General features: G+C 42.8%; 2 protein-coding genes across 3 annotated transcripts; both read left to right on the top strand.

Annotated features, from left to right (window-relative positions):
* Positions 1–8: 8 nt before the first annotated feature.
* LOC118564778 (phospholipid-transporting ATPase ID-like) lies at positions 9–11,549 on the top strand (the record flags this gene model as incomplete). The annotated part of the gene is made up of 12 exons (XM_036143836.1): positions 9–35; positions 1,717–1,881; positions 1,961–2,072; positions 3,852–3,957; positions 4,074–4,212; positions 4,364–4,547; positions 7,629–7,852; positions 7,942–8,025; positions 8,199–8,444; positions 8,535–8,673; positions 10,170–10,300; positions 10,756–11,549. Coding segments are annotated over 12 exons (1,887 nt in total), but the record flags the coding sequence as incomplete, so codon positions are not given.
* Positions 11,550–23,939: 12,390 nt separating this feature from the next.
* Positions 23,940–119,975, top strand: dapk1 (death-associated protein kinase 1). Of its 2 annotated transcripts, none has more exons than XM_021307190.2 (26): positions 23,940–24,098; positions 24,632–24,894; positions 61,183–61,404; positions 70,203–70,341; positions 71,750–71,879; positions 73,012–73,060; positions 73,204–73,230; positions 75,626–75,778; positions 82,184–82,229; positions 82,382–82,471; positions 84,761–84,853; positions 86,450–86,569; positions 87,495–87,593; positions 89,874–89,972; positions 93,084–93,182; positions 93,266–93,463; positions 95,545–95,742; positions 100,954–101,052; positions 103,423–103,500; positions 111,052–111,271; positions 113,591–113,776; positions 113,911–114,108; positions 115,811–115,949; positions 116,053–116,173; positions 116,432–116,620; positions 118,176–119,975. In XM_021307190.2, exons 2-26 carry the CDS (start codon positions 24,833–24,835, stop codon positions 119,445–119,447), a joined length of 4,326 nt encoding a protein of 1,441 aa, XP_021162865.2. In that variant the 5' UTR covers positions 23,940–24,098; positions 24,632–24,832; the 3' UTR covers positions 119,448–119,975. The 2 variants fall into 2 exon arrangements, with proteins under 2 accessions (XP_021162865.2, XP_021162864.2); XM_021307189.2 differs by having other exon boundaries at positions 111,049–111,271.
* Positions 119,976–124,441: the final 4,466 nt, after the last annotated feature.

Genomic DNA, 124,441 nt, shown 5'->3' with positions numbered 1-124,441 from the left:
CAAGCTGATGGACGTGCACAACGGAGCACCTTAATGTCAGTCAAACTCCATCCTGCTTGTTTTTAAACTAGTCCTGAGATGTTTGGTTTCCTGTTCATCTCTGTCCTGAGCTTCAGTCTAGTCCTGATAACGTCCGGCTAATCTAATTAATTATCAACTGGCTGTGCTTTAAAGAAAATGATAACTGTTCATGCAAAGGACAAAAGAGGATGTATCAGGTTAGTTGTAGAGTATTTGAAAGACGTGTCCTTAAGAAAACCAAAAAGCAGAGAAATTCATCTGCTGTTCATCTGCCATGTGACACATTTTCACTTTCTTGATGCTAAATTCCTTTTCTACTCTGGTAGACTGTTTTATATTTTGGTATTTTTCCGATATTTAGGAACAAGTTGGGTTTTGCGAGTATTAAACTAGTGAAATATCAGCCTAAATCAATCATTGATTAGCTTCAAGGGACTTATACCTTTAATCACACTATTGATACATGATCTTATGGGATGGGATATTTTTTTTTTTACATATAAAAATGTTTTATGATGTGAACGTAAAAACCTGGATGCACCAGATTCATACTGCACACAGGCACTGCTGTTATGAAATATATGTAAGTGCTTCCTAAATGTTGCAGCAATCTGCCAATAATAGTGTAGCTTATATTTTCATACTGTGGTATGCAGACTCTCTGTCTGCGCTGATGAATGTTCACTCACCTCCACATGCTGAAAGCTTGAAGTAGCTGACCTAGCAGAGGGATGGACTCTGCCCTTTGAATAATTGAGCTACTAATCATTTACCACATGGGGGGGGGGGCAGTTATAGAGTGTCTGTAGAGCATTTAAAGTTTATCCCAAGATAGACGAGTTATCCAAACAAAAACAAGCAATATGGTGACCTTTCTTTGTCACATTTTACAGTCTACATCACAAAAACAGGTCAAATACATCATGATTTTCATGTCTCACTAAAATGATGATTCCCACTAAACCCATTTAAGATAAAGAAGAATCTAAACAGTAGATCAAGACCTCTTTAAAAGGTTGCAAGACTAAAACATGGCCTGAAATTAATATTTTTTTCCTTTTGAGAACGTAAATAATTTCTGTCAGTGTATGTTTTAGAGATAGTTCTACCAGTTTAGTTCAGTTAGTAAATGAGCTAAAATAAACCACTGTTAGCTGATAGTTGTAACACGTATGCAGGAAGCAGAGATCCTCAGCAGGCCTGTCATTCCCAGATGTCTAATAATAATAATCATATTTCTGTCTAAAAGTGCTCATTTCATCCTTTTCCCCCTCTAGTCCAACATTTTTACATAAATCATCAGATTCTCTGCTTTCATTTGTATATTAGCAACTATGTGTAGTAATGCACTTTGTTCTGGTATAAGCTGCGTCAGAGTAATATAATTAAAAAATGTTTCAGGTTCAGGAGAAGAAGCTAGCTCCACTCTTTGGATTCTTTGTCTTTCCCTCTCCTCCCAGTTCCTTTCATGTCGCTTGGCTTGGATCATCTTTGTTAAACAAAGAAACGTCCAGAACCAGAACGGTCGCCGTTTGTCTCCTCTCAATGTGCATTTTACAGCCTGATCCCCATAATTTACCCCACCGTGCACATTAGTTTCACTTTGTTTCCATCTTGAGATGCTATCAGTGCCGGGTGCAGAGACACCTGCTTTCTACGGCTCGTCCTCATCAGTGTGTGCCGGCTCATCTGCAGGAATTTGCAGGGGAGGGACTGCGGACCCTGGCGCTTGCCTACAAAGATTTGGACGAGGAGTACTTCAGGCAGTGGAAACAGCGCCACCATGAGGCCAGCATCTCCCTGGAGGACAAGGAGAGCCAGCTGGACGAGCTGTACGAGGAGATCGAGAAGGACCTTCTGGTAGGAAGCTGAGGATAAAAACAGGAAGCTGACTGGTTTCTCCTTGTTTTCATGTAATGCCTTTGTGTTTTCTCTGCAGCTGCTGGGAGCAACAGCCATCGAAGACAAGCTGCAGGACGGAGTACCTCAGACCATCGAGCAGCTGGCCAAAGCTGACATCAAAATCTGGGTACTGACTGGCGACAAGCAAGGTATGTCTGGGAAATGATATCTTTCATGTAATTTGTGTGAAGTAGGTCTCTATGCTCACATGGACCTGAGTCGCTTTTACTGGTTCAGTTTCACAATTGTTGTCTTGCACACAGGCTTCAAACATGCTTCCCTATGTAATTAAATTCTTCCTTTGCTCTATGCCTGTTAAAAAGAGAAGTAATAATACAAGTTAAAAAATCTTAAGAAAAGAAAACTAGAAGGCATGAAATAAACACTGAATGTGCTAAATGTGCTAAATGTGCTAAATGTGCTGAATGTGCTAAATGTGCTAAATGTGCTAAATGTGCTAAATGTGCTGAATGTGCTAAATGTGCTAAATGTGCTAAATGTGCTAAATGTGCTAAATGTGCTGAATGTGCTAAATGTGTTAAATGTGCTAAATGTGCTAAATGTGCTGAATGTGCTAAATGTGCTAAATGTGCTAAATGTGCTAAATGTGCTAAATGTGCTGAATGTGCTAAATGTGCTAAATGTGCTAAATGTGCTGAATGTGCGCGCTTTGAGCAGAGGACAATATGCCAGATAAGACGGCTGTGAGATCAGTGGAGGTATCGACAGAGCGTGGTTACGGAGAACTGTCAGCAGTTTAACAGAAAGAGCTCTTTGGTCCAGAGGTCCTTCTTTTCACCCTGCTGACGGGAGAAGAGTGAAGAAGAGTGATGAAGAGTGAAGAAGAGTGAAGAATAGTGAAGCAGAGTGAAGAAGAGTGATGAAGAGTGAAGAAGAGCGATGAAGAGTGATGAAGAGCGATGAAGAGTGATGAAGAGTGATGAAGAGTGAAGAAGAGTGAAGAAGAGTGATGAAGAGTGAAGAAGAGTGAAGCAGAGTGAAGAAGAGTGATGAAGAGTGAAGAAGAGCGATGAAGAGTGATGAAGAGCGATGAAGAGTGATGAAGAGTGATGAAGAGTGAAGAAGAGTGAAGAAGAGTGAAGAAGAGTGAAGAAGAGTGAAGAAGAGTGATGAAGAGTGAAGCAGAGTGAAGAGGAGTGATGAAGAGTGAAGGGTCCATGCTGAGGATGCGGGGCTCTGGTGACAGATGCTCTGCAGTGAGGCCAGTCCTGCTGTCTTCAGCGCCCTCTGCAGGCGGTGGCGGTCCACTGCTGTGGAGTATCAGACTGAGATGCAGCCCTGACGCTCTTAACTAGGGCTGGACGATAATTCAATAACAATATATATGCACTGCATACGCCAGTGTGACCATGATCCACTGCATTTTATCACAAATATTAATGTCCACGTGTTGATAGCATTTAGTCGTGATCTCTTTACGTTGGCTAACGGTACATTTTACAGCTCATTTTACAGTTTATGTCTTTTCTTTTAGAGCCCTGACGGCCAAGCTCCGGCTTATATTACCGACCTTTTACAGCCGCATTGCCCTTCTGGTAGTTAATGGTTCCAGGAACTTATTTAGGACCAGAGGGGATCGGCCGTGTAGAGCTGTGGCCCTCAGACTGTGGGATGCGTTGCCTTTATTTTTACGCTGTCTTGACTCTGTTTGTTCATTTTAAGAAGCAGTTGAAGACCAACGTGTTCCGATTGTCTTTTAACTGGTTTGGTAAATAGTTTTATGCTATGATGTTGCATTTATGCTATTATATCTTTTTATCTTGTGTTGTTTTATGGTTGTTTTTATTGTGAAGCACTTTGTGTTTTTTTTATCCTGTAAAAGTTGATTTATCAATAAAGTTTTCTTACTCAGTGAAAACAGTTCTTAGATGGCGCTGATTACCACACAACTTTTGTTTGTGTCACAGAAACGGCAGAAAACATCGGTTACTCCTGCAACCTGCTGCAGGAGGAGATGAACGACGTCTTCATCGTCTCTGGCCACTCACCGGAGGAAGTTAGACAAGAACTCAGGTCAGACGGCACATTTCTGAAGTGCTTCCTAACTGTGTTTCTCTAAAGTCCGGTTTAAAAATCCAACTTAAAGATCTGTGGGGGTTTTTTCTTGTTTTTTTGTGTATTTGGAGCAGAAATGCGCAGAACTCGATGAAACCAGACGCAACAGTGAATTCTCTGCTTTTCCCAGAAGACATGGGGAAAAGTGTGAATGTGATTAAAGACGAGGTGGCTGATGGAGAGTATGGTCTGGTTATCAACGGACACAGTCTGGTATGTAGAACCGGCTCTCTGTTCACACGTAGCATCATAACGTCTTTTTAACGTCAAAGAACCTTTTAACTTCGTAATAAGTTAGAGTGGAAGACGCAGGGTGAGAACAGTGGAAATATGTTGCCTGACTGCTGTTTTCTTTGTGCGTCAGGCGTACGCCTTGGAGAGCAGCATGGAGCTGGACTTCCTGAGGACGGCGTGTTTGTGCAAAGCGGTGATCTGCTGCAGGGTGACGCCCCTGCAGAAGGCCCAGGTGGTCGAGCTGGTCAAGAAGTACAAGAAGGCGGTCACGCTGGCCATAGGCGACGGCGCCAACGACGTCAGCATGATCAAAGGTACAAGAAGACCACTGAGACGCGTTTGTTCTGTGGTAAACATGAGCGACACCTGTGCTTGAAAAGCACTGAGAACAAAACGTCTGCAGGCGGTTCAGGCTGCAGATGTTAAAGTTTGATTTGTCTCTTGTCTTCTTTTGCTTTTAGTTTTCTAATTTGTGATTTTTCACCAGATAGCACTTCTGTTTTTAAAGTTGTGCAATCTAAAAGACGAGCCTAATGGTAAATGGCGCTATACGACCCTAATGTGCTTCACACTACAATCAGCCATTCACACCCTGATGGTGGTGAGCTACGTTAGTAGCCACAGCTGCTGTACATCAGCCCAACCCGGCCAATTCAGGTAAAGTGTCTGTCCCACAACGACTGAGCCAGTCAGAGCAGGGCATCAAACCATCAACCCTCCAATTACAGGACAAACTCCCTAACTGCCGTCGGCCCATAATGAGGCAGACGGTGTGGAGTAAAACTGAAAATCATTACTTCCTCTGGAGTTTGTACAGAGAGAGACGCCTAAATCCTTTAGGTGGTCAGAAAGATGAACTGTGGTGTTAATCTGCCTGCTGTGAGCACATTTCATACTCAGGCCGTCATACTCAACATTTTCTGTCTGTTTCTGCCACCTAGTGGACAGCAGGTGAATAGCGCAGCCATCCAGGCATGCATTCTTTTATTTGCTCATCCATCCATCTTCCTATAACTATTTCACAACTACACTAACACATTAAGGAGAAATAAATTCCACTTTAATCTTTTCCTTTTGTCTGATGAGTTGGGAACATTTTGTTGTCTCTATCCACCTTATTTTCAACAGAAATACGGAGACAGTGAGTTGATGTTTTTTTGTGTGAGACTTCCGGTCGGTCACTTCCTGTCCCTGTTTAGCTGGCTAAAGAGCGATTCATGCAGCCACTTCGTACCAAAATACTCGTCATTATGATTTCGAGGAAGACCGGGAGCGATTGTACAGTTAGAAGCTGTCATAATAATGGGTGTAAAAGAAATTTTAATGTGGAGCAGGAGCGTTTTAATCATCCACCGTGTACAAGAGTCATGTGAGGCGCACTACTTCCTTTAAAACTCACACTCTAAAAAAATTAACTAGAATTAAAGTTACAGCTTCATTCTAAAGCTAACTTACATTTTAACGTGACAAGCTTGCATGAAGAGTTTTGAGACCACACATCAGACTGGTACAGTTTCAGACTTCAAGCCTAAACAGGAAGTAGGCAGAACGTTCTGATATCAGTTCAATCCCAAACATTTAGCGCTGCTCTCTTTGTAAAATTAACTGACCAGCAATCTAATCCCAACGAGGCAACAGCCAGTATGTTTCTGAATCAGACGAGTCATTATTCTACCTTCATTAAGTCGCCGCTGCGTGACTGAAGGACTTTCCTTGGAGCTGCAGCATCAGAGCTCCGGTCATCTCAGTAGATCTGGTTAATTCAGTCAGGATCCTGCAGAGAGAACGTTGGACTCGCTTTGGCTTTAACAGCCATCAGCCTCCATGGATACCAGCTCATCCATGTTGATATTTATTAACACCGAGCTAACTTTTCCTCTGAGGAGGTTTGCCTCAGTAAAGTGGCTCTGCAGCGCCGTCTGCACCAGGTGACGACACAAAATGGTTAAAATGTCCTCGTTGGTTATATGAGGCCAATTATTCATGTCATCCTGTCTGTCAGGAATAGTTTGAGGCTCTGACCTGCCACTTCTATCACTCTGCAATTTTAGGAAATGTTGCTGTGACAGTTTATCATCCATCCATCCATCCATCCATCCATCCATCCATCCATCATTCCATCATTCCATCCATCCATCCATCATTCTATCCATCCATCCATCCATCCATCCATCATCCATCCATCCATCAGGCCATCCATCCATCCATCCATCCATCCAGCCTCATTCGATCCATCCATCCATCCATCATTCCATCCAGCCATCCATCATTCCATCCATCCATCCATCCATCCATCCATCATTCTATCCATCCATCATTCTATCCATCCATCCATCCATCCATCATTCCATCCATCCATCCATCCATCCATCCATCCATCCATCCATCCATCCATCCATCATTCTATCCATCCATCCATCCATCATCCATCCATCCATCCATCCATCATTCCATCCATCCATCCATCCATCCATCCATCATTCTATCCATCCATCCATCCATCCATCAATCCATCCATCCATCCATCCATCCATCATCCATCCACCATCCATCCACATCCATCCAGCCATCCATCCATCCACCAGCATTCTACCATCATTCTATCCATCCATCCATCCATCACTCCATCCATCCATCCATCCATCCATCCATCCATCCATCATTCTATCCATCCATCCATCCATCATTCCATCCATCCATCCATCCATCCATCCATCCATCCATCCATCATCCATCCATCCATCCATCCATCCATCCATCATTCTACCATCATTCTATCCATCCATCCATCCATCACTCCATCCATCCATCCATCCATCCATCCATCCATCCATCCATCCATCATTCTATCCATCCATCCATCCATCATCCATCCATCCATCCATCCATCATTCCATCCATCCATTTTCTGACCCGCTTAATCCCTCATCGGGTCGGGGGGGGATGGGGTGCTGGTGCCTATCTCCAGAGTTCACCAGGTGAGAGGCGGGGTTCACCTGGACAGGTCGCCAGTCTATCGCAGGGCAACACAGAGACAAACAGGACAAACAATCATTCACACCTAAGGACAATTAGGAGAAGCCAATTAACCTAACAGTCATGTTTCTGGACTGTGGGAGGAAGACGGAGTACCCAGAGAGAACCCACGCATGCACAGGGAGAACATGCAGACTCCATGAACGGAGCTGAAACAGAAGTGCCGCACAAAAAAAACAAAGTTGGGCCCATAGTTACTTCTGCATTGGAAAATAAGGTGGATATGTGGTTCTAGAACATCAGCCTTGTGCTTTGTTTTGTCATCCTTGAAACCATACGTTCATTGTGAGGTCGCATTGAAGACGTAGATGTTCTGAAAAAAGCAAAATAAAAATCCTAAATGGCTCCTGTCTTCCCAGCGGCTCATATCGGTGTGGGCATCTCAGGCCAGGAGGGGATGCAGGCCGTCCTGTCCAGCGACTACTCCTTCGCCCAGTTCCGCTTCCTGCAGCGCCTCCTGCTGGTGCACGGACGCTGGTCCTACCTGCGCATGTGCAAATTCCTGCGCTACTTTTTCTACAAGAACTTCACCTTCACCTTCGTTCACATCTGGTTCGCCTTCTTCTGCGGCTTCTCTGCACAGGTGAGACGGGGGAGTACCAAACGAGTGAGGAATCAGCTCATAATCATCTTCTTTCTGCGAATAACGCAAACTTACCTTTGCCTTTTCAGACGGTGTATGACGAGGGGTTCATTACGCTCTACAACCTGATGTACACGGCTCTGCCCGTTCTGGGCATGAGCCTGTTTGATCAGGTAATAATTATGTTTGTCCCCGTTAGCCAAAGAAAGAAAAAAACAAAATATTATACACTGATTATTAAGACTAGGCCTGAAACGCAGAGACGCCACAGACAGGGTCCACACTGAGGAGAACTTCCTCCAAGAGTCCCTTTTAATGGTCGCCTTTGTCTCCCCCTACTGGTCAGGATGTTAACGACGTGTGGAGTTTCCAACATCCGCAGCTCTACATTCCCGGCCAACTGAACCTGTACTTCAGCAAGAAGGCCTTCTTCAAATGTGCCGTCCACAGCTGCTACAGCTCCCTGGTGCTCTTCCTCATCCCCTACGGCGCCCTGCAGGACACCGTGAGGGACGACGGCAGAGACCTGGCCGACTACCAGTCCTTCGCCCTGCTCACGCAGACCTGCCTGCTGTTTGCCGTCACCATCCAGGTCCGGAGGAACAGCCTTTTTTATATTTAGAGGTATATAATATTAAATGAGCATCGTTTTGAGATGAAGTCTTCTCCTGCCTGTCCGTAGCTGGGGTTGGAGATGTCCTACTGGACGGCTGTGAACACCTTCTTCGTTTTGGGCAGTCTGGCCATGTACTTCGCCGTCACCTTCACCATGTACAGCAACGGCATGTTCCTGGTCGTGCCGTCGGCGTTCCCTTTCATAGGTGAGTCTCCGTCGCCTCTGAGCTCCGTCCAGGAACCTGCAGAGCGACCTTTAAACGCGGCTGATGGAGAAATAATAATAATATGGACCAGAAACCTGTTGTTGTTGTTGACAGTTTGGTCGGCCAAGGTTCTGCGTGAACGCTTCAGGTTTTCTCTCATCTCTGCTTTTCACTTTTCTTTCAACAACCAAGAATTCCTTGGGATCTTTTAAAGCGGCTGTGCTCATCAGAGCTTCACTTTGGCAACAGACATTAAATAGTTAAATTTAGTCTTCCTCAAGGTTCAATGTTGGGACCTAAATTATTTATACTTTATTTAAATTATATTTTTGCGGTATCTAGTATTTTAAAGTTTGTAATATTTGCTGACGATACAAATTTCTTTTTTTCTGAAAAAAATGTGGATGAAATAATAGAAAAAGAGTTAGCTGAGTTGAAAACATGGTTTTGTTAAATGAAGGAAAAACTAAATTTATGGTATTATCTGGTAGTCAGGACCATAACAATGTAAACTTATGTATCAATGGAGTTGAAATTGAAAGTTGAAAATTTTTAGGGATTATTATTGACAATAAACTTAGTTGGAAGCCTCACACAGAATATATTAGAAATAAAGTTGCAAAAACTATTGGAATATTGTTTAAAATAAAAGATTGCATAAATAACAAAGGCCTGCATATATATATCTATATATATATCTATCTATATATATATATATATATATATATATATATATATATATATATATATATATATATATATATATATATATATATATTGCCCGTCAATGCAATTTATCCGGCCCTCAAGAGCCAAAAAAGGCACATTGTACAATAAAGTAGCGGCAGGTATCCTTTTAAATGTATAAAGTGGCTAAAACTGTGCCTCCCGTGGAGAATGCTGATTTTTTTTTTACCTGTGTAGTAACAGCAATCATAGTTTTCCCATTGCACATTAAAACTACCCAGAAATGTCCAAAAAGAGCAAAAGTGATGCAGAATGATGAGTTTAAAGTGTAACTCACCCCAATATCAACTTATTTTGGGGATAAACTGTATAAACTGGGCCTAATGGTGCTACTTGTGTGTTACATTTCTGAGATTTCCATGTGAACTGAAATGAAATTATGAAATCAAAAGGATCATCTATACAAGTGCAAGGAGTCCTTTTAATGACTTCATGATGCCAAAGTGGCCCAATATAGAAATGAGTTTAACAGCCCTGATCTGCAATATCCCAGCCTTTAAACGTCTCACACAGCAGAAAAAGCAACATGGCCGTGGACAGAGAGACAGCTTATAATGTGACAAACTTTTCTTTGGGGATTTTCTGATGTACATAAAATCATTTTGTAACACAGAACTTATAAATAAAGTAAATACTTTCTGCGTATGTTTTCTTTAGCTTTAACTAGAAGCCCTTTGAATTGTTCAGATCCTGTGACACTTTGTATCTTTAGAACGAGGACATTTACTGTCGGCTGTTTCTTGATCCAGGAACGGCTCGAAACTCTCTGAACCAGCCCAACGTGTGGCTGACGATCGTCCTCACCTCCATCCTGTGCGTCCTTCCCGTGGTTACCTACCGCTTCCTGTTGATTCAGCTCTGCCCCACCATCAATGACAAGGTACAGCAGACTCTGCACGCTCACGCAGGGAGAGCTGGCATGTAATTTGCCTGAAACGTCTCCCTTGCTTCACTTCATTTAATCATTTATTCATTTATTCGGGGAAATGTGCATTACTGACATGAGCTTCCAGTCAGGGACATAAATCTGTCAGAATCGGACGTTTCTGGCAGATTGAGCGCACCGTACTTTAACTACGAGCTCAAGAAGAAGACGTTGTTAAGTTGCAGGAAAACCATCCGGTTGTTTTCAGTTTTACCTTTTATTGACAAGTTTAGATTTTGCTCAATGCATTATGGGTATGGCGCAGCACAAGTAACACATGATATAAATCACCTTTTGCTCTCACAGAATGAATAATAACATTTAGCTAAAACTCTTTTATTTCTATGATGTTTCTATTGAATGTTCCTTTTTTAGACCTTAGGGTTATTGCAGGCCTCTTTACCTTTCAGGTGATGTTCAAGGTGAGGCAGGCCAGAGCGACCCCCCCGCCTCCTCCTCGCCGCGCCCGTATCCGCCGCACCAGCTCCCGCCGCTCCGGCTACGCCTTCTCACACGCGCAGGGCTACGGGGACCTGGTGACGTCCGGCCGCTTCCTGCGACGCCCCGCCGTTTCGTGGTCTTCAGGTTTCCCCCAGGTGGGGCGCACCACCACGGGGTTCAGCCCCATGGGGCGGTCGGCGGGGTACAGCCCCACGGGGCGCCCGCAGAACCCCAAGGTGGCGGACGTGGAGGTGACTTCGCTGCAGATGTACCGGACGATGACCGACCCCCCGCTGTGATGCAGCGACTAAAAGCAGCAGGAGTTCTGCAGGACAGACTGGACGCTCGGGTTTTCCCAGATCAGCTTTTTGTTTTTGACGCAGACAAGAGTTTGACTAGAAGGAAGGGCAGCAGGATGTGACGGTAAGTGACTTCCTGCCATCAGAGCTCCGGGGGAACGGGACAGACGAGGAGCTACCAGACACAGAAACACGGCAGCGAGCCTCCAGGAGGACAAGCCGAGCAGCGAGGAGGGAGGTGAAGTGTTGGGAGACACGGTGTGATCATGTTTACAGGCTGCCCAGACATTTATGATCCTGGGAGTCCAGAGGCAGAGCAGCGCCCCTCAGAGGAAGCTTTCAGTACTGCACTCCTCCCTTTACTGTCTCTGTCTGGTAGGAAAGTTAAAACGAGCACATTTTATTCTCCTGCTATTCTTTTTCTACAGTCAGGGCCCAGTTTACCTTCTTCTGAGGGTTTTTTTTTTTAAAAATGCATTTGAACATGAATCTAGTGATTGTTTTTAATTATTACAAATTTACAAATGAATTTGAGAAGCTTCATGGTTTCTCACACCATGAGCCGCTTCATGCTGCAGGTAGAGAAGAACCGGTTAGGAGACCACGCTTTTCACAAAAAAAACCTATTTCAGTATTTTTTAGAACAATGGGTGTGAATGTTTGGTAACATATGGAAGCAGACAGCCTTTCTAAAAAGAAAGTACACCCTAGTTCCACAGGTGGACCTGACAGGACATATTAAAAAAATAATTTGGTCGAAGTTGTCGTGAGACAAACACTCACCGGGTTCCTCACTGTCGGTATTTATGAACAAAGACGAAGGCAACAAAGCAAAACGGTGAAATAAAACTGTAGAAAAGAACCAAATAGAGCCTTCAGGCTTCTATTATACCTAAAAGGAGGAGGAGGAGCTGCTAATTCAGGCTCTTAATAAACTGATCATCACACAGGTGTGGATTGACACAGAAAGACATCAATCAGGGAGTGTTGTCCTTGTGGTTTAGAGCTGGGCGCTGGCTTCCTGGAAAGGCTGCTGGTTTGAAACCTGCAGCCTGCCACCTTGGGTCCCTGAGCAAGACCCCAGAATGCTCCCTGGGCGTCACGCAGTGGCAGCTGCTGGCTCCTTATGGACGGCTTAAATGCTGAGGACAGCACAACAAAGGCTGCAGTGACAAATAAAGATGCTTATTATCAATTAAAGAATCGATCGTTAGTGCCCATGAATCTTCAGCGGGTTCTCAGGCCATTTACGATTCTCTTGAAGTCAATTTAACAAATCTTAAATGGTAAAGTTCACGGCAGGACAATTAAAAAAGGAATAAACATAGATGCCTTGATGTGATGTTTTCCCCAAACATCCTTTCTCTCTACTCCAAAAAAAAGGTAAAAAACAAAGCAACTGGACTTGTTTTCCGTAGTTGAAGACGTTTCGCTTCCTCTCCAGGAAGCTTTCTCAGTTCAAAAAGTCTGGAGTAATGTGGAGTAACAAGCTTTATACTACTGCCAAACAAAGGCCTGTAATGGTTTAGATAACATGCAGATTTAATCAAAACAGCCCCCCCCCCCCCCTTAGTAATGGACGGTCGTTAAAGCCATTAAGCCAGCAGGTTGGACAGAAACAGGTCCACTCCTCTGTAACGAGGAGGAGTTAGGGTTGTTATTGGCTTAAAGGAACAATGTTTTGATCACCTGAATGAGGGTGAGAGTTAAGGTGATGATTGGCTGGAATTAATCCTATAGCTGTGTTGTAAGTTTATGAGAGTTGGAACCTAAGGCCTCCTCCTCTGTTTAAGGTTTTTCTCTCTCTTAACGTAGATGGCTTCCTTCACACCCCTTTCAGACCATCTGTCTTCTTTGTCCAAAATGTGAACATTCTGGTCTAAAAAGTTTGCAAAGCTGCATCTGAGCGAACCACCACACACGTTAGGACCTTTGGGCTCAAAGCAACGTTAATGCAGAGCGCCATGCTTGCAGAAAACCAACACAGCTCAAACCAAGTGTTGAGCACGGCGGACGAGGCTTTTTTTTAATTATTATTATTATTTGCAGTTTCAGTAGCTGAGGACGCTCGCAGTCGTTGAGTCGTCTAAACCTAAAACGTCTAAACAGCTGAGCCTTGGTCCAGCAGAGCTTCTGAGAGGAAGGACAAAGTGTTGCAATGAGCAGGTTAAAGTCCAGACCTGGCCTGATTAAACACTAATGTCTGCAGACCTCAAAGAACCGAAGCCACTGAAGCCGTAACTCCTCATCCTCCGCTCCGTTCCACACCGCCTCCATGAGTCCGTGAAAAGCAAAGCTGACTTTGTGGTCGCTCCGTCTCCGCTCCGTCTCCGCTCCACAGTTCCCAGGAGCCTGAGGAGCGCATGCACCATCATCCTCATTATAAGCACAATGCTAATCTATTTGGAGAACATTATCACGATTAAAGTTAAAGGACGAAATGACAAATTTGCTTCTTTATTTGGTCTAATAAGGGTGGTTTGCATCCGATATTTAAGTAAAACAGTTCATTTTATTGTGAATATAAAAAAAAGATTTTGCGGTTAACGATCTACAACATTTAACTTTGACAAATCGGAGGTTGTTGACGTTCTTTTTCCTATTTATCCTATGCTACTATTACAATTATGGAGCCAGACGGATCAGAACGGAGCAGAAAATCGTTGTTCTGTATTTTTTCTGCTGGCGGTGAGAACGTGGAACCGTTCTCATTAATTAGAATAACAAACGTAGTTGCTCCGTCAGTCGGACGTTTGTGTACGTGAACACGGAGAATTTGGAATCTGAGTATTAATAAAAAAGAAGAACCAACGTGAAAAACTGATTAAATCACACATAAAATGACTATTGAGATTTATTAGTGTTATACCATGGCATGTGTTAATTTTTTTCCATGCAGTTGTTCCATATTAGCATTTACCCTTGTTCAATAAATCAGTTGTCTGTCGTTCTGACTTTGGGAAAAGACAGATCAGCTACATCATGTCCTGCTAAGTAAAACCCGAGAATTAAAAAGACGGTGTATTTTATTTTTACCATCACTGTATGTCCTACATGTGATTTAGCATTTCATTTATTATTTCCAAAAAGGAAAAAATATGAACCTAAAACCAAAAAGAACTGCAGACTGTTTGATTTAAATTTTTTGTTTTCCATCTTAGAAAAATGACTTTGTTGAAACATTCCCTTTGCAGACGTTCATTAGAAGTTCAGAGCATAACTTTGGGCCGATAACAGAAGCGTTTTCCTTGTTTTGCTGTTTTAGCTCATGCATGTGGGCCGTGTGGACGTTTCTGATTCAGATCCTGCTAAAAGCAGCACTAAAACTGCTCGTTGTCGCTGCTTCATGTGTGATGAGACCATAAATCCTCATGAATACCGGCGCTCATTCTGACACACTACAAACACGACTGGATCAGCTGTTTATCTGTTTAGCGTCACTTTTTGAGTCAGAGTTGTCACCTTTCCGGGTGTTGGTGCTTTCAAACTGGCGACTACAGCAAAAAAACTAAAAAAGATGCTGAAACTATTTGTTTTAAAACTTCCCATCGTGAAGTTGATCACGTTTCTGTTTGTTTCATTACAGTTAAAGTTTGTCTGAAGGCATCGGTTCTGTTGCTCGTCCTTGTTGTTCTGCTGCTGGATGTTTTTATGGGGAAAAAATGCTGTTTATCTTCATCGCCTGCATGCTTTGATATTATTAAGAGAATTATTTTAATACTTTGCAACCTGGAGATGATGATAATGGGTTTGTTTGATCAAATCCAGGATGTTATCTGCAGCTCAGTTGACGAACAAATATTAAACATTTAATATTAATAACAGTTTAATATTTACACAAATAAATATTCAGTGAGACAAATTTTATACGCATTTTATAAGCAACTTAATCTGTTTTTTTTTTATGGCCAACTTTAATCGACAGAGATAAAGTTGGGCTTTTTGTACTTTTTGTGATTGATGCCCCAAAGGCCTTTGAACATGCAAACTTCATCATTTGTGACAAACCAAAGATATTTAAAGCGTTATATGTTATAGTTGACTATTTATGGTTAAACAGAGGAAGATTTGATGCTGGAAATCAAAGTAGTGATTGCAACCCAGGTGATTATCAGCCATAAAGTGCCCTTCATGAAAGCAGAGGTTTCAATTCAGAGCAAACATACCGTCCGTCCGTCCGTCCGTTGTCTTCCTCTTATCCGGGGTCGGGTCGCGGGGGTAGCAGCTTCAGTAGGGAGGCCCAGACGTCCCTCTCCCCAGCCACTTGGGCCAGCTCCTCAGGAGGAATCCCAAGGCGTTCCCAGGCCAGCCGGGAGACATAGTCCCTCCAGCGTGTCCTGGGTCTTCCCCTGGGTCTCCTCCCGGTGGGACGTGCCCGGAACACCTCTCCAGGGAGGCGTCCAGGAGGCATCCTGACCAGATGCCCGAGCCACCTCAACTGGCTCCTCTCGATGTGGAGGAGCAGCGGCTCTACTCTGAGTCCTCCCCGGATGACTGAGCTCCTCACCCTATCTCTAAGGGAGAGCCCAGACACACTACGGAGAAAACTCATTTCAGCCGCTTGTATCCGGGATCTCGTTCTTTCGGTCACGACCCAAAGCTCGTGACCATAGATGAGGGTAGGAACGTAGATCGACCGGTAAATCGAGAGCTTCGCCTTTTGGCTCAGCTCTCTCTTCACCACAACGGATCGGTACAGCGCCCGCTTCACAGCAGACGCTGCACCAATCCGCCTGTCGATCTCCCGCTCCATCTTCCCCTCATTCGTGAACAAGACCCCAAGATACTTGAACTCCTCCACTAGGGGCAGGACATCCTCCCCAACCCGGAGAAGGCACTCTACCCTTTTCCGGTTCAAGACCATGGTCTCGGATTTGGAGGCACTGATTTTCATCCCGGCCGCTTCGCACTCGGCTGCGAACCGCTCCAGTGAGTGCTGTAGATCACGCCCTGATGAAGCCAATAGGACCACGTCATCCGCGAATAGCAGAGACGCAATCCTAAGGCCACCAAAGCGGATCCCCTCAACACCTTGGCTGCGCCTAGAAATTCTGTCCATAAAAGTTATGAACAGAATCGGTGACAAAGGGCAGCCTTGGCGGAGTCCAACTCTCACCGGAAACGAGTCCGACTTACTGCCGGCAATGCGGACCAGACTCTGACACCGGTCGTACAGAGACCTGACAGCCCTTATTAAAGGGTCCGGTACTCCATACTCCCGGAGTACCCCCCACAGGATCCCCCGGGGGACACGGTCGAATGCCTTCTCCAGATCCACAAAGCACATGTAGACTGGTTGGGCAAACTCCCATGCCCCCTCAAGAATCCTGCTGAGGGTGTAGAGCTGGTCCAGTGTTCCACGGCCAGGACGAAAACCACACTGCTCTTCCTGAATCCGAGATTCGACTATCCGACGGACCCTCCTTTCCAGAACCCCTGAATAGACCTTACCAGGGAGGCTTAAGAGTGTGATTCCTCTGTAGTTGGAACACACCCTCCGGTCCCCCTTTTTAAATAGGGGGACCACCACCCCAGTCTGCCAATCCAGGGGAACTGCCCCCGATGTCCACGCAATGTTGCAGAGCCGCGTTAACCAACACAGCCCCACAACATCCAGAGCCTTAAGGTACTCAGGGCGAATCTCATCCACCCCCGGAGCCTTGCCACCGAGGAGCTTTTTAACAACCTCGGCAACCTCAGCACCAGAGATGGGAGAACCCGACCCAGAGTCCTCAGGCTCTGCTTCCTCAATGGAAGACGTGTTGGTGGGATTAAGGAGGTCTTCGAAGTATTCCGCCCACCGACGCACGACGTCCCGAGTCGAGGTCAGCAGCACACCACCCCCACTGTAAACAGTGTTGGTACTGCACTGCTTCCCCCTCCTGAGACGCCGGATGGTGGACCAGAATTGCTTCGAAGCCGTACGGAAGTCTTTCTCCATGGCCTCTCCGAACTCTTCCCACGCCCGAGTTTTTGCCTCGGCGACCAGCCGAGCCGCCTGCCGCTTCGACTGCCGGTACACATCAGCTGCTTCCGGAGTCCCACAGGCCAAAAAAGCCCGGTAGGACTCCTTCTTCAGCTTGACGGCTTCCCTCACCGCTGGTGTCCACCAGCGGGTCCGAGGGTTGCCGCCACGACATGCACCGACAACCTTGCGGCCACAGCTCCGACTAGCCGCCTCAGCAATAGAGGCGTGGAACATGGTCCATTCAGACTCAATGTCCCCCGCCTCCCTCGGGACGTGTTTAAAGTTCTCCCGGAGGTGGGAGTTAAAGCTCCGCCTCACAGGGGACTCCGCCAGACGTTCCCAGCAAACCCTCACAGTACGTTTGGGCCTGCCCGGTCGGACCGGCTTCCTCCCCCGCCATCGGAGCCAACTCACCACCAGGTAGTGGTCGGTGGAGAGCTCCGCCCCTCTCTTCACCCGAGTGTCCAAGACATGCGGCCGCAGGTCAGATGAAACGACAACAAAGTCGATCATTGAACTGCGACCTAGGGTGTCCTGGTGCCAAGAGCACATATGGACACCCTTATGCTTGAACATGGTGTTTGTGATGGACAATCCATGACGAGCACAGAAGTCCAACAACAAAACACCACTCGGGTTCAGATCAGGTGGGCCATTCCTCCCAACCACGCCCCTCCAGGTCCCACTGTCATTGCCCACGTGAGCGTTGAAGTCCCCCAGCAAAACGAGGGAGTCCCCAGGAGGGGCACTCTCCAGTACCCCTTCCAAGGACTCCAAAAAGGGTGGGTAATCTGAACTGCTGTTTGGCGCATAAGCGCAAACAACAGTCAGAACCCGTCCCCCCACACGGATGCGGAGGGAGGCCACCCTTTCGTTCACCGGGGAAAACCCCAACGTGCAGGCACCGAGATGGGGGGCAACAAGTATGCCAACCCCAGCTCGGCGCCTCTCACCATGGGCAACTCCAGAGTGGAAGAATGTCCAGCCCCTCTCAAGGAGACTGGTTCCGGAGCCAGAGCGGTGCGTCGAGGTGAGTCCGACTATCTCTAGTCGGAACCTCTCAACCTCGCGTACAAGCTCAGGCTCCTTCCCCACCAGAGAGGTGACATTCCACGTCCCAAGAGCCAGCTTCTGCAGCCGAGGATCGGAACGCCAAGGTCCCCGCCCTCCACTGCTACCCGTTACACATTGCACCCGACCCCTTTGGCCCCTCCGATAGGTGGTGAGCCCATCGGAAGGGGGACCCATGTCGCCTCTTCGGGCTGAGCCCGGCCGGGCTCCATGGGCAAAAGCCCGGCCACCAGACGCTCGCCAACGTGCCCCACCTCCAGGCCTGGCTCCAGAGTGGGGCCCCGGTGACCCGCGTCCGGGCGAGGGAACACGAGGTCCAACAATTGTACTCATCATAAGGGGAGTTTTGGGCTGCGCTTTGTCTGGTCCCTCACCTAGGACCTGTCTGCCTTGGGTGACCCTGCTAGGGGCTTAAAGCCCCTGACAGCATAGCTCCTAGGATCACTGGGACACTCAAACCCCTCCACCACGGTAAGGTGGCAGCCCAGGGAGGGGCTGCCACCTTACAAAGGCTTTTATTATTTTGGATTTTGTGCTGCAAACCTGTGCTGGATGCTGACAATTTGACCTTTATCATGGCAGCTAACAGATGTAATACTTATGCTTATGAGCACTTATGCCATTCCTGTTCAAGGATGAAACTCATATTAATGAGAAAGGGCTCTTGTCTGCAGAAGAAATTAATGTAATGTCGCCCCTAAACAGTGGCAGAATGTATTGGAAGTCTTTTCAGAGCCTTTCTGCTTTTTAGCTGCATGTGTTTCCATGAAGATGGCAACAGATGTATGATCACTTAAAATCCTCTGAATTTTCCCCCTGCACTTCTGATTATTGTTTTTGTTTTTATCTTTTTATACATTTCAGATGTTTTAACTGTAATAAAGAGATATGAAAGATTATCCAAAATTTCCACTTGTGTTGTTCTCCATGACTCTTAGAAGCAAAATAGGGAAAAAAGTCTCACTATGAAACCATATAAACCACGTGTCAAACTCAAGGCCCGTGGGCTGAATCCGGCCCGTTAAGGCAATTTATCCGGCCCTCAAGAGCCAAAACAGGCATATCATGTCATAAAGTAGAGACATATATACTTTTAAATTGTATAAAGTGGCTAAAACTATGCCTCCTGCAGTGAATGTTGATTTTTTTTACATGTGTAGTACCAGCATCCTGCCACTAGATGTCAGCTTTTCAACACATTAAAACAACCCAGAAATGTCCAAAAAGAGAAAAAGTGACGCAGAATGATGAGTTTAAGGTGTAACTCACACCAATATAAAAATGTTTTGCAGATAAACTGGGCCAAAAGTGATTATTTGATGTTACTGTGTAATTTTTTTATGTGAACTGAAATGAAATTTTGAAATCAAAAGTATCATCTATACAGGTGCAACTAGCCTTTTTAACGACTTCATGATGTCAAAGGGACCCAATATAGACATGAGTTTGACACCCCTGATTTAAACTATTTTTGTTTTCAACATATAAATGTTAAAAGGCCTATACTTGTACAGCGCTTCATCAAGTCCTGAGGACCAAAAAGCTTTTCACACTACAATCACTCATTCACTCACACGCTGACGGTGGTGAGTTATAATGGAGCAGACTGACAGAAGCAGAAGCTGCCAGACAATCGGTGCCACCAGACCCTCTGACCACCGACAGCAGGCAAAGCAGGTGAAATGCCTTGCACAAGGACACAATGGCTGAGATGGTTAGAGCTTTGAACCGGCAACCCACAAATTACAGGACAAGATATAAGTATAAGAGTATAAGATATATAGAGTAGAATATATACATCTTAGATCTAAATTTTATCTGTTTAAAAATACATTTTGCATCAGTAGGTTAATGCATATTAATAAGAAAGTGTTTTCAAATGTATTTTACAAACTTCAAACTTTTATGCTGTACACATAGTTTAAATTCTGTCATCCTTGATGTGCACTGATGCATATGGGCGTTGCATTAATCCTTCCGTCCAGCAGAGGTCCTCAGTCGCCTCTTCACTCGCTACACCTGCTCAGTGCTCACCTGTTCCCCTCAGCAGCCCTGCAGCTAAATTCCCCTGAGCTCCTTAAAACAACTCTTTGTTTTGTTTTTTCAAGATGAGCAATGTGTTAATCTTTTAAATGTATTAGCAACGTACAGTAGCTAGTATATACAATGCACCCCCACATAAAAAAGTAAAGTAGCTTTGCAGATTTGTAAATGTGAAATAGATGGTCCATTAAATGTCTGTAAAATTGTGGTTTTAAATAAATTCATAATCTGTGAATTTACAAATAACAGTTGCTACAGTCCCCTACAGAAGACAAATTCTGTGTCTTCTCTTAAAGTACCTTTGCATTTCATGAAAAAAACTTGTAAGTTACCCTAAAATGATTTTTATGTTCCAAGTACATACCTGAAATTAGCTTTCATCAAAATAACGTCTATGTTCTCTTAACGTAACCTGGAAATTCTAGAAAACTCCCTTAAAGTAACCTATAAATTCTATGAAAGCTCCTTAAAGTAACTTGTTTGTCATCCTTAAGTGAACTTGAGAATTTTATAGAAGTAACCTGTAAGTTCTGGGTAAGTTCATTAAAGTAATGTGTAAGTTACCCTAAGGTAACTTGTCAGTTCTGAGTACTTTTCTAATATTAACTTTTAGGTTTCACCAAAGTAACTTCTATGTCCTCTTAAAGTAACTTGTAGGTTCTTGGCAAGTCTGTTAAAGTAACCTTTAATTTCAAGGTAAGTCCATTAAAGTAACTTGTAAATTACCCTAAAGAAACCTTTCAGTTCCAGCCACATCCCTGGAGGATCCTTGAATGTTTCATTAAAGGAACTTATATGTCAACTTAAGGCAGCCTACAGGTTTTAGGCCAATCCCTGAACACAACCACTGATCTGCAAGTTCTGAGTAAAATCTGGAGGTTTCTCTCAAACCGCCACCAAAAAATCCTACATGGTCCCTTTCCTAATTAACCTTGTAGATAGCCAGGGTAAAAAACTGTTGACATGCTTTTTTATGATTTACGTTGCTTCAGATGCTGGTGAAGATTCTCAGTCATCAGGTCATGGTCATTCCAAAAAAAGGTAAAAAACAAGCAACTGGACTTGTTTTCCGTAGTAGAAGACGTTTCGCTTCCTCTCCAGGAAGCTTTCTCAATTCAAAAGGTCTGGAGTAATGTGGAGTAACAAGCTTTATACTACTGCCTAACAAAGGCCTGTAATGGCTTAGATAACATGCAGATTCAGCAGAAACAGGTCCACCCCTTAGTAATGGGCGGTCGTTAAAGCCATTAAACCATCAGATTGAACAGAAACTGGTCCACTCCTCTGTAACGAGGAGTCGTTAGGGTCGTTATTGGCTTGGCTTAAAGGAACAATGTTTTCATCACCCATATGAGGGTGAGAGTTAAGGTGATGATTGGCTGGAATTAATCCTATAGCTGTGTTGTAAGTTTTTGAGAGTCCTCCATCTCTGTTTAAGGTTGAATCTGCATGTTATCTAAGCCATTACAAGGCCTTTGTTGGGCAGTAGTATAAAGCTTGGTACTCCACATTACTCCAGACTTTTTGAAGTGAAAAAGCTTCCTGGAGAGGAAACGAAACGTCTTCAAACTTCGGAAACAAGTCCAGTTGCTTTGTTCTTTACTTTTTTGGAAAGTTGCTTCAAATATTTCCCAGACACGATGCTATAGAACCACCTCCAGAGAACATGTTGCTACAGGGAACAAAAGGCACTGACATACTCTAATTAGCTGCTATAGCTAAAAGCAGTTAGCACACAGTATTGAGCATATTAATTAACTAATCCCACAGATTTTTTCACTTGCAAATGGAACATGTCTTCATTTGGGGTAAATGAAGACATGTTGCTGCAGCTAAATACATCTCAGGTGGCACATTAATACCCATGCAAATAAAACAAAGAAATTCTGGTTCTACTAAAGGCAGCCCACAGTGCCACGCTGAGAGCTGTGGGTATAAACTTTATGTTTTACATTTTAGCCACATTTTCCTCATATTCTTAACAAAAATACGTACTATTATCCCAAATGGATTCCATGGCACCAAAACCAGATTATGATCTGGGAAATTGCTTTACCCAGGCACCGGGACTTGCCTCCCATCTGGTTCACGATGGACCTGATAGCGATGTTCCTCCTCACAGCAGGACAACTGCTCATCTCTTTCCTGAGGCTTCTTCAGATTGTCCCCCAGGAGACAAAACTTGCATCACTCTCCACCATCTGGTCTAGATTCATCTACTGATGGCTTTCCTTTTTATAGGCATGCATGGATTGCTCTTGATCTGATCCAATCCCTGCAGCCAATTTGCTGTAGAAGACCCCACCACAGCATTCCTACATATTTTTATTATTATTTATTTTCCATCATTTGTGCCCATTTAAATTAGGACAGTTCACTTTGAATTTAAGGCAGATATTTCTACAGCGGGCAGGTTCTAAGTATAGATCATGAAGAATACCATATGAAATCCCCCATACAAGGCATGCTCAGTATGAGGGATTGCTGCAAAGATGAGCGTTCACACTGAGCCTGGTTCTGGTTCTGCTGGAGGTTCTCCTCCCTGTTAAAGGGGAGTTTTCCTCTCCACTGTCACTTCATGCATGCTCAGTATGAGGGATTGCTGCAAAGCCATCAACAATGCAGACGACTGTCCACTGTGGCTCTACGCTCTTTCAGGAGGAGTGAATGCTGCTTGGAGAGACTTGATGCAACCTGCTGGGTTTCCTTAGAGAAGTTTTTGATGAATCTGTCAGGAGCAGTTTATTGATTTGACTTTCTAAAGTGTCTTAAGATGACGTGTTGTGAACTGGCACTATATAAATAAATTAGGAAAAATGAATGGAATTGAAAGGAAAGATTAACGAAATGACATGAAGGAAGGACAGAAGAAGGAGGTAAATGATGAGGGAGGGACACAAAAATGGAAAGAAAGGATAAAAGAAAGAATGGAAACAATGAATTAAGGAAGGGACAGAAATTTCTTAATGAACATATCTATAGTTTAATGAACAAAAATATAGAGATAAGGTCAGAGAAAGGCTAGAGAGAGGGTTATGCGAGTTCCTACTGGTTTCCTACTGGTCATGTTACCACTGCAGCCCGATCTGAGGTGCAAGACAGTGAATGGATGGAGTCACTGTCCATCTAGTCACTGTTTGCTGGTGCAGCATTTTATTAGCTGTTCGGTGCATAAGAAAACAGCATTGACTTTAAAATTAAAAACTAAAATTAATTTCATGTTGTAATAGGAAACGATTTGGAGATAAAACACATTTGAATTTCTGCTCATCTCTTTTACACCATCCATAAACAAAAATTCCTATCTAACTAATATTTTTTGGTTTTCTTTTTGTATCTAATAAATATAAACACACAATTTTCTCTCTGTTTTTTTATATATAAATTTCTAATCAACTAATCTAATCAATCACTTAATGATAATACATTAAAAAAAGAGAGCGTTTTTCTGTTCAGGTTCCATCTAATGCAGTAAAAGTGAAATATCTGCTGCCCTCCTGCGGCTAAACGTGTTACTACAGTCGGTAAAGCTGTGGCGCGTTTACGGATCCACAAAAGACTCAGACTTTCTAATTCTTCCAAGCAGTTTACTTGGCGCAATATCCTTTCTGAACACACCGACTCTTTGTAATTTCCATGAACAACTATCGGGACTATACTGAGCAGTTACATTATTGTAACTACTTAGTAAAGGTTTGCTCACGCGAAGCATCCGCGCTTTGCAGTCAACCCGCTGTCCCCCAGTCGCCGTGTTTACCACGGAACCTGAAGGCATCACCAGGAGAAGATCGCCTGTACATTGTTAACGTTGATTTCTCCCGTTCCAGCCGCATTTGTCTTCCGTGAGCCGGGGGGGTCACCGCCTCCCACCAAACGCCTGAAATCTCGGCTTCGTTCAGCAACGGGACTCGAACCGGAACACCGGAACACCGTAAGACCCTTTGCCCCGTTTTCCGTCCGATTTCTCCCAGTTTCTGGGTCTTAAAATAAAAGAGGGGCGGTGACGGTAGCTTAGCGTTTTATGTTGATTTGTCGGACTGCAGAGAATGTAACGTTAGCGGGGAGCTGCTTTAATTAGGGAACGGCTAAACTGTTTTAAATGATTTTATGACACGGTTTAGAGTTATTTCCCCCCCCCGGGGTTGGACACCTGTCCGGGTCGGATCGGCAGCCGTTTGCCTCCCCTGGCCGGACTCGAACCGGGGAACGGGGAGGGAGCGGAGCCTGGCCGGTTTCCCATGGTTACGCCAAGCGTCCCGTTTGTTTTCCGGTCCGGACGGCTGCACATCTGTCTGCACAGCTGTCTGCCTTCTTATGCAATGATTAAAGAAATAAAGATGGACCGATGGGGGGGCAGTGGGGGGGGGGGGATGGTGACGTCGCTGCAGGTCCATCAGCCCCTTTAAGGGTTCCCATTGTTGCCTCCTAGAGAGCTCACCTCTCTGTCCTGGTTCTTTGCTCCAGGAAACTAAAATAACCCCCCATCTATGATGATGAAGATGATGATGAAGATGATGTGGAGGAGCGGCGTCCGCCACCCGGCCCCGACCAGAGGCTGCCGCTGGTAGGGACGGAGCCGTGGAGCGGCCGGTGGAGCCGGTCAGAGCCGCCCGGAGAACCGGAGCATCGGAGGACCGGAGGACCGGAGGGAGAGCCCCGGCCAACATGACTGTTTTCAACCCGGACAATGTGGAGGAATTTTATGAAATCGGAGACGAGCTGGGGAGGTGAGTGGTGCTGCGTTATGCCCAACATGTTGGTCCTACCGGGGGGGGGGGGGGGGCTTTATGCCCATATAGTCCTCCCTGGAGGACTGGTTCTGTTGCTGTTGGGCTATTTGGTGCACAAAGAACCAGAACCAGAAGCAGAAGCAGAGCATGTCTCCCAGCAGCAGGTCAGGATGAGGGTCTTCCAGCCATCAGGGTTGGTAAAGGAGGGAAATGTGACCTGGACATCTGCAGAGAGATAAAACTAACACATATAAACAGTGGAGGAGAGTTTTGTGACATGTGAGCTGGTTTTTAGTGCTTATGAACTTCCTCTTTCATGTGGCCGGGCGTATGCAGCTGTTAAAAATAAAAAACACTATATGCACTCATCCCTGCAGCTTTTTGACAGCAGACATGTTGATAAGCCTGCACCCAGTCAGGGATCTACTTATTTAAATCAACATTCTCACGCTGGATGGTTGTCATTTAATCTGCCTAAAACAGATTATTTCTGTAAATGAGGACTTTGCTTTTTATCCTTGGCCCTAGTTTGACGCATGAACATTTTTTTAGGATATTTTAATCTAGAGTTGCACCAATGAGGGATCATGCAGGATCAGGCAAAGTATGGAATTGATTTAACAGTTTTCCCTTTTTATTATAAGGATGGAAAGGTAGGAGTATGGAAATAATGTTTCCCCTCCATGTCCTGTCCCATTGTCCACGAATAAATGCATTAATTTCTAGAACCGGGTGTCTCCAACCACTTCCATCCATCGCTCCATAATATTGATCCATCGGTTCGTCTATTCATTGATCTGTTCATCGTAGCCTCCCGTCCTTCCATCGCTTTTCCTTTCATCCTTTCTTCCTCTCATCCAGCCATAGATGCCATAAATGAAACGTCAAAGAAATTTGGAAAATGTAAGTTTGTAACCTAATAGGCAGTTTGATTGAGCAGGTTTCCATGCGTGGAACAATGTGGATAAAGAGTTTTGATAAACGTCTGGCTTTCTTAATCTGCTTCTCCCTTCAGCGCTGACTAGAGGAAAAATCTCTGACTTACTAAAAAGAAAACGACACCGCTACACGACTTCTTACGCTGGTTCTTCTGTAAAACAGGACGTGGGCCCACAACAAAACACACCTTCCTCTCATCCAGTAGATCTAGTTGTGAAACCACGGTCTGCCATGACCTGATCTCCACGACGTAAAAACTGTAGAAACCCTGAGCTCTGGGTAATTAATGTATCATCACTAAACTTCCCACCGTAAACCTCAGATGGACAGAATCAATGCAGATGGAGCCATAACTTACAGTAATACTGGCTTACTAATGACTGTAGGTCCTTGTTTGTAGCTTTCTGCTAAACACTCTGAACAGTCAAGTAGTTTTAGGGAAATGCTTTTATAAAACCTCTGGCCTTGTAGCTTTAATTGTATCACAGGACAAACCTAACTTTAAAGTATTTAACATACCTGTAGCATTTATCTGGACTCACCTGACCATGGTCTGTCGTAGCCAATAGCGCCGCTGGATGAGGGTCGTCGTCTGATGAACTTTTCTCAACAGAATAAAAAGAACAAACGTGGTCTTTGGAGGCTTTTTGAGGTTTAGATTTTTAAGCCAATTAATTTTTTTCTCTTCGTCCTCTGGCAGTCGATGGAGACGGTAGATTCATGGACAGTCAGCTTTTCTCTGGCGTTCATGGCTCTCTGAATTAAATTAAATTAACGTTTAATTTTCTCTGGTCGTATGTAGAACCACAGACGGCACATGCAGTCCCTGAACTTCCTCGATGTGCTAGCCTTTTTATCCTTTAGCTTTAGCCAGAAATAACATAAACACCATTCCCCGCCGACAAACTCTAACGTTTAGCCGCCTCCGGGTAAACTGTGGATCCACCGCAGAAACTGCTGAGTCGGCCGTCTGGGAGACCTCTTTCAAACGGGTACGGTCTATTTACCGGAACAAGGATACGGGACCGGAACCCCCCCCCCCCCCACTGCTGGTGCATGTGAGAGGACGGTGATTACTGCGGCCATGATGTGCTGCTTTCAGTGATCCATGGATGGTTATTGTCCCTCTTTGGAGGTTTGACTGCAGGATGGAGGGGTTGATATTTTCATCATGGCTCGCTCTGGGTTTATCCTAGTTTAAAAATAAATGGTGAAATGTTAAAGGAAGGGTTTATAATTTGTGGGTGAAGAGGATATTTAGCTTCTGGGTGTCTTTGTGTGGAAAGTAGCGTGAATGACTGAAGCCATGTGTAAATGTTTCAGGTTAAAACTGCTCAGAGCGCAGAGCAGACCTAAGATGGAAACGCATCTTTGGCGGTTCTGGTAATTTATGACAAAGTTCTGGTTATTTATGACAAAGTTCTGGTAATAATCTATAATAATAATAATCTCCTGCTGCGGCCGCCTCACCAGGCCGCTCTGGTAACGGAGACGATCGGGCAGCTTTACGTGACGGCCCAGAGTTTCTGGTTCCGGCCCAGAGTTTCTGGTTGCGCTCCAGCGCCTGGATCCAGTTGCTCTCGCAGAATGGAGCGTTCAGATCAGGCTTTTAGACGAAGAAAAGTGTTTAAAGGTATTTCTGCTGTCAAACGTTCACTTTTCTTTAAAAAAAAAAAAACTTTTCTATTTAAGTAACAGATTTTCTTTATTGGCTTGAGGCAACTGTTGGGTGCAAAGAATATTTTTATCAGTCGCGTATTAACAGACATGAAGCTGAAGCTTAAATAAAATAAATGGATGAATAAAAATTAGGAGTGCACTAACACAATGCATGTATAAAGTTAAACCTCATAAGATTCACAGCCCTGGTAGATTAAGGCTTACAGAAATCTCATTTTTTCCTTCTTTTCTTTTCTGATTTTATGTTTTATTCTGTGTAACTTTTAATTAGTTAAGTTCTTTATAAAGTAACTTTCATACACGGTGGTGAGGTTTAGGAGCGGGCCAGCCAGAGTCTGTGCTTGAATGAAGGAGCTAAAATTAGGGTGATGGCAAAGAGACCTTCCACTTTTGAAGACTTCAAGGATAAATGTGTAAAAACATACTAAATGCTAGTTTGATTGCTTTAATGCCCATAAAGGCTTTTCTGTTGGTTATTGAGAACTAGATGAATATTTTTGATCTACCAATATTAAATGCAATATAGACTAATACACATTTTGATCCCCAACATTTCTTTAACGTTTTTATAAGACGTTTTTTTTTCTTAGCAGACACCAACTAAAAAGTAATTTTAAATCTAAATTTGCCTGCGGGTTAATACTCTAAGGATTAGCTTTGTATGATTTTAAAAAGTGCTGCTCTGACTTTAGAGCGTGCTTTTATTTCTGGTAATGTTTCAGTTACTATGTCTAAACATAAAAAACTGAGTTAAAAGACGAGAGCTCAAGAAAAATGATGGAAGCTTGATTTAAATTGGAGAACTTGTGTGTTTCTAACTACAGAAACAGTGGCACGTCAGATTTAAAGAAGAATTTAATTCTCTGTACTCATTGTTTCAGTTGCACAAGGTCTGCAGTAAAAAGGTTCCCGGCTACGGGCCGTGATTATTTGATTGTTCTGAAAATGTTCTGGTCTTCAGGCAGAGCAGAGCGCCTGTGCTTCACCACAGCTGACTGCAGTATAAGCTGACTGCAGTATAAGCTGACTGCAGAGCTTTTCTCCATGCTGGACAGGCCGCTGGTTCAGGGACACGTCCATCAGCTGCAGGTTTCTCCAGAACCGCTGGAAACGGACCGCTGCAGGCGTCCTTCCTGCCTGCAGCCATCAGCAACAACCTGTTGAGAAAAACCTTTAATTTCCCTTTGGAATTAAAAAAGAATTCTTGAATTTCATTTATTATTTTACCCACATGACCACAAAGTTTAACTTTACACATCGTTTTCTCATAAATATACTTTTCATGCAACTGATTGGCTGCTTGAAGGATTTTAAATAGTCTTTTATCTCTTGTTTGATGTTTTTTTTCTCTACATCTGTAACTGATGCAAAGGTCCTCAGCGCTGTAGAATCCTACTTCAGCCCCTCTGCTCAGTAAAACAAGGTTAAAGAACACAGAAGTGCTACTTTTTTATTTTTTGCTGGATCTGTCTTAGAACTGCGGTACTTCCCAGGTTTGAAGTCAAAGAGGAAAAGAAAAGCGTCTTTATATAGAAAAAGAGAAACGACAGCAGTCCTGCTGGGTTTACTAATTCTTCCCCAGCGCTTTTTAACTGGATGACCTTTGAGATGAGCCCAGAGTTAATAAAGAAAGCGGGTCTTTCTGCTCATCTGCAGCATGATGTGCTGTGAAGGCTGTTTGATGCGTCTGGACGGCGTGGCACGCCTTGCATTATTGCCTGCTGGCTTTGGCAGAATGAGGGAAACCAGCCCAGCAGTGACTTTATCCTGACACCCATCCTGGCGGCGCAGGAGGCGGAGCTTAGTGGAGCCGAGCGTCTAACCACGGTTAGCATGACGTAAACCTGCAGAGCAGAGGCAACACGGCTGGAGACTTGTTGGTTTTGGGGAATCTTCAGTCTGCTAATATTAAGTCCTTTAAATCCTCCAAACGGTCAACAGTGATCTTAATCTTTCAGGTTTGCTGCCGGCTTCTTTATGTCAGTTATTTCTAAATGAGGAAAAATAAGGAGCCAGGATGATGAGAACGTCTGAGACCTGAGCAACGAGACGATTGCAGGAATCACTGAACGTGCATCATTGGTCCATCTCTCCTCCTGTTAAATTCTTAGTGCTGCGCGTTTAAAGGAGTCCTGGCTGGAATCGTCTCTGAGGCCCTGACCACATGCGTCTCCCTGATTGGCAGGAAACTCTGACTCCCTGGAGGAACCGGAGACACGGCAGCGCTCAAAGAATATCCTGCTGCCTCCTCAAAGAGGCCGTTAGGTCAAGCTTTATTGGAGCGTTTAAAGGGTTAATGCTGGTGGCAGACAGTCTGCTGCTTCCCACACCTTAACGTCTGAGTGGACGCTAACATTTAGTGGTCTCAGCAGGATTTAGCTGCTGTTTTACTGGTTTCATGCCTTCAATGCATTAAAAGTCAATAAATTAGGTGATTGGTTTATTGGCATCATTTCATTAAATAGGGTTTGTTTGTGATCTGCTTTTGGATTTATTTGCTTAAAACTCCTCCCCCCCCCCCCCCCCCCCCCCCCCGCCTTTCACCACCACAGCGGTCCAGACGAGCACGCCCCAAAAATCAATTCAATGATTTATTAATCAGACATGTGTCCTTAAAACGGCTAACAGGCCTGCCTTATTGTGGCGCCGCGGCCTTTCATGGTCAGCATGTTAAATTATTTTGGGTGTTTGTTTAGAAAAGCTCTGATTCTTAATAAGCCGGGTAGAGAAATACAGTTTAAATCAAACGGATCGTCTGGACGGCGGTTCTTTGCTGAAATGTTTGGTTTGAGAACAGATGAAGTCGGTCTGGCTCAGAGCGCCACTCCATCCCAGACCTGCCCGTTATTAGCTTTAAATTAATGTAAAGAACTAAACTGACTAGCAGACAGGCTGTTCTGGACTCTGGTAGGAAGTTGGAGGATCTGGTGAGAGGATCTGCTCCACGTTAAATTTTAAATATAATTTTAAATATAATGTGCAGCCCTAATATTTACCCTTTTTATCCTGTAGGTCCAAACTGTTGACACTTTGAGTTTTTGCATATAATCGTGTAAATGAAAGCATGAATTGTGGCAATAATAATTGTCCAGGTGAAACATAACCACTAGGATTTCTAGGTTGTTGTGGCTCAGTAGGTTTGTCTGAGGATTGTTGTTTCAAAGTATTTATTTCCTGTTAATTTGACTGGAAATTAACAGGGAACTGACAAACTTTAGTGTGTGTGTCCAGTAGCCTAGAGTTTGATGATCAGGACAGCGTTCCCATGAAAACTGGAAGTTAGTCTGAATTCAGGAGTTATTTAGTATCCCTTCGTAGCTTTTTACGATAATCTCACTTCTACACAGGAGCTCTGCTCAACCCGACTAAATACATTTCCTGTCTGGGAGATCCACGCTTGCTTTTTGTTTCTAGCTCCACTTACTGGGCCTCTTTCTTGCTGACTATGAAAGCCTCCCGCTGAGCTCATGTGATGTGTGGCGTTTCACGCTGCTGGCATATCCTCCGTCATCAGTCTGCATTAATCTGGCCGCCCTGCTCCTCTGCAGCCTTCCTGCTTCTCTGCAGCCGTCCTGCTCCTCTGCAGCCGTCCTGCTCCTCTGCAGCCGCCCTGCTCCTCTGCAGCCGCCCTGCTCCTCTGCAGCCGTCTGCTCCTCTGCAGCCTTCCTGCTTCTCTGCAGCCTTCCTGCTTCTCTGCAGCCGCCCTGCTCCTCTGCAGCCGTCCTGCTCCTCTGCAGCCTTCCTGCTTCTCTGCAGCCTTCCTGCTTCTCTGCAGCCGCCCTGCTCCTCTGCAGCCTTCCTGCTCCTCTGCAGCCGCCCTGCTCCTCTGCAGCCGCCCTGCTCCTCTGCAGCCGTCCTGCTCCTCTGCAGCCGTCCTGCTTCTCTGCAGCCGCCCTGCTTCTCTGCAGCCGCCCTGCTCCTCTGCAGCCTTCCTGCTCCTCTGCAGCCGCCCTGCTCCTCTGCAGCCGCCCTGCTCCTCTGCAGCCGTCCTGCTCCTCTGCAGCCGCCCTGCTTCTCTGCAGCCGCCCTGCTTCTCTGCAGCCGCCCTGCTTCTCTGCAGCCGCCCTGCTTCTCTGCAGCCGCCCTGCTTCTCTGCAGCCGCCCTGCTTCTCTGCAGCCGCCCTGCTCCTCTGCAGCCGTCCTGCTTCGTCCTGCTCCTCTGCAGCCGCCCTGCTCCTCTGCAGCCGCCCTGCTCCTCTGCAGCCTTCCTGCTCCTCTGCAGCCGCCCTGCTCCTCTGCAGCCGTCCTGCTTCTCTGCAGCCGTCCTGCTTCTCTGCAGCCGCCCTGCTCCTCTGCAGCCGTCCTGCTTCGTCCTGCTCCTCTGCAGCCGCCCTGCTCCTCTGCAGCCGCCCTGCTCCTCTGCAGCCGTCCTGCTTCTCTGCAGCCGTCCTGCTTCTCTGCAGCCGTCCTGCTCTGGCATATACGAGCCGAGCGAGTGTAGTTTTCAGACGAAGGAGGGGTTTAACTCTGCAAATTAACATAATATTAACGGAAGCCTGCATTTGGGTTATTCCTCTACAAAAGTCAGCCCAGATTTCTATGAATACTGAACAGGATTAAATACACAGCCCAGCTCGGTTTGAACACTCTGCAGACACTCTGCTGCATGTTGTCTCTGGCCAGCCTGCAGGAGACTACAGAGCTGCAGCAGCAGAGCTGCACAGGCACTGCCCCCGACCACTGACCCAGATTTCCCCCCCCCCCCCATCCCTGGATCACAGCATTGGGTGGAGGGGCAGTCTGGGGTCTGCCCCCCCCCCCCCCCCCCCCCCCCATAGCTAGGACCAAAATGCCTGCAGAAAACTGTAAATGCAGCTGACTGCCAGCATTATTACCAAAACATTCATTGTTTCTGCTTCTTGGTCCATTTTAGAACGTCTGCATGTTTTAAACCTTTTAACAGTAGAAACATTTCAGAGAATACAACAGCTTTATGGTTATATGGTGTGTGTGGGTTTTTTTTTAACGACTTAAGGTGTCCGTTAGCTGCTTTAATTCTCTTTTTTCCCCTCACTGAGTGAACAAAGCCAAGCAGCTCCCCTGCTGATGAGCAGATGATCTCAGGAGGATACGATGCAGAAACATGACGGTGTTCAGTGATGGAGGTTCTTTATTGATCTTCTGAAAAAGCCAGACTGGTTTGGGTTGACGGGGCGAGAAGAATAAATGTTCACTCAGAAGGTGTCGCCTATCATGAGCCGTCTTTTGATTGCTGCTTGTTTTCAGTTTGATCTTTAAGCCGATTGACTTCTCAGTGAGGCTGAGAACGTGCTGAGTCGTGGTCTTTCCTTCAGTTTCCCTGTCTTTGCTCAGGAGACGGACAGAAACACGTTGGGAAGACCTAAAGATCGTCCTGTAGGAGATTTGTTGGCAGTAAAAACCAGAAACTGTTGGAAAACGGAGGTGAAGTTTATTTCAGGGTCCCTTCCCAGTGTGGAGGGGGGGGGGTGTTTTCTAATGTTTTTAGGACTTTATTGCCTGTTAATTTGATGTTTTCTCCATCCAGCCACCTGTCAGTACTTGTTTGTCCAGGTCTGTCTGTCCATTTTTTTTCTTCCATCCTTTCAACTGTTTTTCTATCCTCCTGTTTATCTAATTATCATCACCTGTTTCTGTCCTGTCCCACTTCTCCTGCATCCATCTGTGGATAAATGGATGGATGGATAATTGATATTCCATCAGCAGCCATTTTGTAGTGAACCTTTCTAAGTATCGTTTAAAAGAAAAAACTCTAGAAACTATAGTCTGGAAAAGTTGAGATTAGACATAAATGTGAATAAACAGGGAGGTTCATTCTGTCTTGAATCAAGCCTGAGTTTCATCATCCATCCTGGAATAAATAACTTTATTTAATTTAGTTTTTCTTTTCTAACTGGCCGTCTTGACTCACATTGAACTGTGACTCACTTAGAATGGGTCCAGTCAGCGTAACGAGTCACTTTCAATTAATCTCTGGCTCACTGGAGTCCTGCCATCTGTGTAGCAGATGAATGGCAGGGATTCAATATATATATCTATTAGTGTTGTAAACTCTTTCAATTTGTTTGTCCTAGCCTACTTCTAAAAAAAAAAATAAAAAAATACTTGAAGCGTTTTGGGTTTAATTTTGAATGTTATTTACATTAGTCTTCGACAAAAATGATACACGGCACACTTTATAGTGGAGGCTTGAGTTGTTTGGTCTGTCCATAAATATTTTCTTCATCCATCATAGAGTCCATGTGGGTCTGCTGATCTACCTGGATTTTCACCAACACCCATGTCATGCTCAAAGTCCCTGATAACACCTTTCCTCTCCGTTCAGATGTTTAAACTTCAGTTATTTTTTATCGCCATTTGTAGAGATTTATTGTTTACAAGAATCTAAGCAAGAGTAGCTAATAGTGACTGAATGATCTGGGTCTTTCATGGCACGTTAAATGCTTATTAAGAAAAGCAAAAACGTTTGATCATGATAAAATAAAGTTATATATCCCAAGCCTCCATCCTGATGATGTTCTGATGCTCCTTTTGTGGATAAATATAACCCCAGCACCGGGCGCGATGACCAGATATAAACAGATGTGGCGCCATCTAGCTGCAGTATGGCAGAACTATCATAATGCCGCTTTGCTTAATTAATAAAACCGTGTTAAATAATGCAGGACCGAGCCTGATCCTCTGCAACGCCTCACAGTAAAGCAGCAGCTCAGCGTGATTAAAGACCAATCGTTATTAATTAAATAAAACGATCTACAGCAACTCTAAGAGCCTTAAATCAGAACATTTACTCATATCAGTCAACTCTGCGTCACATCTGAGCCTCGGCAGGTTTAGCTTCAGTGAACACCAACGTTCAGACTGGATTCCCAGAGACTTTCCAGCCTTTTCCCTCCAGGAATCATAGATTTGTGGGTTTTTCACTGGATCTTGGACCATTTTATAAATTGTTTTGTTGGGAGATGCTAATAAGCTGTTAGCTGCTTCCTTGTTTTATCCCCTGCTGCGCCTGTGCAGTTTCAGACTTCCTCTATTAAAATAAATAAACTGAGCAAAACCAATGCATGAAATGCCAAAATAACTATTACGCCAGCAGGATGTAATAATCTTTAATAAAAACTTTCTGTGAGCAACCAGAGTGAGCTACGGCCGTATGAATAAAAAGTCAAATAACGTGACAATACACATTTTTTAAAATGTTTTGTTTGTTCTGATGAGAGGAAAGTCATTAACAGAAATAAAGGCTTGAAGACATTAGTCTGTAATTTATCTATATAATGTTTCACTTTGTGAATTTCGTTACTGAAATGAACCTTTTAATGCTATTGAAGGTCATTAAACATGGCTGCTCTTGGTGTGCTAGGGCCACGTTTCACCACAGGGATGAAGATTTATCTACTTCAGTTTTGGTTTTGCCAGACTACATTTGGATCCTTTTCATGGTGATTTCTTTAAAACCATTGTTTCCAGTGGAGTCCTTTCTCTTGCCTGGAGTTGCCTCGTCTTTATTCAAGCTCTCACAGCCGGCCATGTCTGCTTTCCTTGGCAGCCCTCCGCTCTGTTTTCCAGCTCTGTGAAAATAAAAGCCCAAACTCTCAACTTCACATGTTTAAAAAGAAGAACGTCTCCTGATAACTTATGACTGTCTCAAACTGTCTTATCAACGCACATCTTTACAGAGCTTACAAAACCAGTCTGTCTTGCTGCTGCTGACGTTTCCTGAGTCATGAGTTAACCGCCTGTAAACTGCTGAGTGTCAGATTCTGCAGACGTATAGCGGCTCAGAACAGGACGCTGTAGATGGGCCACGTCTATCAGCAACACAACCACACTGTCTCAGTTAGCATGCACAGCCTGCTTATTATTCTCATTAATCTGATGTTTGCCTCTTTTTTTAGCAAACTGTTCACATAAGGATGTAACTGAAGAGTCAGACTGAGCTTAAACCAAATGTTGATATTTAAAGCAGTGCCAACCTCTCCATCTTAGATGATTTCCTACTGAACTACTGACTAAGCAGCTGGTTTCAACTGGTGCAGAACTCTGTTAATTACTCATCCTTTTTAAATCATTGGTAAGGAGGCAGGGCAGCGCCTAAAACCAGGCGCAGGCGGGATCAGATGGTTAAAATGTGATTAAAGGACGACATCTTATTTGGTAATATGGGTAAAACGTAAAAGACGAATTCTGAAAATGTTGTCGAGGTTTGAGGAAAAAGGATTTAACCTGACGGCATTATTGACATCAGTCTGTGAATCTTCTGACGTGTCTGAATGGGCTGGCTGAGTCATAACTAACCCTTATTTACCAAAGTCTTTGTTTAGCATGTAAATAGTCTAGTTTCTAGAAATGTTCAGGGACTTTCAGCGGGGCGTTTCCAGTTATCCTGGTGCTTCAGTGGCTTCTCTCTGGGTACTCTGGCTAAAAACACGCGGGTCAGAAGCGTTTGTGCTGGACGTGCTGCCTTTAGTGCTTTCTGTAGACTGCCATCATACCCTGGCCATCATACCAGCTACACACGATGGATGGATACATTTTTGTTAAATTTGTGGCATATTTTGTGACATGCGTCATCTGCCTGGAGGGATAACGAGAGCCTTCAATATCACATTTTTTGCATAATGCAGTTCTCTGTCTGACTTCCAGAAGACCAGTCAGACTAAAACAAGCACTTATGTTCCTAATGGGCACCAGTGGGAAAATATTTACGTCTATAGATGTATATTGATCTTTCATTCCACATCTCTTTCTGTTGAGTGTTGCAGTAAAATAAAACTGTGTGGGTTGTGGTTGTTTCTGTTTTTGTCCTCTGGAAGACCTCAGCAGTGAAAACGTTGGTAATTGTAGATTCTAACGAAGCCGTTTTACCTTTCTTTACCTCAGCGCACAATGTTTCCATTGTTGGCTCCGCCTTTACCACCGGCTCTGTGAGGCATAAATGACATTCCTGCGTCACACTGAAAGGTTTACGCAGCAGCAGCAGGACAGGAGCAAACACTGATCGCTTATTTCCAGTCATCTGCTCATCAGCTGTGGTGTTTATTGCTTTTTCTATTTTTACTAACTGTAAAACTCCTCCTTAGGCCATGCCTGGCTGGGAGATTATAAAACCTGATAGTGGAAAAGGTTTAGTACACCTGATGGCTATTTTGTGACAAACCTTAAATAATTGAGGCAGGTCTACGTCGCTGGCTTGTTCGCCCATAGTGTCTTCTTACTGAGCGTGTTGTCTTCTCTTTTAAGGTTTGCATCTAATATTAAACAGACTCATCCCCTAATTATCTTCATACAATAAAAAAAATCTATTTCTGTTTGTTTATATAGCACCAGTTCCCAACACAATTCATCTGGAGACAGATTGGTTAATAGTTTCCTCTCTGAGGAAACCCAGCAGATTGCATCGAGAATTCACTCATGAAAGAGCGTAGCACCGCGGTGGAAAGTTGATGGCTTTGTAGCAATCCCTCATACCCAGCATGCATGTAGCGACAGTGGAGAGGAAAACTCCCCTTTTAACAGGAAGAAACCTCCAGCAGAACCAGAACCAGGCTCAGTGAGAGCGGCCATCAACCACGACTGACTTGGGATTTGAGAAGACGGAGCAGATAAATTAAAAAGAGCACAGAAGCTCTGATCCAGGAATACTTTCTATGTGAGGAAAGTCAAAATGTAACATTATCAACTGCATTAGTTGCTACATCTAGGGGAGAAACATGGCTAAGCAGATTATCTTTGAGGCAGTTTTTGGGTCTCAGAGGGAGACCATGCAGAGTTTGTTCCTGTAAAAGTTCAACTAATGAATATGTCTAGGAGAGAAACAAAGTTAGACTGGGCCAACTGTATTATCTATAGAACATGAAGTTGTTGGCAGCAGTCGCTCAAGCAACCCCCCCCCCCCTTCCAGGATATTGTCACCGCTAAACAGAAGGCCAAGCCAGATGTAGCAGATTTGAAGAGAAAAAAAACAACATAATGTTGAAATTACAGAAAATAATCCAAAATTGGAGAGCAGTAGGAGAACTCAGCAGAGTGAGAGAAATAGACCCTGATGTCCTCCAGCAGCCTAAGCCTATAGCAGCATAACTATAGAGGTAGCTCAGGGTAACATGAGCCACTCTGACTAGAAGCTTTGTCACAAAGGAAAGTTTTAAGATTAGTCTTAAAAGTAGACGGGGTGTCTGCCTCACGGACCAAAACTGGGAGTTGGTTCCACAGGAGAGGAGCCTGATAGCTAAAGGATCTGCCTCCCATTCTACTTTTAGAGACTCTAACCCTAACCACCCCCCCCCCATCAGTGTGTTTATTTGGCTACAGGCCTTGTGCATAAAATGTAGGTTGGTCTGTAGGTAGGATGTAAAAATATCCGCCCAGTTTTAGTTTTTCAGTGTTTAATGTCCTGAGAGAAGTGCAAATGAAGAAGTCCAAAGACTATAATAACAAATGGGAGGGAGGAAGAAGTTAAACATTAAAAATTAACAATGACCTTCTGAAAGACAGCAGGACTCTTTCTGCTAATGAAGTATCTGAACGTCTGGCTCCATGGAAGACAGAATAAAGAAACCTCGGTAAACAAATGGCCAGAGATGGCCTTGTGTTTAGTAACACTTTGCCACTCCTTCCCAATTATGGAATTAGATGTTTTTCTTCTTGCTCAACGCTAAATTTAAGCTGTCTCCACACATTTTCCACTTGAAAATGTCCATGCACTTCCTGACTCAGACATACTTTTAAAACTTTAATATTCTGAACATTTGGGTGCAAGAAGATCAATTAATTGGGTTTTTATTTTCTTTAACTTTGTGTAAATTGTGTAGGACGATCCGCTGCAGATTCACTGTTCTTTAAAGGGAACATGTCGTGTTTATCAGTTCTTCTTTTTCACATTGAGTTCATTCAGTTGTGGTCTATATAAGTGGAACTGCGACGCTTTGGCCTGAATTCCTGGTTATTGCTTCTGTCCTGATGTGTCAGAGAGCAACTGAGTTTGGTGCCATCTCTTTAAATCTAAAGAATTTAGATCTAACAATTAGTTAGGCGCAAGTATAAGACCCAGATTAGCAGTTCTGCAGCAAGTACTGTGAGCTTATTGTTGGAAAAAAGTAATAAATGGAGAAAACTTGAAAAATATGGGACAAACAGAAAATAAAGATATCTGTGCAGCTCCTGGGATGACATAGAAAATTTCTGCACTCCATGAGACTCCAAGTGCACAACATTATGTATTTAAGGGTTAACAAAAGTGGATTTTGCATGATGCGTTTTAGAATTGGTGTACTAAGACCCGGTTTAAAACAAATGGTCCTTTTTATTAGTCTCAGTGTTTTAAACACCATAAACTGACAATGAGTTGGACAAAAACTTCAACTATGATGTGAAAAATCAAAAGACAAACTTAAAGCACTTCTTATTCTTTTATTTATTTCTTCTATTGGTTGATCAAGTTGATCTCTGGTCAGTTTGTTTTTTTCTGTAATTGTGCGTTCAGTTTGTTTTTTCTGTAATTGTGTGTTCAGTTAGTTTTTTTTCTGTAATTGTGCGTTCAGTTTGTGTTTTTTCTGTAATTGTGCGTTCAGTTAGTTTTTTTTCTGTAATTGTGCGTTCAGTTAGTTTTTTTTCTGTAATTGTGCGTTCAGTTTGTTTTTTTTCTGTAATTGTGCGGTCAGTTTGTTTTTTTCTGTAATTGTGCGGTCAGTTTGCTTTTTTTCTGTAATTGTGCGTTCAGTTTGTTTTTTTTCTGTAATTGTGCGGTCTTGTAAAGTAAGGAAATCGTCCTGAGTGACGTTTGATGACGTTTCCAGACGCGGCTTGAACCCTGACCCCGGCTGTCATTCTGCGGTCAGGACGTCGTGTTGGACGTCTAGGAACCGCCCGATAAGATCCATATGTACACCAACGCGTCTTTCACACCCGCCCAGTATTATCTGCCACAATCTTCCTTCCTCCGGCGCTCGGCGGTTCCTCGGCTCGCTCTCTGAATCCCGTTGCTATGGCAACCCTTCCGGCGTACACAATGGCTGGGCGGTTGCGTAACGTCTTCCTGCCGGTGCGGCTCGTGGCCCACACTGCGCTGAGTGGGCAGGGAGCAGTCCAGGCCGGCCTCCCACACGCCGCTCCTCGCTGAGGGAACGCTTTCACACAGAATCACACCGCACCGCTCAGGGCCGCCGTCCTGACCGCTCTGTCCCCGGTTAAACTGGTTAAACTGCAGAGTTTGGTGTGTGTGGCCGGATCTAAACTGGCATAAAACAAAGTATTTAGACGTTAGATTGATAAATCCATGATGGCGCCTTTACCTCGGTTCAGACGGTGGGTTTGTGTTGACTCTGGGCTCAGCTGATGCCTGGACTTTAAAGAGTGCAGTGAATAAAATCCTCAGGATGGATGTTTTCTGTTAGACGGAGCATAGATTCAGACTTCAGTGTTAAACGTGACTAACCACTGCAGCGTTTTTCTAATCGCTGGTCGCTTCTGAGCGCTTTCAGAGGACGGTAATGTGTGAGCAGGAGCCAGTTTCTGATCTTTATCCGCTCCGTCATCTGCATCGTTTCCTCTGACACACAAACACCCGGCAGGCGTCGGCTGCAGCGCCGCAGCAGAAGACTGATGTGGGGGTTTGGACATGGAGCACAGTTCACTGGGACTTTATTCAGCCCCATGAGCCAAAGACAATTTAATTAAGTAGAGAAGCAGGACTGTAACTGATGCGCTCGTTTAAAGGGACATAAGGCAGGCAGTAAGAGGCTGCTGGGGTCTTTGCTTTTAAGAGATGTGGATGGAGACGAAGCACCAACCCAAATCCACACCAGGTGACTGGGGGGGGGGGGGGGGCTTTTCTCCCCCATCGCTTATTTTAACTCATGTGCCAAACAATTTGGCTTTGATGCAGACATCTTAATCCACATGAAATATTCATCTCTGATTTTAGAAGCAAATGCTCCCTCTGCTCTGGATGTCAATGGTTTCTGTGTTGAGTCTCAAAGATGTATTAAAACACTTTGGTTCATGTTATTCTCTGCTGATAAATGCCAACAAGCTAATGGACTTTCTGGCATTACTTGGTGTGTAAATCTCAGATTTATGTGAGCAAACGTTCTCATTCTCACAGCTAAGGTGAAATTATGGGGAATATGTCATTGTTTACTACGGTCTCCCCGTCACCAATGGTTTAGCTCATGATATATACAACAATGAATATGGAAATAATTAGTTCTGTTTTATTAGAGGACATATGTAGGTTTTTTTGTCTTTAAAATATCTAGTAATAATAAATCTTAGTAAGAAGTGTGCTAATCAGCATCCCCCCTTAAAGGTATATAGCCAAATTAAATGCTTATTAATGAGAGCAAAAACTAAAATAAGGTTCTATACCCCAAGCCTCCATCCTGATGATGTTCTGATGATAAATATAACCCCAGCACCGGGCGCGATGACCAGAACTATCATAATGCTGCTTATCTCATCTTTATATAAAATGTAGACAAACAAGTGTTTTCCTGTCAAATCACACCCAAATAAAATGAAACCTTCATAAAACGCTCCGTTAAATACACACGTCCATTAAAAGGTTCTCCCACTAAATGGCTCAGGAAGATAAAATCCTTGAATAATTGTGAAACTTTGTTCTGAAGCCAGACGGCTTTGGTCTTAAGCATCTTCTAACGTCGCAGACCTTCACATTCCAGCTCAGTTTGTCATCCTCTTCTTTTCTTTGCATGTGCTGTGCAATAATTTGAATTCCTTCTCATTTACGACGCCAACACCTCGTCTTGCTCATGGTGATGATTGATCCTCTCGGCCAATCGCTGACGAGGAGCGGCAGTCACACCGCTTACAGCGCCTCGCTGTCGTCCGACCGCTTCATTATCCTAACCTGACAACAGCCAGCTGCATGTCTCGCTCCGTCTAGCTCCACTCACATCCATCTGGGACCTCTCCATAGGAATTGCCTTTATTGAAGGCTGGGCCTTATCAAAACTCCTTGCATATGATTGGATAAGCCACTTGTCTGTCATCTTTATCGACGTGCTATTTCAACCACTCACACCGAAGCTAACCCGTGACGCTGATGAGACCGACGCAAGAAAAAAACCCTTTTTTTTTTATTTATTTTTTTTATGTGTTTGCGGCTCTAGTGCAGGGTTTCCCGCAGCGCTATGTTGGCGAGGCGGCCGCGGAAAACGTGTTGTCCCTCTCCCCAAAGCTCCGCGAGCCGGTCCGCGGAAAACGTGTCGTCCACAACCCCCCCCCCCCCCCCCCCCCCCCCCCCCGCCTCCCCCCCCGGTCCGCGAGTCGGTCCGCCTCGCATAAGCAAATTCCTGCGGGAAACACTGTAGTGGCAAGCGTTTTATTGACAGTGAGCTGACAGGAAGAGGGGGGGAGACAGGCGGCAAAGCGCCGCGGGTCGGAGTCGATCCCGGGCCGACCGCGTTGAGGACTAAAGGCCTCCCAATATGGTTCGTGCTAACCGCTAACCGCTCCGGGGCGCGTCCGCGTTGCGCCCCGGAAAACAAAACTTGCCAAATCCGGTCGGGAGAAGGATGAAAACATGGTTTCCACCAACAAAAGCCTTCAGAGCCGTTCTCTGATGTTCTTTTAATGAAACAATATTAGGTAGATTGGACAACACGGAAGAAATAGCAGCATCAATGCTAACGCTTGCTTCCTCGATGCGAGCCGCCATTGTTGTTGGAATCTCACGGTGGCTTCTCCACTACGTCACATCCATGAAACACCCGCCCTGCGTCCTGATTGGCAAGACCAAAAATTTGGTTGGGGAAATCACTTTCAATCAGCCGTGTCCCAGATGTATGTGAGTGGAGCTAGGCGGAGCGATACATGCAGCTGGCTGTTGTCAGGTTATCATTATCCACCCTGAGATGTAAAACTGTTTAATAAGATCAGATCCTATTCAGCTCCACACATCACAAACATTCCAGTAAACGGTCAAAGTTAATAGGAGGCATTGACAGACGTGGAGAACCCAGCCAAACTTGGAATAGATAGGTGAATTAAGAGGTGGGATTGTAGAGCTTAGAAAGGTTTTAGTGGTTTAGCGCAGGTTTGTGTCTGTAGCAGAGGATGACTTGCATGTGAGGAAGAGCAACATTCAGCCTTCCTCACAGTGAATGATTGAAAGGACAGTCGAGGCGGAGCGGCTTCAGAGGTGTGCAGGTTATGCACGTCACTGACTGGCTGGAGCTTTATGCATAATTTTAGCGTCATAAACTATAACTAACTTATGTTGGTGGATAAATTTTGGGGGTACAATGAGATCAAGTGTTGCACAATTCTTTTTTTTTTTTCCTTTAACGGTGCTTGATGAGGAGTTTAGGTTGAATATTTTCCCTCTGGCTTCCCTCTCACTGAGGGAGCAGCTTTAAATGAGCTCAGAAGGTGCGCTGGCCTCTTCCTGCCCAGCAACAAGCGTCTGCAGGTGAAAGCTCAGCAGCTACAGAGATCCACCAGCTAAACATGAGACGCACATCAGAGTCAGAGCTCCAACAGGCCGAGCATCCCGTATCCAGCTGCAGGACATGTGGATAACAGCTCTGCCAGATCGTGTGTCAGCGTTGTACTCGTACCTTTCTGCACCTCCAGGGCGATAGGAACGGTGTTGTGCCGGTTCATGTTTGCTCGGCTGGTTTAAAGTATCTGGGCTGAATACGCTGCAGCCAGCAGAACAAAACGCTCCAAAGCAGTTTGCTCTGCAGTGTAAAAACCAAAGGTGAGATCTCACTTCGTCCTGCGTGGCTCCATGTGCGCCTCCTGTTGCTCCCCACACTTTTCAGCTTTTCAGCTTTCAGCACGCTCTCGTATTTCCCTGTAGTAGAAGACGGAGCCGATGGCTGGCTGAGTCAGAGCGGAGCGACGGAGCCGAGGCTCTGGGATGTTCGTAGGGTCGTCATGGTACAGGAACCACGCAGAAACATCTGCTTTATGCGCTTTTATCTGCATCCCTCAGCCATGGATTGGAAATATTAATATGTCTACTATATATGTGTTTAAATATGAATATCATGCACTAGTTTAGTGGACCGGGTTTCATTAAAGCTAGACACCTTTTCAAAGCGTTTCATTTAAGCATTTCCAGGTCTAAATATGTAAAGAAAACAAACACAGTTGATGTAAAAATATTTATTTCTGGGCATTATTCACTTTTCTGTTGCTTGGTTATTATATCTGTTTCTTTCCCTTCATTTCCACATCTGCGTCCTTCTGTCTGTCCGTTCATTACTCTGTGAGTCCGTCTGTTCATCCTCCTCTACGCCCATCAGTCCCTCCATCATTTTGTGACTCTGTCCGTCTGTCTGTCCCTTCTTTCTTTATTTTCTCATGTTTCCATCAGTCTGTGATCTTTAGCATGGAGGTCAACATCAGCATCTATTACACTAACATGTAAAATGAAAGTTCATCATAACTGGAGTTTATTGGCCAACAATTATTGCACTCAGTCTTTTACGGCATGAATATCGCATGCATTAAAATATTGATGTATTATGCAGCCCTGCTTCATCCATCCATCCATCCGTCCATCCATCCATCCATCCATCCATCCATTCATCCATCCATCCATCCATTCATCCGTCCATTCATCCATCCATCCAACCATCAGTCCATCCATCCATATATCCATCCGTCCGTCCATTCATCCATCCATCCAACCATCAGTCCATCCATCCATCCATCAGTCCATCCATCCATCCATCCATCCATCCATCCATCCATCCATCCCTCCATCCATCCATCCATCCATCCATCCATCCATCCACCCTTTAGCTTTCTTTCACAAAGGAGTTTTTGCACAGTCCATATTTAAATATATTTCCATATTTCCTCACTTCTGTTGATATATTTGCTGCACATTTCTAGTGAAGTTTTGCATCTCTTTAAAAAGAGTGTGAATAGCACTTTGATATTAAAAATATATCCCAGGTTAATAAGGTATTAAAATGTGCTGAAACCCAGGATGTTGCTGCAGTTGTCTGCTATATATGTCAGCTAAACTTTCATTTGTTTTTCAAGAGTTTTTCTTATTTCTTTTAGTATTTTATTCAGAAAAACGACACATTTATTCAAGGAATGTCTTTTTTATGCTGCTTCTACTGTATGTAAAATATGGATTTAGTTGCAAAAACCTCCGTTTTATTTTGCTCCAGCAAATTCTTCGATTTCTTCTTGAACATCCAGACTTTTGTTGATCATTTTAAGCCTAATTATCTTGTTTCATGGCCAGATGTTTAACAGAATGCATAACAAACAAGTTTTATGCTTAAATTTGGCACTAAAGTGTTGTGTCCACCCATCATCATTCCATGGGTCGATAAATCTGCTTTAGTCTGGTTCTGTGGTGTTTGTGCATTGGACCTCCCATCATGGCTCTTCATGCCTTTGGCTGAAAATGAAATAGAAGTCGATTCTATTTCATTTTCAGCCGAAGGCATTAAGAGCCGTGATGTTTTTGCCTACATATATAATTAGAAAAGCAGGTTTTAGCTGTTTATGTTTTTATGGAATAACTGCATCAAATTTTCATAGTAGAATAACAGAAGTGCAAATAATATTCAGATTTTAGATTTGTTTTCCTTAATTTTAGGTTTGGAACTGTGCCTTTTGTGCAAAATTTTCCACAACATCTCATGTTAATGGCGATTGTACTGAAACAACAATTTCCCTCTGGGATTATTAAAGTATTTCTGATTCTGATAGAGGAAAATCTAGCTCGCCTCTTTTTGCAGACATTTGTTTTCCTTTATTGTGAAACCTAAAAAATAGAAACTGTTGGTTCTTTGAAAAAGACAAATTTCCTATAGTTGAAAAATTAAATTGGTGTTTTTTTAGAAGGTGTTTGTCTCTAAACAAGCGATTTAGCTCAACTGAGGGTGAAAATGCCCCTTTGGAAACGTTGCAAACCCCCTGGACCAGTTTTTGTTGGTCTGCAGTTTCCACATTAAATTCTAGCATTAGTTTAACCACCTTTTGTATTTCTGTATTAAAGACTGGCCAAATTTTTAAGTAAAAATGTGTCAATTTGAATCTATAAATGGAGCCATAAACAGCAGCTGCACATTGAATAAATCCCATCTTCATGAATAACTTTGTTGTTTTGATCAGGATGCAAACAAAGAGAAATAAGTTTTGCTTTTACATCACCTCACATTATATTTGCACGAAGGAAATGGCCAGAAGTGTTAAAGTGTAATGTTTTTATTAGCTAAGGCTTCATTGTCCCCGTCGGCCTCACTGAGTAAACTTCCCTACTAAGGCGCAGCTGTGGCGTATTGATTGGTGTTTAACGATGATGATGATGAAAGGATGCTTTGTCAGCAGCTCATTGCACTGTTTGCATAATGAAAACAGAGGAGATGCATGTTGCAACACGGCCTTTATTTATTTTAACAGTGCTGAGGGATGATGCTGCTCAGCTTTTCCCCTCATAGAAAATATGTTTGCTGAATTCCTCTGATCGGTTAAAGAAGGGTCTTTATTTCCTCCAGATGCAGCGTGCTACTATACATTTCTGTTTGGTTGCAGCTGAACACGATGCTTTATGCTCCACCAGTGTGGGCTGTAATGTATAGATGGATTAGAGAGGGGATTAAGGCCAAAGATTAAAAGCATTCTACCTGCTTTCTCCAATGCAGTCTGCTTAGAACCAGATAGATATGACATCATTTATCTACATTTATCTACAGATACCTCCAGATGATTGAATTCAGTTTCAGTTCAGTTTAGTTGATCTAGACGGCTCCAATTCACAACACATCATTTTAACTTCGTACAAAATTACAATTCAGTCAAATCCTCCAGACTGGTTAAAGTTTCCTAAGGAAACCCAGCAGCCTGCATCGAGTCTTTGACTGGCAGCGTTCGCTCCTCCTGGATGAGCCTGCAGCCACAATAGTCGCTGGCATTGCTGATGGCTTTGCAGCAATCCCTCATACTGAGCATGCATGAAGCGACAGTGGAGAGGAAAACCTCCAGCAGAACCAGGCTCAGTGTGAACGCTCATCTGCCTCCACCCACTGGGGCTTAGAGAAGACAGAGCAGAGACACAGAAAGCTCAGAAGCTCACATTGACCCAGGAGTACTTTCTATGTTAGAGAAGACAGAGCAGAGACACAGAAAGCTCAGAAGCACACATTGACCCAGGAGTACTTTCTATGTAAGAGAAGACAGAGCAGAGACACAGAAAGCACAGAAGCTCACATTGACCCAGGAGTACTTTCTATGTTAGAGAAGACAGAGCAGAGACACAGAAAGAACAGAAGCTCACATTGACCCAGGAGTACTTTCTATGTTAGAGAAGACAGAGCAGAGACACAGAAAGAACAGAAGCTCACATTGACCCAGGAGTACTTTCTATGTTAGAGAAGACAGAGCAGAGACACAGAAAGCACAGAAGCACACATTGACCCAGGAGTACTTTCTATGTCAGAGAAGACAGAGCAGAGACACAGAAAGAACAGAAGCTCACATTGACCCAGGAGTACTTTCTATGTTAGAGAAGACAGAGCAGAGACACAGAAAGCACAGAAGCTCACATTGACCCAGGAGTACTTTCTATGTTAGAGAAGACAGAGCAGAGACACAGAAAGCACAGAAGCACACATTGACCCAGGAGTACTTTCTATGTTAGAGAAGACAGAGCAGAGACACAGAAAGCTCAGAAGCTCACATTGACCCAGGAGTACTTTCTATGTTAGAGAAGACAGTGCAGAGACACAGAAAGCACAGAAGCACACATTGACCCAGTAGTACTTTCTATGTTAGAGAAGACAGAGCAGAGACACAGAAAGCTCAGAAGCTCACATTGACCCAGGAGTACTTTCTATGTTAGAGAAGACAGAGCAGAGACACAAAACAGCCAGGTGTACTTTCTATGAGAGAAAAGTCCAAACGTGGCAGACGACCTCGTTTGGTGGCTTCATCCAGGAGAGGAAGGCGGCTAAGCAGAGAAGCTCTGAGGCAGTTTTCAGGTCTAGAGGATGAAAGAGAGAGCACACAGCTGGTTTCAGTAAAAACTCAGCCCATACCTTCGTCTAGGAGATAAACGGGGTTAGACTGAGAGACGGGACCACCTGGATCAGTTATAGGATGAAGTTGTCAGCAGGAGCTCAGCCCATGTTCCTCTGCAGGACGGTGGCAGATGTAGCAGCTATGAAGAGGAAAAAACAGAACTGGGTGTTAAAAACTGAAAGAAAATGCATAATTCAAACTACAACTGTTAAACTGAAGGGAAGGATAGAAGCTGGTCTGAATAAGTCTCAGGACATTTGATTGTGCTGGACAGTCGATGCATAAAGATTTTCTTTTTCACTGTTAGGCGTCCACGACTAACATGATTTATTTATTTTAGCCTTTGTTATAAAGTATAATGCTTTGAAAGAAACATGGCAACCTAAAGAAATGAAATGAGCATAATAAATGGTAATGTGATCAGATTTAGTAAAAAGTCAATGAAAGAAATATTAAGTATTCACCTGTATAAAGAAAATTAGTTTTTATTCGCTGTTTTAAATTAGATTGCTCCTGATTTTAAGAATGTATTCATGAATTCTCGTTATTTCTTGATTACAGAGCTTGATTTGCCATGAAAATATTTATCTGATCAGATCACAAAGCTTTTTTTGTTCTTCTTGATAAATAGTTTCCTTAGTTTTAGTTGAATAAATTAGAGCTAAGACTGTAAACTCATCGTAGAAGCTCTGGTGACTACACGTCTTCGGCTGTTCAGTCTTTGTTTTTGCTCTGCAGGCTCAGACAAACGGACTTTAGAAAAAGTTCTGGATATTTTGTCCCGTGATGGAACGTCTTGTCAGAAAACTGGCCTTTCTGACGTAACTGAGTTCAAACTCTGTGCTGTGACGTTTTTCTCCTGTTGCTCAACAACTAGACTAGAAGATAAGTTGCTGGAATAATCAATCAGAACTAGTCTAAATATTAATATTACTGATCCCCCCCGTCTGGACAGGTGGTCTGCCTGAGTATTATCAGTTAAAAGGAGATGCAAATTTTCATGCATTAAAAACTTACAGCTCTATTTCTGTCTTAGAAGTTTTATTTTTTCATTGCCATCAGGCTGAAATCCTAAGCGATAGGTAAAGGCCGGTTCTTCCTCTGCGTGGTGTAGTGTGCTGCCTGCTGACTCTCCCTTCATTGATTGATGTTTCCAGAGCCTTTCTGCAGCTCGTTACCGCTGGGCTCGTTACCAACTCAGCTCGTTACCGCTCAGCTCGTTACCGCTCAGCTCGTTACCGCTCAGCTCGTTACCGCTCAGCTCGTTAACCGCTCAGCTCGTTACCCACTCAGCTCGTTACCCACTCAGCTCGTTAACTACTCAGCTCGTTACCCACTCAGCTCGTTAACTACTCAGCTCGTTAACTACTCAGCTCGTTAACTGCTCAGCTCGTTACCGCTCAGCTCGTTACCTACTCAGCTCGTTACCACTCAGCTCGTTACCACTCAGCTCGTTACCTACTCAGCTCGTTACCACTCAGCTCGTTACCACTCAGCTCGTTACCTACTCAGCTCGTTACCACTCAGCTCGTTACCACTCAGCTCGTTACTACTCAGCTCGTTACTACTCAGCTTGTTAACTACTCAGCTCGTTACCACTCAGCTCGTTACCCACTCAGCTCGTTACCACTCAGCTCGTTACCTACTCAGCTTGTTAACTACTCAGCTCGTTACCACTCAGCTCGTTACCTACTCAGCTCGTTACCACTCAGCTCGTTACTACTCAGCTCGTTACTACTCAGCTTGTTAACTACTCAGCTCGTTAACTACTCAGCTTGTTACCCACTCAGCTCGTTACCCACTCAGCTCGTTACCCACTCAGCTCGTTACCCACTCAGCTCGTTACCCACTCAGCTCGTTACCTACTCAGCTCTGTTCTGCTGCTGCTCTGCTCGGCGAGGCCAGACTCTCAGAGGCTGCAGCCTCTGCTCGAACTGAGACCAGGAGGTCATGCAGGCGAAGCGGCACATTTCTGACACTTTAACCGTATAACTGGCTCTGTTTGCTCGCAGGACAACGAGCCTCGACCAACTGCAGCCTGAAGCTGTTGGGTTTGCTCTGAGTTCTGTTCTGTCTGCAGATCCCTGGTGTTTTCACTTCAGGTCTAACAGTTAGCAGCGTCATTTAATGCCATAAATATTTCCCCAGTAGTCGATTATTTCGTAGAGTGCTTATCGTGACGCTCTGCTAACGAAGCACAACATTAAAGATGGAGCAGCATCTAAAGCACAATCTGATTTAATGTTTTCATCCAACAGTAAACAAGAAATAAAGCTTTGTGGTCAAATAAGAACAGCTATGAAGTCAGAATCATCATTAATTATCATTAAAATATGAAATATCCCTCATCCAGCATTTCAGTAACTTTACTCAGCAGCATCATTTATTTTTAAGATCAGCAACAATATAAAGCAAGTAAACCTTTTAAATTTTAAACTTGGTTACAAACAGATGCAAACTGTCATAATGACAAATTACCGGCTATGTTGGGAACGTAAAAGATTAAAATGTTCCTAAAAGGTCAGCAGAGGACCTGGTTGGTCTGAATAAGGCGCATTAAATGCTCGCCGGTACTGAACCTGTGTGCCATAAAATTAAATGACATTTTTCTCTGATTAAATCAGATTTCACAGCAGCTTGGTGTTATCTGGAGTTCTTGATGCTAGTCCCTAAAATAAAAATCTAATCTGGTGTTTTCAAGGTTTTAAAAGCACTTGTAGATTAATTAACTTGCTTAAAACTCTTATTTGGTTTTTTTTTTATCACTATCCAGAAATGCCAACTTGTATGTTAGCTACACTGATAAAACTGTTAGACTTTAACCAATGCAAACATTTTGGGTCGTTTTTTTTTTTTCTAAATACGCATTTTAGTAGAATTTTATTTAGGTGAAAGATGATTAAATAAATTGAACCATAACCAATTTTAAGAACTTATCAAAATGGCACCATGGTTGTCAAATCAATTACAAATTAGTTTCTAACTAATCTTCTAATACTTTATTTTGACTTAATCCATAGAGACAAAAGGAAATATTCTAGAGTTAACATTGTATTCATTAAATGGGAGCAAAACATCATATTGACACACATGTCCTTTTTATATATTGGTACAAACTGGTCAATCTTCATGTTCTTTGTGTATTGACAGCATTGTTAAATAAATAATGGCTATATGCAAAATTCAAATAAATCTGAGGAACGGGGGAATTTCCTCAGATGTCATGTAATCAGCAGTTAACTGAACAAAGCAGCTTGTTTGCATCTTTGCAGCTGGAATGCTTCCTAGTTATTCCCTCAGTAAGGCTGTCTGCAGAGCTGAGGCCGTGAAGCAATAACTTAATAAGCATAAAATGAAATTCAGTCTGTCCTGCAGAGCTGAGGCCGTCTACCTGCTCTTCCTCAGTTCAGGGTTATTTTAAAGGAGCTCCAGCTCGTTATCAGCCACTATGACTTTAACCCCATCCTGCTGTGTCTACCATCCAGTTTATTCAGGCGGTAAACCTGTAGGACCTTTAGATGCTGCCTCTGGTGTGGATCTGCTGCTCAGAGCCTGAATGCAGACCTGTAGATGAAAAGCTCCCTGGAAACCTCCGTATCTTTCCACAGAGACGCTCTGCAGACAGCAGCAGCATTAAGTCCCACAGCCAGGCTGCCCCCATGCACACAAACAAACTTCTCCTCTTCCCTCCCCCGTCCAGCTGCCTCAGAGAAGTGGAAAGCCTCGCAACAAAGGCAGCCGAGTAATCTGATCCTGCAGAATATGTTTTACGTAATCTGATCCTGCAGAATATGTTTTAAGTAATCTGATCCTGCAGAATATGTTTTACTCTGGGTTGACGTAGCGCTGCCTCCCTGCTTCTGTTGGTCAGTGATTCCAGGAGGAGTTTTCTCCAGAGCCGCCTGGTTATTTCTGCCCATCCACCACCGCGCTTATTCAGCAGCACGTCCCAGGAGGCCGGCAGGGGTTTCCTCCGTCGGCTCAGCTGGGAATGGTGACTGAGGGGGGGGGGGGGGTCAGGCATGAAGCAGGAATATGATCCACCGTCCTGAATGGAAGTCAGGACAGAAAAGCATTTTCATGGCTGCTGTGGGTTTTATTCTGCGTCCACTCCTTCAGGAGAGAGGATTCATTGGACTTTTGCCATTCCCCTTGTTTTTATGCATGCAGCTGCTGCTGCTAATGAAGGGGGGGGGGGGCTTCATTCCTCCCAAATAAATCTGTGTCCTCACAGGAGGGGATCAGTGAGGGAGAAAATCACGAGTTCATCATTTTACTGTCATTTTATCAGGCTGTCTGGGAAGTCTTTATGCACTTTTACATATTAGATGTTAAATCTACTGGGATTTAACATCTAATGCATACTTTATCAGCTATAGAACAACATGGTGCCCCCCCCCCCCCCCCCCCAGAGCCCAGCATGCAAACCCTGCATCTCTGTAGAGGTAAACGGCTCTTAGTGTCTGATAGAAACCAAGCGTCTGAATAAAGGCTCTGTGTTGGTGTTGTTTTTGTAAAAGTCTTGTAACACAGTTGCTGTTGCTAAACATGTAAACATTGTGCTTTAGTGAGGATGAGTCATTCCCTGATGACGAGGGAAGATGTGGTCGACGTTAAGTTTCCTCCCATCATGAAGCAACGTCTTCAGGACTCATCCTGCCGTTTAATACAGGCGCTGCATCAGAGAGGCTGATACATTATTATGTAATCATCACTGAATGGCATTCATTGCAATGAGGGTGGAGACATGGATTGGGTTTTTAAGTGCTTTTGGAGAGGTGTTGGTTGGGTGAATTGGCTTAATTAAGGTCTAAGAGCACTTTTGAAATGTCACAATACTTCCAAAATGTCAGCTCTGATTCTTTTTTTTTTTTTTTTTTTGTTATATAGGATTTTTGTTCCTGCTGGGTTCTCCTGTTTCAGACACACGTTGGCTTTGTGTCACATGTGGCTGCACTGTGGAGAAACGTTGCTTCAAACCCAGCCTCTCTGTGCAGGGCTGACATGTTCTCCCAGTGCATGAGCAGGTTCTCTCTGGGTACTCTGGCTTCCTCCTACAGACCAAAAACATGCGGGGGGGTTCTGTGGTGCCCAGTTCCTGATGGCCGTCTGTGAAGGGTGACTGCTGCAGAGCGGCACTAACTACAGGTACAGGTACAGGAAATGGCTTGATGCTGCGCTCTGAGATGGACGTTAACAGAAGTCACAGTAAAAAGTTTTCCAATCTCCAAGAAGCATTCGACAGAAATTAAAATATTTGTCTTCCTGCTGTGATGAGCTATAATTAACTAAGTGGAAAAGGAACAGAGAAAGCAGAGAGAGAACTGTCATCATGTTTAGCATTGTAGTAAAATGTGTTTTTACTACAGGGTTAGCATTTGAACTGTCTTTAGCATCTTAGCATGCTAGCATTAGTCAAACTGCAGTCTCTGTTCTCCAGAGAATTGAGAGCCTTACCTTGACACTGACATTTTCAAAGGTCTCCCTTTATTTCCAAATTCAACATGTTCCTTGTAGCCTGAGTGAACTGCAGACATGTTCCAACGTATCAAAGAAAATCCATTTCCATTTAAATAGCTTCTAGGATTTCTGTGCTTCCCCTGACTGTGCTGCTTCTAAATGTCAGTCTTCACTCTGTAGCAGCGTCCTCACTGAGGAGTGTTGGGCCTTGGTGTGGAGCCTTCCTCCTCAGAACGTTGAATTTCTGAGTTTACGACCCACTATTCAGCAGACCAGCTGAAAATCTGCCGATTCTGAGCCTTTTTCTGTGCCGCACCAACAAGTTAGCTGTGGAAAAATACCCACAGGATGTCATGAGGAGTACACAGATGGTGTTATAATAATGGACATCAACATAGTTATGTGGAAACTTTCCACGCCAGGTCCCACAACTCTGCGGTGTGGAAAGTTTTGGTGGCTAGCGCAGGCAGCTGTTTGCTTTTGTTGCTGTTTGTCAATGATCCCAGGTGTCGACATTCAAGCCTAAGCTAGCTGCTTAGCACAGAAGCTAGCTGCTTAGCAAAGAAGCTAGCTGCTTAGCAAATAAGCTAGCTGCTTAGCAAAGAAGCTAGCTGCTTAGCACAGAAGCTAGCTGCGTAGCAAAGAAGCTAGCTGCTTAGCACAGAAGCTAGCTGCGTAGCAAAGAAGCTAGCTGCTGATCTTCCAGATGTCTTTATGTTTACCTGCATGTCTGCAGAGATGAAGTCAGGTGTGATTTCCAACTCTGTCCAATGTAAATAAAGCTTTATCTCCAGGTAGATTGATAGCTAAAACATGGATGGATGAGATATTAAGCTTTAAAAAAGTTTAGTGAGATTGTTCTAAGTTTATCAGAAAAAAAAACGTTTCTATCTTTTAAAGATTAACACTTTTTTAAAAGTTTATTAGAAACACAACTTTTGCGTAAAGTTAAATATTGTTCAAAGGTTTCTCAACATTGTGTGTCTGGCTTTGAGTAAAAACGTGTCTATAATTCGGCAGGAGGCTTTTTCAGCTGGATGTTTTTATGAAACACACTTCTGCAGTGTTGCTTTACATCGCGCTCCTCTGTGTGAAACTAAAATATAACTTTGATAAGCCTAACAAAGCTCAGAGAATCTCCTTCCTCTGGCCTTTGTAGCAGCATTTCCTTAATATTCTGTCTGCATCAAAATCATTTTTGTTTAGTTTTACCAGCGCCTGGCCTCACAGCTGAGGTGAGACGCTGCTGCATATTCTGACAGCCGAGCAGCTCTCATTGACCGCTGCAGCTCTGCCTTCTTTATTCCAGAAACATGCCCAATAAGTTGACTTTTCCATATCTGACCCAGTCAAATGCAAGGGGGGGGGGGCATTGTTACAGTTTGTTGGACACTGGGACTATAATGACATGTGGTTCCTCTATTCTGGTAAAATATTTATCTACTACAGCGACTGATTTGTTCCTCTGACTTCATGGTGATCCTCAGAGCCACCTTCCATATTCAGACATGGTGAGAGCATCAGCTGATGATTTTATTCAGAGATCCCCGTAGTGACCTGTCCAACAACTTCTTCTTTTCTCAGAACCAGAGTTGTGCTTGTGTAATCGGTCACGTCCTGTTGCAGCAGACGTCTCGTCTTCCCCTCCTCCTTCCTGCAGGAGGCATAATGACAGAACAATAAAACAATAAAAACCCACTAAAGTTATCTGATTCTCTTAGATTTTTTTGTGTCTTTGACAGAAACGGCAACAATCATGTGTAACAAATGCATACATTTAAAAAAAAGGAATAAAAATAAAAGATTTCAGGTATCGTGAGGCCTGTGCGGTAGCAGTGTCAGTGTCTATGCGCCGGCTCTGTTGCCATGTGCCGACGGCTCTGTTTAGCTTTAGGAGTTGGGGGGGGGGGGGGGGGGTGAGTTTAGCAGGTTTCTAGTAATCTGATATCAGAGTAGTAGAGCTGCGTTTGTAAGTAGATGTATAATATTACAAAGAGCGCGCCAACAAAAGGCCTTCACAGACGGGGTCCTGATGTCTGTACATATCTGCAGAGAGGCCTGAGTGACAGAGTCTTAAACAACAATGGGCCGAGGCCAGACTGAATGGGGGTGGACGTGTTATTAGCATGAGAAAGCCTTCATTTTCAGCTGCCTCTTCCTCCTCACATTATCTGCTCTGTGTCTCCGGCTCAGTCACTTCCTTAAAGCCCCATCGGTCCTCTCCGCTGCTTGGTGGTTAGAAATTTCAGGTGATTTTACTGCCAGCTTAGTAAACTAGCTCACATCAAGCCGCTATATTTACCTTTTGTTTCTTCAGTCATGAAAAGTAAAGATCCAGTGCATTTATTAGGCCTTTAAAGCAACTAAAAAGTTTTAAAACACTTTATCTACATGATACAAAATTCTTTCACAATCAAGAGGTGAATTGCATTTAAAGATACAGTCGCCAATTTTTCCATTAATATAAGAAAACGCCCAAGTCTTTTTTTTTTTTTTTTTTTTTTTTTTTTTGAATAGACCTTTTTGAAAGTATGCGGTGAGAGCAGCGGAGCTACAATGAACAGCTAATACTGAAGCTAACTGCTAAGCTATCTGCTAAGCTATCTGCTAAGCTATCTGCTAAGCTAACTGCTAAGCTAACTGCTAAGCTAACTGCTAAGCTATCTGCTAAGCTATCTGCTAAGCTATCTGCTAAGCTAACTGCTAAGCTAACTGCTAAGCTAACTGCTAAGCTAACCGGATACATAAACACTAGAAGGAGCAAGCACGCACACTGATGTTACCTGAGCGCGTCAGAATGATGGCATCTGGCACAACCAATAGATGCGGCCATACCCCAGAAGGTATGGGGGGGGGACCAAAACTGACCAATCACTGCTATTCAGACCAAATAGGAGGGATTGGTCCGATTTTACAGGCCTGCAGGCCCCTCTTTTTCTGAATACATAATGTATTGACTACTTTCAGGATGGAAGGACCATTTTCCCCAGTATAACAAGCGTTTCTGAACAGGACTACCAGCTATAGCTCTAACAATAAAATTAATGTTTAGAAAATGAAGAAAAGTCTGTAATACAACAACAGAGGCTTCATCAGAGGCGCCGTAATACAGACCTCTGCAGGAGATCCTTCCTCCTCACTGCCATCACCACCAACAATTACTTTAAAGAAACGAGTTGCTTGTTTGAACTAAATCTTTTTTTTAACTGAAATTACTTTTTTGACACAAAATGGAGTTTTAATAACTTTGTTTTATAAAGCTGTGCAAAATCAAAAAGTAAGAACGTAAAAGGTAATGCAGTGCTAAAAATATATTTGAATACAGAAACAGATAAACATATCATGGATACATTTATTACACTTATGCTGTGCGTTATATTGGTAAAAATGAAAGAGCAATAAGGAATGATTCAAAGGCCAGAAAACTCTTTAGTAACAATACAAAAGACTTTTGGAAAGAAGTTAGAGGTATGCCATCCTACATTTTTAATTCTATTCATAGTGAACCATACACTGTAAGTAATGTTGACTATATAGATGAAATCCTGCCTTGTGAAGCTCATAAAGCTATTTCCAAACTGTCAAACAATAAAGCCACTGGGCTGGAGTCTCAGCAGAGCATTTAAAGTATGCAGGTACAGGGTCATGGCGGCACGCACAGACGCAGCGGCTCACAGGTGCAAGGCTAGCTCTACTTTCCATCTGTTTTACAGCATTTCTTACACACGGTCTTTTACCTGACTCTTTTTTAAGTCTCCTGTTATTAGTACCGTTATCAAGGATAAAACTGGGAAGATTGGCAGTTCTGATAATTACCGTCTGATAGCGCTGGCCAGTATAGTTTAAAAAATGATTGAGTCAATCCTGCTGGACAGGATTTTAGAGGTTATTAATTCTACAGATAACCAGTTTGGTTTTAAGGCTAGGCTGGGCACACATGTGTGTATATATGCTCTAAAAGAGATTATTTATGAATATAATAAGCAGAACTCTTCAGTTTTTATGTTTTCTGGATGCATCAAAAGCATTTGATAGAGTAAATCACAGAAAATTATTCATGAAACTGACACAGAAAGGTGGACCACAGTATATTGTTCGTATTATGAAGTATTGGTATGCTCAGCAAACACTGCAGATTAAATGAGGGGGGGGGGGGACTGTGTCTCAGCTCCATTCAGAGTTAGTAACGGGGTGAGGCAGGGTGGGATTTTATCCCCAGTTCTCTTTAACTTGTATCTGGATGAACTGTCAACCAAGTTGAGAGCTTGTAACTCTGGATGTGTGGCTGGTAACTCTGTACTGAATCACCTGATGTATGCAGATGATTTAGTAATATTTAGTCACTAAATCATCTGCTACTTAACATCTGCTCTGAGTCTGGTCTGGAACACGACATTAAGAACAATCCATCTAAAAGCGTAGTCATGATCTGCAGTAAAGAAGGTAAATCTGTTGAGTTTCCAGATTTTCGGCTGTCAAATACTGTGGTGGGTGTTAAAAACAAAACCAAGTATGTTGGGCACATCATCACAGAAAAATGCTCAAGCTAATACCCTACCATGTACTGATGAAGTTAAACTGTTTAATGCATATTGTACGTCTCTGCTCACCTGTGGTCTACTTATAGAAAAACTAACCTGCAAAGGCTGCAGGCGGCCTAAAATGAAGCTTTGCTGGTACTTTTGAAACGGCCAAGATGGTCTAGTGTGAGTGAGATGTTTGTCACAGCAAGAGTCAATACCCTACAAGCTGTTTTAAGAAAGTTAATAAGTTTATCTGCAGGTTAAATGCATCTGGCAAGGATATTGTCACTTACTGACACACGTAGTGCGATCTGATACCAGTCTAAGCTGTGGAGACACTGGTACTCCTGTCTTCTTAAAGCGCCTATTTAGTTGATAATGGTACTTTATTGTGTTTTTAGTCTTATCCATTTATTTATTTTATTTATGTATGTATTTATTGGACCATGAGTCCGGAATAAAGTTGATCTATCTATCTATCTATCTATTAAACGTTGTGTGGCGTATATACTGTTAGGCGTTGCAAAGCAATACATAAGAATTTGTTATATAACTTTTCTTGGCTTCTACTTTAGATCAATAAAATACCACAAACCTTATTTATTTTGCCTGTGCATGACTTCTATTTCCTTTATTGTCATTACATCTTTATTTAACCAGATAAACGACCCACTGAGATCAAACCTTTCATAAGGAAGACCTATATAAGAACAACAATAAAACATTTTTAATCAATTACAGCAGTTATCTGTAGGTGCCTGCATCATCCAGATGAATGGATATGTTAATGACATTAAACCCTTAGTGTTTAACGCTACCTTATATCATGTCTTTTTAGTAATTAGCATCATTTAACAGATATAATAGCACAGGTTAGGTTTGCATGGCACCACGTTCCTCTTCCAATGGTGGTGTTTATATTTCTGCTCACAGCATTTTTAGATAAACACGATATTGAGAATGAAAACAATAAATGTTGCAAAGTTTGTCACAAAACTAATTGACTCATATTGTAGATAAATGGTTTAAATGTTTTATTTGCTGGAGTTTCTCTTTGCTCTTGGTGTCATTAACTGGAAGAACCGATGCTGTAGATGAGCCTTTTTCTGTCGATGCGTTCCTGGTGAATGTTCTGCTCTTGTTTCCATTTTCCTTCTGAGGTCCTCTGCAGTTGACAGTTTTACAGCCTCTAGATTATATCTACTCATCAAATACTCACACGCTGTGCTGAGGAAGGCAAAGCTGAATTGCTTCCTAATAACTGCGCCTCTGATGACAGCATAGTTCTCACTTTATGGTGGCAGAGGGAAGATTTGCCAGATAAGCTGCTCTGCTATAATTTTTGATTATGTTGATGCAGAAAATGAGAAAAACGATGCAGAATGTGGCAGTGCGTCTCGTTTTCACCCCTCACTCCCTCCCTCTCTCCCTCCGTGGGTGTTTGGTACACTAAGTGCTTCATGATTGCTCGGTCTGTGAGGAGGCGTCAACAGCCCTCAGCCAAGTGTCCTCGCTTCCCCAATGGTTTATCTGGCAGCGCTGCGGTCGACAACAGTCAGCGTTCTCCTGATGAGACCAAGGATCTGACAACAGAGCTGCAACGTGATCACAGTTTCCATGGCAGCCCTGTGTTGTTCGCATGCGTTTAGCAAGGAGGTTAGCAGCGCTGCCATGTCAGCTGGACGCTGGTCATCTTTGTCTGTGTGTGTTCATGGTTTATCCATCTGACGGGTCCTTCCACGTCTGCAGACCTTTACCAGCAAACATTATTCACTCGTTACCCCAGGAAATGAAACGGGAAAGTCCAGAAACTCCTACGGTTGTTGTCTTCAAGACATCCGTCCATCCGTCCATCCATCCATCCGTCCATCCATCTGACGGGTCCTTCCACGTCTGCAGACCTTTACCAGCAAACATTATTCACTCGTTACCCCAGGAAGGGGAACAGGAAAGTCCAGAAACTCCTACGGTGGTTGTCTGCAAGACATCCATCCATCCATCCATACATCCGTCCATCTATCCATCCATCCATCTATCCATCTATCCATCCATCTATCTATCTATCCATCCATCATCCATCCATCTATCCATCTATCCATCCATCTATCTATCTATCCATCCATCATCCATCCATCTATCCATCTATCCATCCATCCATCTATCCATCTATCCATCCATCCATCTATCCATCTATCCATCCATCCATCCATCCATCCGTCCATCCATCCATATATCTATATGTCCGTGCATCCATCCATCCGTCCGTCCATCCGTTCATCCATCCATCCGTTCATCCATCCATCCATCTATCCATCCATCCCTCCATCCATCCATATATCTATATGTCCGTGCATCCATCCATCCGTCCATCCATCCATCCGTTCATCCATCCATCCATCCATCCATCCACCCATCCATCCATCCATATATCTATATGTCTGTGCAGAGTTGCAGGGGAGGCTAGAGAGGCGGGGAACACCTTGGACAGGTGGCAGGTCCATCTCAGGACATCCAACCGGCACCCGCAGCGATTCCTAAGGGGAATTCAGAGAGAGGGTTGGGGTCGTGTTTGGGCTGTGGGAGGAGTACCCAGAGAGAAGCCACACATGCACAGGGAGAAAATGCCAACCCCATATGCAGAAAGGTCCCAGGCCCGGATTTGAACCCAGGACCTTCTCGCTGGCTACCAGCCGCCTTCTGAGAGACACGGCATGCATGTTTGGTGACGCTAACAGTAATTAGCTGATTGGCTGCGGTGCGTTCAAAGCCAGGCCCACAATTGGATTATTTGCTGTTGGTTAGCTGAAGATTGACTGACTGACCAACTGAGCTTCTGGTATAACGCTGTTTTGTTCAAACGTTCTGTTTGAATATTCATTTATAGGCTAAAAGCTTTGCTTCTTCTAATATGCTGAGGTAAATTTACCAGTGAGCTCACATTCACCCGTTAGCTGTTCATATGAAGTCTCGCAGGGGAGAAAGTTGTTCACATCTGCATAGCAGCAGGATGGAAAAAGTCAAATTTTCTTCTTCAGATGTTGTTTAACTTGGTTTACTGGACACGTTATTGTGGGAAATAATGAGCAGATCCAGGCTCATCAAAGCTTTTTCCTGTCAGGCAGAAGTGAAAATGTCTTCACTGGTTTCCTGAAGTTAAGCTGATGTTTATCTGATTTCACATTAATGTTGTGGTTTAGCATTTAGAGCAATCTCTGATTCCAGACGGCGTGTACCGTGATTAATCAGCCAGTTATTAATTCAATCTGTTTCTGATCAACACTTTCAGTGCCTCATTTTTCCTCCCACTCCCTTTGGCTCCTAAATCTGAGGAAGGACCCTGAAACTCGGTGGCATACAGCACTGGTGTTTTCTACTCGTCCTTATTAAGCCTTTATGGAGGGTTTAAAACACTGAAGGAGTGTCTAATTACTCAGTCTGCCCACAACGCATTAATTAGTGGGCCTCATTACTGGTTAAGCATGTACATCCCAGTATATGATTTGCCTTCTCCTGCTTAAAAACAGCCATCAGGTTATGATTTTATGATGAGGTTATGATTTTACGGTGTTCAATTCTTACTTAAGCTTATTTCTTTCTTGTTTTTTACTGCTAAAATTTTCATAATTAATGTGTTTTCATCAAAGATCTTCTACCTAACTGCGGTGTAACTGTGGTTTCTCGTGGACAGCGGGCAGTTCGCCGTGGTCAGAAGATGTCGGCACAGGAGGACGGGCGTCGAGTACGCTGCCAAATTCATCAAGAAGCGACGCAACAAGTCGAGCCGGCGCGGGGTGACGAGGGAAGACATCGAGCGGGAGGTGAACATCCTGAAGGAGATCCAGCATCCAAACATCATCACCCTGCAGGAGGTCTTTGAGAGCAAGGCGGAGGTCATCCTCATCCTGGAGCTGTGAGTAGCTTCTCCTCGTTCGTCTGCTTCTTTTTAGGTTTTATAAATCAACCATCTGGGTCTGAATGGCTACGCACAAAGTTTCACAATTAAATTAAATTATATTTGCATTATATAATCGTATTGTACCGTTTATATGGGTGCACCTTAAATGAATCCGATCATAATGTGCGTGTATATGCACCTTTTATTCAGAGTAGAACCACGCACACATGTGCAGTTAAGCCTTCATTCACACTGCAGACTGAAGTCACCCACATTTTTATTTTTTAGTTTTTTCCCATATCCAACCTGGATCTGATCTTTTTATGACAGTCTGAACCAAACAGATTATTTCTAATGCGACCCAGGCTGCTTGGATATGTGGTCCTGAATCTGATACGTGTCTGATCTTTTCTAATGCGACCTGCGTCTGTACGGCCAGGTCGCATTTATCCAGGAACACCTCACACATACGTCATACGTCAGTTTGCCACATTCTGAATAACTTAATCCTGACTAGCGTTTACATGCACGTTGATCGGATTATCAATCGGCATAAACTACCTCTCTCATTCAGATTACAGTGTCATTCTGATTGATCTTAGATTAGTCAGATTTGTCTCGATTAAATTACGCTTTTTTTTATTGTGATCACTTTTGTCCATGTAGTCGTAGCTAACGTGTCTGATGCCATTTTATCTTTTATGCTGATGATGCAGTTATTTACTCTTATTCACTGCAGAAAGCCGTTTAAATGGTTCAGGGTATAATATTAGAATTAAAGCTCTTTCTTTAAATGGAGACATAACTAAACTGGTCCAGAAAGTGATTGCAGATGAAACCCTGGCCAGTCTGGTGAAATGAGGATTCAGGAGTAGAACACCTCGGTATCTCACTTTTAGCCCCTCATGCAGAGAAACTTGTGTAAGTTTAGTTTTACTTTAAATGTAAAAGGCGTCTTGTAGCTGCAGCGTTTTTGACCGTAATGGATCCTGGAGATATTTTTATGCGAGTGGTTCTGCTCACCGTTCCACTCTGGTTAACTCTGGCTATCGTGCTGCTTTAAAGCAGCGACGCGTCGTTGTGAGTTATCCTCTGGTCTCTGAGGAGCAGTCACTCTTTAGTTTACTTAGAATGCAATACTGGGGGAGAGAAAAAATAAATAAATAAAAATGCAATACTGGGGGAGAGAAAAAATAAAAATAAAAATGCAATACTGGGACGACATGCAGCCGTGTTGCACAGAAAGATCCGGTTCCTTTTTTCTGTTCATGTGACTTTCTGTAGCTTTCAGTTCCCTTTACCCGTACTGACATGAGTAAACAGGCTTTCCTTTATTTTGCACCTTTTGCTGGAAATATTTTGCAGGATGAAATGAAACTTAAAATCTTTAAGGGCTTTGAAATTGTTATTGAGGATATTAGAGCTTAATTAGGTGTACGTGTTTTTCTTTTCTTTTAAATTTATTTCATGTTATGATTTTTATTTGGTTTTTTGTGCATAAAATTGCAACTTAATGATTCTACTGCTTCCTATCTTGACTCACTTAAAAAACATTTGTTTTACCTCAGTTTTATCTTTCTGGTAAAAAAGAAAAACAGGACTTGCGGGTAAAATAAGTGCTGAACATGTCACCAAGTAAATGTAGCTCTAAAACTGCCAGTTTTCACCAGATGTCTGGTCCAACACAAGAAAATAAAACCAAATATGTCTATAAATGAAGTTATGTGCAGTAAAATAGACTGAGGTATAGAAAATGAATTGAGCAGTTGAGGTGTGGAAAGGCGGTTAAATCCATGAGACCAACTAAAATTATTTAGAACAGAGAAAGAAATCCTGATAACTATTAAAAATATCTTCCGGTCAGTCCGGACTGACGGTTATTTTCTAACCAGCTTTGCTGATTTTACTTTGATAATCAGGTTTTAAAACTGAGAGAAGGTGTGCTGACCTGTACAGGTACACCAGAAAAAAATCATCTACACACACTGTCACATGGTTGTGGGTTATCTTTCAAATTTTGTTTAGTTTCCTTTAAAATCCAATCAAATAAATTTACTGGCAGTTTCCTGGTATTTTTTTTCTTATCGCCTTGAAAAATGCAACAAATGCATGAAATAAAATCTGTTAGGTTTCATTCAGTCCAAATATCCCTTTTTTCCCCTCAGGGATGATTATTAAAGCGGCACGAGACTCGCTAGTTGGAGTGGTTGCCTAGTGGCTGGAGCAGGGTGAAGGGTCCCCGGTTCGAATCCCACAGACTGCCGCTCTGAGTCCTTGAGCAAGACCCTTAGCCCAGAATGCTCCCCTGGCGCCGAACATGGCAGCCCACGGCTCCCTGGGGTTTAATGCATAGGACACATTTCACTAAATTATTGAGTGAATAATATTATGAATTTATTATAATATGAAGGATGGAGAGGAGGAGGTTTATGGAGTGAAAGAGGAGATGTAGGACTCGCTGAGACGATCCCAGAGAGGGAAAAAGACAAAGTTTTATTTGAATCCATGTTGTAATGACCAAATAAAGATGAATACAGGTCAACACCAATTATCCAGATTCTGGCTGTCTGTGATGGTGTAGCTCGCCTAAGTCAGCCTCTTTAAACCCCGCTAGCTTCAGGAAGGCCATCTTCCATCTCTGTGTGCGACTTGTAATGTCTTGCTGTGGCCACCTCTGAAGGATGAAAGGACTCTCATGCAGATTTAGGCTCATTCTGATTTACTTTGAGAAATGCCAAACACAAAATAATCATGTTTTTGCTTTTGCTTATAAGAAATAGAGAAAGCAGGTTTAAATCAGAAATTGCTTGGATAACATGCCAATTGTTACATTTACAAACCAAATAAAACTAAGTTTTGTTGTTTTTAATGTATTTTACAAACAGGAAAAATGCATTTTAGATTGTTTGTAGTATTTATGGTGTTGCCTACCATTCAGAGCTAATTGAGGGTAAATTGGCTGATTATGATCACTGATGCTTTCATAAACTGCAGACTCACCGGCCTGTCTAGTCAGCCCTGGAGACGGAGGCTCTGTTTATCTCCACTAAGATCAGTTTTTACTTGCAGAGTAAAACTGACTGTCATTCATTTCTAGTTTCAAACGCTGCAGAAGGAAAGTTGAACAAGGAAAGGTCTAAACAGCATCTTTGGCTGTGATCTGTTTGAAGTGCTGTGGCACGAGGCGCATTGTTCCCAAACAGCAGTCGGACCAGTTTAACGAGCCCACATGCCACTTCAAAGCCGTGTTTGCTGCTGACACGCTTCTAGAAAAAGGTTGTTCGCCTCGCCGGCAGCCGTAAAGGCAGCCCAGAAAAACAGCGGTGCAGCAGATTGATGACTTTAAGGCGATCGTCCAGAACAAGGACTTCCTGTTATTGTTTTTAAATCCTTATTCAGTCCCAATCGTGTTGGTTTCTCCACCGTTGACCTCTTGTTTGAAGTCTGTTAACAGCTGAGCTAATGCTGCTATTAAATCATCCTCTCATCATCTTAACCCTTTCCTTTCCAGGCGTGGCTTAGAATCAGTAATCCATGCTTCTATAACCTCCAGGTTATATTATCAGAACTCCATTTTAACAGGAATTCACAGAGTTAAAGTATTTTTGGTCTAAAAACACCAACATGAACTTACTTTGGTCCTCTGGTCCTGCTGACATGTAGAGGTCTCCCTAATCCTCCTGGTACGCTGACTGAGACACAGAAGTCTGTTTTTGGTCTGATGTCCAATCACTGAAGGCTTTCTCTGAGCTGTTCACATTTCTCAAATGTTTGTAATAACTGCATGACTTATTTCTTTGTGTTGGCCTGTTTTATGAAACGCTTGTAAAAAGTATGACACTTGGAAGAACTGAAATATAAGATCTAGAGAATTTTAAATAAATTTTGTACGTCATACGCGACACTGAGCACTTTATCCACACACCTTTCTGATACCGGGGTTTGATCCATTGTTACCCTTTAGAACTGCTTATTTGTTTGTAACATAGATTCAACCAGATCTTGGCAACATTCTTCAAATACTCTGGTCCACATTGACATAAGAACGTCATACGGTTAGCCGGTTTTAGCTGTTTCTCATTGTCCTTTATGTACACACCTGATATAGATGTTAAGCCGGGCGTACACTGTAGAATATTTCCAATGGTTGTTCTCATGCAGCTCAAAGTGTACGACCAAACCTCAGGGTTTAAACGTTCTCAGCTCTCCATCTCTGTTCTTACTGTACGGCCGACGCTCTGATGCTCTGACTGCTCACACCGTACGTCTAAACCCCGCAGAGAGATGGCGCTACTCTGACTCGTCTATCCAGAAGGCCAATTCAAACAGTAGAAGAAGAAAAAGGTGGAAGTGTTGATGCTCTCTGTTAAACATGAGGCTCACTAGAACCAAACGCTGCCTTGGTAATTCTACAGGTTGCTGCTCCGTAGTCTGACTCCATGTCACACGTACCGCCGTCATGCTTCTCTCCACTCCTGTCTTTTCATCAGAAGAAGAAGAATTCCCATGTTTGCACATGCGCAGCACGCGAGGGTGGGGGAAATCAGCTCGTAGCTCCGCTTCACCAGCAGGAGGCGCTCACCATCTCCTCACGAGGGCCGACTGAATTTCAAACATTTTCATCCGACCGTCTGATTCCTGATCAGGAGGAGGTGTTATGCCATAAGCTGGTTGAATATGCTTATTATTATTAATTATAATTTGGTATTATAATTTAAATAATAAATCATTCAACTCAAATTTCCGCTATAACAAATATAGTTCAAATGGTGGTGATGTTAGCTATAAGCTTGTAAGTATTTATACCACTAATGCATTAGTTAATTTGCTGTTATGAACTCATTTATGCTGGAATAAATGATCAGGTCGGACTGTTAACCGACCAGGTTTATCCAGCAGACTGTGAGAACCCCAATGTAACTGCAATTAGAGTTTAAATCCTTATTCCTTATCACCATCCAATGATATTGTCTCTGTATTAATGTCAGATGTTAACTCCAAAGGAGGTTAGCTCTGATTTCTGAATAACCATGTAACTGTGAATTGGACTGAACACAAAACAATGTCTATTCCGCAGTCGTTGGTTTTATTGAGCCAAAAGCAATTCCCTGTTACAGTAATTCTCTGATTCAAACAACTTTGGAATTCTTACTCATTACTAAACTAAAACATGCAAAATATATGTGGAAATAAAGAACAAAACAAAAATAAACAATGGATTAAAATGAGCGGTTAGCAGATCTTAACTTAACTCAAAGTTGTTTAACACCGCCCTCGAAACACCGGCATTTCACGTATCAGCATTGACAGACAGAACAGCTTCGGGAATCTCACTGGACGCTTTGATGTCTTACACAAAGCTAGTTCAGCTAAGCTACCTACAGTCCAGATACACGTCACCCTCCCAAGATGGCTGCTACGATGACGTATGAGGGGAGGTCCTAATGACGTAACCACGCTTACGCTGATAGGATAATGCCTCGCTTCGAGAGGGGGCAGCTAACTGGGAGTTTAAAGCAAAGCCCGCGACTTGAGCTCGGACTAAAGATTAAATCGATAAGAAGAGCGAAAAGAGAGAGGGGGGGAAAGCAGGGGAAAAGATGAAAATAAATAAGGCGGTAACCCACGGCGGGGTTCTTGATGGATCACAAATCAACACAGCAAATCAATTGTAAAATGCATGCACATACAAAGAAAATGTTCAGCAAAATAATTCCAACTTCGTCGTGGAATAAAAGCATTAACCAACACCTACAAAGTTCTACGCCTGCCCAGGCACTTCTAAACACCCTGTTGGTGAGACAGAATTAAAAGGGGAAAAAACCCCGTTACTTTGAGGTGCCTCGGGGCTGGTCCGGAGCGCTCCGAGTGTGCGGCTTTCTGGACGCGCCTCGACGAGCGCAGTTGTCCGCAGGCTGCAGCGGGACGGGGAAAAAGCTCCTTCGTTTCTTCCTCCGGGTTCACAATCGCTTTGTTGGCCAGACAAAAGCGGGGTCCTCTTCGATCAGTGGGAGATGCGGCGTCTCTCAGTCTTTTGATCAGAGGGAATTTAAAAGTACTTATTTAAGTCAACCTCCTGTTATGTAAAGCAGGGAATAACCGTTGCGTCGAAAAATCTCGGTCCAGCGAGCAATCGAACACGTGGCGTGGAATCACCCCAACGGAATCAGCTGTGTGTGTCTTCTCGTGTTGGCTAACAGCCAGGGAAGAAGGGAGATTGTCGTATGTGATCGGCTTTTATAGCCATCACCATAGCAACCTTATCTTGATCGGCGGCCATTTTGCCGTGTTGCGTGATGGGAGTTGGTGGCCATTTTGACCACATGAGTTGGTGGCCATTTTGACCACATTGCATCATGGGTAACGTAGTCCGTTACGTCCCGAATTGATGCCCGCTTTCTGTCACGTCTGAACTGGCACAACAGAGGTGAGAGGCTGATGGCCCCTCGTTACCGCCTGATGCTACACGACGCAGGACGCTCAATCAAGCTGAAACTCGGGCGGGTCCTAAAAATATATATTATTTATTACAACTGATGAATCGGCCCAAAAAGGACAAAAACTCGAACGGTGTACGCCCGGCTTTAGTTTCCAAGATGCTAGAGTTAGCTAAAAGGTGGAGTGGGTGGTTATAGAAACTAAGGCCTGGTCAGCACCTAGCCGCATATCTGGGAAAATGGATAAACTTTTATGTGGTTAGGCTTTTCATCCACATGTAAACAGTGTTTTACATCCATAAAAATTAATGTCGTGGTCATTAAAGTGTGAGCCGGCATTACTTGTGCACAGAGCTCAATTTTAAAGTTCACAGTGAAAATGTATTTATTTTCAATCCATCGTTGGGAATATGAATCAATTTTTAGAAATTATAATTCATAATTAGGAATTCAAAATCAAAATATTTTTCACCACAGCCTTTTTTAACAAAGTTCCGACGTTTTTTGTTTTTGTTTGTATCAGCCCAGCTGCTCAAAGATGTTGATATGCAAAGGAGAGAAAAGCTTGGAGGGTCAGATGTTTTCCACGGCACAATGCTGTTCAGCGTTGCTTTTATTTTGAAGGAGCCTGTCAGGCTTTGCAGTACGCTGCCCCCTATGCACCTGCCCTGATTAAAACAATGGTCAGTGGGAAATTCACATGGTTTTGTGTGAAAGAACCATCCTGGGTGTACGGTAATATTTTTAAACACTTTGTGAGGAAGATATTCGTTTTTATAAATACTCGCCTACGTGTGTTTAAGGCTTAAGATGAGACTGAAGGAAATGTTGATCAGTTAATGTCGTCATCACCAGGATTTATCTTTCAGAAATTAGTCTGCTTTTTCTCCATCTAGAGTTTTTCTTCTCAATAAAGACAACGGACATCATAAATCTGACCAGCTAGAAAAAGTCTCATGGTATTTTTAGCCAGAATGGCTCCTCTGTCTTTACAACCTTCATCTAGCCCTGAAAGAAGCTGCCCATCCCAGAGAGAGAGTTCCTGCTGCAGGCGCAGCGTCAGGCTCAGCTGGTGGGGTGTGGTCCTCTGGGAGGGAGGGAGGGAGGGAGGTGTGCGTAATAAAATAAAATAAATAAAATATTTAAAATTATTCTTAAATAACAATTTTTTGGCTGCTAAATTGCTGCTAATTTTGGATTCCACAGAGACTTTTGGGGTTCCTAACATGTTTGTAAGTGTGGACGTCTGAGCATATTTTAATTATCTGATTTCTGTCACCCCCCCCCCCCCCCCCCCTTTGCTGCAGGCCGGCCCTCGTCTTATCAAGATGCAGGAACCCTGATAAATGCTCTGCCTTCACCATGTCCTTATTCTCACATCTCCCATCATCACCATGAACATCAATAATCTCCCTAAATACCCTGAACCTGCCTAAAGTTTATTAACTGATCTCTGGTCTGAAGTGGCATTGATTGTGAGGCGATACTTTATGGTCACATGTCGCTTTGCAGGAATTTAATCATATTTAAAAAGGCCTAATTAGGGGATTTTAAACAGTTTAATTTGACACTTTTGTTCATCTCTGCTTTTGTAATTAAAATCAGTTTTTTTTTTACCCAGTATTTCAATCATTTAGAAAAATCAACGATGAAACGGCATTTAATGGATCTAAATATTTATGGTTCGTATTATGATAAAAACTACTTCAGATGTTTACCATCATTAAGGCAAAGTCTGAAGAAGTCGGGATAAAATTTTCCAGACTAGGATAAGAATGAAGAGCCCTTTTTACGCTTTTTAAAACATCCATCCTTAATCTAATCCATTACTTCTCTGACCATAAATCCGTCCATTTATCTTTTTTTTTGCTTGCTGTCTGGATTCCACCCAATGTTTTTCTTTCCTCCCTCTTTAAAGCCTGACCAGTATAGACATACCTGCTGTAAAGTCATACTGTATCATCATTATAGTCCTACTTTTAAATACTAGATGAAAAGCATTTAGAAATTTGGGAATCTGAGTCAGAATAACATGGAATTATGATGTGAAAAATGTTAGAAAACCAGATTTAAACTCAGATTGTCTTTCTTGGTAGTTTTCTCTTCAAGGTTTCCAGATCACCTATTGCTTTAAAAGAGTCTTCAGGCTCTTTTGGTTTAATAGTTATCAATTAAAGATGAAATTAAAGTTGATTGGGAGCAGAAAGCGGTTCACTCCTCCTGTGATCGTGTTAATCCGTTGTTCTCTGATGCATCAGGTTGATTGGATCATCTCAGATCTGTTAATCTGGGGTTTATAGCTCGCTCTGATCTGACAGATTTCCCTGCTTCATCCTTTTTGCTCATTGCTGCTCTTTTGTTTTCTGTTTCTGACAGTGTTGCTGGCGGTGAGCTCTTTGACTTTCTGGCAGAAAAGGAGTCTTTGAGCGAAGAGGAGGCCACTCAGTTCCTCAAGCAGATCCTGGATGGAGTACTCTACCTGCATTCCAAACAAATCGCTCACTTTGACCTTAAGGTACAGCCACAACAGAAAAAAAACGGTGTCAGTTTCTGATGCGCTCCAAGCAGGAGTAATCCGTCTACACGTAGAATAAAGCCACACTGAGCTCAATACTGAAGTACTCAGAAAGGTTTGAGCTTAAAGATGAAACGGCAGGAAGCCATAATAGCCGCTGTAATACCGGGCCAGGCCAGTGAGTGGCGCTGTAACGCTGCCACAGAGGCAAAGAAGGAGAAAGTCCTCAGAGAAAACGACTAAGACAGGAAAGATGAGAGGCGTTTGTGTGGCCAAATAATAAAAAATAATAATGGTGTGAAATCCACAGTAAACTGACAAAGTGTCTGAAACACAATCGCAGCTCAGATGTCCGCCATCGTTGTTTGTGTTGATGCCTGCGTGAAAAGGGAGAAGTCAGAGATTTGAGCAATAAACTGCTTGGAAATAAATCCGTCCACGATCACTTGCCTGCTTCTGCTGGATTCTAAAGTCTTCTCGATCTGATCCAAGATCCTTTATCTGCTTTTTTTCCTCCAGCGAAAGCCTTGAGAAATTGTAAATAAATGATGAAATCTGCTTTTGCTGCACCGTTCTGTCTGATGTTATCCGACTCTTCTGTTTGCATCATGTGACATTTGTGCTGTGACTTCGAACAAATTCATGTGATTGGATGATGAATGACACAAGAAGCCCTGATTGGCCCTGATCGCCCTGAGGAGAACGTTTAACCAATCAGAGACCAGCAGGAATCCACATTCTCATCGTTGCTGTTTCAGCTTGATTGAACAAAACGATTAACCTCAATTAAACCCAACATGGAACAGGAATGCTGGAAATCAAAAGCCAGACACATTTTCTGAGACAACAGATAAGATTGCTTTTTATTTCATAAATGATATTAACCCTTTTATTCTGAGGGCGATGCCTCAGCCTTGCTAGGTGCTAGCATCCCGCTACGCTAGACAACCACCCCCACATGCAGACATATAATTTAGTGATTCTTCAGCAGCAGGTGGGCTTTTTTGAGACGACTCCTGGCATTTATTTTCTTCTTTTCATCTTCTTTGTTGCTTTGGTTGCTGGTATTGTGACCGTGACTCATCTGTAGTTTATTGGCTGGGCTCGTCTGAATCCCAGGGGAGAAACTGCAAAAGGTCAAATTGTGCCCCGAACAGGAAAGGCATGTTTCCATCATAAACCCAGCCTTCCTGCATGTTGCTTTGTCCTTTGTTTGAAAGCTCTTGTTGTGACTGATAATAAATTGCAGCAAAGATTATTGATCAGTTTTCGTCTTTTGAGATGCTGTGATGGAAGAACAAATTGTGCATGCTCAGTATGAGGGATTGCTGCAAAGCCATGGACAATGCAGACTGTCTCTGTGTCTCTACACTCATCCCCTCGTTGTGGCCTTTCTGTGTCGTTGCAGCCGGAGAACATCATGCTGCTGAACCGCTCAGTGCCTCATCCGCGCATCAAGCTCATCGACTTTGGACTGGCGCACAAGATAGATTTTGGAAATGATTTTAAGAATATTTTTGGGACTCCTGAGTTTGTAGGTAAGCTTCCCTCTTGTCAGAATGCTTTTCTCTCTGCTTCAGCTCCATTTTCACGTCGCAGTGAGTTTACGCACCACTGCCCACCTCCCTGTTTTCCTGGCTTCATCCCAGCCGTTTACACTCTAGGAGCAGGTGCCAGCTGCACCAACGGGACAAAGTGAGAAAGATCTGATAATAGACTGGAGATTATGAGAAATGTTCCTCGTTGGCAGCACATGCAAACTCCTAGACACACACAGTGCCATCTGCCCTTTGCATGGGCCGGCTGCCGACTGTTTCAGCCTCTACCAGCACCAGGAGCCAACACCAGAGCCTGATGCAGCTCATTTTTAGGAGCAGGTACACAAGATACACAGGAAAAAACGTGAAAAGGAGTTCAGATGTTGCAGGAAGGGACAGCTGCATGCTGGTGCTGTAAAATCAACATGAAGGTAATTACTGCAGGAGGGCCTATTAAGAGAAAACGGAATAAAGAGGCTGTCACACTCCGGCCAAGAAGATATAAGGATCATTTGCATCCTCCTGCACAGATAATTGCTGCAATTTGCATCAAAATCAAACCACATATGAGTCGAGGCTCGGTCAAATCCTCACATCAGGACATCAGGAGTATTTTCTGATGCTCCGTATAAAATAAAATCACAAACCAAAGATGATTAATAGGTCTTAGATTTTTAACCGTATTTAACCAACACAAATAATGACTGTAGACAAATTTTCAGTTTACAAAATAACCAAAGTATGCAGACTCCGATGGATGGAGAAAAAAAACATGCATAAAGGAAAATCACAAAATGAGGAGTTTATTCTAAATGTTACGCTTCAAATCTAATTTGATACTGAATTAGTTCTTCATAGCTGCTGTGTTTTGTGTCTGAGGCGCAGCGTAGTAAATCTGTAATCTTTCACACATCTGAAAATGTGTGAAGAAATGTGGAAAAAAGCCACATTTCACACCTCTTACAGGTTTAGTTATAAAATGCAAACGACTTCAGATATAAAACCTCTGAAGAAATGATTTATTGGAAAAAAGCTGAAAAGAAACAGAAGACTGCAGCAAAGTGCCTGAATGTGTGGAATCTGCAGGTAAACGTTGATCTGAATATTAAAAACCTGTTTTTTTGCTTCTCAGCTCCAGAAGTGGTCAACTATGAACCTTTAGGTCTGGAGGCAGACATGTGGTGAGTAAATGAGCTCGACGTGTTTGGGATGCTGGAGCTTTAGGTGAAAATCTGCTGCCAGTAAATTCAGCTCTTGCATGATGTTTCCATATTAAGAATGATGAAAAACAAGATTAAAATGTATTATTTCTGTATCTTTCCAGGAGTATCGGGGTTATAACCTACATTCTGTAAGTAACTGAAATCTAGGGCTCCCACTAACATTTATTTTCTATTAATTCATCTGTTTGATCAATTAGGATATATATTTATTTTATTGCTTTAGTTTTTATTAAAATCTTTTTTGTTGCTTGCATGCCAAACAATAATTTGTAAACAAAGTTTTTCACTTTGAGTTGTAAATATGTATAAAGTTCCACCTTCTGCTCTGGAAAAAGAAATGCATCTAAACTATTGCTTATGCATTTTAAAATAAAAATCCATAATTTTCAGAATGTCAAATATGATTAGATTTGGAGGAAAATAAAAATGTGCCTCAGAGAGCAGCTGTTTCCATTCCTTGTTTCAGTTAAAATATAATAGAAATAATAGAAATAGGGTAATTAGTGACTGTTTACTGAGAGAATACAGATTAAATGCACAATAAAATTTGAATAAACAGAATAAAATAAAACCGAGTTGAGTCTGTGCTAACATCCAAATGACATCTGACCTCAGAGCATTCAGCCGTCCGTGATGAATAGATTTTTATTTTTAGAAAGATTTGGTCTGCTGTGACCCAGTCGTACACACAGGGATGGACGGATGGGTAAAAGGCCGTTTCCAGGTTCTACATTTTTAGCCACTTTATCAGAAATGTATGGTGAGAAACTTCAGGACAGCAAACTGGGACTTGTGCAACCACAAGCTTTCATCGCTGCAGTGACTATTTTCAGTTCTGCCTGCAAAGAGCTGTCAGCACAGTTTAATTCAGCAGCAGGAAAAAAGGTCCTGCCCCCAGCATCCAACGGATCAACTGCTGCGATCCCATCGGGATGCCATCTTTACTTTATGGCCACGCTAACATTCAGAGTCACGGATGCAAAAACTGGAGTCCAAACACAAGGCGTGCCCACACGGGAATATTAAATGCACTTATACTGTATAAAACGCAGCCTGTTGGAGGGCAGCTAAATGTTACATCAAGCAGCTGCAAGCTTTTGTTTATCGCTGCAGTACGATATATGCTTGCATAATACAATCAGAAACGCAGAGAAATAATTGCACACTCATGTACTTTACTGCTTGCATGAAGGATCTGTGTTCATGCTGTCGTCCCACACAGCTCTGTGAGCCGGTGCAGAAATAGATGGCTGTCTGTTTTACTGTTGTATGGCAGTAAAACAGTGAGGTGGGCTGCTCACATTGGCACCATGTTAGAGGCTGAAAGGCTTTAGCTAATGCAGAAATAAATTCACAGGATGTGGTGAATCCTGCTGCTCAGGCTCTGATTTCTGTGCTTCACCATGTTTAAACCGATTCACTGCAAAAACAGACTGAACTAAAAATAAGTTAAAATGTTCCTGAAAAGAGTATTTGTACTTTATTTGAGCAGTTAAATAAGATAATCTGCCAATGGAATAAGATTTTTCACTTAAAATAGGAAGAACTCATCTCCAACTTATTTCAAGTGCATTATATCTAATTATCTTTTTTTAGGGGTAGAATTACTCTTTCTATTTGCAGATAATTTTATTTATCTGCTCAAATCAAGGAGAAATACACTAATTTCAAGAACATTTTAAGTTATTTTTAGTTCTGTTTTTGCAGTGTGTGCAAAAAAAATGCATCTTTACTTCCAGCTGGTGGAGAATTATTGCTTTAAAGCGTCAGAAGATCCGACTTTTGCTTCATGGCTTTAGAAAGCTGGCAGATTATTATTTTTTATATAAGCAGGAACATCTTGAACCATGATTTTATAACATTTGCACCCAACTTGAGCTTGACCCCCGCCCCGCCGGCAGGTTTCCTCCCAGGCGACGCGTTAATTAGCGGCTGGTGCTGACGAGCAGGAGAGCGTCCTGAGCTCCAGAACACAGACTGGATCCAAATGAGGAAACTTTGAGGCGGTTTCTTTGTTTTTCTAAGCGGCCTCGCATCGTCCTCTCTCTCATGGTGGTGCACACATCGCCGACTCTTACATTTCTCTTTAAAATCAGCAGAATGGTGCGACGGTGCATTAAAATTGCTGCGCTCCACCCAAAGCGGGAGCTCTCCTGCTGGCTTTCCTGCAGCTAGCGCTCACTAAATAGTCGAGTCTCACAGCAAAGCAGGATTTCTGAGTCGCTATTAGCCGCTACTCAGCTCAGTAATACCATTCCCTCATCAAAGGGATGTAGGGCCTTAATCTCTGCTTGAAGGAGCAAATCTTATCAGCAGCTGAATGGTGATTACATGAATAAATGTTTGGAGGAGATCCCTCTGATCTGCTTCTCTTTGATTGTGATCCATTCAGATTTAGATAAAAAAAAGAAACATGTTGCTGTTAAAGTAGATAAGGCTGTAAGTTGTCGAGCAGATCTTGTCATTTGAAACCGGTTCCTTTAAAGCGTGTGAGGCTAACTTAATTTCTTTTGCTCCATGCAGTCTGAGTGGCGCGTCTCCCTTCTTGGGAGACAACAAGCAGGAGACTCTGGCCAACGTGTCGGCCGTGGATTACACCTTTGATGAGGAATACTTCAGCAGCACCAGCGCTCTGGCCAAAGACTTCATCAAAAGGCTTCTTATCAAAGATCCAAAGTACGTACAACCTGTCCTGATCAGCACCTCTGGGAAAGATCTGCCTTACATTCAATTAATCTTTGATGGCAGAAGCATATTCTCACTAAAAAATGTAGAGAAATCCAACATAACATGTATTTAGTTTGGGGAATAAAGCTTATGTTTGGGGAAAAAAATGTTTTTTATCAGTATTACATGTTTAAAATTAATGTGAAAAAAATGTAGTAGTGATAAAAATAAGAATGAAATCTAGTTTTAATAAAACCCAGATCTACTCATTAATTTTTAAGGAATGACCGCAAATGGAAAAACAAAAATGCTACAAAATGTCTACCATGCAGTTAGTGCTACATAGAAGGGAAAGTTTTCTTACTGCCGGTGATAATTAAATTGTTTAAAAGTCTACGATTTTTCTAAAGCGTTGGTCTCTTAGTTTAAATAAAGGGTTCTTTCAAAGGTTTTTATTATTTCCCTGGTCAAACATTTTCTGGGGGAGGAGGCATCAGGAGGGTCCAGTCAGCCAATCAGAGGTGGACCTGGTGTTACATCACAGCTATTAAACAAATATTAAGTCTAATTTTCTAAACCTTTCCTCAGACTAGAGCAGTGCTTCCCAAGTAGTGGGGTGTGCCCCCTAGAGGTGTGTGATGGTATTGCAGGAGGGACACAGGAACCGCCTTTCCTGTTTCTGTCCAGAAATTATTATATCGTTAAAGTTTAGCAGTGTTGGATCATTCTGTTAGAAACCATTCTTATAAATGAACTCGTACATTTTAAAAGGGATTCTAGGTAACCTTTAGAATGACAGCTTTAATGCATTAAAAATGCATTCATGTTTTAATGCATTAAAAATGCATTAAAACAGAAAACGATAGGTTACATTTTTGACTCGTTGTGCTGCGATGGGGGTGTAACAGAAAACGCCTGAGAACTATTGGACTTGAGGGAGAACAAAATATCAAACTCCAGGTAAAATATATTCACATGACCAAGGTTTTTTTTGTCTTTTAAGAACATTTTTAAATCCAAACTTTTACAAACATGTGATATTTCTGGTAAATAAAGACGCAAAACTGTACCGCTTATAATTTGAAATATTAAAACTATGAATTTGTCAGTGAAGTAAATATTTAATATAAGAGAAACTGATGTTTAAATGTGAGGACCCAGGTGGAGCTGTGAGGTTAGGCAGAGCAGCGATGAATGAAGGTGGAGGATTTTAGTGCATAGTGTCAACGGTTCAGTGCAGAAAAGAGGTGAAGAACCGTGTCTGAGCAGGACTGGATGGAGAAAGGTGTCAGGTGAGATAAGAGTATCTGAGAGACTGATGGAAAAGGTGCAGACAGTGATGTTCTCTGGTTTAGAGACGGGAGGCAGAGCTGGAGGCAGCAGAGATGAAGATGATCTCCTGGAGAGGACCATGAATGAGTTCATCAGAGGGACACGGCTCATGTTAGATGTTCTGCAGGTAGAAGCCAGACTGAGATGGTTTGGACAGGAATAGAGGAGGGATGGAGAGGAGATCAGTAGGATGCTGGAGCGACCAGAGAGGAGCTATATGGATGGAGCTGAAGAGACCATGAATGAGTTCATCAGAGGGACGCGGCTCATGTTAGATGTTCTGCAGGTAGAAGCCAGACTGAGATGGTCTAAAGAGGGCCGAGCTTAATGGCATCAGTGGAGTTTAAGCTGGAATTCTGCTTTTATTATGAGAAATCTGACACCTCATTATTCTTGTTGCTGTGTAGAGCAAACAACCCCATTTTTAACAGTTATTTAGTCGGTTATGTAGTAACTTCTGTGAATCCTTTGCTTCTTCATGGCCAGTTTCCACACGGCTCTCCACAGATATTCTGAACACCACTGCCTTGTTTCTGCCTTGTTTCTGTGCACAATGTCCCCTGGCACTGGTTCCTGAAATTGTTCAGACTGTGTTCGGCCCTCGTTAGCGTTGCCCCGGCAACGGCTCAATGGCTGTAGCTGCACTAGGAGACAGTAAAGGGCATCAGACCCCTTTCCTTCCCTAAATGACTCCCTTTTCCTCCAGAGTAACGGAGCGAGGGGAAGCAGGATGAGGAAGGTGATTAATTGTAGGTGTGGAGGTAATTTAATTTAAGTTAAGAAAGAAAATGGCCATTTGGGAAAAGCGACAAGCTGCTTAACTAACACCGGGTGATTCAAGAAGCAGACTTTTAGTTTGTCCAACTTAGTGGAAGTTCTTTGAATTGATCTGCATCATGAACAGAAATTAATCATCAAGATTAAAGAAGTATCTTATAAAGGTAACGGTAAGCAAAATAAACTATTTCATGTTTTCAGCAGCTCTGATTCAAACTTTTCCTCTTAACTGAGTATATAGTTCTGTGAAAGAGTGTCTTCCCCTTTACAGATTTCCTGTTTTAATGTTTCTGATCAATTTACATTTTAATATTGGTATGCAAATTAGCTCATAGCTAGATGGACACGGCATTGGTTGCACTTCAAATTATAACAATGTTTTGTTTTTCTGTCCCTATCAAATAACTGATTAGACAAAGACAACATGGATACAGATCTAAGTTTTATATTAAGTGGGGAAAAACATCCAAATATCCACAGATCACAAATTCATACATTAAGTTATTACTTTAATTAATTAGAAAATTGGTTAGATTGTCCTGTTGGCAACACTTTGTGTGCGTTAACCTTCCTTAGAGCAGACAGAGCAGCTGCATAGCGTAGCCTTAGATTAGCTCTTTTTTCTATTATCAGAGATTTTCATGGCTGGAGCCTGTTTTGGTTGAGATGAGCTGTAGATCCTGGCTTGTTTGGCGATTCTCTAATATATCAGGAATATCTTTCACATAGTTTTGTAAACTACGGTCCCCAAATCAACACTTTTGTTCTGGGTCCCACAGCTGGAAAAATCCCTGGATGGCACGCTAAGCAACCTTTACGAACCAAAGAGCTGTTTTACCTCCAGTCCAGCTAAATAAATGTTTGAAGCTGTAAATGTTACCTGACCTTTTTGAAAATGGACAACTTTGAATTTTTGATAAATGCAAGTCTTAGTAAAAAAAAAAAAACTAATATACGCTCAGATTAAGATAATTTGTCAGATTAAAAGTACCTTTTGAGAATAACATTAAGTCTACATTTCTGTATTAAAATGATTCTTACTGATCTAATGTAATATTCTAATCTTGAATGTCAGATTTTAACTAGAAAAATTTGCATTTCCTGCGAAAATGCACTGTGAATGCAGATAGCTGAATGATTGAGCAAAAGATGCAGAAGATCTTTGAAGAAGAGAAAAAATTGCTGAAAAGCATTGAAGAAGTTGAAAAAGTTGAAGAATTTGAAAGAGTTGAAGAATTTGAACATGAAAGAACAATAGCTGAATGATTAGAAGAAAAAAAATTGAGGGAAAGGCACCAAACATTTCCTAACTCATTCTAAACACTGAATCGTTTAACAAAGCAGAAGTAGAATTTCAAACTTTAATATACTGTAGCCATATGTGGGCCTGCATTTCTAGGGAGTATAAAGGGTTTCGCCCCAATTGAAAAGCATTGGATGTTTGACACCTCCTAACTTGGAGATGCTTTACGTGACGAGGCCCAAACTTATTGTGGAGCATTCTGTATAAAGCAGGTACAGACTCTGTAAAGCAGAAATTTGTCCGAGCTTCCTAGAGCTACTTCCAATTAGCAACATGCTAACCATTAGCCGCTAACATGGTTGTGCTCAGGATCACCGGGTGATTGTACTCTGTCAGTTTGGTCCAAATCCTGTACTGGGAAGTGCCTCAAATAGGGGTGCCAATACTTAATGTCACCAAACGTGACCAAAATTCATGGGTCAGATTGGCCTCCTTTAGCAACTCAGCCTCACCACATCTGGGCCCAGAACTCAACATTTGACCAAAATGGTCAGTAGCGCCATTTCCCACAGGTGGGTGGTGCTGTATTGGCCAATTGGGTCGTGTCTGGGCATCATGCCAGGTCCTGTTGGAAGCAAAGGCCCAATAGGAAAGCATGTGAAATCCAAAATGGGAGAGAAAAATGACATATAGCTGAAAGTCACTTGAAAATTTTAAAATGTCAAGAGGAAGTGACTGTGCGAATTTCAGATTCCTACATTAATCACAGCAACTGCGGTGAGCGTCGAAAGTTGCCATTCTATCTCAATGGAGCCTTTCCCTCTGGCCCTCAGAGTTCCGTCGTCATGGAAACTCACTCACACACCTGCAGTTTACCGAAGTGCAGAGACTTTGCTCACAATAAGTCCCATTGGATTATAATGGAGAACTTTGCCCCGAACAACGCTTCATATCTCCTGATCCCTAAATGGTAGAGACGTTATTTTTTCTGCGTTTAGTTCGTAACGGATAGGGGAAGAAGAAAAGCTATCGTTTTTTGCTGGAAAAAGTTTAATAAAGACGTAAAAAATTATGATCTAAAGGGGGTTATTAAGGAATTTGGAAAATCCTCTAAAAACAGTCCCGAACAAATCGCTCTAGCTGAAAAAGTATAAGAGATATCAAAACAATTCTTTCACTGTGAGTATCAGCAGGCTTTTGAGGACTATGTTGCTCATTTTTATGTTTGTACAAAAATCGGTGTAGGCACAGCGACGATGTAAAAAAGTGGATCATGTGGAACAATGCAGCTCTAAAGCATTTTCAGGATTTTGCACATTCGCTACTCCCGAACAAATTGTTCCTGCGGAAAAACCGTAACAGTTATCCACAAAATTCCTTTTTTGTGAGTGCCAGAAGGGTTGGGACATTCATATGTGAAAGTCTCATGCCTGTACATCAAACGGTTTAGGAGTAGCGACGATGCGAAAACGTGTGATGTTTTGGATTTTCAGACGTCATTTTTCAAAACCGCTCCATAGGAAATGAATGGGGGAGGTTTCGGGTTTGTGTCGCTCTGAGGTGATTTGCGAAAAATCTATAAATGCTACACCAATGAGGGTTACATTTCCTGAATCCAGACAAAAATTCCTATGTTTTGATGTATAATTTATGTGGATAGGTTGAAAATTGAGCGAGTGAGAAGAAGTTGTTCGGAGATGAAGAATTTATTGAATTTCTAGAGTGCGCACTCTATAACTGCCTCCTTGACAACCATAGCAACGCATGTTATTTGCTGAATTTCTTGAAAAGGCAAAATTATTTTAAGGAGGTACTATATGAAAATGGTAAAAGATATGAAAAAGCTGAAATAGACCATAATAGCTGAAAGATATCACTACATTTTAAAAGTTGAATGGCGTTTCTAGCTGAAAGTAGGCTGAAGCAGTAAGGTGTCAAAAAGCAGCTGAAATGAGCGGAATTTTAGTGAATTACATTCATTTCCTATGGGAGAAAAAAAGCTGAAAATTTGCAGAAAAAGCTGAATATTTTAAAAAGTTGAAGAGTTAAAAGTACAAAAAGACATAGCCATCCATTCCAGAAGAAGCTGAATAGTTTAAAAGTTGAATGGTTGAAATCGGAGAAAAATTGTAGGAGGAGAAGCGAATCAAACTTTAAACAGTAAAAACGCATTAGGAAGAATAAACACTAAGAAGAAGAAGAATAAAGAATAAAGAGAAACAGGATCTCAAGAACTGTGAATGCCTACTGCATTCACAGTAATTAGCTGCAAGTAGAAAATCATGATAATTAACAGGAAAAAATGCTTGAAAACATCCATTTAATTTAGTGAATTAAGCCAATTCTGATTTATTGAATATGACTCTGTAACAAATCATTTTAAAATGCTCAGTATTTTATTTCTGTTCTATAGTCTTATAATGAGGAAAAAAATGTAATCTTTGCCAAATGAGGACAGATACAATTATTTAGAATTTTGATATTTATGGAAAATTATGTAAAATAAATAAAGTGAATAGTAGAAAATGGTAGAAAAACAGGTCTGAAAACAATTACTGGTACTTTCAGAGTCATTCTGCTGTGGAAATTAAATGTGATTATTCCCTGAAAACACTGATAAAACCAGCATTTATTATATCTGTATAGTTTATCACTTTTAGCCAGAGGGAAGGTCCAAAGAGCCGCTTATGGCTCCGGAGCTGCAGGCTGCAGACCCCTGGGCTACACCTACTGGTTAAGGAAAAAGAAAAGTATATATTTAAAAGATCTGATTACATTTTTCATAAGAACTGAAATCCACTAGTTGGTTTGTAGAATATAAAGATAAAAAATGACTTTGAAAAGATAAAGTCACGATAAAGAAAGTCGACCTTCAGGTGGCGTTGGCTCATTTTTTGTTTTATGATCTTTAATCAAGCCAGAGATGAGGGTATGTTCTCCTCCTGTGAAAAACAAAACAGCATTTATTTGTTAAAAATGGATTCTGTTCGTACTTCTGTTTGTACACACTGTTCCCAAAAATGGTAACTTCTTTTTTTCATCTTTGATTTCTCTGTGTGCAGAAAGAGAATGACGATCCAGGACACGCTCCAGCATCCCTGGATAAAGGTTACACTCTGCTTCTCTCTAGATAATCTTTATTTAATCTAAAACATCCATTTTCCTGTGAAATTTCGTTTTGCAGCACTTTCTACTAAAATGTTTTGATTTGAAGGCTAAAATTGTATTCCCTTCTTTCCTGATCCTGTTTGTGAAATCAGCCAAAAGACACCCAGCAAGCCCTGAGCAGGAAGGAGTCTGCAGTCAACATGGAAAAGTTTAAGAAGTTTGCAGCTCGAAGAAAATGGAAAGTAAGCAATTGTTCACGCCTTAAAAACATTGTTACTGAAGCACTGGTTGCTGCGTGACTCTCCACTTTATACCTGATGCTGCCTGTTTGCTGTGGTTGACTTAAAGCATCGATTTATTATCTGCTCCCAGCAAAGCATCCAGGCTGTGAAAACACATCAACTGTTTATCACTAGTTTGCATTTCTGTCATATTTCTCTCACCGTCACCCTAATATTAAAGGCAGGCATTTTATTAACATGAGTTTATCTGTAAAGCAACATTTACAAAGACCACATACTTTATAATCCTGCTGGGTTAAATTACCCTATGGTTGGTTAAAAATAACCCAGTTAAATAATGTACACCTCCCTGTTAAATGTGGGGTGGTTTTGTGAAATACGATGAGTCCCGACATGTCCAGGTCAGTTCAGCTTAAAAGCAAAGCTGTCAGAAGGTTTTTAATTTCCGTTGGAATGTCATAAAATCTCTCATTTGCATCCTTAAAGCCGTAGCCTGCAGACAGGTCAGAGTAAGAAGTACTTCTTTGTTTAAAGCTATCAGTCAGAACAAGGTTAGAAAGGAAATTAAAATCTAAATTAATACGGTAAAGTCGGTCAACGTTAATTAGAATAGTGGCGTTGCAAAAACGGGATTCTCTAAAACTGATTAAAAAAAATGAAAAAGGCAGCAATTAGCCTGAGAGCAACGCTGAAGAAGCTGCAGCAACATCCAACAAGGACTGGATTTATTCTGTACCCAGAACCATATCCTGTATAAACACTGCAAAAAGGAAACTAAAAATGAGTAAAATATTCTTGAAACGAGTCTTAATTACCTGCTCAAATTAAGGAAAAATACAATTTGCCAATGGAATAAGATTTTTGCAGTTAAGGTGGAGATGAGTTTTTATTTTTTTTCAAGATCAGGATATCCAATTATCTTATTTTAGGGGTACAAATACTCTTCCCATTAGCAAATAGTCTTTAGCTGCTCAAATTAAGGAAGAAATGCACTAATTTTAATAAAACTTTGCTGACTTTTGGTTCCATTTTGCCGTGTATATGTCTGGACTAAGATGTAGGATAGCAAGACAGAAGCCCTTTCTACCAAAGGAAGCAACCAGGACCGGCTAGAATCCCCCAGAACCCTGTTAGAGCATGTCCTGCTATAACAGGGTTAAACTAAAAAACATTAGTGATACATACAGTAAAACATGGTGGTGGCAGCATGATGCTGTGGGGCTACGGATCTTCTGATTTAAACAGTTTTTACCAAACAACGTTTAGATTTTTTCTTTGTGTCCTGTCTGGCAATGTGGCAATAAGAATTATTGTCTTAATGCCAAAAAGAGCCCAACAGATTTTACCTTCAGTCTGGGGTCTACCTGTAGCCCCGTGTAGCTATGTGGCCGGCCCCTTCCATCCCAACTTAACTGGATGGAGACGGACTCGCTTTAAAGACCTTTTAGCAAGGTTTTCACTGACTAATTAAAATCTTAAAATGGAAAACATTAGGTACAACATGAAGTAGATATTTTATTACATTTTGTTCTGATTTTATAGCAGAATAACTTTTCCTTGGTAGCAGTCTGCCATCGCTCACATTAAACCTGTTTCTGTTCTTTTTGGTTTGTAAACTCATTTACAGATCAATTTTCTACAAAGAAAAGTTCATGTAAAACAATCATGTTTAGTCATATTTGAGGAGGCAACAGAAAGAATATAGCAAATATTTTTAGATTCGTAACAAAGGGGGGAAAAAGGCGAGTACTTTCCGCTTAAAGTTTGGACACTGCTGCTTTAAATGCAACATACATTTATTCTGTGAAGGTCTGTTCTATGTGAAGCATCAAGTAAAGAAAAGGAGATCACGCTGCATGTCTGCTTGATGCTCTTTAACCTGACTTTAACCTGACTTTAGCCTGACTTTAGCCTGACTTTAACCTGACTTTAGCCTGACTTTAGCCTGACTTTAACCTGACTTTAGCCTGACTCTAACCTGACTCTAACCTGACTCTAACCTGACTCTAACCTGACTTTAGCCTGACTTTAGCCTGACTTTAGCCTGACTTTAGCCTGACTCTAACCTGACTCTAACCTGACTCTAACCTGACTCTAACCTGACTCTAACCTGACTCTAACCTGACTCGAGCCTGACTTGAGCCTGACTTGAGCCTGACTTGAGCCTGACTTGAGCCTGACTTGAGCCTGACTTGAGCCTGACTTGAGCCTGACTTGAGCCTGACTTGAGCCTGACTTGAGCCTGACTTGAGCCTGACTTATGACCACATGTCCTCGTTGTTTCCTCAGCAATCGGTGCGACTCATCTCCTTATGCAACCGGCTGTCCCGCTCCTTCCTGTCCAGAAGCAACATGAGCGTGGCCCGCAGCGACGACACGCTGGTAAGACCCACACCTGGCTCCTCTTCCTCATCCATGGCGGCGCTGCCAGCGTATCTAATTTACATTACAGCAAAGTCTGCAGTTTAGTTGTTTGCTGCTGCTGACGCCGTTAAGGACCCCAAAGGTTTCCTGCTGTTATCTGCACCATGCTGCCTGTGTAAACAGGGCAAATGGACTCTTAATGACTTTATCTTAGTTTCATTGGTGTGGATTTGCTCATTAAGACCTCGTGCTCTATGTTGCAGCTCTGATATTTCCAGCCCCCCCCCAACGGGCTGCAGGTCACGGGTTTGTTGGCCTGTTGGGAGCTCTTTGCTGGGCGGAGTGAGCTCCACCGCTCTGGACTCTGAGGTTTTATCAGTGAATGAGTCGGTTTGTAAACGGAGCGTGACACACTAACCCTTTTATCTTAAAGCTGTTAGAAGCTTAATCATTTACAGAACGCTGAGGACCAAAGCCACATCTCACACACTTCCTTGTGTCTGTGCTGGTTGGACTTATAACGCCTCCTTTAGTTTAAACTCTGAACTGCAGGTTCCATAACAGAGAGATATATTTGTTTTACTCTGGTTCATTATTTCTTTTTATTCAGAGCAACGAGTCTGCAATGACTCTTCAAATATGCTCCACAGTCTTTAAAACTGAAGCAAAAGACATTAAAACACCGTATCTCTGCTAAAATGTGGCCGTCTGCAGCTGCAGTCCACGCCTTCTTATGGAGGCTGCAGTCTACCCTGGTGCTTGTGCAATCCTCTTCTTCCTTCCACTCAACTTTCCCTTAATATGCCGTAAAATGTGACTTTTTACCAACGGTCAGCGTCTTTAGCAGTGATGGTGTAAATAGCTCCCTGATGGATAACCGTCAACCGTGATTATATTTCACTTTTTCAATATAATCACTGAAATAAATCTACTTCAGTCATGTAATTATCTGATTTGCACTTGTTTAGGTCTGTTTGGCATCTTAAGTTTGCAAACTTCATCTCATCTTTTTTTAAATGTTTGCTGCAGCAGCAGAAGCAGCAAACATTTAAAGCTTCCCAGCAGTGAAAAGGCATCTTGTGATCTTACTAAACTAGTAGAAGAAGAAACAATGAACTCTTAAAATGTAAAGTTACTTTTCGCTTCTGTAGAAATGTGCTAAAGCGATTCAGGGCTCAGTAGTTTTAACATTTTTATCCTGTTCTTTGTAATTGGCAATCAGAAAATGACATTCTCCTCCCCAACATGGCCTTTTTAGCCAGAGAGCTGCGTCTGTGTCGTTTCCCAGCGCTCTGAGGAGCTTTACTCTGCAGCAGGAAGGTTATGGTGAGGAATGTAGCTGCAGCGTCAAGCTTGGCTGAACAAACGCCACATTAGCCTCCTCTCCTCCATCCTCCTCCATCCTTCCTGCTCTTCATCTCTTTGTGCAGCAGAGCATCACAGCCCACTTCTGAGCTCCACAAATGATTTTTGCTCAAGGTTGCCGGGTCACAAGTTGCTGACGGTCTTAATTTTGCTCCTCATAAAGCTGCGATACTAAGATTGAGCTGGTTAGAGGATTGTGTGAAAGATCAGGAGAATAATTTACCTACGTCTGTTTTTCTGGCTGAACAGGATGAGGAAGACTCCTTTGTGATGAAGGCCATCATCCACGCCATAAATGACGACAACGTTCCCGGCCTGCAGCATCTCCTCGGCTCGTTAAACAGTTACGACGTCAACCAGCCCAACAAGGTCACTCTCCACCAACTTTGTTTCATCCCACTAACTTTATAGAAGCCGAGTTTTTAAAAATCCACAAACATTTCATCCCACGGAGCAGAATTTAGCCTTAATGGGTTTTTTTTGGTTTGGAAATATTTTAGACCTTTAACTATCAGCTACTGCAGAGAAGAAAAAACAAAGTTAATCACACGTTCCTCCCATGAATGAATTATTACGTCACAGGAGACTGACTAAACTAGTGCAGCCAGTGATTCTGCTCGTCATTGTTTAAGATTAGACAAATTAAAAGATCCTTAGATATCTTCTCCCAAGTGAAGGAGTCAAGATTTGGGTATTTTACATGTTTGATTATTCTTTCCTGCCAGTTTTATGGATTTTCCTCAGTTTCTTATCCAGTTTTTCAGAGAATAATCTCATTTTCTTAACTCTTTCTTTATTTACCTATTAATAAATTCCCACAACTCTCCATGAGCTGAAGTATCTCAGGTGAAACGTGGGTTGTCAGCAGTCAGTCCATCTAACTGAATAAATGTATTATTACCATGGAGAGCTTAGTGTCTGACTCTTGAAATATGTCTGAACAAATATTACATTTAGGTAGTGCTGCACTTGCAATATTGCATTCACTGATATTGAAACAATATTCCTACACCCTGCTTTCCTTTAAATTAAGTTTAAAACCCTGTTGGGTAAGAGTTGCATTTGAGTTTTCTATTTAAATTAACTGACACATCATTAATTTCAGCCAGGAGTTCAACTTTTCTTTCATTTTATTATGCAATTTCTGCAGCAAAAGATACAAACAAGGTCCAATTTAGGGAGTTTGGACTAAAAGGTCTCTAAGGATTGAAAACCTTTTGAACAAGAAGCTCTCCTTTATTTCTTTCCTAATAAAACTAAAAGCAGCGTTGTGTGTTTTTTGTTTTAATCGCAGCATGGGACGCCTCCGCTGCTGATTGCTGCCGGCTGCGGCAACATTCAGATCATCGAGGTGTTGATGAGAAAAGGGGCAGAAATCCAGGCTAATGACAAGGTAAAACCTGTTTGTTGTCCTCAGCGTGATTCTGATTCCAGCTGTGGAGTTTATTAGACGCCAATTAAACGCATTAAAACTGCAGAGTGGAGTGAAGAGAAACTCGCTGCAAACAGCACACAGCGTTGCCTTCAATTAAACTAACTCGCTTAGGGAGAACCTGTTTATATCAGGTATTTTATATCTGATATATCCTGAAAGGGGCAAAGGAGTTCACTTTAGCTTTTTATTTTTGACTCTAATATTCATCAGTAAAAAGAGATTAAGTTTAATCGTTATTAAGATGTCTGCTCTTTAAATTATTTAGAATACAATTAGTTGAAAAAGACTAAAGGTATCTTTTTTTTTTTTTTTGATACCAAGAATAATTGATAGGTTTCAAACTGGGATGCAGGTTTATGATTTATTTTCTTTTTGGGTTTTTTGGAGCAGACTTAATCCATCAGAGATTTGTAGTAAAATCATGATCATAATGGTTTAAACAAATGTTTTACTCTGAGAAGTCAGGCTATAGGAACCATATTTCCTATTTAAGCTGCTGATCAGGGATGAGAATCTTTAGGTTCTGTTATTATAAATGGAATATTTTAGGTAAACCTAAAGGCAAACTGAACCATACACTGGCCCGTCCGCTGAGGAAGTGTATGGTTGAGTAAAGCGTTGAAGCAGATGCAGGAAAACGGAGTCTGACTGGTGAGAATAAGGAAAATAGAACCCAGCTCCAGCTTTTAAAACCCAAACATCAGATCAAGTCCAGGGACTCGTCGTGTTGCCTTCGTCTTTATGCATCACTTTGCAGCGTGATTCATGGAAGGAGTCAAATGTGGCCAATGCTGTCAGTGGACATAGATTATTAGTCTATATGGAGCTGATTAAGTATAGAGTTAAAATTTGCAGAGTATCTGAAACAGTTTTAGAGTTTGAGTTTTAAATTTCTCTCCTATCCAGCGTTTATTTTGGTGGTAATATGCTCCTGCAGACACCGTGACATCTCTACTTTAAGCAAGAATGTGGAGGTTGTTTGGGTTTTCTGGGAAAATTGTGTTCTGGGAAGGATTTCTTGGAAGGATCCGGTAGACCGGCATCTTCTGCTGCATGAAGAGCGCTTTAGCTTTTAGGAAAGGACAAAACTTAAGCTTCCAGAAATAAGTTTGGTAATCGTCACAGGTTCACAGCATAGTCCACACGTTTTCAGCAGTTATTATAGATAAACTGCATAATTTATGTTATCCACAAGGTCCTGGACTCATTCAGGCTGGACTTTGATCCAGTCTGATCAGACGATCCTGTTTGATCCAACTTTTAAACAGTTTTAGAATCAATGTCCTTTCACCCAGTTATGTCCCAGTTTGAACCAGAAAGTTTCTGACTGGAAATGAAGCTGAAGAGTTGACCTGTGTAGTTCTCTGGTTTTATTATTGAACCACCTCTCACAGTGCACCAGTGGAAACGGACCCACAGCATGATGCTGCCACCGTTAAGCTCAGCATCCGGTGGTCCGATGTTCTCAGCCACTGTGGCCAAACGGCTCAATCATCTGATTGTTCATCTCCTCTGACCAGAAAACGTTCCAACAACCAACGTTCAACTCGTCTCCACCTTTTAAACAAGGGTTAAAAGGTAAACCCTAAGCTTAAAGGAAGGTATCGATCTGGATCTATGAGTTGGTTCCCCATGCGTCCATGGAAAGATGAAACTAGCTACGCGTGGACTGAGGCGCTGCTGTTTTCATCATTTCCAGATTAGGATTGTTCCTAAAGTTGTTCTTGATCCTACTAACCGGTTTCTTTCAATTTGAAAAGTGACTGATTGGGTCAAATGGGTTAAACTTGGACACTAGTGGGTGTTTCAGTGGGACAGGAGCTGAAACAAGTCTTTGAAGGCTCCAACCTTAACGAAGGCTTTAGAAGGGACCTCCAGCTGAATGGACCTTAAATAGAGGTCACACATCCAGTCTGAATCTTTCCAGGACCTTGAGTGGTTTCTCTGGAGTTTACTAGGGTACGGTAACCAAATCTCAGTGTGGGTGTATGTATACATTTGACCCACCTTTCATCCCCTGAAGCTTCATCTGGTACACAGAGTTGTTTAGTGGGGATCATTCCTGAGCTGTCAGGATGATAGATGTGTGAATTAAGCACAATAAGATGAGATGTGGCTCCGTTACCATAGCAGCACCCTGACTGATGCGGCTGGGTGCGGGACGTTGATGAAACACGGTGTGATGTCTGGATGTTTGGGATAAAACCTGAAATGTTCTCCTCTCCCTGCAACCTGCAGAGCGGAGCCAACGCTATCTACTACGCCGCCAGACACGGCCACGTCGACACCCTGAGATTCCTCCATGAAAAGAAATGCCCTCTGGATGTCCAAGATAAGGTGAGCCCCCCCCCCCCCCCCCCCCCCCCCCCCCCATGCCTGCATGTCTCACACATTAAAGCACACGGCCTTGCTACTACTCCAGTTACTCCTGCCAGCCTGCAGACCTCCTGAGAAGCATCGCTCTGAAACGACCACAAACCATCCACACCTGAGGAGAAGCTCCGCTGGCGTTTAGCAGCTGATAGTCGTTGCTATGGAGACTGAGAAAGATGGGGGGGGGGGGGTGTTGATGCTGCTGGTGTGGCTTTCACTTCACAGCGCTCACTCTGGCACACAGAAGCAGTTTACAGCCTCTGCAACGATTTTTAGCCGCCGCGTCCTCGTCTGCCTGATCCACCAGACCAGAGCTAATCTGCACCTCAGGCTCTCTCCCCATTATTACATCGGCCCTGTCCAGGGATCGTTAAGATTTTAGTTTATTTCACCATAACTTTCAGCCAGCTGAGGTGTCCCTGTCAGACCAAATAAGAAATAAACTACATGTTGTCTATAAATGTGAGCTGGAACTGAAATGATGCAGTTTTCAGGTTTCTAATTCTAGAAAAATTTAAAAGTGACACGCATTTAAGTTCAGCCCAGCTGAGCCGATACTTTGTGAAACCACTGACTGTAATCTCAGTTTAAGTTTTATCAGCTCTTAACGAACTCCTTTGAAATATACCTTAAGCTCAGTGAAACTGAAGGAAGGGTGTTTGTAGCCGTTTCCAATTCTCATGTAAAATTCTGAGCAAACTTTTAAAATATCGGATAAAAGAAAATTCACATCAGACGTGTTTCCATATCCTGGTTTGTAGTAAATTAACCAGGAGACGCGCAGCATAACGTTGGCTGTAATAAACAGGAAGTAGAGGCTGATAACTAGCATGGACCACAGAGCAGTGATGGAGCGAGGCTTTAATGATGTGCAGAGTGATTTTTGTTCCTACCAATCAGACGTCACTCTGTCAGTTCACACGTACCAGACGCCGGCAGCAGAAACAGCTGATTTTATATTTGCAAATGTTAAAGCTACTATTTTGGCTCCATAATCAGTCATGTGAGGTAAATGTTTGCTATGGCAGAACTGATTCCACAAATGTTTCCAACTCCTCCTTTGCACATTTACTGTTTTTCTAAAAAGTCAAAAACCACCTGAACGAGCATAAAAACTGTGTTGCAAAATTTTAGTTAATTTGACTTTTGCCGTTTCCATCGACCATTTCTAATGCGATGCTTCAAAATGCGCATAAGAAACCGTTGATGGAAACTTATGAACAAAGTCAAGTCCCATAACCAATTCTCAGCTGGATTTAGTTCTAGACTTTGACTAGGCCATTTGAACACACGAATATGCTTTGATCTAAACAATTTATTGTAACCATGGCTGTGTCTTTATTCATATAGCCAACTCAGTTTAACGGGCTTCCTTTTAGCCACCGGAGCACAACACCACCTCCCCAGCATGATGCTGCCACCACCATGCTTCTCACTTCATTTACTAATTAAATCACTCCTGCTGGTAACTTTGCTTTTCAGAGTTTTGTTGCCAAATATTACCTTGTTGAAGCCAAAATCCCCTTTTGTGTTTGCCAAACTGTGTTAACTTTGATGTTTTTCATAGATTTAAATGAAATACTAATGAACTGGGCAAATAGTAACAAGTCAGCGGTTCATTTCTGTTTAGGAACCATTTTATTTCTGATTGATTCACAGCTCAGAGTTTTCCTGACTAAAAATAACTGAAGAGTTCAGGGTTAACTTTTAAAGCCAGTCAGAGAGTCTGCGAAACTATTGATCAAGACCACTTTAAAGATTACACCAAAGTCTGACTGCTAAATGTAAAGAAATATAGGATGACTTAAGAGTTCTACAAAGTATTTTGTATCCATTAGATTTTATTCTAAGTGGCTCTGTCTCGCACAAACAAGCAAACTCATCATCCAGGGTGTAGTTTGCCAGTAACAGGGAAGAGCCTGTGTTAAACAAAAACTTACAAAAGCATTTCTAAAAACTTTGGTCAACCTTGACTCAAACATCAATAACTTGCATAACATCTGATTTACTGTTAAACTTTAAAGTAAGAGTGTAAATCTGTTAAACTAGGTTTCATCTTGTAAATTAATATTCAAAAAGTTGAGTTTTATTTAAATGGCCAAACTATACATTTTGAGCTAAATCCTTGAGTTTCACACAATGATATGAAAAACAAATATAACACCAACAAATTAGCTCAAGCTAGAAAACTAACCCTAAAACTAATTTTAACTGCTGCCAAAATGTAGCATGCTTTTCTACTAATGTCGCCCACATCTTGACTTGCTTTGAATGTTGGGATCTAAAATATTAAGACAATAGTTTTAAGTCTGCTTATTACACAGCATAATATCCCCTGTTGTAGTTCTGCTTCTTATAGCATAAAAATGGGACTATAACAAGTTAAAATGAGTTTAATTAGTCAGGCTCCCTGCTCAGGTTAGCATCCTGCATTCAGCAGCTTTAGCCGTGCTGCTAGTAGCTGCGCTAGCATAAACAGCGCTAGCATGATTAAAGCAATGCATCGAGCGTCTATAGTTACACCATGGTGATCTGTTTTTCGCTATTGGAGATATTTATAAAGAGTCATTTTAGTTTTTCTTCTGAACAACGTATGCAGCAACAGGTTGGGGAGGGGCAGCACTGTTACACTATGTGCTCCATACAGCCAGAGAAAACTCTGCCAGTTTCTCTGGCTGCTCACTAAAAGGAGATTAAACTGTAGAAACTGTGATGGAATGGCTGACGACGGAAGATTGCTCCTAAAATAATGTATAACAAAGATAATGCCACACATTGTTACTCACCCATAACCTTTAAATGTGTTTCATCCTTTAAAATGTGTTTATAATCATGATAAATATTGTATTGTCTCAAGTTTTGTATCACAGTCAGTCTTCCTTAAGAATAAAAAAATGAGAATTGTGTGCAAATGTTTCTTGCGAGCTATAAACTTGCATCTAATGTTGTATTTTCGGTAGAAAGTGTGTTGCGTTGCAGCGGGGGGGGGGGGGGGGGTAGAGAGGCTTTCACCTCTTTCAGGTTGTTTTTCACAGTGCAATGGGAATAACGGCATTTGTTGCTTTTCTCCTGCAGTCTGGAGAGACGGCTCTGCATGTTGCTGCTCGGTACGGCAACGTTGACGTGGTGAGCTACCTGTGCAGCGTCCGGGCCAACCCAGACCTGACGGACAGGGTGAGGCTCTCTCTGCGTCAGACGTGACAGAGTAGTATCAGGAGATCCTGGGTTTACGCTTCCTTCTCACCGTGGTTCTTCAGGAGCAGGAGACGCCGCTGCACTGTGCTGCTTGGCACGGATATTCTGCCGTAGCCAGAGCGCTCTGCCAGGCGGGCTGCCGTGTTGACGCCAGGAACCGTGAAGGGGAGAGTCCGCTGCTGACCGCCTCTGCTCGGGGCTTCGTGGACATCGTGGAGTGCCTGGTGGAGCACAAGGCTGACCTGGAGGCCACAGACAAGGTGATTATCAGCTGCTCTAACAAAATAAAAGCAACAACTTTATAACTCTGTTGGCTTTATTGAGCATAATGAGCCATGCAATGCTGTAGCTCATCTGGGTCATCCACATCCTCTTCTAGTTTCTGCTGCAGACACTCAGTTATTGCATTGCTTGATTTGTTATTTCATCTTTTACCTTTATGTTCCGTCATTTTTCTCTTCATAGAAGGTACACCTGGTCTGGTGTTCTGTTAGCTGTGACATCATCAGGGGAGGCAGATCATCCTCTATTACCATCTACCATAGAAAGTACTCCTGGGTCAATGTGAGCTTCTGTGCTTTCTGTGTCTCTGCTCTGTCTTCTCTAACATAGAAAGTACTCCTGGGTCAATGTGAGCTTCTGAGCTTTCTGTGTCTCTGCTCTGTCTTCTCTAACATAGAAAGTACTCCTGGGTCAATGTGAGCTTCTGAGCTTTCTGTGTCTCTGCTCTGTCTTCTCTACCATAGAAAGTACTCCTGGGTCAATGTGAGCTTCTGTGCTTTCTGTGTCTCTGCTCTGTCTTCTCTAACATAGAAAGTACTCCTGGGTCAATGTGAGCTTCTGAGCTTTCTGTGTCTCTGCTCTGTCTTCTCTACCATAGAAAGTACCCCTGGGTCAATGTGAGCTTCTGTGCTTTCTGTGTCTCTGCTCTGTCTTCTCTAACATAGAAAGTACCCCTGGGTCAATGTGAGCTTCTGTGCTTTCTGTGTCTCTGCTCTGTCTTCTCTACCATAGAAAGTACTCCTGGGTCAATGTGAGCTTCTGAGCTTTCTGTGTCTCTGCTCTGTCTTCTCTAACATAGAAAGTACTCCTGGGTCAATGTGAGCTTCTGAGCTTTCTGTGTCTCTGCTCTGTCTTCTCTAACATAGAAAGTACTCCTGGGTCAATGTAAGCTTCTGAGCTTTCTGTGTCTCTGCTCTGTCTACTCTAACATAGAAAGTACCCCTGGGTCAATGTGAGCTTCTGTGCTTTCTGTGTCTCTGCTCTGTCTACTCTAACATAGAAAGTACCCCTGGGTCAATGTGAGCTTCTGTGCTTTCTGTGTCTCTGCTCTGTCTACTCTAACATAGAAAGTACTCCTGGGTCAATGTGAGCTTCTGAGCTTTCTGTGTCTCTGCTCTGTCTTCTCTAACATAGAAAGTACTCCTGGGTCAATGTGAGCTTCTGAGCTTTCTGTGTCTCTGCTCTGTCTTCTCTAACATAGAAAGTACTCCTGGGTCAATGTGAGCTTCTGAGCTTTCTGTGTCTCTGCTCTGTCTACTCTAACATAGAAAGTACTCCTGGGTCAATGTGAGCTTCTGTGCTTTCTGTGTCTCTGCTCTGTCTTCTCTGACATAGAAAGTACTCCTGGGTCAATGTGAGCTTCTGTGCTTTCTGTGTCTCTGCTCTGTCTTCTCTACCATAGAAAGTACTCCTGGGTCAATGTGAGCTTCTGAGCTTTCTGTGTCTCTGCTCTGTCTTCTCTAAGCCCCAGTGGGTGGAGGCAGATGAGCGTTCACACTGAGCCTGGTTCTGGTTCTGCTGGAGGTTCTCCTCCCTGTTAAAGGGGAGTTTTCCTCTCCACTGTCGCTTCATGCATGCTCAGTATGAGGGATTGCTGCAAAGCCATCAACAATGCAGACGACTGTCCACTGTGGCTCTACGCTCTTTCAGGAGGAGTGAATGCTGCTTGGAGAGACTTGATGCAACCTGCTGGGTTTCCTTAGAGAGGAAACTTTCTCACCAACCTGGAGGATCTGATGGAAGCTGACTGGAAAGAGACTGGAGATGATGGGATGTTAATTGGTGCCATATAAATAAAACTGAATTGAATTTGTTTTCACTGGATTTGGGCAATTTCTAAATTGAAAACGATGGACAGAGAACTAGAGACAAACTGTCCAGACGAGTTAGAAGAAAGCGGTGGATGGCTGTGACGATGCCACTACGTCTCACACGTAAACAGAAACCTGAGTCAGACTGACAGAACATGCGTGTGTCAGTAATTGCTGCACAAAGTCTGTTTTATTCACTGTTTTCTCAGTGAAAGGCGTCTGAGGATCGTTCCTGTTTTTGTCGGCAGGACGGACACACGGCTCTCCACCTGGCTGTGCGCAGGTGTCAGGTAGAAGTTGTCCGCTGCCTCCTCAGACAACGCTGCCATCTGGACCAACAGGATTGCCATGGCAACACGCCGCTCCACGTCGCCTGCAAGGATGGTAACCTGGCTATCGTCATGGCGATGTGCAACGCCAAGGCGAGCCTCGACCTGCCCAACAAGGTGAGCCTAACGAAGCAGGAGCCTCGTCAGTGATGTGTGAAACCCCCCCCCCCACGCCGTGTCGGGAAATCTAGGATAGATGTTTGGGAAAGGAGAAAATTATCTGCATTTCCAGACTTTATTCCAATCTATTCCCAGTCTCTCAATCTATCCGTTCTTCTTTCCTTCAATCCATCGATTCATCATATTTCCATCTGTTCTCCATCCGTTTCCTTCACTGCATTAGAAGCCTGTCGGGGTGCCAGGTAGGGCTTTCTAACATATCTCAATATCTTTAGGCTAAATACCGACATAACATATTTATCTCAGTTTTCCTTTTCATAAAGTAATTATTAAAAGGCATCTCTGAATCAAACCTTTATCCCAAATGTCTGGCAGGCACATTTTTTAACAAATGGCTATAGATAAATGAGAAACGGCTGAAAAATGACCTATTGGAATAAATAAAAGTATAATTATAACACAACAGAGACCATCTCGATATAAACGATAGTCTCTTAAGAAATGTCAATATTTTAAATATCTTGTTATATTGGCCAGCCTTAGTGCCAGGCTTCACGCGTCCATACACCCCCCACCCATACCCTGCCAGGCTAAGCGTCATGTTTGTTTTAAATATAGTAGATATACAAAATAGTATAAATCTTTTAAAATGGTATATACAAGGGTTGCCAAAAAACAACAACGTCATGACATAATCAAAACATAAAGTATTCAAAGATACAGATTTGAATAATATAAACTGATCCGTTCACATATTCGCACATGTTAGCAAAGCTTTTAAGTCTGCTAACATGTGGAGAACAGCCAGAAGAAAACATGCAACCGTCTTTATAGACGAGATAAACACAGAAGCATTGTTCAGGGAAACTTTCCTAAGCAGATGGATCAGAACGGCGCTACATGCTACATGCTAAGCTAGCATTAGCACACGCTTTGAGCTGCATCACCATCCATCTTCCTTCCTTCCATCCAGATGTTCATCTATCTGTCTGACTGTTTTTCTTCTGTCTGTTCCAGATGTTTGGGAGAAGAACATGTTTTTTTTTTTTTTTTCCAGACCCCTGTTTCCATTCATCATAACATCTATATATATCTCAACAATTCAGTCATCTGTGTTTTTCTGTCTGTCATCTATATATCAATATACATCCATCATAAACTACTTGGTTTATTGTTCTATGAATTTCCTCTAAAGCTACATGTAGCGGGAGGTCCAAAATTAAATCTTATTAAATCATTGATAGATCAGAATCAGACTGTATACAGACAACATGAGTGTCTTCAGTTATTTTTGTGTGGCAGCTTTTATCTCTTGTTCTTTTGTTCAGTTCAGACTTGAACGTAATGCTGCAAAGACGTGCATGGTCCAACTATATTAGCTGTTTTGACTTTTCCATTTGGTTTCACTAAAACTAAGGCGTGTCCACATATTCTGCTCTCTGCAGATGTTTTATCCCGATGCTCAGCCAATGATTATTGCACCTAATTTCAGACAAAAAGCAGATGTTTTATACTCGCAGTTTCAGGATTTTCCACATTTCTTTTGTAAACATCTGCTGCCTCTACTGAAACTAATACTTTTCTGTGAAGCTTATCAAGGATGGCTTCACCATTAAAACTTTATTTTGATGTTCATCATCCGTCCTGTTGGTATGAAAGACATTTTCCTCTGCAGATGAAGTTTCAGGGGGCTTCAGTACTGAGGAGTCGTCTCTGCTTCGTCAGACACGTCTCCCCACACGCTGCTCATTTCACTTTCTATTCTGACACCATCTGTTTTAATGTATTCTGCAGTAGGGTGGCTTTTCCTGATGCTGCTCGCAGTCAGGAACATTTCTGAGCGTAGTTCCCCGAAGTGATGTGTATCTGCCAGATATGTTGTGATTTATGCATTATTTTCCCTTATTTCAGGCTTATCTAAAGCAGCAGATCGCACACTGTGTCACACACTCTGTGCCGGGGTTTGGAACAAAAACAGCGGGAGGGAATGGAAAACGTCCCATCCTCTGTTTACAGAGTCATAGAAAAAGATGGATCCTCTGTTTAAACCACAGATAAAAAGCTGCTTAAAACACGTTTTCTTTTGGATGTAACTGCTATTTCTACCAGAGGCAGGTAACACATTCATGTTTAAGAAGAATTAAACAAAAAGGCTGAGTCGTTAGTTTATGTTTGAGTAAGGTAACACATTCTGTCATTAAGGTAATCATTAAATCACTGGTGCATTCAGGCGGCGCTGCATTTGCTGCTTTCTTCATTATAAACAGTCATAAACGGCTGAGCTGTAAGGAATCTCTCTAAAGCCGGCCATGTAGCACCTTCTCCTGTCTGGAAGTGATTTATTCCTCTCAGCTGCTGAGGAAGGTACCAGCACAGCCAAGAGAAGGAGGGGAGGACATGTGACGTCTCTCTGTAATTACAGATGAAGCAATTACCCTATTCTTTGGACTATAAGGTGCACTTAAAATCCCTAAACCTTCTCCAAAATTGTTGCTGTGCCTCATATCTGATCACCGTTGTGTTTACTGACTGATTTTATGTGGTAGAATGCACTCAAAGATCGGTTAAAATGTGTAAATACGACTTTGGTTAGCAATGAAGCCGCTCCACTTAATGGATATTAGAAGCATTACGGTACACTGTGTCACTACCTGAGGACCCCTGAGCTGTCTACCAGACTGCCTGACTGTAATGTCTAAACTAGAAGTGCATTCATGTAAGGCAGCCTGGAGTACGCGCTAGCAACAATAAACCTAGTAAGTTAATTAAATATAAAAGTTAAGTTTATTTTGGCCTTATGTTAGAAACAGGGCAGTGTAGTCCAGCTACTCTGTCCTCCCACAGAGACGATAGAGAGCTGTGGACGTGGAGGAGTGATATTACACAAGAATATTTAATACGCCTTATAATGTGGTGCGCCTTATGGTCTGAAAACTACAGTACTGGTTTTAATGATTACAGTGATCACTATTTTATTAAACTACTATTGTAACTGTGTTCATCATAAACAGATGACAATAAATGTAAAGGCGGCAGATTTAACCAACAAAGACAAGTGTTTACTTTATCTGTATTTTTGACTTAAACATGTTGTCTAAACTACATCCTGCATTGTGGCTGATTAATGGTAAATAAATTATCTGGATGTTAGATCCGGCCAATCAGAGGCAGCTATCAGTTTAACTCGTTACTGCGGTGTCTGGTGTTCTGGGCTATAAGGGTTAGAAGGGAGATTTAAATTAAATGGTGATCAATTAATTTCTTCGTCTCTTGGGGACACGCTAAGGAGGTAATTATTTTATTTAAATCAAGTTTGTTGAAGAGGAACATCTAAACCATGCAGGACAGTGGGCCCCTGAGGATCAGGGCTGGGGACCTCCAGGACATCATGATGAGTTTTGGTCATAGAAACAGTTAAATAAGCTGCATGGTGAATTTTAGAGTTCCTGTTGGGATTCCTCAGGGTTCAATGTTTTCTGTTTCAAACTGCAATCATAAACAGGCAGGAGGCTGTTGGAGTCTTAGTGCTGCAAGCTTCCTCCTTTGGAGTGAGGTTTGAGAGAGAAAGACTGAAGGAGTGAGAAATGGAGGAAAAGTGAGTCTGACTCCAGGAGTCATAGATGGTCATCCTGCTTGATGCCTGAAGCATCAGACGAGTGTTTGGTGTGTCTAAAGCATTAATACAGAAAGTTAACCAGATATTAGCTTCCATGTAATAACATAATGTACAGGAGTCTGTGCTGATGCACTTTGTGCTTTAATATGTGTATAAATAGGCTGTTTCTAAGATTTTATGATCACTACTTGCAAAAATAAGTGTTTGAATGATGTTTCACAAACAGACATTTTAATATGCAGCAGTAATTGTGCTTTCTGGAAAGATCATCTTCTGCAGCTTTTTGTTAACCTGGTGAACCAGATTGAGGATGTGCTGAACTGTGCTGCTTTATATTTACCGCCCCTTGGTGGCGCTAGGACACCTCTGCGTCCCGTTAGGTTCTTTCACCCCGGAGAAGAATACTTTAGTAGTAAATGGCTCTGGAAAGAGAAACTATACTTTACCATTTTAATGTAAACAGAGGGCTGGTTACCAGAGTCAGCTCAGGCTCTCATCATTCTGACGTGGGGAAAAGGAATGGAAGAGCCTCAGATACGCGTTACATGAGCTTTCTATAGATCTCCTGCAGGAGCACTACCTCCCTCACATGTCTGCAGTAGATACGTCACTGGCTCACTGAAGTGTCACACTCCAGGGTTTGTCCATGTAAACATGCTGCCCTTAGATAACTGAGCCTTTATGCATTCCACATCTGTGACTTTCAGTGTCAGTGAGTTATTCCCCAGTTACTGGTTTCAGATAATATCTAACCTGGTGAAAGAGCTGAGCTCATAGCAAAGCTCTTCCTACCATGATCTATGGTCATGAGGTCTGGATCCTGGATACAAGCAGAAATGAGCTTTCTCTGGAGGCTAGCCATGCTCATTGGAGATCTGGGGAGGAGCTCTGTCATCCAGGGGAGCGCTCCAAGAACAAAGTTAGATGCAGGGCTTCTCTGCATTTAGGAAGCTGGGTTCCTCCTTTTAGAGGTTTTATCACTGGGAGGAGATCCTGAACCCTCTGCAGGGACTTTATCCTGTCTGGCCTGGGAATGCTTTGAGATCCTCCACAATGAGCTGGAGAGGGATGTCTGAGCTTCTCACCTGAACCTGTTGCCTCTACAACCTGAAGGAAAATGTTTCTACATGTTTCTACAAAAGAATCCGACCCTGGTCGGGTTGGTGGAAATATGCACTTTATTGATCTGGGCGTCCTGCCTGTTCAGTGTTCATCAGGGTTTTCCTGAAGCTGAACAAGTCCTGGATGAAGAAGGCTTAGTCCTGATGATCCTCCATGCAGACCTAATTGTTGCAGTTTGGATGGGTTCTGTTTTTAGGATGAGCCAAAGGGCTAATTAAATGTGTGTAGAAGATGACCAGCAGGTCTGGTGTTGTACTTACTGAGGAGGTTCAGGACATGCAGTCTGTGCTGGACCTTCTTCTGTACGCTCTGAGGAACATCTCAGCTCCTGGGAACCTGCACTGATCCACAGCAGAATAATTTGAGCTTAAATCAAAGATGGCATCTCCCTCTGTAATTGAAACACATTGTAAGTTGTAATGGTTTTGTTGGCCTGCAAACTTTAACTTACTGTTGATGTTTGTGTCCAGTTTGGAAGAACTCCTCTCCACCTGGCTGCAGGTAACGGGAGCCTGGAGGTGGTGCGTCACCTCTGCCTGGCCGGCGCCAACATCGATGCCGTCACAAACGTGAGTCAGCGCCTCGCTGTGGTCGCAGAAAGCCAACACACGGTGCTGTGATTTAAAATAATTACAGTTGATGATCAACACAGCTTTATATAGAAATTAAGAAAGAAAGCTCTTTAATTAATGGCTTAATTGTTTGAGGAAAGTAATTGTTTTGTTTTAGCTAGAGCTGCAGAGCTCCTGGAAGAATGCAACCTCAAAACTTAAATTCACAGATCCCTGCAGTGTTTCAATGTCCAGCAGATTTCTGAAGGTTTCCTGACAAAGGATTGTTCCCCTGAATCTTTACAGCTTTACCAGGTTCTGGTCTCCAGCTTTCAGAAGTCAGAGTCCAGATTATCTGGTTTTATCTGAGTTAGATTATAAACTTTAGTTCCCTCCTTGAATATCATCCACATTTTGTTTCCAAGTATTTAGTTTTATGTGATATTGTTGCACTTTTTTTCACTTTCACTTTGCTGACTTTGCTGGTTTATGCGTCTATTTTTATGAACTCAAACTCAAAGATTTATAAATGAGTTGTGTAGCAATTCTCATTTATCTTTAAGAGCTAATATTATTTGCATTCATGCTATTTTCTAGCCTTCCTGCTGTTGGTTTTTGAAATCCTGGCATATCTGCATATTCTTTTCAAATATGATTTCAATGTTGATTTAACATAATGGTTTCATAAGCTTGATTTTCTGGAGGGATTTCTTTGTGTTTTGGACATTTGGATGGGACCTGCAGTCTGGGTGCTGCAAAAAGTTCAGGTCCCATAACAAAAAACCTAAATCCTCCCCAAAAACCCATAAATATATATAAGTTTTCTTTTTTGGGCCCCTGGGTCCTAACTCTTCCCTCCAGCTGCTCCACACAGATAGTTTTCTGTCTTTATCTCCCTGGAGCTTAATATTGTATGACGGCTGATGTGAAATGCATGTTTAATCTAGCAGGGCCGTAGTGAAATGTATAATTTATTGTCCAGATGTCTGCGTTGTCATGAAGCAGCAGAGGAAGGTGGAGATGAAGGCTCTGCATGCTCCAACTCTTAGAAATCTTTTTGTATTCAGACTGAAACCATGTCAGGTTGCTTATATAATTATTCCTCATCCTTTGAAAGTCTGCGCAGCAACAGTTATGTAACGCCATGAGTGATCTGATGTTCATCCGTGGGAGTCAAGCATCAGCAGTAGTAGTTGTGACACCGCGCCATCTGTAGCGCTCACTCTTTGCTTTCTCTTTATTTGCATTTTCAGCTTAAGGCTCACTGTTGTTCTACAGCAATAAAAATGAAAACTAGAAAAAGATTTTTGCTGGTTTTCCATAACCAGCGTTGAAGCGTATTTGCTGCAACGCTCTGAGATTTGAGACTGTTGTAGTTTGGAGCGGCAAACAGAGCCGGGCGGCGACGGATGATCCGTTCATCAAGGAGACGCAAAACTCCATGTGGTTTTTTCTGTGTTTGGGAAGAAAATGTGTGATAACACATTAAACGACGTCTATAGGAGCCGGACCAACAGAACCAGAGTTCAGCCTATAAATATTCAATAATCATCGACATGGAGAAACTCCAAGATACCGGCTTCCTGAGAACGTGACATGAGACTTTAATGTTTTAGAAGAAATCCCCCTGTTTTCACAAATAACTGATTCTGATGTCTTTGTGCCAAAAATCCATTAAAATTCTTTTTTTATTTTATGGACAGAATGAAGCTGTGAAGTCTGTGTTTTTAAAGAATCTCTTAAATGTATAATTATGAAGTAAGTTTTCTGGCATCATCTGTTTTCAGCTGGAAATGACCAAATTCAGTCCAGGTTCTGAAAACTAGTAAGAAAGCCTGTAAGTTCTGCACCGATGAAGCAACTCTGATACTGATGAAGGTCTTTGTAAAAAATTAAATCCCCCCTTAAAGATAGTGGAGATAGTAATTAAATTAACTTTTTTGGATTTTTTTGGCTGAATTTCAGAAGCTCCATCCAGGCTTGATCAGTCCCCCAGACAGCCGGAAACAAAACCTGCAGCAGGCTTACAATAAAAAAAAAAACACATTTTGGCTGAATCTAAATAAATTAGAGCAGATGAAGCACAATGTCCACGACGTCCAGCAGTCTGAAAGAGGTTAAAACTATTTTATAAAGCTTTAGGACAGAAAATCGTTAATGCTATCTGTTGAATACTGAATGGAAAACCTGAAATTATATAATAAGACTAAGCTTGTTAATTTTGTTGTATAAATAACATAAAACGGCAAATAAATCTGTTTAATGAAGAATAAAGCAACCTTAGATGTTTGCAGGATAGGTTCAGTTTATTTTTGTGAATGAAAAACATTTATTGTGTTAATATGTTAAACCTGAGAGATAATTTTCTTTTTTCTCCGTTCTGTCCAGGATGGAAAGACGGCGGAGGATTTAGCTTCAGCTGATCATCATGACGTCATAGTGGATTTATTGGGGAAGCTTAAAAAGGTAAAAGTTCAACTCTACGCTTTAAAAACCAGATTTTTCTCTCTATTTTTAAACGTCTAGAAGCAGTTTGCAGTATAGGACTAAATGCATGAGGATGTGCAGGTGGTGGTGATGCAGTCGGCTTTCACGGTCTCAACACTCAACTATTTTTGCGTGGAGGTGTTGAGATGAAGATAGAAACGTGTTAAATTTTAACAATGTGCCAAAGGAAAGACGCTGATGGCACTTCACTCACACATACGGCCGCAGCGAGCTGCGAGGTTTACGTCCTGATGGAAAGGTTTGTCTCTCCTGCATCATGAGAAATAAATCCCTGTTTTAGTGTGGAAACCAAAAACCTTTTTAATCCAACATATCAAAGAGGTTTGGCTTTAATTTTCAGCCACAGTATGTTTGACACACACACGGGCAAATATTGTCTGCTATTTGGGGGGGGGGGGCTCTTCACATGATTACTACTCCATGTTCAGACAATCATGTGACCCAAAAGGTTAAAGATCTGCAAACACAGGCACAAAATGTATGTATGCAACCTGTCTAGTTTATGGCAGATGCACAATTTAATAAATGGTTTAATAAAGGCAGTTAAGCCATTAAGAGGCATGTGGGCTTCTCCATGTGGCAGGTAGATCACTGATGCAGGTAGATCACTGATGCAGGTAGATCACTGATGCAGGTGGATCACTGATGCAGGTAGATCACTGATGCAGGTAGATCACTGATGCAGGTGGATCACTGATGCAGGTAGATCACTGATCACTGATGCAGGTAGATCACTGATGCAGGTGGATCACTGATGCAGGTAGATCACTGATCACTGATGCAGGTAGATCACTGATGCAGGTAGATCACTGATGCAGGTAGATCACTGATGCTGGTAGATCACTGATGCTGGTAGATCACTGATGCTGGTAGATCACTGATGCAGGTAGATCACTGATGCAGGTGGATCACTGATGCAGGTGGATCACTGATGCAGGTAGATCACTGATGCAGGTAGATCACTGATGCAGGTAGATCACTGATGCAGGTGGATCACTGATGCAGGTAGATCACTGATCACTGATGCAGGTAGATCACTGATGCAGGTGGATCACTGATGCAGGTAGATCACTGATCACTGATGCAGGTAGATCACTGATGCAGGTAGATCACTGATGCTGGTAGATCACTGATGCAGGTAGATCACTGATGCAGGTAGATCACTGATGCAGGTAGATCACTGATGCAGGTGGATCACTGATGCAGGTAGATCACTGATCACTGATGCAGGTAGATCACTGATGCAGGTGGATCACTGATGCAGGTAGATCACTGATGCTGGTAGATCACTGATGCTGGTAGATCACTGATGCTGGTAGATCACTGATGCAGGTAGATCACTGATGCAGGTAGATCACTGATGCAGGTGGATCACTGATGCAGGTAGATCACTGATGCAGGTAGATCACTGATCACTGATGCAGGTAGATCACTGATCACTGATGCAGGTAGATCACCGATGCAGGTAGATCACTGATGCAGGTAGATCACTGATGCAGGTAGATCACTGATGCAGGTGGATCACTGATGCAGGTAGATCACTGATCACTGATGCAGGTAGATCACTGATGCAGGTAGATCACTGATGCTGGTCGATCACTGATGCAGGTGGATCACTGATGCAGGTAGATCACGGATCACTGATGCAGGTGGATCACTGATGCAGGTAGATCACTGATGCAGGTAGATCACTGATGCAGGTGGATCACTGATGCAGGTGGATCACTGATGCAGGTAGATCACTGATGCTGGTCGATCACTGATGCTGGTAGATCACTGATGCTGGTCGATCACTGATGCTGGTGGATCACTGATGCAGGTAGATCACTGATGCAGGTAGATCACTGATGCAGGTAGATCACTGATGCAGGTAGATCACTGATGCAGGTAGATCACTGATGCTGGTAGATCACTGATGCTGGTAGATCACTGATGCAGGTAGATCACTGATCACTGATGCAGGTAGATCACTGATGCAGGTAGATCACTGATGCAGGTAGATCACTGATCACTGATGCAGGTAGATCACTGATGCAGGTAGATCACTGATGCAGGTGGATCACTGATGCAGGTAGATCACTGATGCAGGTAGATCACTGATGCAGGTAGATCACTGATCACTGATGCAGGTAGATCACTGATCACTGATGCAGGTAGATCACCGATGCAGGTAGATCACTGATGCAGGTAGATCACTGATGCAGGTAGATCACTGATGCAGGTAGATCACTGATGCAGGTGGATCACTGATCACTGATGCAGGTAGATCACTGATGCAGGTAGATCACTGATGCAGGTAGATCACTGATGCAGGTAGATCACTGATGCTGGTCGATCACTGATGCAGGTGGATCACGGATCACTGATGCAGGTAGATCACGGATCACTGATGCAGGTGGATCACTGATGCAGGTGGATCACTGATGCAGGTGGATCACTGATGCAGGTGGATCACTGATGCAGGTGGATCACTGATGCAGGTGGATCACTGATGCAGGTAGATCACTGATGCAGGTAGATCACTGATGCAGGTAGATCACTGATCACTGATGCAGGTGGATCACTGATGCAGGTAGATCACTGATGCAGGTAGATCACTGATGCTGGTCGATCACTGATGCTGGTAGATCACTGATGCTGGTCGATCACTGATGCTGGTAGATCACTGATGCTGGTCGATCACTGATGCAGGTGGATCACTGATGCAGGTGGATCACTGATGCAGGTGGATCACTGATGCAGGTAGATCACTGATGCAGGTAGATCACTGATGCTGGTAGATCACTGATGCTGGTCGATCACTGATGCTGGTCGATCACTGATGCTGGTGGATCACTGATGCAGGTAGATCACTGATGCAGGTAGATCACTGATGCAGGTAGATCACTGATGCAGGTAGATCACTGATGCAGGTAGATCACTGATCACTGATGCAGGTGGATCACTGATGCAGGTAGATCACTGATGCTGGTCGATCACTGATGCTGGTCGATCACTGATGCTGGTCGATCACTGATGCTGGTCGATCACTGATGCTGGTCGATCACTGATGCAGGTGGATCACTGATGCAGGTGGATCACTGATGCAGGTAGATCACTGATGCTGGTAGATCACTGATGCTGGTCGATCACTGATGCTGGTGGATCACTGATGCAGGTAGATCACTGATGCAGGTGGATCACTGATGCTGGTGGATCACTGATGCAGGTGGATCACTGATGCAGGTAGATCACTGATGCAGGTAGATCACTGATGCAGGTGGATCACTGATGCAGGGAGATCACTGATGCAGGTAGATCAATTCAATTCAATTTTATTTATATAGCGCCAAATCATGAAACATGTCATCTCAAGGCACTTTACAAAGTCAAGTTCAATCATATTATACAGATTGGGTCAGATTATACAGATTGGTCAAAAATGTCCTATATAAGGAAACCAGTTGATTGCATCAAAGTCCCGACAAGCAGCATTCACTCCTGGGGAACCGTAGAGCTACAGGAAGAGTCATCTGCATTGTACATGGCTTTGCTGCAATCCCTCATACTGAGCAAGCATGAAGCGACAGTGGGAAGAAAAACCACCCATTAACGGGAAGGAAAAACCTCCGGCAGAACCGGGCTCAGTATGAACGGTCATCTGCCTCGACCGACTGGGGGTTACAGAAGACAGAACAGAGACACAACAAGAGAAACAAAAAAGCACAGAAGCTCACATTGATCTAGTAATCTGTTCTACATTAGATGGTAGTAGCGGGTGAGCCGTCTTCTCTGGATGATGTCACAGTTAACAGAATGCCAGACCAGGTGTACCTACTATGAAGAAAAAGAGAGAGAGCAAAAGTTAAAAGCTGAAATTACGACAGTCATTTCAATGTAATACAATGCAAAACTGGAGAACAGTAGAAATCAGTAGAGTGAGAAAATTAGACCCTGATGTCCTCCAGCAGCCTAAGCCTATAGCAGCATAACTATAAAGGTAGCTCAGGGTATGAGCCACTCTAACTATAAGCTTTGTCAAAAAGGAAAGTTTTAAGATTAGTCTTAAAAGTAGACGGGGTGTCTGCCTCACGGACTAAAACTGGGAGTTGGTTCCACAGGAGAGGAGCCTGATAGCTAAAGGATCTGCCTCCCATTCTACTTTTAGAGACTCTAGGAACCACCAGCAGACCTGCAGTCTGAGAGCGAAGTGCTCTGTTAGGAACATACGGGGTAATCAGAGCTCTGATATATGATGGAGTTTGATTATTAAGGGCTTTATACGTTAGAAGGAGAATTTTAAATTCTATTCTTGATTTAACAGGAAGCCAATGAAGGGAAGCTAAAATTGGAGAAATATGATCCCTCTTGTTGATTTTCATCAGAACTTTTGCTGCAGCATTTTGGATCAGCTGAAGGCTTTGAACTGCATTTTGTGGACTTCCTGATAGTAAAGAATTACAATAGTCCAGCCTTGAAGTAACAAATGCATGGACCAGTTTTTCAGCATCACTCCTGGACAGAATGTTTCTAATTTTGGCGATATTCCGGAGGTGAAAAAAGGAAACTCTGAAAACCTGTTTAATATGGGATGTAAATGACATGTCTTGGTCAAAAATAACACCAAGATTTTTAACTTTATTACCAGAGGCCAAGTTAATGCCACCCAGATTAAGTGATTTATTAAGAACTTTATTTTTTGAAGACTCTGGCCCAAAGATTACAACTTCTGTCTTGTCAGAATTTAGATGCAGGAAATTTAAAGTCATCCAGCTTTTGATGTCATCAAGACATGACTGCAGTCGAAGTAACTGATTGGATTCATCAGGATTTATGGATAAATATAGCTGAGTGTCATCAGCATAACAGTGGAAATTAATCCCATGCTGTCTGATAATATTGCCTATCGGAAGCATATATATAGTAAATAGAATTGGTCCAAGGACTGAACCCTGTGGTACTCCACAGGTGACCCTAGAGTTTGAGGAAGATTTATTATTAACATGAACAAACTGGAATCTGTCCGACAGATAAGATTTAAACCAGCCTAATGCTTTTCCCTTAATCCCTACAGTATGCTCAAGTCTTTGTAGGAGAATATTGTGATCAACTGTATCAAATGCAGCACTGAGATCTAACAGGACAAGTATAGACACAAGTCCATTATCTGAGGCCATGAGAATATCATTAGTGACCTTCACCAGAGCTGCTTCAGTGCTATGATGAGCTCTGAAGCCTGACTGAAACTCCTCAAGTAGGTCATTACTTTGTAAATGTTCACAAAGTTGATTAGCAACTACTTTCTCAAGAATTTTAGATAAGAAAAGAAGATTAGATATAGGTCTGTAATTTACTAACTCATCTTGATCAAGAGATGGTTTCTTAAGTAAAGGTTTAATAACAGCTACTTTAAAAACCTGTGGTACATATCCATTTACTAAGGATAGATTAATCATGTCTAAAATAGTGCCACTGATCAAAGGGAATATGTCCTTAAACAACTTGGTTGGGATTGGGTCTAACATACAGGTAGAAGGTTTAGATGAAGCTAAAATTTTAGATAGCTCAGAAAGCTCTACTGCTTTTAAACAGTTCAGACACTGCGCAGGTTCTAAGGATTCCTCCAATGCTGCCTCACTTACTGAGGACGATGTAATCATGATCACTGATGCAGGTGGATCACTTTTCTCTCTGCCGCGTCTCAAACATGCTCCTCTGACAGGAATGGCTCCGACTACGACCAGTAAATTCATCACTGTCAGGAATTACAGGTCTACAGTTTTCTGTTCTCTATGAATCCATTAATCCAAATGATTGGCTTTCCCTGGGCTTTTTCTTTTAAATGTTGCCTTTTATTTTCTATTTTTTACAGGTTAAACATGTGTTTAAAGCCTGACTGCTGTAAATAATCTACCATAAGTTCATAGTTAATTTGAACCTTATTAGACTTTTTAACTTTGTCTGAACCTCCTCAGCGCTGGAGAAATCTGAACTATGAGGATAAACGTGCAGGCGACCCGGTCTAAAGCAGAACGGTACCGACTCGTGTCTCCAGCTAACCTGCTGAGATTCAGAGCAGAGCGTGAAAACATGGAAGCAGCAACTGTGAAAACAGTCATCCTCTGCATATGCTGAGCTAAATTAAGACCCTCTAACACATGCAAACCAGATTTGATAGAAAAGACTGACTTATCGAGGCTTAGACACAAAATAACAACCCGTGTTGCTTTAAGAGAACGGCGCCCGTTGGGTTCAGCGTGAATTTACTTGCAGCAGATGCACGATGTTCTCTGTGAGCCACAATCACTGGAATTAAAATCTGCATGCAGTGAAAGCAGAAGCATAACCCAGGTGGGAGTGTGGAGTGTTTTCACATCCCACACAAGCACTCAGAGCGGTGGAGGCCACTTATGATGCGTGACTCATCTGCTGGATGGTTACAAGTCTCACTGTTAACAAATGTTTAACTGGCAGCATTACAGAGGCAGGAAGCACAGCATACATTATGCCTGGGCCTGTTTTTAGTTATTTACGTCTAGCTGTTCACTCATAGAATCATATTTAAAGTGTTTATTTGTGGTACTATAGCTGTGGCTTAAAACTACTGTATTTTTCAGACTATAAATTGCTTTTTTTTTTTTTTTTTTCTCAAAATCCAACACTAAAAACTGACATTTATTCTGGTAAAGCAACTTATTCAATTACATGATTGCATCCACAACAGGCTGAATAACATGGAACATACGTTGGAGGTCAAATGAGGTAAATTAGCACAACAAGCCGGCAGCGCATTTCAGCGTAAAGTGGTCAGATTTATGCTGAAATTAGACTGTTAGCTTTATAAATTAGACAACATAAGCTGACGCTAGCTGTTAGCTTCACAGGCAGCGCAATGACAGGGTTCTGTCTCTAGTGTTGCCAGATATTGTGAGATAAACAAGCAACTAGCTATATAAAAACAAGCCCAAAGTCGCTTATAATAAGCGGACTTGGCCACAGTGGTTATGTTCAGTCTTTGTCTAGAAGTTAATATTTCAGTTAATTTTTAAGAGGTACAGAGGTAGCATATAGTTTGCACAAGCCTAGGGCGCCCTCTTGTGGCTATAGACGGTAATGTTTACTCCTTGGTGTTTGTTGGTCAGTATGAATTAACATTTAGGGTTATATTTCATACGTAAGTCACACCTGACTATAACGTGCAAGATTAGCCAAACTATGAAAAAAGTGACTTAGAGACCGAAAAATACAATAATGCAAATCCAAATTCCAGCATTTCTTAAAATTAGAATATTTCATAAAGCCTATTGGAGAATATATTGTGTGTGCTGTAATGACAAATACCACTGGCTTGACATTTGTCCACAGAAGGTGTTTGCTAGGCTGTTCAGAGTGCTGTGTCCAAGCATGTTAATGGAAAGTTTGGTGGAAGAAAAAAGTGTGGTTAAAAAAATAGGTTTAAACAGTAGACAAATGTCAGTAATTGTTTCTCCTCATGGCCTCCGCTTCATGTCGCTTCCTTGTTGAAAGCAGGACAACCACAAACTGAGCTACATCCAGCAGCTGCGTCCCACTCAGACCATCCAACCCCGGATCAAGCTCAAGCTCTTTGGACACTCTGGAGCCGGAAAGAGCGCCCTGCTGGAGTCTCTGAAATGTGGCATCCTGCGCAGCTTCTTCAGGAGGAGGAGGACGACACGCATGACCAACGCGGCGCGGCACCCCAACTCCCCCATCAACTCCAAGCCTGCAGGTAACGGACCGCCGTCCAGGAATCAGCCCCAGGTTTTATGGGCTGACCTGTGATAAAACAGGATCCCTGTGAAACCACCGGGCAGCTAATCAGAAGAATGTCAACACTGTTCACGTGATGAAAATACTGCAAAAAAAAAAAACAAAATCATTGCAACTAAACCAGGAAATTACTGGATTTATTCATTCTGTCTGCAGAAAACCGTACAATAAGAGTTGATTCGGCTTTATTGGAGGTGACTACTGGTTCAGAGTTAAAGTGGGGAGGTAGAAAAGGAGAGAAACAGATGAGACAAAATGCTAAAAGGTAGAAAAGGTGAAAGAGGAGAGGAAAGAGCGATAGAACATCCTCAGATTCTGCTTCTCCTCCTGCAGAGACAGACGCTCTACGCTGTCTTTAACCTGACAGACGCGCCGTTAACGCCGACTTAAACCTGAGCTGCAACCAGGAAGACGTGATTTCTGAGGTCTAGATCTCATTTGCAAAGGGAGAATCATCAGATCACTCTAAGGAGTTAAATACCTCAAACACATTTTAAAGGGTAATTAGATTGCAATAATCATAAAATGTAAAAATAGTATTTTCACAGCTGAAAGGTGTTGAGGTACAACAGTAATGATCGTTTTTTAATTTTAAATCTGCAGCCATGTCTTAAAATCAACTCATATTTTTGTACATTCTGCAATAATGACAATTTAGCATGATATTTGGAGTCTGTCTGCCTTTTGAATGCGAAATACACACTTTCTCTTTCAAGGTTTTCTTTATACTTTCATTGTTTCGACGTCTTCACTTTGGATCTACGGTGAATAAAGTAATAAAAAGCCATTAAATGATAAAGGTGTCAAAACATTTGACCCGTAATGTACATCCCTGACATTAACCCACTTATTGATATGTAATAAATGACATATAGTGTTGCTTTTACAAACCCAGCTCTCTCCATTTTAACTCGAGGGTCAGACTAAATTCAGCTCCATTTTCCAAGGAGTCGTCTTCTGTGGTGCAGAAATTAGCGTTGCTGGTTATCATGGTTGCTGTTCCTAGTTCCTCTCTGCTCTAACTGAATAAATAACAAAGCTAGCCTGTTTGCAGCTAATCAGATATAAATCTGTCTGCTGCACGGCTTCTTGCATGTTCCATGTCCAGGAAAACAAAGTGTAGGCGTGGTCCTGCAGCAACATGTGAGGGTCATTTATTAGTCTGCAAGGTGGATTTATTTGCAGTAAAACATCGCCCCCTGGTGTTAAAAAGTATGTAGTTAGTAGGTGAAAACCCAAACTTTACACATTAGGTAATGCTGAGTAAATATTTTATTTTTTTGTTCTTTTAGCAATAAGATTTCACAAATATTACATTAGACGTCCCCTTTCCCCTTAAATTACAATAAAGAAATGAACACTTTGAAACACATCAGATGTCAACTGGAAGAAAACAATCCTCCCAGATATCAGATATTAATGTGGAATACGTAACGTCTGTAACAAAAGGTGAGCAGTGTTTTAAAGACATGAGCATGTCTTTGTTTTCTGATCAACTAAAGGGATAAAAAAAAACATCTAATCACTAAATATTAAGAAAACTTTATAGAATCATCCTTAAATCTTGTCTTTTTATTACAAGTACTTGCATAAGTGCAGTTCTTCAAATGAGTTTGCAATTAAGAGTTAACGAGCTGCTGGGGCTGGATTAACGAGGAGGAGCAGGAGTCCAACCAGAGACCTGCTGATGAAAACAATGGAGCTGATCATGAAACTCCTTCAGGAAGGAAAATCCACCTGATGTCGCTGAAGATGTCTAGACTGTGAGCAGGAAGAGCGCATAACTGTAAGAGATGACCTGAAGGTTTCTGGTTACATCCAGAAAAGGCCAACTAGAAGCAGAATTGAGCCCTAAACAGAACAAAACACGGTTCTTTATGCGTCTGTTCACCAAGAATTTCTCCTTATTTAACAACGAGAGGCCAGCAGAGGGACTTGGCCTGGAAACACGACCAGGATCTCCCTCCAACGGGACGTTTCTGCTGCCTGATGATCTGCTGAGGAGCGCTGATTCTGTAAAGCTGGGCTGATTGAGCCGCGCTCTGTCCTGATCTACCTCTGTCTGTCTGTCTGTCTGTCTGTCTGTCTGTCCTGATCTACGTCTCTGTCTGTCTGTCTGTCTGTCCTGATCTACCTCTGTCTGTCTGTCTGTCTGTCTGTCTGTCCTGATCTACGTCTCTGTCTGTCTGTCTGTCTGTCTGTCTGTCCTGATCTACGTCTCTGTCTGTCTGTCTGTCTGTCTGTCCTGATCTACGTCTCTGTCTCTGCGTGCTTCCAGTCTCTGTGAGCATCTCCAACCTGTATCCCGGCTGTGAGAACGTGAGCGTCCGCAGTCGCAGCATGATGTTTGAGCCCAGTCTGACCAAAGGCGTCCTGGAGGTCTTCTCCCCCGTCCACAACGGCCTGTCCAGCGCAGACGAGCAGGCCACCAAGGCCATCGACATCCAGCACGCCAGCATCCACGGTGAGACCTGCTAAACTCAATGTCCCCCAGAGAAAACACGCTTTACTGCACATTTATCTCAGAATCTAGAACATATGTCTATGTATAGATGGATTTAAGGTATAAAACCATCTTTCTCTGTGCCCTCTCTGAAGGTGTGGGGGAGTTCAGCGTATGGGAGTTCTCAGGAAACCCCGTGTACCACTGCACCTATGACTACTTTGCAGCCAACGACGTGACGGCCATCCACCTGGTGCTGTTCAGCCTGGAGGAGCCGTACGAGACGCAGCTGGGCCACATCACCTACTGGCTCAACCTGCTCAAGGCCCTCACCCCTCCCCAGGACCACATCGGTGAGGGGGGGCAGCCTCAGGCTCTGCTGACAGCCCTACACGTCACAATTAGGCAAATTAATAGTTTTTATACTAACGTATTTACAGCGCTTCTCGTTAGAATCGCAGCTTTCTTTTTGTACACAACTGATCATTTCCAGACATTTTCCACCTTTTAATGTGACGCTTAACATTTAATATTCAACTGGGAGAAACGATCAAATCCACCATAACGCTGGTACACCTTTGAACGAACACTTTTAATTTCAGCAGTTATTTTCCTTGAAGTCACTCCAGCCATCATTTGTAGTAAATCTAATAAACTAAACATAAAGTTTGCTTCAATGCAGCTTCTGCCTTTAATGAGGGTTTCCAGACAGGCTGCAAAGAAAATGATCAGAATTAGCTTTAAATGTCTAGTTGGTTCATAGGAAAAGACCTTTAGTACAACCATACAGGAAAGGAGAAATAAGTTGTAAATATGCGTACATGTGTTTCTACAAAGGAGGAAGACGTTGTTAGATTAGTGAAATATTATCTCTCCCTGTTCAGCGTTAATCTGAGACACGATCTGCAGGAGGAAACTCTCCTCAGCGGCTGGTTTTAGTAAATAGTTCAGTTTCATTAACATCCTGAAGGGAAATTTGATTTACAGCAGGCATCATAGACCCAATTAATCCTGTCTGTATGCAGAAATAATCCCACAGTTGACAGATGTCCAATGGTGTAATGAAGACTGTTGCCAAGTATTGGATAATATACGGAAAGACCGATTAAAACCAGAATAATTTCTAAAAATGATGGAAACCTCTGCAGCATTTTCTAAGCATCCAGGTTCTGCATGTGATGACTGGACAGACAGGTAGATGTTATTATTGCTTAGAAAGCAGTTAAAGGTTAAAGTCTCCTAACAGTGGGAGGAGGTGTTGCCGTATCTAAACGGTGAAAGAGACTCAGACCTGCTCTGAGCGCCGTTACTCAGTGAAACACGGCGGTGGCAGCATCATGCTGCGGGGGTGGAGGACAGGAGGCTTCGTCACAATCTGGTTAATTGGAGAATGATTCAGGCTGATAAATAATATCTGATCAGTTAACAGACTCCTGCCAATAAAGGCTGGATCAGAAAATGCTTCAACAGGTTAGTTCATTTTTACTCAGTTTAGTTTTCCGGTTGAATCGTACAGGATTCTGTCACATTAAAGGGGATAAAAGCTTTTGGAGTAGTTTATCATCTCAGATGTTCAAGTCTTTAAAACCTGGATTTTTAACTGTGGTAAAAACAAGATAAGTTTATTTATGTAGCGCTTTTCCATAGCGAGACGATTGAAAGTGCTGAACATAAAAAACATTAGAGGTAAATTTTACACAGAACATTAACAAAGTAAGAAGTAAATCCTTGACTTTGACTCCTTTAGTTTCACTGTAACCAGCTTTACCAACATTAAAAGGTTAATTGTTTCTATTCATACATTAACAGAACATACATAAAGCATAAAATCACAGGACTTAGTTTCTTTCTTATTATGAATAGAAACAATTAAGTAAATCCTTGGAGGTTTCTGATCTAAAGTAGTAGAGCTACAATTAACTGGATGAACCAGACGCATTTAAAGCAAACATGGAAGAAATGCAGATTGTTAAAATGAAAATCTGGAGTAAACATTATCAGACGTGTCTGTAAAGCTGCTGATGTTGGCGGCGCCGCCTCGGTTTGTCGTGGCAGTGTTCGGCGGGCGGATCCAGCATCCTCTGGCGGTGGTCCTGGTGGCGACGCACGCCGACCTGGCCGACATCAGCAGAGCGTTCTCTGGAGAGTTCAGCTACGACAAAGAGAGAGCGCTGCTGAAAGAAGTCAAAAACAGGTGGGAATCAAACCGCAGCGCAAAGATGGGGGGGGGGGATACGTGCAAAATAAGTTTCTAATTGGTCCACGCTGCGTGATTGTGATCCTTTTCCCCGCCTCAGGTTTGGGAACGATGTGCAGATCAGCGATAAACTGTTTGTGGTGGACGCTGGAGCTTCAAACTCCAAAGACCTGAAGCTGCTGAGGAGTCACCTGCAGGAGCTACGCACCAGCATCATCTCTGTGAGCTCCTGCACTTTCTTTATTATTATTATTATTTCTTTATTCCCAACCCTTTATTTCAGTTCAAAGCAATCCAGCCCATCCAGACCGAGCAATGAAGAGAATGAAGTTCTTTATTCCACATTCAAACCATCTTTTATTTTTGTTACACTTGGGCTCCTCCCCTCGTTTCCAGCTTGTTTCTGTCTTTGTATTTTGAGCCGTGATCCTCCAGCAGACGATCACATGCCCTCACCTTCTGCTGTCCCCGTGTTGCAGAGCTGCAGTCCCATGACGCAGCTTTCAGAGCGTCTGCTGGCCGCCCTGCCGGCCTGGAGGAAGCTGAGCGGACCCAACCAGCTGACGTCGTGGCAGCAGTTTGTCAGCGACGTCCAGGAGCAGATCAACCCGCTGGTCAGCCAGGAGCACCTGAGAACTCTGGCCATGCAGCTGCACAGCATGGGCGAGGTGAGACCGGCTGTCAGTACCGCAGACGTCCACCAGGGCGCGCTGCTGATTCACCAGTGAAATGACCCAATCTCTGCTGGTTTATCCCAGAATGACTCAAAGCAAATAAAACAGGTTTCAAGCAGCTGCTGCAGCTCTGTTACAAAGACATTTCCAGTCTGCGTACGCTCATCCTGCCATGAATGCATAAATACAGATGTCTAGTGCTGTAGTGTCGCATTAACCTCTTTTTTTAGTTAACCTTTATTTAACCAGGAAAAAATCCCATTGAGATTAAAATGCTCCTGAGTACAGGTCCCAGTGATGTCACGGCTCTACAGTTTGTTCATCTTCATCACTGAGCCTCATCACTGATCTTCATCACTGAGTCCAACATTTAAAGACATGAAGCATTCCTATAAAAAATGTCCCCATAATCTAAGATTGATAAAAACATTTTGTTTTCTAGGATTATGAAACAAACGATTTCAGGGAATATTTAAATCAAGAGTTATTTGCTCAACTTTAGGGTCATAGTGAAAACACCGGGTCAAAAGTATTCATACACTCAGATCTGCACATAAACCCTAACTAGCCACTAGCCTTTATCTAACTGTCCCTAACGCTTCTTGTAGCTGTTAACAAGCTTCTGCTTATTTTAAATGTTAAAATGTTTGCGAAGGCAAAGTAGAACCTTAAAGTCAAACTCCATGTTTCATTCTAATGTCTGACGGCTTTTCCTGACAGACATGGTAGGAACTTGGAGACCGAGTGGTTTCCTGGTACAAACATCAGGTTAACATCAGGCTGTATTTTAAAACCAGTCCTGATGTGATCTGTGGACGTTTTTATTATTATTATTATTATTATTATTATTATTATGTCGACTGTGTCAACCGTCTAGCTGTTGATTTCAGAGTAGGGGCAGAGTTTGGTCAATAATCTTTGTTTTTCTATCTTTCAACGGCAAAGACTCGCCTCAGTGATAACTGGGGTTGGTCTTACAAATCCTAATTTCTTTGCAGCACATTTCAGTGTAATGGACCTGAAAGTTACGCTGAAATTAAGACCGTCACGCTCATAAAGATGAGTGTAACGCTCAGTACGATACAGATGTTTGAGAGCAACATAGAAAAGTCAGTAAAGCTCTTGAACTGCATCAGTGCAGCTTTAAACCCCCTAAACCACATTAGCCAGCGCTAACATTAATTAGCTTAACGAGCAGCCACCTTTAGCTGCACTACTAACCCTCTGCTTTGGGAAATGAACGACGCACCAACACACGCACTCCGATGGTTTGTGTCAGATGGTTGAAATTCTGGATACTCCACCAGGAAATGTATCCCAAATATACATTAAAACTGGATTTAAAAAAAATAGAAAATTGAAAATGCTGGTTGACTATCCAGAGAGAATGATGCCATAAAGCTAAACATTATGTACATATACCAGCCTGTATGTACACTTTTGACCCCTGTTCACCATGAAGATTGATTCTCTTATAAATTCACTGAAGTTAATTAAGAATGTTTCCCTCTGACGTTCCCCAACCCCCCCCCCCCCCCCCAACACGCAGATCAACATCATGCAGAGTGAGACGGTGCAGGACGTGGTGGTGCTGGAGCCTCGCTGGCTCTGCACCAACATCCTGGGCAAGCTGCTCTCTGCAGAGACGCCTAAGGCCATCCACCACTACAGGGGGCGCTACAGGCTGGAGGAGGTGCAGGCTCTGGCCCCCGACAGCGACGTGGAGGAGCTGCTGCAGATCCTGGACGCCATGGACGTGTGCGCCCGCGACATCACCAACCCGTCCATGGTGGACGTCCCCGCCCTGATCAAGACCAACGGCCTGCACCGCTCCTGGACCGAGGAGGAGGACGAGGACGCGCTGATCTACGGCGGCGTCCGGCTCGTCCCCGCCGAGCACCTCACGCCGTTCCCCTGCGGCATGTTCCACAAGCTGCAGGTCAACCTGTGTCGCTGGAGTCACCAGCAGAAGCCCGAGGACGACGGCGACGGAGGAGACGACTCTGACGGAGACGTCCACCTGTGGACCAACGGAGCCAAAGTCCACCGAGCGGGGGCGGAGGCCATGGTGCTGCTGGTCAACCACGGGCAGGGCGTGGAGATCCGTGTGCGCGGACAGGAGGCGCAGCGGGCCAGGTGCTACGCCCTGCTGGACGCGGTGGGCGGCCTGACAGAGAACCTGCTGGCCTCCACGCTGCCCGGCCTGCTCACCGCCAAGTACTACCTGAGCCCCCAGCAGCTGCGCCAGCACCACGCCCCCATCATGGTGTACCAGCCCAAAGACTTCTGCCGCGCCCAGATCCAGCGGGAGACCTCGCTCACCAACACCATGGCCGGCTACCGCGAGAGCTTCAGCAGCGTCCTGGCCTTCGGCTGCGCCGAGGTCTACCAGCGCGGCACGCTGGGGACGGACGTCCACATATCCGACGTGCCGCCGCTGGCCCGCAGGAAGCTGTGCCGCATGCTGGACCCCCCCGACGCCCTGGGCAAGGACTGGTGCCTGCTGGCCATGAACCTGGGCCTCACCGACCTGGTGGCCAAGCACAGCAACGGCACACCAAACGGCCAGCAGGGGGAGCTGCAGCCCAGCCCCACCGCGGCGCTGCTCCAGGAGTGGAGCGGCAGAGCCAGCAGCACCGTCGGCGTCCTCATGACCAAACTCAGGGAGCTGGGACGCAGAGACGCGGCCGACTTCCTCCTGAGGGCCTCCCCCGTTTTTAGGGTCAACATGGAGGCTTTGAGCGGGGCCCCCAACGGGTACCCCCCCACCTGCAACGGCGGCACATCCTACAACTCCATCAGCTCCGTCATTTCCCGCTGACGCTCCGGCCGGACGTTATTCCCGCCGTCACGGTTTCAGCTCGCCACGCCGGACAGAGAGGAATCCGTGTTTTTACGTCTCGCCGTTTGATGATGATCTCCTGCTCTGCTGCTCATCAAGTCTAAATAGGAACAAACGCAGAAGTTGATCAAAGATGGCCGCCGGATGTTCTTGGACCTCTTTCATATCCGCCCGCCGTTCTGAGAACTCTGTCAGTGTTTCTGTAGGAGGCTGCCATCTCTTAATATTATCGCCCTCTTTCAGTTTATTTTTGTCTGCTTGTTGATCTTTGTGTTTAATTAATAAATTAAGAGCATTTTTAGCGTGCCTTCAGGGCCTTCTACCTCCCAAAAAAAGCACAAACTGTCTTGTTACAACGGTCGTTCTTTCCAAACATCTGAAGAACTGTGCCTTGTTGCTACAAAGATACTTAAAACGAAAATCAAACCAAGTCAGCAATTTAAAGGTCGTCTGTTTATATTTAAGACGGGAATCCCAGCTTATAATTAAAGGTCTTCAAACCTAAAACTTGTTTTGGAAGAAAATGATTCGGGATTCAGTTCTGCTGTGATGTTTTTAACGGGAGACGTCTCAATCAGAGTCTACAGTAAAGACACTTTTACTGTTTTATTTTCTGCCTTGGTGTTTCAGCAACTCTCCTAACTTATTAAACTATTTAGTCCCAGCGGTTTCTGGAGCTCAGCCCTAAGCGCCGCTCCACCGCAGGTTAACAAAGCTGTTTATATTCTAACGTATTACCAGCTTTAACACTTATTTCTTCGTTTATATAAAAAAAAGTCACGTCTTGCTGCTGAAAATGCTTTAATTGGAAGCCGTTAGCTAAAGCGCTAGGCTAACGCTAAAATGTATTTCTGTTTTGAAATGACTAATTGATGTTTTTTATTTTTTCTGGTTGATCGTCTGCGCTCTCCCAAGATAAACTGGCTGAGCCTGAGCAGAGCGCTACGCAGGGCGAATGACGCGGCCCACAGTGTCCCGTTGACTAATAAATGAACCCCACCCAGAGTCACGACATCAGCAAGTAATACACCTGGAGTACACCTGGAGTACACCTGGAGTACACCTGTAGTACACCTGTAATACACCTGGAGTACACCTGGAGTACACCTGGAGTACACCTGCAGTACACCTATAAGACACCTGTAGTACACCTGGAGTACACCTGGAGTACACCTGTAGTACACCTGTAGTACAGTTTTGTCTGAATTAGGCCTCACATCTTTGCTTGGGCTGCAGTTGCCATGAAATCTCTCATTTTGGTGTTTTAACCCGAGCAAACAATGTTACAGTTCAAATAATGTATAGGTATAGTGTAGAGCAATGGAAAATTGCTCTGTACATGTTTTGTGACCATTTAAAAAAAAAAAGAGAAAATCTCTCAATTGTCCAAGTTTTAAATGTTTCTCTCAACATTTTCTTCTGTTACTGTTGGATCGTTTTGAAGCTGCTTTATTGCTAAATATTGCTCATTCTGTTACAGCCTGTGTGTTTATTAGTTTTTAATTTGTTTCCTGATGGGATTCAGTCTTCAAACTGCTCTTTCCTAAACAACACAATATATTTATAGGTGTGTGCGTGTAAAAATATGAAACTCTTCAGCTATAGATATTTTAACCAACCACAGATCATTTTCATTATTTCTTCACCATTATGTTACCAAGCCATCCCAGAAAAAGGAACAAACCAAAGATTCTGGTGTTTTCTGGTGTTTTTGTAGTTATTGGAGTTCGTCCTGCAGGCTTAGAAGTCGATTAACTCGGTCGTAGTTTTAATGTTAGCCTCTAGGTGGCAGTAGAGGCCACACATCGGGCCTTTAATGTTTACAACATGCACTGAGACCAAATTAGGACTAGAAGGCTAGTTTATAAACAGCCTTCACAATTTAAAAGGCCATTCTGGGACCTGTAAAATTATTTCTAGATTGCGTCTTTTTTAGAAATTCCTATAAAATTTCCAATAATAGGGTGACTTTTTAAAATATTTTCCTTAAAGTGTAACTCACACCAGTACCAGAGCCTTAGTCTGCCAACATCTAATATTTAAAAAAAATGTGCCTAAAGGTGGCGGTGCCAGACGGACCAGGGAACATGCATATGGGGGGGGGGGGGGGCTACAATAGCTACGTAAATAAAAGCTAAATGAACGCTAAGCTAATAAATGGCTAACCTGAGAATTAAAGCTCACTACCAATCTGAGCCGACACGGCATTGCAGTACACGTGTTAAACAGCAAGAGGGCGCCACACCGACTGCTGTACTAACAAAAGCAGGATTTCAACAGATGTGCTGTAAATTGTCAAAATAACGGCATATGTAGACCACACTATAGCACACCCATTTATAGTTAGCAAAAAAAGATTATTTAGGGCTGAATCCTTATATCGGCTTTATTAAATGCTGTTGATCTAAATTTAATTCCACTTAAAAACCGTCATGGGATGCAGGACAGAGTTTGGCTTTGACCCTGCTGAGCTTCAGGGTCAACAAGCTCTCCATGCATCCTAATCTAAATGCAAAGTGCCACAAAATACAGGAAAAAAACATAAGATGGACTTTTTTCCTGTTTTTTTATCTTTGTTGTAAAGTATCTGAGCAGCCGGTTGCATTTAGCCGTCCTGACGCTCCCGCCTGCCGTCCACAGCGTCGGTGTTTGTTTCTGCACAGCGGCATCGACGCCACCGCCTGTAAAGCTAAACTGGAGCTTCTGTCCGTGTCGCTGTGGGTTCTGGCCGGCCTCGCGTCGCTTCACATCTTCTTTCACTTTGTCTTTTATTTCTTTACACTGTTAGCTGGAGCGCGGCTCAGCAGGAGCTAAGTGGTGGAGTCGGTGGGCATTAGTCGCTGAGGGCCAGAATCTCACTGTGTGTCAGCAGCTATTGGTGAAGATGTTGCCCTTCTTAGAAAACAGGAAACAGGACATTTTTACGTTGAGTATTTTAATCCCTAGAGGTTCAGGTTGATTGATGCTAAAGGGTTTTTTTTTCAGCACAGGTTTAAGAAGAAGAGCTGCAGTATTTCCTGTGTTTCACTTCCTCCAGTGTTCACCATCTGACAGTCGAGCTAAACTTTTCTCTCATCTCCAACCTGCCAGTCGACTCAGCAAACCTCTTAATTATGGCCCAAATACGGAGAGGGGGAATGAATGTAGAGAAGAGAAAAACTAAATAAAGACTTCATTGTCGTACGGCATCCTGACACAAAGAAGCGTCTGGGAGTCGCTGCCAACGCTGTGTGCCTGAAACGCAGCGCTTCATCCTGTGTTGTTGCCTTGTACAGATCACAGATCACAGACTGGGAAGCGACGCTTTTAGGGGGGGGGCGTTTGCCTCGTGATGTTTCAGAGAAACGCAGCTCACCAGGCTGTAAGAACTGAAATTCAGCTGAAAAACGAGAGGCAGACAGCTGGAGATGGTTTCTGTTGGATGGGCAGATTTTGGTCTAATCGCCACATTGCACAAGTCTTTATTGTCGCTTTTATTTATGTTCTTTTAGCATGTCTGAGAATGCCATGTTCCTATTACTTCTGACACTTTACAGTGTAATACATTTTATAATAAATCCTTTATTACCTTTTTGTCGCTCCTGAGTGCTTCTTAAAGTAGCAGCTAGTGATTTAAAAGCCTAATGCATGTTTTTATTTCTCCTCACACAGAGTCTTCCCAGCGAGGTTTAAAAATCATTTTAAATGTTTTTTGCAGGAACCTCACTCTAAATCTTTGAAAAATGCAGCTTTTAGTCTTCTATTTAATTCCCTACACTGGGGAGAAGGAGTTCCTGGACTATTTCTCTCTGCATGTTCTGCTCTGCAGAGCTCATCAGTCGTTGGTCCTTATGCGCACCTCAGCTTTGCCTCACTAGTTTTTCTTTAGGATTTAGGCTGTAGACTAAGATGGCCATGGTGGTTTTTGTGCTTGATAAGCCATTTTTGTGCTGGTTTAGCTCCATGTGTTGATTGATTATCCTGCTGAAAGACCCACTAACTTACCAGTTTTATATAAAATCTGCCGACATTTCAAAGGTCTAACGATGTTCACAGAACCTTCACAGCTGAAAAGACCCACAGCGTCACAGATTCTACTGTATGATCGGGATGAGGTACGTTTTCACATATTTATACTTTGCCATCCTGGAATGTTTTTTTTTTTTTTTTTCAGAGTCGTTTCAGTCTTGGACTCATTAGACCAAATCATCTTAAGTCTTTGTAAAGGTTAGGAAACTATAACGGAACCAAAACAGCAGCTTTTCTGTCATCACTGCTAAAAAAATAAAAACTGTGTGGCTTGTATTTAACAGTTTAGTGTGGAGATGAGGTAAAACCCAAGATGCCACTCTTGGTTTCAGAGATTTTATCTCCCGCCTCCCCGTACCAGGAGGAAGATGGACTTCCTCATCCAACCCCGCTGGTTGCAGTTCCAGCTGTTTATACTTTTTAATCATGACAACCAACAATTTTACTTTATGCAGATCAACACATGTCTACCTCACTTCTCTTGTAAAGTAAGTTAAATTTCCAAACATATTGATCAGCTTAGAAACTCAACTAAAAGGACTTCAGTTGAAATTCTAATAGTATTCGTTAGGAGTGCCAGTAATTGTTGCACTTTTTTTCTCTCCACCTATGGATAAATGTATTCAAATTAATTGTTTGATACATTTATTTTCTATTGGAGCTGCAAGAGTAGAGAATAATCCAAAGTTTTCTTTTTTTTTTGTGCATATTCTTACCAAAGTGGCCATGAATGTTTACGGAGTGTCTGATCTGAAAGAGGCTCTGCTAGAATGACATAAACCAGCAGAACTGGTCTTTTGTTTTTTATAGTTGTAACTTAAACTGCTTTTCTTCCTGATGAACAACTAAACTCCGCCGGCTGAAACTAATATTACCAAAAGAGAACAAAAAAACATCTGAGACAGTTTTGTCCTGTCTAGAGAACCAGAGGTCATGGGTCAACAGCAGGATTCTGTTTATTTACC

The sequence above is a fragment of the Fundulus heteroclitus genome, chromosome 12 (genome assembly GCF_011125445.2).
Source record: "Fundulus heteroclitus isolate FHET01 chromosome 12, MU-UCD_Fhet_4.1, whole genome shotgun sequence".
NCBI classification, from domain to species: Eukaryota; Metazoa; Chordata; class Actinopteri; order Cyprinodontiformes; family Fundulidae; genus Fundulus; species Fundulus heteroclitus.
This window is presented reverse-complemented; position numbering and strand designations above follow the sequence as displayed.

Excerpts from the sequence above, each read along its gene's own strand:
- dapk1 (XM_021307189.2), top strand. The coding sequence starts at position 24,833 with ATGACTGTTTTCAACCCGGACAATGTGGAGGAATTTTATGAAATCGGA. Across the intron at positions 73,061-73,203 it reads GGTCTGGAGGCAGACATGTG|GAGTATCGGGGTTATAACCT; the intron begins GTGAGTAAATGA and ends GTATCTTTCCAG. Across the intron at positions 86,570-87,494 it reads ACGTCAACCAGCCCAACAAG|CATGGGACGCCTCCGCTGCT; the intron begins GTCACTCTCCAC and ends TTTTAATCGCAG.